At 38.5% G+C, this 141,793-nt stretch overlaps 9 protein-coding genes, 2 long non-coding RNA genes and 9 pseudogenes across 31 annotated transcripts in view; 4 read left to right on the top strand and 16 right to left on the bottom strand.

The window, feature by feature from the left end:
* Window positions 1-484, bottom strand: part of LOC111346310 (serine/threonine-protein kinase ULK2-like) — a 15,493-nt pseudogene extending 15,009 nt beyond the window's left edge. Inside the window, exon 1 of the transcript XR_015994837.1 lies at window positions 16-484. The product of XR_015994837.1 is annotated as a serine/threonine-protein kinase ULK2-like (transcript). The remainder of the gene's footprint in view (window positions 1-15) is intronic.
* A 703-nt stretch (window positions 485-1,187) lies between these two features.
* LOC148717524 (E3 ubiquitin-protein ligase TRIM71-like) lies at window positions 1,188-3,912 on the bottom strand (annotated as a pseudogene).
* A 984-nt stretch (window positions 3,913-4,896) lies between these two features.
* Window positions 4,897-19,596, bottom strand: LOC111344569 (serine/threonine-protein kinase ULK2-like; annotated as a pseudogene). Its single transcript, XR_015994989.1, has 22 exons — window positions 19,387-19,596; window positions 18,185-18,307; window positions 17,759-17,832; window positions 17,276-17,377; window positions 17,115-17,173; window positions 16,173-16,255; window positions 15,686-15,736; window positions 15,202-15,281; window positions 13,901-14,027; window positions 13,705-13,778; window positions 13,207-13,243; window positions 12,409-12,457; window positions 11,134-12,331; window positions 10,812-10,966; window positions 9,583-9,708; window positions 9,406-9,455; window positions 8,120-8,238; window positions 7,912-8,018; window positions 7,283-7,324; window positions 7,139-7,183; window positions 6,527-6,617; window positions 4,897-6,064 (listed from the first exon to the last, which is right to left on the bottom strand). The product of XR_015994989.1 is annotated as a serine/threonine-protein kinase ULK2-like (transcript).
* Window positions 19,597-20,457: 861 nt separating this feature from the next.
* Window positions 20,458-21,420, bottom strand: LOC111319218 (uncharacterized). The gene has a single exon (XM_022922033.2). It carries the CDS (start codon window positions 21,418-21,420, stop codon window positions 20,458-20,460), a length of 963 nt encoding a protein of 320 aa, XP_022777768.2.
* A 225-nt stretch (window positions 21,421-21,645) lies between these two features.
* LOC148717523 (uncharacterized) lies at window positions 21,646-24,207 on the bottom strand. The gene is made up of 3 exons (XM_088743726.1): window positions 23,892-24,207; window positions 22,652-23,792; window positions 21,646-22,180 (listed from the first exon to the last, which is right to left on the bottom strand). The coding sequence occupies exons 1-3, from the start codon at window positions 24,205-24,207 to the stop codon at window positions 21,646-21,648; spliced, it is 1,992 nt and encodes a 663-aa protein (XP_088599852.1).
* A 2,568-nt stretch (window positions 24,208-26,775) lies between these two features.
* LOC111319219 (E3 ubiquitin-protein ligase TRIM71-like) lies at window positions 26,776-36,028 on the bottom strand (annotated as a pseudogene).
* Window positions 36,029-36,890: 862 nt separating this feature from the next.
* Window positions 36,891-38,359, top strand: LOC148717522 (uncharacterized; annotated as a pseudogene).
* Window positions 38,360-38,363: 4 nt separating this feature from the next.
* LOC111347375 (E3 ubiquitin-protein ligase TRIM71-like) lies at window positions 38,364-46,360 on the bottom strand. The gene is made up of 2 exons (XM_088744063.1): window positions 43,793-46,360; window positions 38,364-43,313 (listed from the first exon to the last, which is right to left on the bottom strand). The coding sequence occupies exon 2, from the start codon at window positions 40,915-40,917 to the stop codon at window positions 38,671-38,673; it is 2,247 nt and encodes a 748-aa protein (XP_088600189.1). The 5' UTR covers window positions 40,918-43,313; window positions 43,793-46,360; the 3' UTR covers window positions 38,364-38,670.
* A 1,343-nt stretch (window positions 46,361-47,703) lies between these two features.
* Window positions 47,704-53,251, top strand: LOC148717521 (uncharacterized; annotated as a pseudogene). The gene is made up of 5 exons (XR_015994990.1): window positions 47,704-48,142; window positions 48,904-49,170; window positions 49,565-49,797; window positions 50,841-51,148; window positions 51,316-53,251. The product of XR_015994990.1 is annotated as an uncharacterized LOC148717521 (transcript).
* LOC111347376 (E3 ubiquitin-protein ligase TRIM71) lies at window positions 51,550-63,761 on the bottom strand. 5 transcript variants are annotated; one of them, XM_088744058.1, is made up of 8 exons: window positions 56,916-63,761; window positions 56,112-56,616; window positions 55,434-55,569; window positions 55,210-55,281; window positions 54,894-54,951; window positions 53,253-53,804; window positions 52,800-53,040; window positions 51,550-52,374 (listed from the first exon to the last, which is right to left on the bottom strand). In XM_088744058.1, exon 1 carries the CDS (start codon window positions 63,559-63,561, stop codon window positions 61,306-61,308), a length of 2,256 nt encoding a protein of 751 aa, XP_088600184.1. In that variant the 5' UTR covers window positions 63,562-63,761; the 3' UTR covers window positions 51,550-52,374; window positions 52,800-53,040; window positions 53,253-53,804; window positions 54,894-54,951; window positions 55,210-55,281; window positions 55,434-55,569; window positions 56,112-56,616; window positions 56,916-61,305. The 5 variants fall into 5 exon arrangements, with proteins under 5 accessions (XP_088600184.1, XP_088600183.1, XP_088600182.1 ...); XM_088744057.1 differs by having other exon boundaries at window positions 52,800-52,886; XM_088744056.1 differs by having other exon boundaries at window positions 52,800-53,804.
* A 1,718-nt stretch (window positions 63,762-65,479) lies between these two features.
* Window positions 65,480-68,663, bottom strand: LOC148717520 (E3 ubiquitin-protein ligase TRIM71-like; annotated as a pseudogene).
* Window positions 68,664-70,468: 1,805 nt separating this feature from the next.
* On the bottom strand, window positions 70,469-77,133 carry LOC148717519 (serine/threonine-protein kinase unc-51-like). 2 transcript variants are annotated; one of them, XM_088742234.1, is made up of 9 exons: window positions 77,005-77,132; window positions 75,994-76,119; window positions 75,817-75,866; window positions 72,753-72,871; window positions 72,545-72,651; window positions 71,914-71,955; window positions 71,768-71,812; window positions 71,157-71,247; window positions 70,469-70,694 (listed from the first exon to the last, which is right to left on the bottom strand). In XM_088742234.1, the coding sequence occupies exons 1-9, from the start codon at window positions 77,098-77,100 to the stop codon at window positions 70,615-70,617; spliced, it is 756 nt and encodes a 251-aa protein (XP_088598360.1). In that variant the 5' UTR covers window positions 77,101-77,132; the 3' UTR covers window positions 70,469-70,614. The 2 variants fall into 2 exon arrangements, with proteins under 2 accessions (XP_088598360.1, XP_088598361.1); XM_088742235.1 differs by lacking the exon at window positions 70,469-70,694 and adding an exon at window positions 70,775-70,830 and having other exon boundaries at window positions 77,005-77,133.
* Window positions 77,134-77,428: 295 nt separating this feature from the next.
* On the bottom strand, window positions 77,429-78,733 carry LOC148717518 (uncharacterized). The gene is made up of 2 exons (XM_088742236.1): window positions 78,603-78,733; window positions 77,429-78,525 (listed from the first exon to the last, which is right to left on the bottom strand). The coding sequence occupies exons 1-2, from the start codon at window positions 78,716-78,718 to the stop codon at window positions 78,045-78,047; spliced, it is 597 nt and encodes a 198-aa protein (XP_088598362.1). The 5' UTR covers window positions 78,719-78,733; the 3' UTR covers window positions 77,429-78,044.
* A 670-nt stretch (window positions 78,734-79,403) lies between these two features.
* On the top strand, window positions 79,404-89,109 carry LOC148717517 (uncharacterized). 5 transcript variants are annotated; one of them, XR_015994402.1, is made up of 6 exons: window positions 79,404-79,551; window positions 82,860-84,434; window positions 84,653-84,974; window positions 85,282-85,363; window positions 86,657-86,837; window positions 88,158-89,109. It is a non-coding gene; the product is annotated as an uncharacterized LOC148717517 (long non-coding RNA). The 5 variants fall into 5 exon arrangements; XR_015994398.1 differs by lacking the exon at window positions 79,404-79,551 and having other exon boundaries at window positions 82,834-84,434; XR_015994400.1 differs by lacking the exon at window positions 79,404-79,551 and having other exon boundaries at window positions 82,837-84,434; window positions 84,767-84,817.
* On the bottom strand, window positions 80,649-98,734 carry LOC148717516 (uncharacterized). 4 transcript variants are annotated; one of them, XM_088742228.1, is made up of 16 exons: window positions 97,524-98,734; window positions 96,803-96,838; window positions 96,463-96,519; window positions 95,754-95,872; window positions 95,292-95,374; window positions 94,718-94,800; window positions 94,188-94,274; window positions 93,554-93,641; window positions 93,177-93,252; window positions 92,631-92,777; window positions 92,398-92,523; window positions 91,947-91,982; window positions 91,431-91,494; window positions 90,908-90,954; window positions 83,021-83,063; window positions 80,649-82,574 (listed from the first exon to the last, which is right to left on the bottom strand). In XM_088742228.1, exons 1-16 carry the CDS (start codon window positions 98,164-98,166, stop codon window positions 82,330-82,332), a joined length of 1,980 nt encoding a protein of 659 aa, XP_088598354.1. In that variant the 5' UTR covers window positions 98,167-98,734; the 3' UTR covers window positions 80,649-82,329. The 4 variants fall into 4 exon arrangements, with proteins under 4 accessions (XP_088598354.1, XP_088598355.1, XP_088598358.1 ...); XM_088742229.1 differs by having other exon boundaries at window positions 80,649-82,571; XM_088742232.1 differs by having other exon boundaries at window positions 80,649-82,571; window positions 90,908-90,939.
* A 13,225-nt stretch (window positions 98,735-111,959) lies between these two features.
* On the bottom strand, window positions 111,960-118,178 carry LOC148717515 (uncharacterized). 4 transcript variants are annotated; one of them, XR_015994665.1, is made up of 6 exons: window positions 118,040-118,178; window positions 115,842-115,993; window positions 115,623-115,674; window positions 115,386-115,429; window positions 114,539-114,713; window positions 111,960-114,126 (listed from the first exon to the last, which is right to left on the bottom strand). It is a non-coding gene; the product is annotated as an uncharacterized LOC148717515 (long non-coding RNA). The 4 variants fall into 4 exon arrangements; XR_015994666.1 differs by lacking the exon at window positions 118,040-118,178 and having other exon boundaries at window positions 111,960-114,092; window positions 115,842-116,508; XR_015994667.1 differs by lacking the exon at window positions 118,040-118,178 and having other exon boundaries at window positions 115,890-116,436.
* A 376-nt stretch (window positions 118,179-118,554) lies between these two features.
* Window positions 118,555-121,069, top strand: LOC148717514 (uncharacterized). Of its 3 annotated transcripts, none has more exons than XM_088743212.1 (3): window positions 118,555-118,914; window positions 119,451-119,680; window positions 120,156-121,069. In XM_088743212.1, exons 1-2 carry the CDS (start codon window positions 118,588-118,590, stop codon window positions 119,457-119,459), a joined length of 336 nt encoding a protein of 111 aa, XP_088599338.1. In that variant the 5' UTR covers window positions 118,555-118,587; the 3' UTR covers window positions 119,460-119,680; window positions 120,156-121,069. The 3 variants fall into 3 exon arrangements, with proteins under 3 accessions (XP_088599338.1, XP_088599337.1, XP_088599336.1); XM_088743211.1 differs by having other exon boundaries at window positions 119,451-119,685; XM_088743210.1 differs by having other exon boundaries at window positions 119,451-119,939.
* A 2,042-nt stretch (window positions 121,070-123,111) lies between these two features.
* Window positions 123,112-127,000, bottom strand: LOC111347504 (E3 ubiquitin-protein ligase TRIM71). The gene has a single exon (XM_022954743.2). It carries the CDS (start codon window positions 126,223-126,225, stop codon window positions 123,973-123,975), a length of 2,253 nt encoding a protein of 750 aa, XP_022810478.2. The 5' UTR covers window positions 126,226-127,000; the 3' UTR covers window positions 123,112-123,972.
* Window positions 127,001-129,718: 2,718 nt separating this feature from the next.
* LOC148717513 (uncharacterized) lies at window positions 129,719-131,428 on the bottom strand (annotated as a pseudogene).
* A 2,523-nt stretch (window positions 131,429-133,951) lies between these two features.
* On the bottom strand, window positions 133,952-137,594 carry LOC111347503 (E3 ubiquitin-protein ligase TRIM71-like; annotated as a pseudogene).
* Between the last annotated feature and the right edge of the window lie 4,199 nt (window positions 137,595-141,793).

The following is a 141,793-nucleotide window of genomic DNA, read 5'->3' as shown; positions in this document are numbered from 1 at the left end:
GGTTCAGGTACTCACCTTGATCATTGAACAACTGAACACGGTGGTTATAAGTGTTCACAACAATTATGTTCTTATTCTTATCATGCGCTAGTATGCCAGTAGGGAAATTAAACTCTCCCTGTTTATCACCCTTCCTACCAAAAGATCTTAGGTAAATTCCATCACTACTAAATACCTGAACCCTGTGGTTATTGTTAGTCACTAAAATTTCATCTCGTTCATTCACGGCCACTCCATATTGACAGCGAAACATTCCAGGTGACGAACCCATTTGTCCAAAAGATAGCAAGGCTCTAAACTGTCTGGGTTTCGCCACAACATTAAATGGACTGCCACGAATATGTTCTCCATTTGCTTTCACTGATAGTAGGCATTTTCCTGTATCTTTGAGGAAATATCTGACTTTGTAGCTACCATCTTTGTTATCTTGGACTTGCACTTCCGTGGCACAGTCAAGGCCTTGCTGAGTTTTTATTTCCACCATCACATAGTCACGTTCATTGTAGCATTGTTCTCCCTTTGTATTTCTTATTGTTAATAAAAAGTTTGATTGAAGTCCAACAATCGCTTCAGTGATTCCTTTTCCTTCGGCAGTTGACTGATGAGCGAGAGTTTTATTCACAAAGGTTACAAATGAGCCGATGCAGTTTTTTGAACGTTACAGTTTCTCTTGGCAAACACTGCATGTGTGATTTACAGCAAAAAGGCAATCACTTTGCACTCATTAATCAGCTCAACTGCACTTTGATATTCAGTTTCAAGAAACTCTACACTGATAGACCAGTATTGTTTGGTTATAACAAGTGATCTAAAACAAAGAGCCATTAGATAAGGATAGAGACAACAACAAAGGCAAAATAAAAGGGTTGTCTATCTGAGCTCATGAAAAAGAAAAAAAAAGACAATACTTGTTTTTGCAGCTGCCAAATTTTTTTCATTTCTAATAACCTTTCTAAAATTTAAAAAGTGTTGATAAACTATGCATTCAATTAAGATAACATCCGTCTATATATATGGAGAACTACTCGGAAAAACAAGATTTTTAAGTTGACCGTAAAGTAAAACGTGAAGTACGAACTAATTACTACAATGAACCAAATCGAATTCATTGGCTCAAAGTTCTAAAATGTTATTTTCACTAAGACTAAAGCTTATATCTGGGAGATGATTTCAAGTTAGGAGAAAACAATTTTCTTAAAAATTACGGTGTAGGTTGAATTTATTCACATTTACTCAAATATCTGAACGCGATGGTTATAACGATCAGTCACAAGTATCCTGCCATCACTAAGAACTGCCGAAGATGTTGGATATTGGAACTCTCCTGGCCTGCTCCCTTTTTTTCCAAAGTTTGTTACAAATCTACCACGCAATTCAAATACTTGAACTCTGTGATTCTCTCTGTCACAGAACATCAGGTGTCCAGCCTTGTTAACTGACAAAAAACGAGGTTCATTGAACTGCCCATCCCCGTCCCCCTTATTTCCAAAATTGTTCAAAGAATCACCTTTTATATCAAACACTTTGATATAATGTTCATAACTGTCTGACATTATGAGATGTTTGTCATATTGAATACAATGAAGACGAGCAGTAAAATCTTCACCATCACCAAGTTTATACAAAAACTGGCCATTAGATGAAAAGGTTTTTATACTGTTGCCCGTATCAGCAACAATGATATTTCCATTCCCGTCAACAGGATTACTCAGCTGGTGATCAAGATTTCCTTCACCACCAAACTGGTTCAGGTACTCACCTTGCTCATTAAACAATTGAACGCTGTGGTTTTCTTTGTCCACTATTGTAATGTTATTGTTCGTATCATGTGCTATGCCAGAAGGGAAATTAAACTCTCCCTTATTATTACCCTCACTACCAAATGATCTCAAGTAAGTTCCATCACTGCTGAATACCTGAACCCTGTGGTTACCAGTCTCCAGTCACGGCGATTTCATCTCGTTCATTCACTCACTCCATATGGACCGGCAAGCTTTCCAACTGATGAACCTTCTTGTCCAAAAAGATAACAAGGGTCTGAACTGTTTGGGTCTCGCGTTGACAGCAAATGGACTGCCTCGAATATGTTCTTCATTTGCTTTCACTGATAGTTGGTTTTTTCCTGTGTCTTTGAGGAAATATCTGACTTTGTAGCTACCATCTTCGTTACCTTTGAATCGCACTTCCGTAGCACAGTCATAATCTTGTTGATTTTTGATTCCCACCATTACACAGTCACGCTCGTGGCGACATTGTTCTCCCTCTATATTTCTTGTTGTTAATAAGAATTTCGATGGAAGGCCAATAATCGCTTCAGTGATTCCTTTTCCTTCGGCAGTTGACTGATGAGCGATAGTTTTATTCACAAAGGTCATAAATGAGCCGATGCCGTCCGATTTTATACTATCAAGTGCTGTTTTGTTTTCTTTGAAACGGAATTGACGAAAACCTTCAAGGTCAGACGAGGCTTGTTTTCCATAATCGCTGACTTCTTCCGGTAAGACCTTGTTCTGTGATTTATCTAATTGTGTGACCTCGGCATTGGTACCTCGTTTTCAAAAATGTTTCAGTTTTTTCGATCGCTGTTGTTAGCAGTTTCACTTGACGGTTTATCTCGCATTGTTGAGCTCCCACACATCCAAGGGATTCTTTTCGTTGTGTTTCAACTTTGTTTAAAATTTCCTTTTTTTTTGTTTCAATGGCTGCGATCGTGTTTTCAGCAAGCCCGGTATGGATGTCTCGTTTCACTGCATCAGCTCGCGCCTCAAGACAGTTACACTGTCTCTCATGGTCAGCGGTTTTAATTTTTCTTCTGTTCAATTTTTTCCTTTTGCGACTCGATTAAAGACTGAACTTGTAACTTGCGTTCACTTGCTGCATCCTCTACAAGTATATTAATGTGACCATCATGGATAGTTGCAACACACGAATTACAAATGGCAACATCACAGTTCTTGCAAAAGAACCCCGGGGGGTACTCGATATATTCCTGGGTGGGGGAAGGTCCGGCGCGGCCCCCATACCCTGACCCTGTTTAAGACAAATATCGCTGATTTTCCTACCCTGTTTAAGACAGAATTCCGATTTTTGATACCCTGTTTAAGACATTTAATGTGCCTGGTATCAATGCTAAAATCAACGGAATTCAATATTAATTGAAATTAGAGCTTGTAAAAATTTTGCTATTTATCTTCCAAGAAAAGATATCCTGTTTAACACAAAAAGTGATAAATCGATACCCTGATTAAGACAAAAAATGATAAATTCGATACCCTGTTTAAGAGAAAAATCTCGAAAAACATACCCTGGCTCGCTGCACGTCCCCATTAAGCCCTTATAAGGGAGTACCCCCCTCGGGAAAAGAACTTGAGTTCTTCTTTTTCGTGATGCTTCTGTTGGAAAAATGCTGGCCGCTTTAATACATCTTCGATGTCTTGATTTTCAAAATCTTTCAGAGCGAGAACTCGATGCTCTTTATTCGCTTTGATTATGTTATGAGCAGTGATACACTCGTCACACCAGAACGCACAGCACTGAAAACAGCACGAACTGTGTCTGCTACATTTGTCGCAGTTTCCACATTTCACTCCAGTAGTATGGCATTCTTTGATGGCCAGCACATCTAGCAAACTGTTGATACGAAAGTTTGTGGGCAGATCCTTGAGGTTTCCACTGGTAGGGACTTGAACTTCTCTTCGGATTCAGGACAGAGAAATATATCATGGCGACCACTTGTTCGTGGGATCCCGTTCAAACAGTGAAGAAAAAAGCTGTGCAAACATGGCAGAATCTTTGGTTCAGTAAACGTTGTTACACACACAGAACAAGATACTTTACGGGGAAGATTGTCAAGCAAAATTCTGATATCCATGATCGAGTACAAGAAACTGACGCAGAGATGTCAAGTTGAAATAAGTCTCCCGCACGCAATGCAAAACTTTTTGGTTTTTAATTATCATATTTATCACTCAAACGATATCAATCAATCAAGGCGGGTTAAACAGGATAGAGATCACTGGGTTCTAAGAATTGTTTACAGATGTCTGTGGAGAGGTTAGTTTAAGGAAAGCTTGACCCATAACAGCGCCTAATTAAATGGTTGCAAAACTCAGGCTTACACTGAAGAAAATAAATCTTTATTGTCAAATTCCACTTGTAAAAACTTGCTATTCACGCTACTGTTTCCTTTCACTTCAAAGTTCAAATCATATGTGACCTCATCGCAAAATCAAGTGGAAATCGATTAACGTTTAACAATCTCTGACAGCGTGGGATCGAGGAGTAAGAATTCATGATGGATGAAGATCGCACTGACGGGGAAGAAACATTTCAAAACGTCAGGGAAAGATAGTCCAAGGTTTTTGGTCATGAACTTCACGAAAGACTACGAGTGTCTTCAGAATGTGAGGAAATTGGACTTTTGATCCTTGTGTTTAGATCTGTGAAAGAGTTTTTTATATGAAATTTCAGGGAGGAAATCAGATGTTTTCACGAAAATTTGAGCAGTGGTTTCCCCAGTTAATCATATTCTGTATGAAGTTTTGAAAACTCTTTTACCTTCTATTAATAGAATCAACGCATATTTACATCTACACGAACAATCTTAGGTGGCCATACAGACATATAGCAACGAAGGCAACAATTTGGGAATAATCCTTCACTTATGATACGACCGCTATGAAGAATTCTCGCGGTGTATTTTGCTATGAGTATGGTTTGGAGATTGTCTATGCAAAACTAGGGCCAGACGAATCCTTTTATTGCTCAGTTTTTAAACGAACTTCGCATTGCCATCAGCAATTCTGAATCGCTGCTACCCCGTAAAATTCCTATAATAACAAGCCCCACAACCCACTCGTCAGAAGCTGGGTTGAAAAATGAAAATACTGAAAAAGGTTCACGCTTTGTTTTTACTTTTATTATTGTTTTTTTTTTTTATGTTTTGAAGTTGCACACTTTTAATAATCTAAGAGCAAAATTTACACATTTCAAATAGCATATATATTGGCAATCGCGAATACATTTCTCCCATAACAATTTTTTCCTGTGTTGCGAAATAATCTTAATGAATCATTAGTCAGTTATAAATTTGAATTTAAAAAAAAGGACGTCCCTATGTATGATAAGTTATCGACTCTAAAAATAGCGACTTAAATTTTCACTTTTTATAAACATTTTCATAGTGTTCCACAGGACCCTTTCTTAGATATTCGCTTCCTTCATACCAGTTACTTTTCTGTTCTCTTTTTAAGTTTTACCCCAAGCGTACTTGTACATGGCAATAACGACTTCACCCAGGGCAAAAAAACTATGTACATAGAATGATCTGGTCCTATTTCAAACGTAGAACTTCTCAAGACCAAAGATGGCTAGACCTCAGATTACAAAGAACAAATACGATCGGATGTTTTAACTACTTCCTGAGATTATAAAAAAAAGTTCAAGCAAGTTTTATATTAGGTTTTGATAATCACTTAACATCGCTCCATCATATCAAAAGGTGAGGTTTAAAAAAAAAGTCGTTAGCAATTTTGAACTTCTGCTGGAGAAATTTCGTCCATTGCAAGTACAAACTACACAGCTTGAACATGATAAAACATATAAATAACAGTGAACATCCCATCTGCTCACCACAAGAGAGCATCAGAACGTTTTCCAAGAAATAAATAAAAGATTTCAAGCAAAATCCAACCAACAAACAAACGAACAAAAACCAAACGTCCTGTATCAGATTATTTACATTTGTAAATTAGAGTGACAAGTTGAAACTGTTCAATTTTCTTACTCTGAAGTTCAAATGACCGTTGTGATTTTATTCTACCTTTCAAGATTGTAAAATAAGGAATAATAGAAAACCCCAATACTACGAAATATTGACAGTATACTCGATGATAACCAGAAGTTCACTACACCCCATTCACAGACGAGAACACATGCCCACAAGTAACAGGGCACCTCACGGTTCATTCCCAGTTCCACGCAGTCTATCTTGCGTTACTTTGACTGGTTTTGCGAGTCCTTGTCCTGGAAATACAGGTCAGTCGTTTGTCTACGGCGATTTTATCTACAGCTTTCGTTAAGGAACTACTCGTCAAGGTGGTGGCAAAAATGTGTTCACGTAGAAGGCTTGATGTTACTGGTTGTCACTATGTCAAAGTGAGGTAATTGGTTGTATATAACCTACGCCAGCCAAGTTATGACTAAGTAAGTTAAGTTATTTGTTGTCTAAGTTGCAGTGTTATGAAAGAATTACAGGGAGGGAATGGGAGGGGAGCACTCTGTGGTCTTTTTCGAGGCAAAATCTTTAAATTCGCTATTCTTCTGAAGACACATTAGTTTCTGTCACGACATTAGTTTGTAACTATTCCTCCCCAGTTTAAAATACTCCAGTGGCATAAAGTATAGTGTACCCTATTCAAGATGCATGTATAATGACCACAGTAACTTAATTTTTTTCTCCACCCAGCGATTTAGGATTTGGGGTTTGTATTTACTTTGTTGAAGCGCAAACGAGATCAAAGGATACATTTATTCAACAGACGCCGATCCTCGTCAGTATGAGCTTCTTCTTCCAAGCCTTGAAGCAAAACCTGGGCAGTCTCGTACTTGACCTTACACTGAACAAAAATGAGAGTTACAACATAACCAAAGCAAAGCGCGCGCTCTGATTGGTCAATTTAGCGTCCCCCATTTGCCCATGGGTGTACGCTGCTGACGTGAGCAAAGGCAAAGACTTTTTCCGCGCGCGCTTGTTTTTTTTTGGTCGCGTAAGATTTGTTAAATAAAAGGGAACTCTTTAGCTACAAGGTATCAATGTTATGTTATAAAACAAATGGTAAACACCACAGCGTACACTATTGAGTTATGGATGCACTTGGGTGGTTTGCTAAGCACTCAAGAAGCTAGAGTCGCTCTAGGCTATCGCCTCGAGCGACTCTTACGCTTCTTTCGTGCTTACCAACCTCCCGCGTGCATCCATATCTCAATAGTGTACGCTGTGGTGTTTACCATTTGTTAAGTAGAAAGAGAGAAAAGAGCTGAGAGAAACGTTTTTAAATAGCTGGTTGACGAAACAAGGAGAAAACGTGACAAGAAACAACGAAGACGTGGAACAAACAAAAGAGGGTTAGTCATGCACCTCTTTTGGGTTTCCGAACAGCTCATCGAGGGCAGCGTTTTGACACTAAAGAATTGAAAACAAAAACAAAAGGAAAATGAATAAGAAATTCAAGTTCTAGCACGGCATCCACGAATAGCTTGCCTCAACGTTCAAGGTAGTTACCTGTTCCATGGCGTAATGATACATTAGCCTGTCAGCGCTGACCTGTGAGAAGGATGTAAGATGTCAGTATTTTACTCTAAGCCCAACGAAGCAGTGGATAGAAAAACAGTAAAGGTTGTGCCGGCAGAAAGCAGCATGGAAGACACCATGCCAACCTCGTCACAGCTCATCTCGAGGCTCTTGTAAACACAGGTCTAGGAAGCTAGTCCGGATATCAAAGTAACTAAACAACACCGATGGGGAGGGGAGGAGAGGGGGAGAGGAAGAGGGAGTAAAAAGCAGACTAGGGGCCGAGAATACAGTGAATATACGAGGCCTGGAGCACTGCCCTTTTTGGTGAAGTTTCCTAAAACTAAGATTAAATCAATCACAACAGCCAACTCCACGAAGGTAAATTTTCAAAGGGGCTCACTGGAATTCAGCTCACACGAACGAAACTCGTCTAAATCGTAGAGACGCGAGAGACAAAGTTACAATTGATATAAGATCTGCATATGACTCTTTGGTTGAGAAGGCATTGCAAGTTTAAAGCCAATCGCAAAGTGAACAGGAGCAAACCATGAGCAATTATGCTCAAGAAAGCTGATTAAATCCTAAAAGACCTTAACGCATACACGAAGTAGGCTCACCGTCATAGATTTTCCATCGAGTGTCTGTAGTCCAGGTTCCAAGAGCTGCTTCAGTTGTGACGCCTTTTCCAAACACTGGTGATATCGACCGTTCAAGTCGTTTAGAACTGAAAATTGTAAACGAAGGTAATGAACTCAATGCTTCGTTCAGGTTTGTTACACGCACATGTAGACGAGAGTAGGGCCCTCTAGCATCTATCTATCTCACCATTTTTGACGGCGTTGGAAGGTTTTAAGTGCCCAACTCTGATTTCTCCTTGTGCGAAGAGAAGAGACAGATTAAGAGCTCGCAGAGCTTTCACGTACAGTACCAGCTGTTCCATTTTTCTGCAAAGTTTAAGAACCTTAGTTAGCCAGATCTAACTTCGCTATAAAGTAAGGTCTGTATTTGCAAATCCGTGTACAGTGATCCTCTCCTTAACAAGTAGATTTCATCTTACTGTGGGTCTGTTCACAGCTACATCACAGATGACGTCGAAATATGGTAACAACACCAAAGTGGCACAGCCAAGAGTGTCACTGATGTTCTTATCCTTTTGTTTCGACATCTGTTATCTTTAACTGTACAAGACCCACCGAAAACTGGAATCTAATTGTTTTATCGATGAAAAAAAAAAAAATTAACAAATGGTAAACACCACAGCGTACACTATTGAGTTATGGATGCACGCGGGAGGTTGCTAAGCACGAAAAAAAGCGTAAGAATCGCTCGAGGCGATAGCCGAGAGCGACTCTTGCTTGTTGAGTGCTTAGCAAACCTCCCAAGTGCATCCATAACTCTCTAGTGTACGCTGTCGTGTTTACCATTTGTTTTATAACATAACATTAACACTTTGTAGCTAGAGTTCCCTTTTATTTAACAAATCTTACGTGACCAGAAAAAAAAAGCGCACGCGGAAAAATAGTCTTTGCATTTGCTCACGTCAGCGTACACCCATGGGCAAATGGGGGACGCTAAATTGACCAATCAGAGCGTGCGCTTTACTTTGGTTATGTTATAAAGAAAAATGTTGTTAATGGTGACGACTATGTATCCTCCAATTAACGAATGGTAAACACCACAGCGTACACTATTGAGTTATGGATGCACGCGGGAGGTTGCTAAGCACGAAAGAAGCGTAAGAGTCGCTCGAGGCGATAGCCGAGAGCGACTCTACCTTCTTGAGTGTTTACCAAACCTCCCAAGTGCATCCATAACTCAATAGTGTACGCTGTGGTGTTTACCATTTGTTTTATAACATAACATTGATACATTGTAGCTAAAGAGTTCCCTTTTATTTAACAAATCTTACGCAACCAGAAAAAACAAGCGCGCGCGGAAAAATAGTCTTTGCATTTGCTCACGTCAGCAGCGTACACCCATGGGAAAATGGGGGACGCTAAATTGACCAATCAGAGCGCGCGCTTTACTTTGGTTATGTTATAATATATCATATGTAAAACGATTCGAAACGCGTGTATAACTCAACTTGTCATTTAATTCCAATTTCTTACCTTAATTCGTCACTTTTCAGTCCAATCTGGTCGGCGAGGAGGCTTTCATTCTGAAAAAGAGAAAAACAGAGAATATTTATACACTATCTAAGACCTAAAACAATTCTTCGAGACTTTAACGCTGTTCAACTACACAATTCAACCCAGGGAGCCGAAAAACAACATAAATTCACGTACTTGTCGGATGGCCACAGAGTCTGTCAGCACTGTAAAAGGTGTTCCCCTGGCACTGATCACTTCAAGAATGGCATCCGTCAAAGACAAAACGAAATTAAGTTTCCTAACGCCCTCCGTGTGCTCCATCTGTGGTTTTTACAAAATAAAGAAAAGAGGCAGCTGTCATTTACCTTGGGTTGTTGGGGTAATAACTTAAAAAGTGGTTTTAAACTGACTTTCAAATGTCGCGTGATTCTATTCAATTAGTAATATCTGAGTTAGCTTTACAAAGATCTGTGATTATAAAGCGATCGCATCGAACACTCAACCCCTGTCCTAAGGAAAATCTCATCTAACCTAATGAAAAAATATTGGGTTTCTATTGTCTATTCAGACCTGACGATGAGCGAAACAGAGATTAGGTTCACTGAAACTTTGAAAGCTACTCTGACAATAATGGTTTCCCTGAATGTTTTCGTATATATTTAAATGAGAAATCTGTTGGAGCAATTTTAAATTGAGCGTGGACAGTGATTCAGGATTACAGTAGTTAGTTTCAATAAGCTCTCTCATTAGCATTATATATATATATATACTTTTAGTATAATTTCAGAGCTGAGCAAAGAGTTTCCAGCAATCTGATTGGTCGAGCGGTTCCGTATATGACGCTATATAAATCACTCTACGCGCTTTATACAAAATGAATGTTTTCGTATATATTTAGATGACAAATCTGTTGGAGCAATTTTAAATTGAGCGTGGAAAGTGATTCGGGATTACAGTAGTTAGCTTCAATAAGCTCTCTCATTAGCATTATATATATATATATATATATTTTTAGTATAATTTCAGAGCTGAGCAAAGAGTTTCCGGCAATCTGATTGGTCGAGCGGTTCCGTATATGACGCGAAATAAATCGCTCCACGCGCTTTATACAAAATGTTTAAATAAAATGTCAAGAAATGTTACTAAAATGTTATGAATTTAGAAATTTCTCTGTTGTTTAGAAATTTCTCTGTTGTTCAGCTCTGAAATTATACTAAAACAGTTATTCGCCTCAGGTTCGGTGAATGTTGTCGAATAATCCCCTTGACTTCGTCTCGGGGATTATTCGATGATATTCAACCCGCCTTCGGCGAATAATTGAGATATTCCTTTACTTTGATTTGGCGTTGTGAACGCGTTAGTGTTTGTTTCACCACAGTCAATGGAAAAGTTCTGCAATAAATCAGTTGTAATTATTTTCTTACATCTAAGAGAGTATCTTCCGGCAGTTCAGGAGCTATGAGGGCTATTGGGCCTTCCATGTCGGGAGAAGACGCTTCGGTTTCCTGTGAACCAACCATAAGTCTCTTGGGGCTCCTGCGGGGGAAATTGTCTCCAAATCCGAGAGTAACCTTAGTTCCTGTCGAGATAATTAAGGCGTCAGGGTGAACGGTCTCTATGCAACTCACATGCAGTAGCAATAAAGTAGTTCTTACAACATTAAATTACCATAAACACATTACGAAGCAAATACTAAAAATCTCTCTTCATAAATTCTTCTTAATATGGTGCAAATCCTATGTTTACCTTGACTGACAACAGCAGGTTTCTGTCCATTCTTACTAGCGTTTGGTGAATTCTTCCCGAGCAGCAACACATTCTCCCTCGTTTTGGGCGAACACGACCCAACCGTAAAAAGACCCTTCAAGGGCTTCATCTCATTGTCAGGATCAACTATGGGATCTCTAGCCTCCGTACTATGGGATGTCTTAGTCGGTGAGCCCGGTATGGTTGGAAGACCTGTTGGGGAAGATGAAATAGGCGGACTTTTTCCCCTCAGGCTGTGAATCCACCACCTGAGTTCCGACGAAATACGGGAGTTGCCCCTGTAGCCCCTAGTTGGAACCCTGGTGATGTCAGCAAGCTTCCCTTCCTTGGAAGGCCCATTGCTAGTATGGCGGGCGAGCTATGCACGCGTATGATCTGCTTAGTCTCTGCTCCTGGTTCAGAGAGGTCTGTTATTGGGATGCCCATTCCAGAACTTGAATGACGAGCCAGAGCTGTCAATATCGGCGAGCTGTCTGGTGACTGAGTAACCGAAGGCTCAATATTTGACAGTGCTCTTCGGAAGGTCCCAACTGCTGCTTTACTTGCCAGTCCCTTGTTCGCAATTGTGTTAGAGAATCCTGCAAAAGCTTTCTGGTGCAAGCCCAAGGTCATCTCAGACCCCTGCGCTTGCGCATTAATAGCTTGAGCAGCAGCAGTGAGAGGGATAGAGGATCCCTTCGGGCTAACTTGAGCTACTTGCCTCTGTGTTGCTGGACTGTTTTTTTGGCTACTGCTACTTTTCAATGCACCTGGGCTACTAGTTGGGCTATTGCCTACTGAGGGTTTAGAGGACGGGGTACCAACTCCCTGCTTTCTAGGAGTCGTGCCTGAACTTGCTCTGCGGTGAGTGGGGGACAGAGAATTTCTAGAAGATGCCTGCTTGGGTAAACTTCCAGTGCGTGGAATGGGCAGAGGAGTGGATGATGGCTGACCTTTTTGTGCAGGTCCTGGAGAGGAACTTGTGTGCTTTCTTATTGGGATCTCAACTGGAGAGGATTCTGCAGATGATGGAGATGACAATGGGGAAAGGGCGGGCGGGGCCTGTACCATGGGGGAAGGGGGAGAGACTGGCGATACTGACTGTGGTGCACCAACAATAAAGGTGGCTCTCTGAGGAGTGCGCAATGATGGAGGGGAAGGAGAACGTGGACTAGTCACAGTCGTTGGAGGTGATTGGCTAAAGACAAAGAAAAATTATAATATTATTTGTAGGTCCTAAATAAATCTGGAGAATTAATGACAAAGAATACTTACCAGTAGAAAGGAAAGAGCGGATCAGAGTGATGCCTCTGCTGATGATGTCCTGTTAAGAGATTGAAATTCATCAACTTATGCCCTACTAACGACAAGAGCAAAATGACAATTCTCATTCTATCCATCGTCTATTTCCAATGGTTTAAGTTCTAAGAATTTGGTTTTAAATTAAACATAAGTCCCATAATGATACTTTTATTCTCATCACTTTTCTGCTTAATAGTGATGAATAGTTGAAATAAAATTATTTACCAGTCACTCTTGAGAGTGATAAGCTTCATGAATCATTCTCATTCAGTGCAGTTCTAATTTTATATGTAATGGTTCAGAAAGTCTTGATACTGAGTAAATTTTATCTGGATAATTGTTTCTACTGCTTAAACTAAGAACACAAAAAAATGACTTATTAAAGTGGATATGAAGACTCATTTTCTAGAAGAAAACTTAAACCTCTAAAAACTTAAAAAACTTAAATCTTAAATGAAAACTTAAAGAAGAAAAGTGAAAACTTAAATCTCTAAAGGGTCAGTGTAGCAACAAAAAAAAAAAAAAGGTTTGGAATCATGTTCAATTGGGTTGTATAACAATTTTACTTTGATAATGTCAGGGTCATGAGAAATTCTTGTTTTCACAGTCCAGTTACAACTACACAGTCATCTACATTTTTCTTTTACAAAATTCTAATAGCAGAGTTATGCTGCATGGCAGTTTATATTAAGAAGACCTTGGCAAAGATTTTGTTTAGGTATAGGTGTGGCTTGAGATGTGTGCTGTACATTAACAAATGTGAATACTCACTCGGAGTTTCTGGATTAGATGGAACAAGCACAAAACCCTAAATGATAAAGATGAATATTAAACTAATTAGAATTACAAAATGTACAAAGAAACAAATTTCTCAAGGAGGGGGAAGGAATAATAATCAAAGTCTAATGATGAAGAGGGGTACGTAATCTCATACACATAAAATCCAAAATAGGGGATAGTTTATGCACTCTGGTCTGTGATAAACTGCCATTTAACTACTTTATTTCAGTCTCAGAGTTTTGTTTCCTTTGAAATGGGTATCATCAGGTCGGTCAGATATAAGGTAGGGGAACTGCAAAGAGGGCTGTTTTGGGGAACATTCCCCAGGAAAAATCACTGTTGTATAGCACCTGGTACAAGGAGGGGGTATTAGCCTTCTTCTCCAATGCTGCCCTAAAAGCTACAATGTGCCATATCCTCTGCACTGGACTAATACACAGGCTAGCTGGATTAATACACAGGCTAGCTAATAAGTACTCTCAGACAAACCTCAACAGCTAGTTCATCATCTTGAGCTGCACTTGGAGGGTAGGCACCTTGAGAACTAAGCTGTGCACTAGAGTCTGAAATAAAAATACAAACAGATGGATGAGATAGAAACAATGGTCAGCCATCCTGACTATTCCTGTTTCCCAATTCAAGTTTTGACAATCAAGCACTTCTAAACCCTACATGCAATACTTACTGTTCCCAGAGGTGCTGATATTCATGACTGTGGGAGGGTCCTGAGTGGAAATGCCAGTGCCATCATGGGGTGGAGTGATGCGATGAAGAAGGTCGACTCTTATGTCACCCAAAGCTTCTGCAAAGTTCTGTTAAATTTAATTCAGAAATTTAAAAATAAGGATACTAAGAGTTGATTTTATTTGACTTCATTGTCAGGAGAGAACCTTGTTCAAAAACATTGTCTGATTCATGTTTTACTATCTTGATATGATTCATTTGGCTAACCATGCCATGTGTTCACATTAACTGGTTGTTATAGTAGCTTATTGCTAAAGAATAGATTTGTATAACATTTGCAGAAAAATCCAGGCCCAGTTGTTGGCACATGAGAGTTACATAACACTGTTTACTGCACACACTCTCTCCTGGGGGATAAATGTCCCTGTAATAGCAATAGTAGGTAAAGTCTGTTTACGAGCCTAGTGGCCCATTAGGCCGGTGCTTAACTCCGGTTTCTGTAGCATGAAGTGGACTAGGAGTGTCTCTACTCCCCCCTGGATGGGATGCCAGTCCATTGCAGGGTTACCCCCAGCCTTAAATTGCTGGTACCCATTTATACACCTAGGTGAAGAGAGGTACTGTGAGAGTAAATTAAGTGTCTTGCCTAAGAACACAACACAATGTCCCGGCCGTGGCTCGAGCCCGGACCACTTGATCCAGAGTCGAGCGCACTAACCATGAGGCCACCGCACCTCCTCAATAGTAATAGTAATCAAAGTTTAATGTCTTTACGTGGCGCATGGTTACCCATATTGCCCAAGCCACATGTAGGAAATGCAAGACAACAACCCACCCATCCCACCCCAGGGGAGGACATCCATCACACAGTAATCGCGTGCGTGGGAAATTAACGTCTCCTACCCCTAACCCTGCAGGAGACGGGACCTCTATTTATTTGTCCCTATCCGTGAAGACTACAATATCTAAACCATTTCTTGATGTTATAGAAAGGCAGCATATTCTTCTCAATTATTTTAAGACCTTGAGTGTTGGTCCAGCCGGGGCTCGAACCCTCGACCTCCCGCAGATCAGTCCAGCGCTCTATCCATTATGCTAACCGGGAGGCAGTTAGCTTAATGGATAGATAAACTTGAAGTCTATCTGCTGGAGAGAAAATCATCCTGCAGACAATTGGAGCCAAACCTTAAGGGAGTCTTGACTACTCAGATAACCTTCCCTCTCTAGACAGCTGCTTGGACTGTGCACCAACCCTTCTATAAGGACAAACAATATAATGTTATATAATGATGGCACACTTACAGGGGAATATGAGGGTGACCTTGTTCCATGAGGACTTCCAGAGTGTTTACGTTGGTGAACTGGGACAGCAACTGGGGTAGCTGAAGACACGTGGATAAATTTTGAAAAATTTAAAATCCCAATTGAAAGCAAAAAAGAAACATTCTCACAACGATTTCAAAAAGTTTTCCAATTCTCAAGCTGTCCATGGACATTTCCAGACAGCAAAAGTTAGCTGTGTCTAAAAACATCAAAGCTTCTAATATTTTTGATATATAATTTCTGGCACTCAAATCTTAAGTAGCTGGGTTGCTTTTAAATGTTAAAGTAATCAGAATTTCCAGAAAGATCAGAGCCAAAATAATTGAGCCTTTAATAGACAGGATCATAGTAATGGATTTCTTTCTGGAGCAAATATCTCATTCATTTTCTTTCTTTGTTCTTGTTAACTGCTTGCCTGCTCATACAGAACATTAGTAGCAACAGTAGTTTTGATCTCGCTTACATGCACGATGGGGAACTCTGCCAATCAAGAAGGAGTGGGCAAAGAAATCCGCTGCAAACCAAAAGATAACTTAATTTACATTTAATACTCAACACTGCTGAGACAGACAAAGTGAATGATGATATACTCTAGTTCTAACACTGCCTAAGAAACTTGTTTTGTAATGAAAAAACCTTTTTCAGCTCAAAGTGATATTGTTCTCTTCTTTCCTCCGTCAGCCTTGTACTCAGATCATCAATTGAGCATGAGTAACACAGTTCATAGACTATATATAATAAGAGTTGTTCCTGGCACATGATTTAAATAACACAATTTATGGTTATATGAGACAACAAAATCATTTTTGAAAAAAGAATCAAATGTCCTCATAATTATATCTTAGCCTCTACCTCATACAATTCAGCTTCAAATTGCTTTGAACAAGCTTTGCATTTGTCAAGTGAACAGACTTCTCAGCACATTAAAGAAAGATGTAATAATTCTTTACCAAAATCCAGCCTGTCACGAGGATTCCTTTTTAGTAATCCATTGAGTAGGTCCTTCAAGTGGTTTGAAGTACCAGCTGGAATACTGAGGTTACAAAAAGCAGCTGTTTACGTTTCATGGATAACAGTCCCAATATTAACAAATAATGGTAATCAAACATAGTACAGTGAAATTTAGTCTGAAATTTAGTCTGAAATCAGACAGATGATTTCAAAATCAGGTGAGTGTGTAGCATAGGTTTGATTTGAAATCACAAGTATGATTTTAGACCAAACCAAAGTTGTACAACACAAAGTTAAATTACCACTTAATTGCATCCACTTTAAAATCACAAAATTCAGTCCCTCAAATACAGGACTTGACACTAACTTTTTAACTTCCTAGCGAAGTAGCTAGTGATAAGTGAAATGTTACAACAATTTCAGTTATTTTGCTAGCTAAAACTGGCTGGTGGAAATTGAAAACCACTAGCCAAGACTGAATTTCTAGTTGTCTGTGGCTAGTTGGCTAACGTTGGTGTTAAGCACTGTTTTTAGTCCATACAAATATTTGATCCAATACTGAGCTGATTTGTAAGAGATTTGCAAAAGTTGTTTTTCATTTTCAACTAATTTGATTGGTCATTTGAAACAAGCCTTTAAATTTGATTAGTTGTTGTGCTTTGGTAAAGGTTTCTCATTGGCTGGGAAAAGATGTGATTTAGAGCAAAAAATTGGTGCCATTCCTGAATAAATTTCACCAATGACAGCCACATTGGATCACTAGTGATTTCAAAAATTGGATCTAATAAAGCATGAAATGAATATCATGACGATAGCTTTCCCTAGTACGGTAATCAGATTGCATATTCAACCAAAAAGCAACACAAAACTACTTTTAGATAAAGATATACATGTAGAAAGCATTCAAAAATTATTCACATCTATGCCCTTTGGCCACTCACTTGGGAGAAACAGATTTGCTCTTTTCATAAAACTTCTTTAACTGCTGAGGGCTGTTTGCCTGGAAGATAACAAAATCAAAAGAATCCTTGATTTTCATTTATAGTTACTTTGATAAAGTTTGTTACAATTGGTTTTTAAATGCCATGGCATGTAAGAGCACCTGAAAGGGAGCTTTACCAGTGAGGCACTGGTAAACAATTGTCGCTACACTCCAGAGATCAGCTTTGGCATCATATCCTTTGGACATTATAACTTCAGGAGCCTTGAATGACAAAAGAGAAACAAACTTGTCAAATTAATTAATATAGAAAGTGTGCTAAGGAATTAGAATTTTGAATAGTACATGTCACTCAGTAATCTTGAAATATAGTTAGATGCTTTAACACAGAGTTCTATCAACAATTGCTGTATACCGATAATATCAAATAAGAATTCTAAAAAGTTCAAAATGGCAGTAATTTTCTTTTTAAATTAACCACTTACACTTACAAAGGTGGTTTCACCACTACCTATTTAATTAAAGGTGAATCCATATTTTTAAATGGCCTCTAAAGACTGAAACACAGTCATAGTAAAATTCATGCAACTTGAGAATACAAAAGATCTATTTTAAAATATACAAGTATTAGTAGTTTACACAAACCATGTACATAGGAGATCCACATAAAGTAGCAGCCATCATTTTACCAGGGAGAAATCTTGCAAACCCAAAGTCAGCTTAAATAATAATTAAGAAAAACTAAAATCAATTTTTTATCACTATAAAAGTAAATACCTCAGAAATCTGCCACTATACCAGTCCTGATCCAAAATAAGAAAGGAAAAGGAAGAGGCTAGTAACTTGATGTTGTAAAAAGCTTCTTGTTACAGAATACTGCGAGAATAATTTAAGACATTAAGGCTCATCTCAGAGAGGGTTCCCTATAAAGAAGTTTGACACCATAAGGGTGAAAGATTGAGGTTGAACTGAGGCCAGATGGAGAGTAAATACCCAGACAGACACCTAGAGAGCCCCTATTATTGGTTACACCCAATGAGACATAGAAAGTACCTCCCATCCAAAACTTACCAATCTTTATTTTGATCTGTGATGGTGAGGGTGTGGTTGTCCCTGCATAGTGCAATAGTAGATTCTGAGGCTTTATATCTCTGTGCACAACACCTTTGGATTGCAGCGTGCACATGGCAAAAGCTATGGAGAGCCAAAACGATTCAAAGAATTGAATATCATGATATGTCAGAATGAATACATTACAGCTACATTCCAGCTGAGAGACGATGTAAATTTGAAATAAAATATCAACAGTGGGATAAAATCAATGAAACCCATACCTATTTGACGTAAAAAAATAGGGATGGTATCTTCACTAAGGGTTCCCTTTGTTGTGGAGAAAAATGCAGGTTTATAATATGTCGATTACCCTTCAATAACAATGTAAGTGTACTTAAAGTTTGATAACCTGTTTATTGTAACAAAACTGAAATATTCTTAGCATGAAGGTAGTCTGCAAGATCCCCTCCATTGCAATACTGTTGAATTAAGAATCACTACTGCTTAACTTGAGAATAACACCCCTTATTACACAACTCGGGGAGTCAGAGGGCCAATAACTAAAATCAACCAATCAAAATGCTCTATTACCGGTCCAATATTCTCTAAGTATTGGACCGGGCACTGTCCCGAATGGTCCCGCACTTGTGTCCCTTTGAACTTCAGTCATATAATAAATCTCTTATTAACCAAGCTTGCTCGGGACCGTACTGGAAGAATATTAGCCCTCGGTCTTTTTTGTACGGACCAAGCGCAGCGAGGTCAATACTGTTAAGAAGTTGGGCCAATATTCTCCCAGTACGGGCCTCGTGCTTGGTTAATAAGATATATTTATACAACACAAAGGGGCAAGAGAGTGGTAAACAGAAGGAGAATATGTGACATAACAGCAAAATGTCTGAAAACTCCACTGAGGATAGCAAAGGTGGGGTCCTGATCCTGGTTTCCGTTTAGCAAATTTCATGTGTCAAGTATTTAAAAGGGAAAACTTCAAACCAAGGGAATAAGGTGGCGAACAACAGGAGAACATGTGACAAAAGAGCTCTCTATCTGAATAAGGAACACCACAGGCCATCAAAACTTTGGTGGAATAATCTGTAACTCTTTGTTCTGTGTTGCCTTGGTACATTTAGTACTCAATGCAAAGTGTGTGTCAAATATTCGGTGACATAAATTTTAATTACAAAGAAAAAAGTACCCAATGAACAAAGGTTACTAACCTCCATAACAAGAAAGACATTGTTGGATGTTTCCTGAAAGATATAAACAGTCAAAGATAACGTATAAAAAAGTTGCAACTTTTACAATAAACTTAATAGTATTGTTAAATCCTGAACCACATAGCATGACCGCAGTCAATGTTTGTGACAAAGTTGGATTAATCATGATAAAATGACTAAAAAAAATATATAATTTTCCACACAAAATGATCTTTATTCAAAATATATAAGGTAATGAGTCAAATTATACTCCAAACCCAGAGGTAGAGATAGTGAAAAAAATTTTGATCCTAAACGGTGGAAAGTACAAGTTTTTGATAACGGTTTCTACTTTGCTCTCCATTTTACTTGAAAAGAATGGATTTAACGAAACGAAACGAAAATTTTAACTAGTGAAATCACAGGTTACTAGTTTGTTTCGTTTCGTTTCGTTGAATACCATAAGGCTACCGGGTTATGGTATTTAACGAAACGAAACGAAAATTTTAACTAGTGAAATCACAGGTTACGAGTTCGTTTCGTTTCGTGGAATACCATAAGCCTACCGGGCTATGGCTGATTCGCGCTTTGGTTTTGAAGCGTTACTGTAGCTTTGAAGGATTCTGATGCATGGTGGCCGTTTACTTTTGTCCTGGTTGCCACAGGAAGCAAATCAAACTAAAAAACAAATACAGATTTTTTTAAATATTGAATAACATTTGAGAGTTTAACGAAATTTAACTTACAATTCGTAGGGCATTCCATACATCTTATAGATCTTTTCGTGATCTCTGGCTGACAGTTATTTTGAATATTGGATTTTTCGCGACTTTAAATAAAAAGATGGGCTGGTCCCCAGACTCCCTGGGACAACGCTCTGGCGCCAAAACAAGAAAACACTAAGTGCAAATCACTCCGCCCGAGTGCGAAAATTAAGAGTTTAACTCTAATTGAGAAACGAATTGTCATTTAAGATTGAAAGATTCATGCAAGTGTTCATTGTTCTTGAATTTATCTAAGCTAAAGTAGTCCTGCATCAAGCTCTTCCTTTGTTGCAATCAAACACAGTTTGTGAATAGGTCTGTCGTACTCTCAGTCTCTTGTTTTGATTCTCACTTTTCGGACAAGGCCGTCGTTTCCAGGATAGGTGCCTATAATACGCGCCATTTTCCATTCACATCTTTTGTGTTTGGGATCTAGCTCCAATACAAGATCACCGGTCTGAATGTTGTCTCGCACGCGAAGCCACTTGTTTCTTGGTAACAAGTTTGGGGCGAAATACTTCATCCAACTCCTCCAGAAATCAGCGACTCTATTTTGTGTGCTTCTGAGTAATTGTCGCGGATTGGTTCTTTCCTCTGGTTCTGGCTGTGGCGGTGGATTGTGATGGCGTAGAAGAAGGTCGTTGGGAGTGATCGGTGGTACTTCCCAGATATCATCGGAACTGGGGTACAGCGGTCGTCCGTTGACTAGGAAGGTAACTTCTGACAAGAATGTTCTCCATTGTTCCTCGGAATAGGCTTGGTTTTTGCAAGTGGCGTTAAGTGCTTGTCTGACTGACTTAATTAGGGTCTCAACAACTCCGTTTTGGTGACTCGCATGTGGTGTGTTCCACTGCCATCTGAACTCGCAGCCAAATTTATCGGAGAGGACACTCTTTATCTTAGGAAAATCCCAGTTCTGTGTGGTTTCCTTTAGGTAACCTTGAGCACCTACAAAATTTGTTCCATGGTCTGACCAGCATACACTGGGGTATCCCCGAAGGCAGGAAAATCGTCGAAAGGCCATCAAGAATGCATCTGAGGTTTTATCAGTGACCAGTTCTAGATGGATCGCACGTGATGTCATACAGGTGAAGATGATCACTTGGGCCTCTTTTAGAGTCGTGCGGCCAAGTTTAATCTGTATCGGTCCGAACATGTCCATGGCAGTGTTTGAAAGTGCCGGGAAGCCAGCTGCTACTCTTAGGTTTGGAATCTGTCCCAGGAGCTGGTTGAGGGGCCTTTTTCGTAGTTTTCTGCATGTGACACACTTTGAGGTGACGGTCTTACCCATTCTGCGGAGTCCAATGATCGAACATCTTTTTCTGGCCTCGTGCATTAAACTCTTATAGCCACAGTGCCCACGTCGTTCGTGGAGAGCACACATAAGCAAGATTACAAACGGGTGGTCTTGTGGTAAGATAATAGGCTTTCTCAACTCTTCAGGGAGAGATCTGATAGCTTCAAGGCGACGATGCGCACGAAGAAGGCCGTCTTCACCCTTCTTTGCCACAAGTTTCTAATCCAATCTCCCTTCGTCGTCGGGAAATTGTCTCCACTTCAGAAGACGGGCCTCGGCAGCCTTCAGTTCCGGAACTGAAATGGATCCTGACTTCGGGTTCATTTTTCGTGCGTTGCGAATAAAACGACAGACATAGGCAAGCGTTCTCCGTATTTTGGAGTACGTAGAACAAGTTTTCAACAAATGTGAAAGGATAGGATTTCCTTCAGATTCAGGCTGATTTACTTCAGAGCATACTTCTGCGAAAGCATTGTAATGTTTACTGGCTTTTTTCTCTTTTCGAAATGCTTTCTTCCCTTTTAATGCTTTCTTCTCTTTTAATGCTTCGGGATCGTCCACGTGAGCGTTAACTTGGGTGTGGTCTTGAAAGTTGGGCCATTTATTTCCCGGCAATTTTAGAAAGGATGGTCCCTCCGACCACTTCACGAGATGATTAAGATGAATTCCTCTCGTTAGGGCATCTGCAGGGTTATGGTTAGACTTGATGTAGCGAATTTGGTCTGCCCCAATTGACTCTTGGATTTCAGCCACTCTGGTAGATACAAAATACAAAGGGTCTGAATTCCCGTGGTGGCGTTCTGACCCAGGACAAAACGGTTGTTGAATCGACCCAGAAGAATCTTTTCCAGTCTTGGGCTTTTGTCAACTCCAAGGCCTTTACGCATGTAACGTATATCCTTGCAAGTGCTAAAGAGCCCAACAGTTCCAGTCTTGGGATGTTTTCTTCATCAACGGTGCGATGAAAGCCTTTATCATGACTGGAACACATTGGTAGTCTCCACCAGTAAGTTTCCATCGTAGGAAGATTACTGCACCATAAGCCTGTTCCCCACCATCGGAGAATCCGTGAATTTGAGGCACACCCACTGCACTGCTTGGTTTTAGCTTTCAAACTGAAATGACAGGAGATCATTTTATGGTCTGAACATTCTCTAACCATGTTTGCTGAAAACTCTCGTGGAGGATGTCGTCCCAGCTGTAACCTGAACTCCATAGTGCTTACAGATCAATTCTGAACTTGATAGTAACGGGTGAAACAAGTCCGATGGCATTCCAGAGTTGAGCGAGAAATTTCAAGCAGTTTCTTTTGGAGAAGCTCTCCAATAGGCCAACCACGTTTTCTTTCTTGAAGGTAAACTTATCTTCTTCATCCCATTTGTGGCCAAGCAGATCTGTAAATCTTTCACCGCCAGACAGATCGATTTCAGAGCAGCTGGAGTGCCACGCCTTAATTTGAAACCGGCTTTTTCCGAGGATGGTGTCAATTTCTTTCGTTATTTTCTTGGCTTCTGTTGAGTTACTTTTGGAGCCCGCGATATCGTCCACGTACGCGTGATCTCGCAGTTCCTGGGCTGCGTCCGGAAATTCGACTTGTGAGACTTTGGCTAAGTAATCGATGGCGTTTGAGGCGATATCTGGTGCTGGCTTGTCGCCGAAATTTAATCTGAGCCATTGAAAGACTGAAGGCGTTTCACTTTTCTTGCTTCTCCACAAGAACCTATGGAAAACTTGGTCGTCAGGGTTCACTAGGACTTGATTAAACATTTTTCGGATATCACCCGAGTAAGCCACTTCGTTCCATCGCCAGCCCATAAGTACATTGGGAAGACTGTCAATGTAAATAGGTCCTTTCTCGAGGTGATCGTTCAGGGAAAGACCGTCGGGACCCTTTGAAGACGCATCGAAAACAGGGGGGACCTTGGTGGTTTTCTCTGGTGTGAAGACTGCTTGTAACGGCAGATACCATTCAGGTTGGCTGTGATCAACTTCTTCTGTAGGAAATTTAATTATGAAGTCTTGTTGCAACAGCTTTTGGACTTCGCCATTTACGATTTCGAAGCATCCTTTTCTCTGGAACGATTTCTCGGCAGACTGCATTCTTTTGAGGGCAATGTCATAATTGCTGCGTTTTGGGGGTCCATTCTCATTCCAAGGCATTCTTACTTGGATTCTCCTATCTACCAATGTAGTTGAATCAGAAAGCGATTTGACGAACTTGTTTTCTCGTAGCACGTTCTCACTACATGTACACAGTTCTGTTGGTTTAACCCCCAGCGTGTCCTGATAAAGTAGTTTCTTAAAGTCGTCTTCAATGCTCACTGTTCCGACTTCAACGGACTGTATCCTGTAACTGTTAACTTGTCCTAAGACGTACCAACCGAAGCAGTTGCATTTGGCAATCGGCTCTCCAGGTTCTCATGACAAGGTATGAATGTCAACGAATGCATCGACGAAATCTGTACCAATTAGAAGATCTATTGTTCCCCCAGATAGATGCAGTTTGTTCGCCACTGGTTTGAGATGAGGGAAGTGTTCAATAGTTCCCTTCGAGATCGTCTTCGCGGCACTACAAGGTTTCTTTATAGTGTATACTTCCAGTGTATTTCTGATATCCGCTTCTATGGTCGAGGCAATAGTGATTTCGATGATTTCTGAAGCTTCAGACCTCTTCTCTCCACCTGCTAGATTCATAGTAAGATGGGTAACTTCCTCAGCTATTCCAAGTCGTTCAGCTGCATTCTTTGATAGCAGACTTGTGTTTGATCCGGAATCTATCATCGCTAGTATTTCAAAAAGCGTTCCACCTGAGTCCATAACTTTGATCTTTTGGACAGGACATAAACCAGTGATGAGCTTGAAATCTTTCTTGTGGTTAGTGGCGCAGTTGTACACCCAACCGCGTTCGCCGTTACCCGTTCCCCGTTCCCCGTTCCTCGTTACCAGTTTTAGTAACATCCGTTGTCGGGAGTGAAGTCTTAAGTCAATTACTTAACACTTCGCTTTCAATCGAGTTTGCCTACCCGCCAAAATGGCGTCGTAAACAGTAACAATCTATATTCACACCTAAACAGTATATGTATTACGAAAACGATCTGAAATTTGCATGGTGTTTCCTTGAAAAAGAGAAGGCGACAGTCCTTATAGTAACCGAACTGAAAGACACTTAAACAGTAATTCACAAACGAGGGAATCCTACCTTTAAAGTTAACCAGAAAACCTGAAATATTTTATTTAATTCACGTAATCTAAGACGAGCAACACAACGAAGTTGAGAGCGTACAAGTTCTTCAAGAGCTATTTCAAATTGCGTTATTACATAATGCGTCAGCAAAGTTATTACATTTCACGTTTAATAGTTATTACATTTTGCGTTAAGTAATTTATTACATTTTGCGTCGATGTTATTACATTTTGCGTTAGTATTACATCTTGCGGCGATTGTTATTACATTTTGCGTCAGTATTACATTTTCCGGCGATTGTTACATTTTGCGACGTAACAATGGAGTCGACATGTATGCCTAAAATGCCAATGGAATTCGGGGAGAAAGGAGAATTGGGCGTCGGAGAGTATCGCTAGAAACCGGCCGTTAGCTCCAAGGCAGGCTGGCTTGCTAGTTATTCAAGATATGGCCGAACATTTTGATTACGTGTCGAGCTTTGAAGGATTTGCTACCGAAGAGAAGTGGCTGGAGGAAATCTTGACTTTGAAGGGGGTTTAGATAAGGAGGGAAAGAGGTACGATAAAGAAGTGGTGGTTTTCCTTGCGAGGTATGAAAATCTTCTCCACCTGGAGAAGAAGAGAAGCGAAATCATTTTCGTTGTTGCGAATGATTAAGCGAGGCTGTAGGAGTTTAGTTCAGAATTTAATTCTAACTGAACTCGCAACTTTCGATTGTTGTTTTGAGATGTGTTGACCGACTTGGAAGGTTTTTGAAAGTTTTCAAATATATTATTGAACTAATCTTTCCTCTTTGACCACAGAAGGAAATAAATTGACTTTAATCACAGGGAGCAAGTTTACGGTTCGAGTCACTGACAGTTAAAATATTTTTACTTGAACCAGTTTTAAGAGCCCTTGCACCTTCCATTAATAAAACAAACACGTGATAAGACTCAAGTTTAATCATAGACGGAAGTGGCGTTCCAGATTTCATCCATAAGAATCAGTCAGAGGGAAAAACTTGTGATTAATCCTTTCGTCTAGGGTCCTAAAAGCTTATCATCTATACATTGTTGTAAGGAGCAGTGGTTTGGTCGTTTCCTTCAAGACATTTAAGCCGAACAGAACTGAACTTCCATTTCCCGGATTAATTTTAACTGAACTTTGCTGTGAGATCGGCGACATCAGAGTCATTAGTTGACCCGCTTTCCCCGAGGAATTTTTAACAAATTACTCAACGCTGTCGTTGAAAGCTATGTAAATTACACTAAAAAACTAAACACTGAGACAGAATTTCTCTTTCAATTCCTCATTCGATCAAACTCAGTTCATTGAATGATGTTTCTGTTTCAATAATGAATGCACTATGACAGCAATTTTCTTCAATCTCCAGTGTTTACCCTCCCTAACAAACTAGAATCTAAAGCACTATCACAACAATTCTTCGATTTCTGGTGTCTTCCCTCCCTAAGAAACTAGAATCTTAAGATAGCAAATGGACGATAAAATAAACCAATCAAAACCGAAAAAAAAAAGCAACCCAGGTATTGTGATGCAGCGTTTTGAACGTTACAGTTTCTCTCGGCAAACACTGGATGCGTGATTTGCAGGAATCAGGCAATCACCTTGCACACAGTAATCAGCTCAACTGCACTTTGCCATTCAACTTCATATAACTCTACACTCATACACCAGTATTATTTGGTCATAACAAGTAAACTGGAGGGCAAGCCATTAGAAAAATAAAAAAAAGGCAGCAATAAGGGCAAAATGATAGTGTAGTCTATCGACCTCATGGAACAGCAAAAAAAAAAAAAAGTTTCAAGTGACATCTTGGCCAAGTTGATTTAAAATGACAAAAACTTCTTTGTAATTCACTATTGTTCAGTTGTTTTACTAATGGACTTTCCTACAAGTTAAAAACGTGTTTTTATTCATTAAAAGAAAATTCTTTAGAAAAAATTCTATTAACTTTTTGGATTACCACAATAGAAAACTTTAAATGCGAACTAATAACTGCAATGAGCCAAATCGAATCCACTGATTCAAAGTTCTAAAATGTTCTTTTAACTAAGACTTCAACGGGAAGCTTGTCTGGAAAATAATTTCAGATCAGAAAAACTGACAATTATTTTAAGAATAACTCTAAAGTCTAATTGTAACTGAAGTTGTATTTATCAACATTTACCCGTATACTTGAATGCGGTGGATCAACCAATCAACCACAACTATCCTACCATCACTATGAACTGCTATAGCTCTTGGCCACATAAACTCTCCAGGCCCTCTCCCTTTTTTTCCGAACTTTGTTACAAATTTACCACTTAGCTCAAATACCTGAACTCTGTAATTGTTTTTGTCACAGACCATCAGGTGTCCTGCCTTTTTAACTGACAAAGAATGAGGAAAGTTGAACTGCCCATCCCCGTCACCCTTATTTCCAAATTTGTACAAAAAAATCACCATTTATATCAAACACTTTGATACAATGTTCGTCAAGGTCTGACATTATGAGATGTTTGTTATATTGAATTCTGTGAAAAAGAGCAGTAAAAGATTCACCTTCACCAAGTTTATACAAAAACTGGCCATTGGAGGAAAATGTTTTTATACATTTGTTGCCCTTATCGGCAACAATGATATTTCCATTCCCGTCAACAGATAAACCAAGAGGACTACTCAGCTGGTGATCAAGATTTCCTTCACCACCAAACTAGTTCAGGTACTCACCTTGATCATTGAACAATTGAACGCGGTGGTTGTCGGTGTCCACCATAATTATGTTCTTCTTCTTATCATGTGCTATGTCAGCAGGGCAATGAAACTCTCAGCCCTGTTCATCCCCCTTCTTACCAAAAGATCTTAGGTAAGTTCCATCACTACTGAATACCTGAACCCTGTAGTTATTAGTGTCAGTCACTCCAAGTTCATCTCGTTCATTCACTGCCACTCTATATGGACAGCGAAACATTCCAACTGACGAACCTCCTTTTCCAAAAGATAACAAGGGTCTAAACTGTCTGGGTTTCTCCTCAACAGTAAATGGACTGCCACGAATATGTTCTTTATTTGCTTTCACGGATAGTTGGCATTTTCCTGTATCTTTGAGGAGATATCTGACTTTGTAGCTACCATCTTTGTTATGTTGGACTCGCACTTCTGTGGCATAGTCATGATCAAGGCCTTGCTGAGTTTTGATTTCAACCATTACACAGTCACGCTCATGGTAACATTGTTCTCCCTCTGTATTTTTTGTTGTTAATAAAAAGTTTGATTGAAGTCCAACAATCGCTTCAGTGATTCCTTTTCCTTCGGCAGTTAACTGATGAGCGAGAGTTACAGTCTCAAAGGTTGCAAATGAGCCGATGCTGTCAGAATTTTTTGTTTTCTGTGAAACGGAATTTACGAAGACCTTCAAGGTCAGATACGGCTTGTTTTCCATCATCGCTACCTTCTTCCGGTAAGACTGTGTTCAGTGACTTATCAAACTGTGTAATCTCGGCGTTTCTACTATGTTTGAATACTGTTTCAGTTTTTTCGACAGCTGTTTCCAGAAGTTTGACTTGACATTTTACCTTGCATTGTTGAGTTCGCACACATTCAAGGGACTCTTTTTGTTGTAGTTCGACCTTGTTTAACATTTCCTTCGTTTTTGCTTCAATGGCTGCGATCATGTTTTCAGTAAAATTGTGGATATCTCGTTTCACAGCATCGGCTCGCACTTCAGTATGGTTACAAAGTCTTTCAAGTTCGACGATTTCGTTCTTCTTCTGTTCAGTTTTCTCCTTTTGCGACTCGATCAAAGACTTGACTTGTAACTTGCGTTCACTCGCTGCTTCTTCAGTTCTAAAAGAATCTTTGCGTGACCATCATGGATGGTTGCAGCACAAAAATTACAAATGAGAACATCACAGGTTTTGCAAAAGAACTTGAGTTCTTCTTTTTCGTGATGCTTCTGTTGGCAAAATGTTGGCCGCTTCAATACATCCTCGATGTCTTGATCTTTAAAATCCTTCAGAGCAAGCATTCGATGCTCTTTATTCGCTTTGATCAAGTTATGCCCAACGGATACACTCGTCACACCAGAACGCAGAGCTCTGAAAACAGTACGAACTGTGTCTGCTACTTTTGTCGCAGTTTCCACATTTCACTCCAGTAGTATGGCATTCTTTGATGACCAGCACATGGTAGATCCTTGAGGTGTCCACTGCTAGGGACTTGAACTTCTCTTCGGCATTCAGGATAGAGAAATGCATCATGATGGCCACTCGTTCGTAAGATCCTGTTTGTCCAAACATGGCAGAATCTTTGGTTCAGTAAATGAAGTCCTACACACAGAACAGGATACTTCATCGTGAAGATTGTCAACCAAGGTTTTGTGCGGTGGCTCTCAAGGGCCATCCACTTACAAAAATTTTCATGACTTTATCGCGCGAGAAGTTTTAATAAGTCCATTCATTCAAAAAATTTGCAATCAACATTATCACGCGATAGAACAACTTATCGCGCGATAGAACAACTTATCGCGCAATAGAACACTCTATCGCGCGATAGAACAACTTATCGCGCGATAGAACAACTTATCGCGCGATAGAACAACTTATCGCGCGATAGAACAACTTATCGCGCGATAGAACAACTTATCGCGCGATAGAACAACTTATCGCGCGATAGAACATTTTATGGCGCGATAGAACAACTTATCGCGCGATAGAACAACTTATCGCGCGATAGAATACCTTATCGCGCGATAGAACAACTTATCGCGCGCTAGAACAACTTATCGCGCGATAGAACAACTTATCGCGCGATAGAACAACTTATCGCGCGATAGAACACTGTATCGCACGATAGAACATTTTATGGCGTGATAGAACAACTTATCGCGCGATAGAACAACTTATCGCGCGATAGAACAACTTATCGCGCGATAGAACATTTTATGGCGCGATAGAACAACTTATCGCGCGATAGAACAACTTATCGCGCGATAGAATACCTTATCGCGCGATAGAACAACTTATCGCGCGCTAGAACAACTTATCGCGCGATAGAACAACTTATCGCGCGATAGAACAACTTATCGCGCGATAGAACACTGTATCGCACGATAGAACATTTTATGGCGTGATAGAACAACTTATCGCGCGATAGAACAACTTATCGCGCGATAGAACAACTTATCGCGCGATAGAACAACTTATCGCGCGATAGAACATTTTATCACGCGAGAGAACACTGTATCGCGCGATAGAACAACTTATCGCGCGATAGAACAACTTATCTCGCGATAGAACAACTTATCGCGCGATAGAACATTTTTTGGCGCGATAGAAGAACTTATCGAGCGATAGAACAACTTATCGCGCGATAGAACAACTTATCGCGCGATAGAACAACTTATCGCGCGATAGAACAACTTATCGCGCGATAGAACAACTTATCGCGCGATAGAACATTTTATGGCGCGATAGAAGAACTTATCGAGCGATAGAACAACTTATCGCGCGATAGAACAACTTATCGCGCGATAGAACAACTTATCGCGCGATAGAACAACTTATCGCGCGATAGAACAACTTATCTCGCGATAGAACAACTTATCGCGCGATAGAACATTTTTTGGCGCGATAGAAGAACTTATCGAGCGATAGAACAACTTATCGCGCTATAGAACAACTTATCGCGCGATAGAACAACTTATCGCGCGATAGAACAACTTATCGCGCGATAGAACATTTTTTTGCGCGATAGAAGAACTTATCGCGCGATAGAACAACTTATCGCGCAATAGAACACTGTATCGCGCGATAGAACAACTTATCGCGCGATAGAACAACTTATCGCGCGATAGAACAACTTATCGCGCGATAGAACAACTTATCGCGCGATAGAACATTTTTTGGCGCGATAAGAGAACTTATCGAGCGATAGAACAACTTATCGCGCGATAGAACAACTTATGGCGCGATAGAACAACTTATCGCGCGATAGAAAAGTTTTTGGCGCGATAGAAAAACTTATCGAGCGATAGAACAACTTATCGCGCGATAGAACATTTTATCGCGCGATAGATCACTGTATCGCGCGATAGAACAACTTATCGCGCGATAGAACAACTTATCGCGCGATAGAACAACTTATCGCGCGATAGAACACTGTATCGCGCGATAGAACAACTTATCGCGCGATAGAACAACTTATCGCGCGATAGAACAACTTATCGCGCGATAGAAAATTTTTTTGGCGCGATAGAAGAACTTATCGAGCGATAGAACAACTTATCGCGCGATAGAACAACTTATCGCGCGATAGAACAACTTATCGCGCGATAGAAAATTTTTTTGGCGCGATAGAAGAACTTATCGAGCGATAGAACAACTTATCGCGCGATAGAACAACTTATCGCGCGATAGAACATTTTTTGGCGCGATAGAGGAACTTATCGAGCGATAGAACAACTTATCGCGCGATAGGACAACTTATCGCGCGATAGAACAACTTATCGCGCGATAGAACACTGTATCGCGCGATAGAACAACTTATCGCGCGATAGAACAACTTATCGCGCGATAGAACAACTTATCGCGCGATAGAAAATTTTTTGGCGCGATAGAAGAACTTATCGAGCGATAGAACAACTTATCGCGCGATAAAACAACTGATCGCGCGATAGAACAACTTATCGCGCGATAGAACAACTTATCGCGCGATAGAACAACTTATCGCGCGATAGAACATTTTTTGGCGCGATAGAAGAACTTATCGAGCGATAGAACAACTTATCGCGCGATAGAACACTGTATCGCGCGATAGAACAACTTATCGCGCGATAGAACAACTTATCGCGCGATAGAACAACTCATCGCGCGATAGAACAACTTATCGCGCAATAGAACACTCTATCGCGCGATAGAACAACTTATCGCGCGATAGAACAACTTATCGCGCGATAGAACAACTTATCGCGCGATAGAACATTTTATGGCGCGATAGAACAACTTATCGCGCGATAGAACAACTTATCGCGCGATAGAACAACTTATCGCGCGATAGAACATTTTATGGCGCGATAGAACAACTTATCGCGCGATAGAACAACTTATCGCGCGATAGAACAACTTATCGCGCGATAGAACAACTTATCGCGCGATAGAACATTTTTTGGCGCGATAAGAGAACTTATCGAGCGATAGAACAACTTATCGCGCGATAGAACAACTTATGGCGCGATAGAACAACTTATCGCGCGATAGAAAAGTTTTTGGCGCGATAGAAAAACTTATCGAGCGATAGAACAACTTATCGCGCGATAGAACATTTTATCGCGCGATAGATCACTGTATCGCGCGATAGAACAACTTATCGCGCGATAGAACAACTTATCGCGCGATAGAACAACTTATCGCGCGATAGAACACTGTATCGCGCGATAGAACAACTTATCGCGCGATAGAACAACTTATCGCGCGATAGAACAACTTATCGCGCGATAGAAAATTTTTTTGGCGCGATAGAAGAACTTATCGAGCGATAGAACAACTTATCGCGCGATAGAACAACTTATCGCGCGATAGAACAACTTATCGCGCGATAGAAAATTTTTTTGGCGCGATAGAAGAACTTATCGAGCGATAGAACAACTTATCGCGCGATAGAACAACTTATCGCGCGATAGAACATTTTTTGGCGCGATAGAGGAACTTATCGAGCGATAGAACAACTTATCGCGCGATAGGACAACTTATCGCGCGATAGAACAACTTATCGCGCGATAGAACACTGTATCGCGCGATAGAACAACTTATCGCGCGATAGAACAACTTATCGCGCGATAGAACAACTTATCGCGCGATAGAACAACTTATCGCGCGATAGAAAATTTTTTGGCGCGATAGAAGAACTTATCGAGCGATAGAACAACTTATCGCGCGATAAAACAACTGATCGCGCGATAGAACAACTTATCGCGCGATAGAACAACTTATCGCGCGATAGAACAACTTATCGCGCGATAGAACATTTTTTGGCGCGATAGAAGAACTTATCGAGCGATAGAACAACTTATCGCGCGATAGAACACTGTATCGCGCGATAGAACAACTTATCGCGCGATAGAACAACTTATCGCGCGATAGAACAACTCATCGCGCGATAGAACAACTTATCGCGCAATAGAACACTCTATCGCGCGATAGAACAACTTATCGCGCGATAGAACAACTTATCGCGCGATAGAACAACTTATCGCGCGATAGAACATTTTATGGCGCGATAGAACAACTTATCGCGCGATAGAACAACTTATCGCGCGATAGAACAACTTATCGCGCGATAGAACATTTTTTGGCGCGATAGAAGAACTTATCCAGCGATAGAACAACTTATCGCGCTATAGAACAACTTATCGCGTGATAGAACAACTTATCGCGCGATAGAACAACTTATCGCGCGATAAAACAACTTATCGCGCGATAGAACATTTTTTGGCGCGATAGAAGAACTTATCCAGCGATAAAACAACTTATCGCGCTATAGAACAACTTATCGCGCGATAGAACAACTTATCGCGCGATAGAACAACTTATCACGCGATAGAACATTTTTTGGCGCGATAGAAGAACTTATCGCGCGATAGAACAACTTATCGCGCAATAGAACACTGTATCGCGCGATAGAACAACTTATCGCGCGATAGAACATTTTTTGGCGCGATAGAAGAACTTATCGAGCGATAGAACAACTTATCGCGCGATAGAACAACTTATGGCGCGATAGAACAACCTATCGCGCGATAGAAAAGTTTTTGGCGCGATAGAAAAACTTATCGAGCGATAGAACAACTTATCGCGCGATAGAACATTTTATCGCGCGATAGAACACTGTATCGCGCGATAGAACAACTTATCGCGCGATAGAACAACTTATCGCGCGATAGAACAACTTATCGCGCGATAGAACACTGTATCGCGCGATAGAAGAACTTATCGAGCGATAGAACAACTTATCGCGCGATAGAACAACTTATCGCGCGATAGAACAACTTGTCGCGCGATAGAACATTTTTTGGCGCGATAGAAGAACTTATCGAGCGATAGAACAACTTATCGCGCGATAGAACAACTTATCGCGCGATAGAACAACTTATCGCGCGATAGAACAACTTATCGCGCGATAGAACAACTTATCGCGCGATAGAACAACTTATTGCGCGATGGAACATTTCTTGGCGCGATAGAAGAACTTATCGAGCGATAGAACAACTTATCGCGCGATAGAACAACTTATCGCGCGATAGAACATTTTTTGGCGCGATAGAGGAACTTATCGAGCGATAGAACAACTTATTGCGCGATAGGACAACTTATCGCGCGATAGAACAACTTATCGCGCGATAGAACACTGTATCGCGCGATAGAACAACTTATCGCGCGATAGAACAACTTATCGCGCGATAGAACAACTTATCGCGCGATAGAAAATTTTTTGGCGCGATAGAAGAACTTATCGAGCGATAGAACAACTTATCGCGGGATAGAACATTTTATCGCGCGATAGAACACTGTATCGCGCGATAGAACAACTTATCGCGCGATAGAACAACTTATCGCGCGATAGAACAACTTATCGCGCGATAGAACAACTTAACGCGCGATAGAACATTTTTTGGCGCGATAGAAGAACTTATCGAGCGATAGAACAACTTATCGCGCGATAGAACACTGTATCGCGCGATAGAACAACTTATCGCGCGATAGAACAACTCATCGCGCGATAGAACAACTCATCGCGCGATAGAACAACTTATCGCGCAATAGAACACTCTATCGCGCGATAGAACAACTTATCGCGCGATAGAACAACTTATCGCGCGATAGAACAACTTATCGCGCGATAGAACAACTTATCGCGCGATAGAACAACTTATCGCGCGATAGAACAACTTATCGCGCGATAGAACAACTTATCGCGTGATAGAACAACTTATCGCGCGATAGAACACTGTATCGCGCGATAGAACACTGTATCGCGCGATAGAACACTGTATCGCGCGATAGAACAACTTATCGCGCGATAGAACACTCTATCGCCCGATAGAACAACTTATCCCGCAATAGTTAACAACTATTCACCGAAGTGGAGGTGGTTAGTGGTGGATATTTACCGAGCCGCGAAGCGGTGGATATTTACCGAGCCGCGAAGCGGTGGATATTTACCGAGCCGCTTCGCGGCGAGGTAAATATCCACCGCTAACCACCGACACTGAGGTGAATAGCTGTGTTAGTATATACTAAAACAGTGAGATAATCTACACCACCAAAATTGATTTTAATTCATACATTCCAACATTTTCCCGCGCGGAAAGGACTGAAACAATAAGCTGCGCAAGATTAATTTGCATTTGTAAACAAAACCTTTGTCATTTGTTTTTATCGATGAACTCTGGGTTAGAAATTTAAACCATTACCTTTAAACACGGCCAAACCAAATTTAGTCGCTTCCTTTGTGTTTTAAGGGACTGCTTCGTCGTTAATTTGAGTGATTTCTTCGATTGTCATGGATGCAAACCGGACGCCATTTTTTTGCCGAGTTGCTCGGAGGTAAATAGCATAGGTTATTCGGAGTTTGACTAGCCAATCACAGCGCGCCTTCGACGCTATCCACTGTTTTAGTATATACTAAATAATATTATCGCGCGATAATTTTATTACTAGCTCCCATGACCCCACGACCGTTAGCATGTGGTCGTATCCATAGCAAGATGGCGGAGCAAGTTTCGAAGCTGAGTAATTGTTCAAGAAATAAAGACTTTTATTCCACGACTCGGGCAGTCAGAAGGCCAATAACTAAAATCAACCGATCAAAATGCTCTATTTCCGGTCCAATATTCTCTAATTATTGAACTGGGCACTGTCCCGAATGGTCCCGAATAATACCGCACTTGTGTCCCTTTGAACTTCAGTCGTATAATAAATCTCTTATTAACCAAGCTTGCTCGGGACCGTACTGGAAGAATATTGGCCCTCGGTATTTTTTGTACGGACCTCGCTGCGCTCGGTCCGTACTGTCAAGACCTCGGGCCGACATTCTCCCAGTACGGCCCTCGCGCTTGGTTAATAAGATATATTTATTATTGATTTTTGAGCAAGAGACGGTCATCTCTGCGTTAAATTAAATTATATTACTATGCTATCTTAGTAAGTGGGGTTAAAGATCTGAGAGGGAATTAATTGCTCTATATTTGAAAGATTGTTTATGAATGTAGGGATACGTTTTGAAACTGTATAAGGTGAAAGATTGTTTATGAATATAAGGCGTAGAAAGCATAGAAATATAATTTAATTTAACCCAAAGATTACCGTCTCTTGCTCAAAAATCAAGAATAAAAGTCTTTATTTCTTGGACAATTACTCACCTTCGAAACTTCGTCCGCCATCTTGCTATGAATGCGACCACGTGCTAATGGTCGTGGGGCCATGGGAGCTAGTAATAAAATTATCGCGCGATAATATTATCTATTGCGGGATAAGTTGTTCTATCGCGCGATAGAGTGTTCTATCGCACGATAAGTTGATCTATCGCGCGATAAGTTGTTCTATCGCGCGATACAGTGTTTTATCGCGCGATAAGTTGTTCTATTGCGCGATACAGTGTTCTATCGCGCGATAAGTTGTTCTATCGCGCGATAAGTTGTTCTCTCGCGCGATAAAGTGTTCTATCGCGCGATAATGTTGATTGCAAATTTTTTGAATGAATGGACTTAGCAAAACTTATCGTGCGATAAAGTCATGAAAATTTTTGTAGGTGGATGGCCCTTGAGAGCCACGGTAGTTTTGATATCCATGATCGAGTACAAGAAACTTACGTAGAGATCTCGAGTTGACAAAAGTCACCCATGCGGAACTCTTTGATATCAGTTATCATAATTATCATGTTAATGATATCAACCAATTGAGGCAGGTTATACAGGAGGTAGATTTCTGGGCTCTAAGAGAGGTTAGTTGTAAGAAAAGCTTGACTCGTAACAGCCCCTTATCAAATGATTGCAAAACTCAGACGCGAAAATATACTTTTACTAAAGAAAATAAAAGGGTTTAATGTAAAATTCCACAAGAAGACATTTTCTGTTCACGCTGCTACTATTAGTTTTCAATTAAAAAGGAAAACAGGCCATCATGAGCTTGTAAGCATAACCTGACTGTATTAAATCTCTAAGTGATTTGTTATGTCGGAATAGTCCTAGATAGTACTAGTGAGAGGGGTCGAGGATTGCATCGCCTTAGAGAAAGTTAAGCAGGATGGGAGTATGTGTATAAAAATTCAATGGATGATGAAGAAACCAAGAAGTAAGAAACATTTCGAAACGAGGGAAACATGGTCCAAGGTTTCTGGTCACGAACTTCACGAAAGTCCACGAGTATCGTCAGAATGAAGACGTGACGTGAATTTCTGCGCGTAAGGAAAGATGAAACTTCAAGTAGGCGCTTGGCAAAGGTGAGAGTATAATCGCTCGCTATTCTATGGAGATTAATGCGCTTGAAAAATCGATCGAGTCGATCCGTACACCTAAACTGCAGATGGAATTTGAGAGAAGAGAGAGTTGGGCGTCAGCGAGTTTGTCGTACCGTATGAACCCGGCCGCCAGCTCCAAGCCAAGCTGGCTTGCAAGTTATTAAAAATGTAACCGAGCATTTTGAGTACGTGTCAAGCTTCGAAAGGTTTTTTACCGAAGAGATAAGATCGTAAAATCTCGCCATCGTAGAGAGTTTTAGATAATTAGGGAAAGAGATACGATAAAGAAGTGGTTGCAGTGGAGAGATCCAAAAATCTTTACTGGCGAAGAAAAAAAACATGAAATTATTTTCGTTTTCGCCTAAACTGCGAATGGTTTTCCGAGAAGACAGAAATTGGGCGTCGGAGAGTTCATCCTATAGCTGCATCTTTCCTGTGAAAATTCAAACCGGCCTCCACCTCAAAGCGAAGGTGGCTTGTTTATTCAAGATCTGGCCGAGCATTTTGCTTGCGTATCGAGCTTTAAAGGGTTTGCTACCGAAGTGAAGTGGCTGGAGGAAATCTTGACTTTGAAGAGGGTTTAATATAATGAGGGAAAGAGGTACGATAAAGAAGTGGTTTTCACTGCGAGGTATGAAAATCTTCTTTACTTGGGAAAGAAGAGAAACGAAATCATTTTCGTTGTTGCGAACGATTAAGCTAGGCTTAGAGAGTTTAGTTCAGAATTGAACTCAAACTGAACTCGCAACTTTCGATTGTTGTTTTGAGATGTGTTGAGTGACTTGTGTTATTGGAAATATTTTGAAGGTTTTGAAAAATAGTATTAAACTGATCCTTCCTCTTTGACCACATAGACACAGGGAAATAGATCGCCCTTAAACACAGGGAGCAAGTATACTGTTCGAGTCACTGATAGTTAAAATATTTTTATAGTTTTAAGAGCCCTTGCACCTTCCAATGATAAAACAAACACATGGTAAGTGGATGTTCAGGTAGTTGAGAAAAAGTGGAATTTTTTTCGCTCTCGTTCATAAGAATCAGTCAGGGGAAAAAACGTGTGATCCTAAAAGCTTATCATCTATACATTGCTGTAAGGAATATGGTTTGGAGGTTTCCCTCACGAGCCGGATTTGAGCCCAACGGAACTGAACTTCCATTTCCCGAATTAATTTTAACTGAGCTGCACAACCCTGTCGTTTAAACGTATGTAAATAACACTAGAAAGCTGACCACTCTGAAACAGATTATTACTTTCCTCATTCGATCAAACTCAGTTTATTGATTGATGCTTCTCTTTCAGTGGTGAATACACTATCCCAACAATTTTTCTTCAATCTCTAGTGTTTGCTCTCTCTAACAAACTAGAATCTAAAGCACTATCACAGCAATTTGTCTTCGATCTGTGGTGTTTGTCCTCCCTAAGAAACTACAATCTTAAGATTACAAATGGACGATACGGATACACCAATTGAAACCAGAAAGAAAAAAAAACCTCGGTGTTGTGATGCAGCTATTTTCAGAATTACTTCAAAGTTTGAATGTAACAGGAGTTGCATTTATCAACATTTACCCAAGAATCTGAATACGATTGTTCAACCGGTCAGCCACAACTATCCTGCCATCACTAAGAACTGCTGTACATGTTGGACATTCGAACTCTCCTGGCCCATTACCTCTCTCTCCAACCTTTGTTACAAATTTACCACTCAGTTCAAATACCTGAACTCCGTGATTCTCTATATCACAGACCATCAGGTGTCCTGCCTTGTTAACTGACAAAAAACGAGATTTATTGAACGGCCCACCCCCGTATCCCTTATTTCCAAATTTATACAAAAAATCGCCATTTATATCAAACACTTTGATACAATGTTCACCACTGTCTGACACTATGAGATGTTTGTTATATTGAATACAGTGAGAAGGAGCAGTAAAAACTTCACCTTCACCAAGTTTATACAAAAAATGGCCATTAGATGAAAAGGTTTTTATAAGTTTGTTACCCCTATCGGCAACAATGATATTTCCATTCCCGTCAACAGATAAACCAAAAGGACAACTCAGCTGGTGATCAAGATTTCCTTTACCACCAAACTGGTTCAGGTACTCACCTTGCTCATTGAACAATTGAACGCGGTGGTTATTAGTATCCACAACAATTATGTTCTTATTCTTATCATGCGCTATGCCAGTAGGAAAATTAAACTCTCCTTGTTTATCACCCTTCCTACCAAAAGATCTTAAGTAAGTTCCATCACTACTAAATACCTGAACCCTGCTGTTAGAAGTGTCAGTCACTAAAATTTCATCTCGTTCATTCACTGCCACTCCATATGGGCCGTTAAGCATTCCAGCTGAGGAACCCCTTTGTCCAAAAGATAACAAGGGTCTAAACTGTCTGGGTTTCGCCTCAACATTAAATGGACTGCCATGAATATGTTCTCCATTTGCTTTCACTGATAGTTGACATTTTCCTGTATCTTTGAGGAAATATCTGACTTTGTAGCTACCATCTTTGTTATCTTGGACTTCCGTGGCACAGTCATGGCCTTGCTGAGTTTTGATTTCCACCATTACACAGTCACACTCATGGTAGTATTGTTCTCCCTCTGTATTTCTTGTTGTTAATAAAAAGTGTGTTTGAAGTCCAACAATCGCTTCAGTGATTCCTTTTCCTTCGGCAGTTGACTGATGAGCGATAGTTTTATTCACAAAGGTTACAAATGAGCCGATGCTGTCAGAGTTTAAACTATCAAGTAAGGTTTTGTTTTCTGTGAAACGGAATTGACGATGACCTTCGATGTCAGATGCGGCTTGTTTTCCATCATCGCTGACCTCTTCCGGTAAGACTGTGTTCAGTGACTTATCCAACTGTATAATCTCGGCGCTTGTACTTCGTTTTAAAAGTCTTACAGTTTTTTCGACAGCTGTTTCCAGCAGTTTTACTTGACGGTTTATCTCGCATTGTTGAGTTCGCACACATCCAAGGGAGTCTTTTTGTTGTGTTTCAACTTTGTTTAACATTTCCTTCCTCCTTGTTTCAATGGCTGCTATCATGTTTTCGGCAAGCCTATGGATGTCTCGTTTCACTGCGTCGGCTTGCACTTCAATATGGTTACAGTGTCTCTCAAGGACAGCGATTTTGTTTTTCTTCTGTTCAATTTTCTCCTTTTGCAACTCGATCAAAGACTCGACTTGTAACTTGCGTTCACTCGCTGCTTCTTCTAGAAGAATCTTAGCGTGACCATCATGGATGGTTGCAACACACGAATTACAAATGGCAACATCACAGTTCTTGCAAAAGAACTTGAGTTCTTCTTTTTCGTGATGCTTCTGTTGGCAAAATGCTGGCCGCTTAAATACATCCTCAATATCTTGATCCTCAAAATCCTTTAGAGCGAGAACTCGATGCTCTTTATTCGCTTTGATCATGTTATGGGCAGTGATGCACTCGTCACACCAGAACGCACAACACTGAAAACAGTAAGAACTGTGTCTGCTACTTTTGTCGCAGTTTCCACATTTCACTCCAGTAGTATGGCATTCTTTAATGGCCAGCACATCTAGCAAACTGTTGATACGAAAGTTTGTCGGAAGATCCTTGAGGGTTCCACTGCTGGGGACTTGGACTTCTCTTCGGCATTCAGGACAGAGAAATACATGATGGCGCCCACTTATTCGTAAGATCTCGTTTAAACAGTGCAGACAAAAGCTGTGCAAACATGGCAGAATCTTTGGTTCAGTAAATGTTGTCATACACACAGAACAGGATACTTCATCATGAAGATTGTCAAGCAAGGTTTTGATATCCATGATTGAGTACAACAAACTGACGCAGAGATTTCGAGTTGAAAAAAGTCACTTATGCGAAACTACAGGTATCAATTATCATATTTACGCTATTGATATCAACCAATCAAGGCAGGTTATACGGGATGTAGATGTCTGGGTTCTAAGAATTGTTTACAGATGTCTGTGGAGAGGTTAGTTCTAAGAAAAGCTTGACCCGTAACAGCCCCTAATTAAATGGTTGCAAAACTCCGACACGAAAATATACTTTTGCCAGAGAAAATAAATGTTTTAAGTCAAATTCAGACAATATCTGTTTATGCTGCTACTATTACTTTTCAATTAAAAAGGAAAACAGGCCATCATGACCTTGTATGCGTAACCTGACTATTTTAAAACTATAAGGGATTTTTTAGCTCGGAAAATCCTAGATAGTGAGAGGGTCGAGGATTGCATCGCCTGAGAGAAGGTTAATCAGGATGGGAGCATGTGTATAAGAATCCAGTGGATAAAAAAGAAATCAAGAGGGAAGAAACATTTCGAAATGAGGGAAACATGGTCCAATGTTTTTCGTCATGCACTTCATGAAAGACAACGAGTATCGTCAGAATGAATAAGCGACGTGTATTTCTGCGCGTAAGGAAAGATTGAACTTCCGGAGGGTGCTCGACAATGGTGAGTGGATCACTGCTCACTATTTTAACGAGATCAATGGGCCAAAAAAACTGATCGAGTCGAGCTGTACGCCTAAAATGCCGATGGAGTTTGGGGAGAAAGGAGAGTAAGGTGTCGGTGAGTTTGCCGTATATCGCTAGAAACCGGCCGCCAGCTCCAAGCCAAGATATGGCCGAGAATTTTCAATATTTGTCAAGGTTTCAAAGGTTTTCAACCGAAGAGAAAAAGTTGCAAAATTTTGCCAATGTAAACGGGTTTAGAAATAAGGGAAAGAGATGCGATAAAGAAGCGGTTGCAGTGGCGAGATTAGAAAATCTTTACCTTGCGAAGAAAAAAAATGAAATTATCTTCGTTGCCCTTAAACTGCTGATGGAATTCGGAAAAGACGGAGAATTGGGCGTCGGAGAGTTCATCCTATAGCCGCATCTTCCCAATGAAAATTTAAACCGGCCTCTAGCTCCAAGCGAGGGTAGCTTGTTCATTCAAGGTGTGGCGGAGCATTTTGGTTACGTTTCGAGCTTTGAAGGGTTTGCTATCGAAGAGAAATGGCTGGAGGAAACCTTAACTTTAAAGAGAGTTTTAGATAATGATGGAAAGAGGTTCGATAAAGAAGTGGTTTTCATCGCGAGGTGTCATTGAAAATCTTCTTCACTAGAGAAAAAAGAGAGATGAAATCATTTTCATTGTTTTGAACGATTACGTGCAGCTTAAAGGAGTTTAGTCAGAACTGATCTCAAACTGAACTCAAACTGAACTAGTTGCAACTTCCGATTCTTGTTTTGAGATGTGTTGACTGAATTGTGTTATTGGAAACTTTTTGAAGGTTTTTAAAAAATATTATTGAACTGATCTTTCCTCTTTGACCACGGATGCAAATAAATGCCCTTAAACACAGGGAACAAGTACACTCAGTATACTGTTACAGTCACTGATAGTTAAAATATTTTATTTGAACCAGTTTTGAGAGCCCTTGTAGTTGCTATTAATCAGAAAACAAACACGTGACAAGACTCAAGTTTAATCATCAGACTCGGGTGGTCATCCACACAGTTAAGAAGAAAGTGCGTAATTTTTTAATCTCATTTATCCGAATCACTCAGAAGGAAAAACTTGTGATTAATCCTTTCCTGTTGTTTGGGTCCTCAAAGCTTATCATCTAATATAGTGTTGCTGGGAGCATGGTTTGGACTTTTCCTTCACGAGACTTGGGCAAACGGATCTGAAGTCCCATTTTCCGAATTAATTATAAATCGGCTATGTAATGTGATCAGCGACATCTGAGTTGTTATTTCAACTTCACCGCTACCCCGGAGAATTCCCAACAAACTGTACAAATCTGTCGTTTATAGTTAGTTACACTAAAAGTCTGCACATTCTGAACAGGTCCACAGTTTCCTCCTTCGATCATACTTTTATTGAATAATGATTTATTTTCAATAATGAATACACTTAATTACGACAATTTTTCTTAATTCGATCTCTGGTGTTTTCCCTCCCAAACAAACTGGAATCTAAAGGTTACAAATGAATGATAATTTACATCGATCAAAACAAAAAAAAAAAACTTTAAGTATCGCGATGCAGTTTTTTGAACGTTACAGTTTCTCTCGGCAAACACTGCATGTGTGATTTACAGGAATATGGCAATCACTTTGTACTCATTAATCAGCTCAACTGCACTTTGATATTCAGCTTCATGAAACTCTACACTGATACACCAGTATTGTTTGGTTATAACAAGTGATCTAAAAGAAAGAGTCATTAGATAAGGACAGAGACAACAACAAAGGCAAAATGAAAGGGTTGTCCATCTGAGCTCATGAAAAAGAAAAAAAAAAAGACAATACTTGTTTTTGGAGCTGACAAATTTTTTTCCTTTTGTAATAACCTTTCTAAAATTTAAAAAAGTGTCGATAAACTATGCATTCAATTAAGATAACATCCCTCTATATATACGGAGAACTACTCGGAAAAACAAGATTTTTAAGTTGATCGTAAAGTAAAACGTGAAGCACGAACTAATTACTACAATGAACCAAATCGAATCAATTGACTCAAAGTTCTAAAATGTTATTTTCACTAAGACTAAAGCTTATATCTGGGAGATGATTTCAAAATTAGGAGAAAACAATTTTCTTAAAAAGTACGGTCTAGGTGGAATTTATTCACATTTACTCAAATATCTGAACGCGATGGTTATAACGATCAGCCACAAGTATCCTACCATCACTAAGAACTGCCGAAGATGTTGGATATTGCAACTCTCCTGGTCTGCTCCCTTCTTTTCCAAACTTTGTTACAAATCTACCACTCAATACAAATACTTGAACTCTGTGATTCTCTCTGTCACAGACCATCAGGTGTCCAGCCTTGTTAACTGACAAAAGACGAGGTTCATTGAACTGCCCATCCCCGTCCCTCTTATTTCCAAAATTGTACAAAAAATCACCTTTTATATCAAACACTTTGATATAATGTTCCTAACTGTCTGACATTATGAGATGTTTGTCATATTGAATACAATGAAGACGAGCAGTAAAATCTTCACCTTCACCAAGTTTATACAAAAACTGGCCATTGGATGAAAAGGTTTTTATACTTTTGCCCGTATCGGCAACAATGATATTTCCATTCCTGTCAACAGATAAACCAAAAGGATTACTCAGCTGGTGATCAAGATTTCCTTCACCACCAAACTGGCTCAGGTACTCACCTTGATCATTGAACAATTCGGAACGCTGTGGTTTTCTTTGTCCACTACTGTAATGTTATTGTTCGTAAACTCTCCCTTATTATAACCCCCACTACCAAAAGACCTCAAGTAAGTTCCATCACTGCTGAATACCTGAACCCTGTGGTTACCAGTCTCCAGTCACGGCGAGTTCATCTCATTCATTCACTGACACTCCATATGGACCGGCAAGCATTCCAACTGATGAACCTTCTTGTCCAAAAAGATAACAAGGGTCTGAACTGTTTGGGTTTCGTGTTAACAGCAAATGGACTGCCTCGAATATGTTCTTCATTTGCTTTCACTGATAGTTGGTATTTTCCTGTGTCTTTGAGGAAATATCTGACTTTGTAGCTACCATCTTTGTTACCTTGGACTCGCACTTCCGTAGCACAGTCATAGCCTTGCTGATTTTTGATTCCCACCATTACACCATCACGCTCGTGGCGACATTGTTCTACCTCTCTATTTCTTGTTGTTAATAAGAATTTCGATGGAAGGCCAATAATCGCTTCAGTGATTCCTTTTCCTTCGGCAGTTGACTGATGAACGATAGTTTTATTCACAAAGGTCATAAATGAGCTGATGCCGTCCGATTTTATACTATCAAGTACTGTTTTGTTTTCTTTGAAACGGAATTGACGAAAACCTTCAAGGTCAGACGAGGATTCTTTTCCATAATCACTGACTTATTCCGGAAAGACTTTGTTCAGTGATTTGTCTAATTGTGTGACCTCGGCATTGGTACCTCGTTTTTAAAAATGTTTCAGTTTTTTCGATCGCTGTTGCTGGCAGTTTCACTTGACGGTTTATCTCGCATTGTTGAGCTCCCACACATCCAAGGGATTCTTTTCGTTGTGTTTCAACTTTGTTGAACATTTCCTTTTTCTTTGTTTCAATGGCTGCGATCATGTTTTCAGCAAGCCCGGTATGGATGTCTCGTTTCACTGCATCAGCTCGCGCCTCAAGACAGTTACACTGTCTCTCAAGGTCAGCGGTTTGATTTTTCTTCTGTTCAATTTTTTCCTTTTGCGACTCGATTAAAGAATGAACTTGTAACTTGCGTTCACTTGCTGCATCTTCTACAAGTATATTAATGTGACCATCATGGATAGTTGCAACACGCGAATTACAAATGGCAACATCACAGTTCTTGCAAAAGAACCCGGGGGGTACTCGATCTATTCCTGGGTGGGGAGGTGCGGCGCGGCGCGGCCCCTCATACCCTGACCCTGTTTAAGACAAATATCGCTGATTTTCCTTTACTGTTTAAGACAGAATTCCGTTTTTTAATACAATGTTTAAGACATTTAATGTGCCTGGTATCAATGCCAAAATCAACGCAATTTAATATTAATTAAAATTAGAGCTTGTAAAAATTTTGCTATTTATCTTCCAAGAAAAGATATCCTGTTTAACACAAAAAGTGATAAATCGGTACCCTGATTAAGACAAAAAATGATAAATTCGATACCCTGTTTAAGAGAAAAATCTCGAAAAACATACCCTGGCTCGCCGCACGTCCCCATTAAGGCCTTATAAGGGATAACCCCCCTCGGGAAAAGAACTTGAGTTCTTCTTTTTCGTAATGCTTCTGTTGGAAAAATGCTGGCCGCTTTAATACATCTTCGATGTCTTGATTTTCAAAATCTTTCAGAGCGAGAACTCGATGCTCTTTATTCGCTTTGATTATGTTATGAGCAGTGATACACTCGTCACACCAGAACGCACAGCACTGAAAACAGTACGAACTGTGTCTGCTACATTTGTCGCAGTTTCCACATTTCACTCCAGTAATATGGCATTCTTTGATGGCCAGCACATCTAGCAAACTGTTGATACGAAAGTTTGTGGGCAGATCCTTGAGCTTTCCACTGGTAGGGACTTGAACTTCTCTTCGGATTCAGGACAGAGAAATATATCATGGCGGCCACTTGTTCGTGGGATCCCGTTCAAACAGTGAAGACAAAAGCTGTGCAAACATGGCAGAATCTTTGGTTCAGTAAACGTTGTTACACACACAGAACAAGATACTTTACCGGGAAGATTGTCAAGCAAAATTCTGATATCCATGATCGAGTACAAGAAACTGACGCACAGATGTCAAGTTGAAATAAGTCGCCTCACGCAATGCAAAACTTTTTGGTTTTGAATTATCATATTTATCGCTCTAACGATATCAATCAATCAAGGCGGGTTAAACAGGATAGAGATCACTGGGTTCTCAGAATTGTTTACAGATGTCTGTGGAGAGGTTAGTTTAAGGAAAGCTTGACCCATAACAGCGCCTAATTAAATGGTTGCAAAACTCAGGCTTACACTGAAGAAAATAAATCTTTATTGTCAAATTCCACTTGTAAAAACTTGCTATTGACGCTACTGTTTCCTTTCACTTCAAAGTTCAAATCATATGTGACCTCATCGCAAAATCAAGTGGAAATCGATTAACATTTAACAATCTCTGACAGTGTGGGATCGAGGAGTAAGAATTCATGATGGATGAAGATCGCACTGACGGGGAAGAAACATTTCAAAACGTCAGGGAAAGATGGTCGAAGGTTTTCGGTCATGAACTTCACGAAAGACAAGTGTCTTCAGAATGTGAGGAAATTGGACTTTTGATCCTTGTGTTTAGATCTGTGAAAGAATTTTTTATATGAAATTTCAGGGAGGAAATCAGGTGTTTTCACGAAAATTTGAGCAGTGTTTTCCCTAGTTAATCATATTCTGTATGAAGTTTTGAAAACTCTTTTACCTTCTACTATATGGCGTTCCATTTCCGCCAAAATTCAATGTTCTATTTTACATCGTACTTTCCACAATATTTTTTACATTTTGCGTTTGTCATTCGAGTTTGCATTGGCGATTCAACTTTTTTGCATTCAACATTCAACGTTTGTTTATGCAACATTTAAGTTATCGCTTTCGATATTAAACTTTTTAGAGGCAACAGTGTAGTTTTCGAATTCGACCCTCAAGTTCAGTGGAATCCACATTCATGTTTTCGCATCCAACATTTAGCATTTGTCCTTTAAGTTTTGGCTTCCGACCTCCGACTTTGGGTATTGTACTTGCAAGTTTTCGCGTTCGATATTCAACTTTTCGAATTGGACTTTTACCCGCTAGTCAGTGACTGAAGGAGATCGTGGGCGCAATCGCCCTGAGCCACCCCTGCTCAAAAGGTGGACGATAGGGACGAGAGAATTCCCAGTTGAGTGGACTCGGGAGACCTTTCTCCACTCCCGGCCACTAGACCAGACTTCGCCAACAGGTCGAAGATGGCCGAGTTCTTTAGTCTAGTGGGGCGCTCGTGATTTGTTTACATCTCTTCTGCTAATTTAGCTTACATTTTCCCGAAATTGTATTATCATTCACAAGTGCTGTTAAACTTTGAATCAATTTGAGTCATCTTGAAAAATTTGATCCAGCAATTGTCTGATGACAAGGCGTATTTGAATTCAGCTGTCTTGGATATAATAAGTGCTACAGACAGATTTGGGGGATCTGGAGATCCATGTTTAGATTTCCAACCAATAGTTTTCAAGTTGGATTTTTTGAAAAGAATAGCTGTTAGTCTTGACGTGGATGAACTAGTCTCAGAATTGATTGGACATGCTTACAGGATGTTGGTAGAAATCGATCAAAGAAACCATGTTAACTGTGCATATCAAGCTCCATTGCATAATAGAGGGACACGAGGGAGACCTTCCTACGAAATCAGCGAGGAACAGCTTCATTTTTTACTTCAGCAAGGGTTTAAAGTATGTGACATTAGTGAAATTCTTGGGGTGAGTGTCAGGACGGTTGAGAGGAGAATGTCAACAATTGGGTTGAGTGTATCAGGTAAATAGTGAGAAAATGAACCACTATAAGGACAATTTTGTACAACTAAATAATAATAATTAGTCCTGGATTGATGCTATAAAAAAGCATTGTTTGATCCTGCAAATACTTAACCGGTAGTTACTAAAATTTTTTATTTCACTTTCTGGGAATACCTTTAGGTAGTTGTTGCACCAAACAGTTGTGATTAGATTTGCAAATTAAAATTTTCACCTCACTTTCTCCTGGAGATCCAGACCCATAAATAATGGATTACCTTTATAACATCATTATCTTTATAGCTGTTGACCATCCACACTTCACAGATTTAGTGCTTTCTGCCAATAACTTTACTGAGAACAAGCTACAATGTCACGTATAGCCTCAGTCCTGAAGAATGTTATTATTATCATGGCAGTTTTACACGTCTGCAGGCCCAGTACCTGTAAAACACAGAAATTGGGCGTGTGACAGAACAACTCCTGCCTCGTGCACTGTGAAGTCTTCAAGATTATGCAAAATATAAGAATATCATAGCCAGTTTTTGTAACTTATTTTTAAAATGTTAAATTTTAATAACATTAAGAATGAGATAGCAATGAAGAATAAAAATCTCTCTCTTTGCACTAAAAATTTAGGTCACTGTTCTGCCCAGCTTAAGTTTTATGGCAAAATGGTACTAAAATAACATTATTAGTAGTATTGTCATCATCATCATCATCATTGCTATTCATTACTCAACACTAAGACTGAAATTTTTTTATCCTATTGCTTTGGTTCAGGTATGTTCAGTCCTATAGAAGACAGCCAATTGAATGAGCTCGTTCGAACTGCTTCAAGCCAGCATCCTGGAATGGGTTTATGAATGCGCAAAGGTTATTTACAGAGCAAAGGGTTTCGTATCCAGTGAGAAAGAATAAGATTATCCCTATTGCGAACAGATCCCATTGGTATCATGGAGAGATGGAAAAGTACCACCAGGAGGCGAAATTACAATGTTAGGTATCCACTTTCACTCTGGCACATAGATGGAACCATAAGTTGATAAGGTACTGATAAAAATACCTGTTCTATAGTGTACATTGTCATAGTCTCTCAGTGATCTTGTGGGTGGAGCTGTAACAAACTGTCATGTATTGTTGAAGTTTAACACAATCAACCTTCTGCTATTGGACACCTGTAAATATACACACCTTTATGTCCTAAAAGCAAACACATGTTAACTGTGGCCACAACACCAACTGATGCAAGGCTTTTTTTAAACTGTGTTTTAAGTAGCATTTAGACATCGATCAAGATGGATAACTTTTCCCTTGTCCCCATTTTTTAACAAATGCTGGTAACACCAGACATGCTTAAGGTTACCCTTACGGGAGCTTTGATTTCTTGTTTTTCACGCTTGTATGTAAACTATGTAAGAGTTGTTATTTTTTTTTTTTAAAGATGGAGAATTGTTATCCATGGTGGAATTGATGGCTTTTCACGAATTCCAGTCTATTCGAAGGCCTCAAATGACAACAAAGCAAGCACTGTTCTTTCATGCTTTCGTGAAGCTGTATCAGAGTATGGCCTTCCATCTCGGGTCCGCTCTGATAAAGGAGGGGAGAATATAGATGTAGCAACCTATATGCTTACTAACATACAGCGAGGGCCAGGCAGGAGAAGTATGATTACAGGTACAGAGTACTGAATTATTCCTTTGGTCAGTTTATGAGTAGTCCGCATATTTCCTCAGGAATAGTGAAGTGCATTGTTCTCTCTCCCTGTATCTTTCCTTTCCTGCGTGGGATGATTTTTATGCCTGCTCATGTTTCACTCACTCTACTATCCATGCAGAAATGTAGGGACTAACTACTTGTAATCTATCTTTCCTTAGCTAGATGACTTTTTCTGGGTTTCTAAAGGATGGGATCTTGAATTCAGAATATACTTTAGATCCTGAAAAGGTTTCAAAAAAAGTTTCTACTTTTTGCATGAATATATAATGAAAAAGGTACTTGTGATCATGAACTAATCTTGAGGATTTCTAGGCAAGGAGAAATCATGCTGCATAAATAGTATTATTTTACTATGAATAACTCACAAGTTTCATTTAGTTTGAAGGCCATTGTTTTCATGAATGCTTGTCCTAGTTGTTAAGTTTCAGCCTGGTGATTGCCCTCCCCTTGCCATGCTTCCAAAATCAAGTTGTTATTTGTTGAGTATGTTGATAATTGAACAACTTGCTGAGCATAGACAAAATGCCTTTCATATGCTCCCCTGCTGTTACTTACTATCAACAGTGATGTTTTCTTGTTCCATGCTAATATCACATGTATGCAACTTACACTAGTCAAGGTTTACCATAAATCCATGTCGCTTGTTGATAAACCTTAACCAAAAACCATGTTGTACAACTGTAGGCCAAGCCCCCTTTTTTTAAGCAATCAATCAAGTATGCTACTCGTAAAATACAATTACATTTGATTGATTGTAATATCGATGGGGTATGCTACACGTAGAACACAATTATATTTGATAAATTGTATTACTCCTGATAAATGATTTTAATTTATCCTGAAAGAGATGAGGGACTGAAACTGAATATGACTCTTAGTGTCTTTTGTTCTTCTGTTTACATTTAGGTATTCAACTCCAGATTGTTAGATAATGTTTTATGGTTAATGAAGTAAAATAACGTTTTATCAATCTGTAAAGTTGTATACTTTGCAATCACTAGGAAAGAGTACACACAATCAAAGGATTGAATGACTTTGGAGAGACATATATGGTGGTTGCCTTTGCCTCTTCTATGAACTCTTCTATACCCTGGAACACCAGTAGGTCTTAAATGCAAATGATGATTGTCACCTCTGGTGCCTACATTACGTGTTCCTGCCTATCATCAACAGACATCTGAGTAATTGGAAAGATGCTTGGGTTCACCATCCATTACGTACAGAAAGAAACAAAACACCTATGCAGTTATGGATTAGTGGACTGCAAGAGGCATGGGGATTTCTTGGTCCTGAAGGTGAAGTGTTCAAGGTATGAAACATGTTTGGTTTCACTTAATCAGCATTACTTGTGTCAAATAATATGCAAGAACTATGAACAACAATTTCTATCCTCATTCCAGCAGTGCATGATATTAGGGTTAATGCTTTGGCAGCAAGTATGTAACAAATTGCTTACTATTATCATTTTCTTTTTAGGGCAATTATAGCAACTATGGGATTGATTGGCAAGGTCCCATCCCAGAACAATGCCCTGATTATGTTGAAGTTGCGGACAGAAACTGTCCATTCACTGAGGAGGAAATGCATCTCCTACCACTAACAGACAATTTAACATACTTAGAGGGGGTTGAAGTATTCAGTGAAATCACCAACTTATTGTAAAAAGAAACACCATCAAGGGTTAGTGAAGAAATTAAACATGAACAAACAAAAAACAATCAAGTCATATGTTTATTTAAAGTAACAGCAATTTTCACAAACTTCTTTTGATCTTTTGACATGCAATGTTACATGTACAGAACTGGAACAATAAATTGCAACTTTTTGGATAATTATTTCACCACAAATTCAACAGTCACTGACAGTGTTGTTCAAATGAAGATCCATACCTTTCAAATAGGTCCTTTGGTTTCAACTTTTAGAATCATTATCACCATAAGAACCTCGAGAAGGTTTGCACCACTCTTGCAGTGTTTATTAAAACAGAAAAAATTTAAATTTTAACTACTGATGTAACATGCCATAAAGAGATCCTTAAATACTGGTGAATGCCTTCCCATAATTATCACAACCTGTTTGAAGTGCAACCAGGAAGGTGTCCTTGTCTGGGAAATTTCTTGGCAAGGTGATGTTCTTTGTGCAAGTAGATGATAAAATGGAATCTACATCATCAAATTCGATCCTGATCCTCCCTAAACCAAAATCCGGTAAGCAGGGTGCCCCAGTAGCAAAGGTGAGGAATGACTTAAGAACATCTGGTGTTGCACCTAATGTAAACTTAGTCATGTGCTCCATGATGTCTTTTTCAGCATCACTCATCTCTGATGGAAACATCAATATTCCCTTGACATCAGAACCCTGAATTTCCTTCTCTCCTGCCACAAACAGCTCTTTGAAAAGCTAAGGATGTAGCTGCATTCTGGACCCAAATTCCAGAGTGTGTAGCCCTTGCCTTAGTTGATCTAACAGTATTTTGGGCTTCCCGATGGCATCATGTATAATAAGGCTTTGAATGACTCACATTTTGTTATCATTCTGAAAGATATGCAGAGAACATTCATAACTCAGCGATAAACCATTGACCTGCAAGTTGTAGTTTTACATGTAGTTATAACAAAATCATTAAGAAAGAGATTGCATTGATCAGTTATGTGTACATACTTGTATACTCCTTTTGTTGGTATAGTGCACCTCCCTAACATTTTAAGGCCTTAAAAGAAACATCAATTTCGAAAAATCTATAATAAAGACTCAAATTTTAGGTATTTTCAAGTTACTTGTCTTTTTTTTTACCAATTTCATATGTAATTGGCCGTGTCCAAGTCACCCTCCTGTGTATCAAAATGAGGTTAAGTGCTCAGCCTTTGATATCAAGATAGTGTGCAAGTTCTAAATACTTTTGTATTAATATTGTGTTTTACACTGTTGTTAATTAATTTCATTAAAATTTGCAAACTCACACTTAATGTCATGGAAAGTCCACAGTCTGAGAGAACGCTTGCTATCTCATCTTTGTCAAGTTCAGAAACATCTTCAACTTTTGCAATCTTAAAAACAAACAAACCGTCAATCAAACCCTTTGTCTTTCAGATAAAAAGTTTTACATATGTTTTTGATACTGCCTTCACCCAGTGATAGTATTAGGCACCATGTAGAATGTTGGAGTCCTTGATCAGACAGGTTTCAGACCTTTTGCCACATCTTCTAGCAAGCAATTAAAAATAGATGTACAATGTATCTGTTTAAGAATGAGTAGATGATCAGTGTATGCAAGAAACACAAGTGCTGTCTTTTGCTTAACATAGTTGGTGTTCCCCCAGAGGAAGAGTCCATTTGCACTGTTTACAGATAGTTTGTAATTTAAAATATTTTAATTATCATGATGTTAAAATGTAGCTTTTGTTATCTCTTACCTTGGTTATGAAATGTTCCATCTGATATGAGCAGTCTTTAATAGTGACTCCTTCCATCACTTCATTTAAATCACCTTTGGCCAGGTAATTATACACTCCTGGGCTAAATACAGGAAACCCAGGTCCTGCCTGTAACACACTGTGAACGATGATGGTCCCCACCAGCTTCATAACACCTGATGCTACAATATCACAGTTATAAACTGGACTTCGATATGTGTAACCCTGAAAAAAGGCATCTGAAATTGCACTCAGTAGTTGAGCATAGAATTGACGGATGACCCCACCAGTGTCTGCTGCTGCCTGTCCTCTATATATGATTCTTAGCCTCTTTCTTGGGTCAAAATCTTGATCTTAATAGTAAGCCATAGCATCATTGAGAATATCCTCCTCATCTACCTTCACCTTTTCCTTTTGATCTGAAGAGAAATTTTTCTGAAGGTTTCTCAATTCAGCACTCAGGTCCTGAGTATCACCACAGGTTCCTAGTGTTTCAGACGGTGAATTCATCGAGTCCTTTTTGTCATCATCAAGGATAGTTTTACTTGTTGCCTGTAGGAGTGACATAACAACCTGATTGAATGAACCCTCCACTTGAAGACAGGCTTTCAAAAAATCGCGACTCTTATCAGGGAACATTTCTGAGAGGTGGTCAATTTGTGTTGGAACAGCTGAGATATCATATATCTTATTAGACGTTTTGTTGTGTAGTATCGTTGAGTATTTTTACAAGTTCTGCCATATTTTGACAAGCCCATAGGGCGAGTCAAAATACAAATAACAAGTAAAAATACTCAGCGATACTACACAACAAAACATCTAATAAGTTATTTATTATCCAACACGCCAAACTGGTATTTTAGTGTGGGCGAATTTTGCGGATGTTTATTTACGGGGAGTGCGTGAAAGAAGTATGCGAAGCGGAATGGAACTGGCACGTTGTCGTGCTGCTGTTTCTATTTTGAAGAGATTTTCTGGTCGTCAAGCTGTTTTTCTTTGTTCGATTCATCTAATGAACTTTGATCTATATTTGCCAGCCATTCTGACTCTTCGTCGTTGGAAATATGATTCAAATTGTCTGCCATTTGTTTTTTTTTTCGTAACTACAATCCAATTCTTGGCTTGCGCGATGCAAAAAAACCTGTTTAACTGGTACTACAATAGACGAGTACAAATACCGCATGATATTTGTACTCGTCTATGGCATTATTTGTACTCATCTAGGTGTAGTTGGATAATAATTGACATGAGTACATGACACTAACTGGAGGTCTGGAGGTGCATAATCATAACAATGATCAAACCATCCCCGAGATATACAAATCAAAACAAGATTGTTGCTTTACTGGCCATAGCTACTATGGACCATGTCATTGGTTTCATCCAAGTTACAGTGAATGTTGTTTATTTACTGTATCAGTAGTCAAGTGTTATTTCAAGGATAATAATTGTATATACATTTCTTATCACATACAAATTCATTAGAAAAGCCAAAGGCAGGCACAATCAATCTGGAATCAGTGTCATCAACATTTACTTGCCCAGAGACCTCTAGCCTAATGCATGATTGTCCTTGAAATTTAAATCCCTTAAGACAACAACAGCAAACCTCATTTTATAATAGAAAGAAGAGAAACTTACCAGCTGTTGGAACGGCCTTCCCCACTGCATGACTCTTGGTGTTTTCCCCTGACTACTGCTTAAGAATAAAAAATTAACTTCATGGGTTAAACTGTATTTTAAGATTCCATACACCTGTGTAGAGCCATGTAAAAAGTAATCCCAAATACAGAATAGGGGATTGTTACTTTTTGCTTCCAGTTGAAAGATGTTTATTCTTTATTTTCATGCATGGACTTCAAGTTCACCCCACTTCTAGGTTGATCTGAATAATCCCAAAAATTTATCATGAATACTACAGTGCTGAATCTTATCCCTTTTGCAATACTGTACACACCTTTGTCCTGCTGCTGTTTCTGTGGCTGAGAAGGCTGGAGCATTATGGGAGGTTCCCAGTTACTGTCATTGTCTATAACAACAAAATATAATTGAAGGAATTTTCAGTTTGTTCTGACATTTTCAGAACTCTCCTTCAAATATAATATAACAGAATTCAAGAAGTCACTAAATTATACTTTCAAGTCTAAGATACAAAGAGTGTGGATCATACACTGTACTGACCAGCACTGAACTCAAAAACATCTTCAGGCTGCTTGGTCCCTCCTTCCTGGTGAGTTTCCTGGTGCTACTGCATATCCGTCATCATGATAGCAGCACCACAGGTAAAACAGTTAATCATAGGGACATCACTGTCAGCCTAAAGAGTCATTTAGAAGAGTAAAGGCAAAACAACAAAAATACATGTAAGCAGTAGTTATAAATGCCTGCATAATTGAAGGTATGCAATGTAACTCATGTTAAACTGTTCTTCAGCTAGTTTGTTTAAGGATTTCCTTTGTTCTGATAAATGGTTATGAACATGAGACAAAGAAAAATTAAAAAAAAAAACCACACATTTCGTCTGATATCATAAAAAACACACAGATACTACTTTAAAAGTAAGAAGTAATGGAGCCTGATATATATTCCAGACTGGATTTAATGTACTGCGCACATAAAAGAACCCAATAGCAGGATAAAACAACCTTGTTGTTTAATTTAAGCAAACATGTACAAATACTCTTACTGGTGAATTCAAACAAATAATTTTTTAAATAATCATTATAAATTATCAACAATGAGCTTCTAATTAATCACCATACAACTACTTTAAATACAACCAATCGAACAAGAAATGGAGCAAAAAGAGTCACTGGCATTACTACTATTGTAGCGGGTAATTTCTAATATCCAACTTACATCTCTTTCTTCTCCACTTTTGTCATCAAGCTCAATGTCCTTTTGAACAGGTCGCATGAAAATTTTTGCTTGGCCACATAACTCCTTCAGCCTTTGAGGTGTGCGTGGGGGAAGAATTCGATGGAATCCTGCATCCTCCCCAATACCTCTCTGAAACAACAGCAAGTAAAAACCCCCGACCTCACTCAATTGAGGAAATCGTTGGATGATTCCATTATAAACAGAGCTTTTGTTATACCCAAAGGTAATACTGGCATCACCAAAGCCGGCTTTTGCTAGTGCCGTTCTTTCTTTCACGGAAATTGGTGGACGTTCGACCTCTTCCTTAGCAGCTAAACACACAAACTTTAAGTACATGTGGCATTTCGTTTGGACTTTGAAAGAGAGCTGCCAGAGGAACGTGCTCGTTTTGCATTGTTACTACAGCTAAACAGTCTCCGCTGTTCAGCAGCAACAGAAGCAGATACACAGGCAGCTGGAGAAGGATTTGCATTCTGTGTGCTGACTGAAAATAATCAAAATTAATAATCATTCAGACAGAACCCTCTGAACTGCCAAAAATCTCTGACGTAATAATTATGCACCTATACGGGTGATTTACTCTGAGTAAAAAAAAAAACGAGAAAAATAGACAAAGATAAGAGTATTGCAAGCAAAAGCTCTAGGAAAAATATTTAATTCTACCATTGATGCCTTCCAACGTACAGCGCGCATGAAGTGATCAAGATGGAGATGACGTACACGTACTTGCGTCAGCACGCGAAAAAACTAACTTCTTCATACCAAAGGTTGCCCGATTCTTACTTGGAGGTGGTGTTTCTTCCAGAGAAGAAAGACGCTCAGCAACCCTCAAGAGGGTAACTCTCACTTCACCTAAACAAGCAGATTGTGCGGCAGCATCGATATCTTGCCGACCGCCGGCCATGATCGTCCCCCGACGGCTAGGGAGTGGAGAAAGGTCTCCCAAGTCCACTCAACTGGGAATTCTCTCGTCCCTATCGTCCACCTTTTGAACAGGGGTGGCTCAGGGCGATTGCGCCCACAATCTCCTTCAGTCACTGACCAGAGGGTAAAAGTCCAATTCGAAAAGTTGAATATCGAACGCGAAAACTTGCAAGTACAATACCCAAAGTCGGAGGTCGGAAGCCAAAACTTAAAAAGGACAAATGCTAAATGTTGGATGCGAAAACATGAATGTGGATTCCACTGAACTTGAGGGTCGAATTCGAAAACTACACTGTTGCCTCTAAAAAGTTTAATGTCGAAAGCGATAACTTAAATGTTGCATAAACACACGTTGAATGTTGAATGCAAAAAAGTTGAATCGCCAGTGCAAACTCGAATGACAAACGCAAAATGTAAAAAATATTGTGGAAAGTACGATGTAAAATAGAACATTGAATTTTGGCGGAAATGGAACGCCATATTTTAGGTCATGCAGCCGAGGACTGGGATCAAAGGTTGCTTGTAAAGCGACAATGAATTTGTACAACATACAAGTTAACTATTTTAAAAAGTTTTTCCTAGGCGTATACCTGTGGCGTTATTGTTTCTAGAAAATTTTCAAAAGATTCCCTAAGTTTAGTTTTCACTGTGGGGACCAGCTCTTTTTCCTTGCCTGACACTCAAAAAACCCTCCCTGGCAACTAAATGGCAAAGGTGTAGATCGAAGATGAACTACAAGGCGAAAAAACAAACAAAGAAAACAAACATGTTGAACCGGCTATCAAAAGAACAAAGCGAAAAGCCTCAGAGTAACGCCATATGGCCCACGGCTACTTAAGTCTCTTATAGCTTCTTGCCAGTTTCGGTGTATTAGTGTTACAGTTACAGTTCGATAAAGTTCCTATCATCGTTGTTGTTTTCTAGAGGCCTGTTTTAGCTATAAAGGGTAGTAAGGAGGGAACCTCAACCCTCACATATAAACGTTTTCATTATTAATTAATTTAAAAATTCGAGTTAGCGTACATTAGAACCTGGGATTTGAACAAATAGCCAGAAGTTATTTATTTCCAATAAGCTGAAATATTTATTCATTAGGCGATTCCGGAAATTAAACATGTTATGATTATATATAGTAAATGTATGTGAGGAGAATGCTGATCATACCCTTGGCCTAACTACTCTGAAGACAAAAGAGATGTTTCGATTGCTGCATAAAAAAGAAAATAATAATACTAATAATTACCTAATTAATTAACTAATGATTAATTACTATTTAACTAATAATAACAATATTAATAATAATAATAACAATAATAATAATAACAATAATAATAATAATAACAATAACAATTTTTTTAATGCTTAAAAATCGAAAACAAATGCGTCAAAAGTCCAGTAAAAATCCCAGAAAAAGCTCATGGATACACGCTTCTTATAATAATTATAATGATGATCATAATTAAGGTATAAATATTACACAACAAGTTTAAAAAGTCTCTAACTGAGAGAAAAGTTTTGAATCTCTTCGTTATTAACTTAATAACAATAATAGATTTTTCCTTAAAAATATTTCACAAAAAGCAGTTCTCTAAAATAATAACAATAATAATAATAACAATAATAATAATAATAATAATAATAATAATTAACTAATTTCATGAGGAAGGCGTGCAGTTTTCTTAAAATATCATCATTTACCAACTAAACCCCCGGCGTTTTACGTTGGTATTTAGCGAAGCAAGACGACTATCCTGACCAAAATCACTCATATTTTCCCTGTTTGACACGGCAATGTTCGCTTTACCGGAAAGACCATACTTCAGAACAAGGCCGTTTATGGTAAGAATTTGAGTTCATTGTTTAGTCAATTACCAAATGTGCCCCCTTTTATATTTTCCCCGTTTGATGTAGCAATATTAGGATCTTCGTCAATTACTGAGCCTCAGGCGTTCGTATTTAGCAAAACATCAATCCAGGGTCAAATGTTGTGTCGTTTGGTTTCGTTGAATCTGAGAAAGTTAATTTAAGTAACAAAATCGTAACCTAGTTAAAATTTTCACTAGTTAAAATTTTCGTTTCGTTTCGTTTCGTTGAATACCGTAAGCCGAAAACAAATGCGTTACTCAAAACAAGATCAATTTACAAGGCACTCAAGTATGAAAGAAACGAACAGCTAGTATTTTTCCGAAAAAAAAAAACTGTGGTTGGTATCTCATTCATTCATTCGGGGCAATCTTCCAAAATATCCAACCACATGGCCACATCTTCTTCGAAATCAAAAATTTTTATAATTCCATCATTACCTGACAGTCGAAAAGAGACACTACATTTTCGTGATAAAGTTCCTATCATGGAAAATATAAACATTGTTCACAGATAAGTACATTATATGGGTTTCTCATTTACAGTATCTTTAATCATACGGGAAAATCACCATTTATATCAAACACTTTGATACAATGTTCGTCAAGGTCTGACATTATGAGATGTTTGTTATATTGATTACAGTGAGAAGAAGCAGTAAAAGCTTCACCTTCACCAAGTTTATACAAAAACTGGCCATTGGATGAAAAGGTTTTTACACATTTGTTGCCCGTATCGGCAACAATGATATTTCCATTCCCGTCAACAGATAAACCAAAAGGATTACTCAGCTGGTGATCAAGATTTCCTGGATGACAAGGGTCTGGACCTCTGATTTGCCTTAACATTAAATGGATTGCCACGAATATGTTCTGCATTTACTTTCACTGATAGTTGGCATTTTCCTCTATCTTTGAGGAAATATCTGACTCTGTAGCTACCATCTTTGTTACTTGGACTCGCACTTCCGTTACACAGTCACGCTCATTCAACCTTCTCCCTCTGTATTTCTTGGAAGGCCAACAATCGCTTCAGTGATTCCTTTTCCTTTAGCAGTTGACTGATGAGCGATAGTTTTGTTCACAAAGGTTACAAATGAGCCGGTGCTGTCAGAGTTTAAACTATCAAGTTAGGTTTTTTTTTTCTGTGAAACGAAATTGACGAAGACCTTCAAGGTCAGAAGCGGCTTGTTTTCCATCATCGCTGACCTCTTCCGGTAAGACTGTGTTCAGTGACTTATCCAACCGTGTAATCTCGGCGCTTGTACTTCGTTTTAAAAGTGTTACAGGTTTTTCGACAGCTGTTTCCAGCAGTTTTACTTGACGGTTTATCTCGCATTGTTGAGTTCGCACGCATCCAAGGGACTCTTTTTGTTGTGTTTCAACTTTGTTTAACATTTCCTTCCTCCTTGTTTCAATGGCTGCTATCATATTTTCGGCAAGCCTATGGATGTCTCGTTTCACTGCGTCGGCTTGCACTTCAATATGGTTACACTGTCTCTCAAGGACAGCGATTTTGTTTTTCTTCTGTTGAATTTTCTCCTTTTGCAACTCGATCAAAGACTCGACTTGCAACTTTCGATTGTTGTTTTGAGATGTGTTGAGTGACTTGCATTATTGGAAATATTTTGAAGGTTTTCAAAAATATTATTGAACTGATCCTTCCTCTTTGACCCCATAGGGAAATAGATCGCCCTTAAACACAAGGAGCAAGTATGACTGTTCGAGTCACTGATAGTTAAAATATTTTTACAGTTTTAAGAGCCCTTGCACCTTCCAATGATAAAACAAACACGTGGTAAGTGGCTGTCCATATAGTTAAGAAAAAGTGGAGTTTTTTTTTCACTCATTCATAAGAATCAGTCAGGGGAAAAAACGTGTGATCCTAAAAGCTTATCATCTATACATTGTTGTAAGGAATATGGTTTGGAGGTTTCCCTCACGAGCCGGATAATAGCCGAACGGAACTGAACTTCCATTTCCCGAATTAATTTTAACTGAGCTGCACAACCCTGTCGTTTAAACGTATGTAAATAACACTAGAAAGCTGAACACTCTGAAACAGATTATTACTTTCCTCATTCGATCAAACTCAGTTTATTGATTGATGCTTCTCTTTCAATAGTGAATACACTATCACAACAATTTTTCTTCAATCTCTATTGTTTGCCCTCCCTAACAAACTAGAATCTAATGCAGTATCACAACAATTTGTCTTCGATCTGTGGTGTTTACCCTCCCTAAGAAACTAGAGTCTTAAGATTACAAATGAGCGATATGATACACCAATTCAAACCAGAAAGAAAAAAAAACCTAGGTGTTTTGATGCAGCTTTTTTCAGAATTACTTCAAAGCTTGAATGTAACAGAAGTTGCATTAATCAACATTTACCCAAGTATCTGAATACGATGGTTAAACCAATCAGCCACAACTATCCTGCCATCACTAAGAACTGCTGTACATGTTGGAAGCAAGAACTCTCCTGGCCCATCACCTCTCTTTCCAAACTTTGTTACAAATTTACCACTCAGTTCAAATACCTGAACTCTGTGATTGTCTGTATCACAGACCATCAGGTGTCCTGCCTTGTTAACCGACAAAAAATTAGGAAAGTCGAACTGCCCATCCCCGTTTCCCTTATTTCCAAATTTGTACAAAAAATCACCATTTATATCAAACACTTTGATATAATGTTCATCCTTGTCTGACATTATGAGATGTTTGTTATGTTGAATACAATGAAAAGGAGCAGTAAAAGCTTCACCTTCACCAAGTTTATACAAAAACTGGCCATCGGATGAAAAAGTTTTTATACATTTGTTGCCCCTATCGGCAACAATGATATTTCCATTCCCGTCAACAGATAATCCATAAGGACTACTCAGCTGGTGATCAAGATTTCCTTTACCACCAAACTGGCTCAGGTACTCACCTTGATCATTGAACAATTGAACGCTGTGGTTCTGAGTGTCCACAACAATTATGTTCTTATTCTTATCCTGCGCTATGCCAGTAGGGTAATTAAACTCTCCCTGTTTATCACCCTTCCTACCAAAAGATCTTAAGTAAATTCCATCACTACTAAATACCTGAACCCTGTGGTTAGATGTGTTAGTCACTAAAATTTCATCTCGTTCATTCACGGCCACTCCATATGGGAAGGCAAGCTTTCCAGGTGACGAAGCCTTTTGTCCAAAAGATAGCAAGGGTCTAAACTGTCTGGGTTTCGCCACAACATTAAATGGACTGCCACGAATATGTTCTCCATTTACTTTCACTGATAGTTGGCATTTTCCTGTATCTTTGAGGAAATATCTGACTTTGTAGCTACCATCGTTGTTATCTTGGACTCGCACTTCCGTGGCACAGTCATGGCCTTGCTGAGTTTTGATTTCCACCATTACACAGTCACGCTCATGGTAGTATTGTTCTCCCTCTGTATTTCTTGTTGTTAATAAAAAGTTTGATTGAAGTCCAACAATCGCTTCAGTGATTCCTTTTCCTTCGGCAGTTGACTGATGAGCGATAGTTTTAGTCACAAAGGTTACAAATGAGCCGATGCTGTCAGAGTTTAAACTATCAAGTAAGGTTTTGTTTTCTGTGAAACGAAATTGACGAAGACCTTCAAGGTCAGAAGCGGCTTGTTTTCCATCATCGCTGACCTCTTCCGGTAAGACTGTGTTCAGTGACTTATCCAACCGTGTAATCTCGGCGCTTGTACTTCGTTTTAAAAGTGTTACAGTTTTTTCGACAGCTATTTCCAGCAGTTTTACTTGACGGTTTATCTCGCATTGTTGAGTTCGCACACATCCAAGGGACTCTTTTTGTTGTGTTTCAACTTTGTTTAACATTTCCTTCCTCCTTGTTTCAATGGCTGCTATCATATTTTCGGCAAGCCTATGGATGTCTCGTTTCACTGCGTCGGCTTGCACTTCAATATGGTTACACTGTCTCTCAAGGACAGCGATTTTGTTTTTCTTCTGTTGAATTTTCTCCTTTTGCAACTCGATCAAAGACTCGACTTGTAACTTGCGTTCACTCGCTGCTTCTTCTAGAAGAATCTTAGCGTGGCCATCATGGATGGTTGCAGCACACGAATTACAGATGGCAACATCACAGCTCTTGCAAAAGAACTTGAGTTCTTCTTTTTCGTGATGCTTCTGTTGGCAAAATACTGGCCGCTTAAATACATCCTCGATGTCTTGATCCTCAAAATCCTTTAGAGCGAGAACTCGATGCTCTTTATTCGCTTTGATCATGTTATGCGCAGTGATGCACTCGTCACACCAGAACGCACAGCACTGAAAACAGTAAGAACTGTGTCTGCTACTTTTCTCGCAGTTTCCACATTTCACTCCAGTAGTATGGCATTCTTTGATGGCCAGCACATCTAGCAAACTGTTGATACGAAAGTTTGTCGGAAGATCCTTGAGGGTTCCACTGCTGGGGACTTGGACTTCTCTTCGGCATTCGGGACAGAGAAATGCATCATGGCGCCCACTTGTTCGTAGTAAGATCCCGTTTAAACAGTGTAGACAGAAGCTGTGCAAACATGGCAGAATCTTTGGTTCAGCAAATGTTGTCATACACACAGAACAGGATACTTCATCATGAAGATTGTCAAGCAAGGTTTTGACATCCATGATTGAGTACAACAAACTGACGCAGAAATTTCGAGTTGAAAAAAGTCACTTATGCGAAATTTTTTTACATAAATTATCATATTAACGTTAGTGATAGCAACCAATCAAGGCAGGTTATGCAGGATGTAAATGTCTGGGTTCTAAGAATTGTTTACAGATGTCTGTGGAGAGGTTAGTTCTAAGAAAAGCTTGACCCGTAACAGCCCCTAATTAAATGGTTGCAAAACTCAGACACGAAAATATACTTTTGCCAGAGAAAATAAATGTTTTAAGTCTAATTCCGCTCGAAGAAATTTTCTGTTCACCTTGCTACTTTTCAATTAAAAAAGAAAACAGGCCATCATGAGCTTGTAAACATAACCTGACTGTTGGAAACCTCTAACGGATTTGTTAAGTCCGAAAATTCCTAGATAGACGGTGGGAGGGGTCGAGGATTACATTGCCTAAGAGAAGGTTATTCAGGATGAGAGTATTTGTATAAGAATTCAGTGGATGAAGAAGAAACCAAGAGGTAAGAAACATTTCGAAACGAGGGAAAGGTGGTTAAGGTTTTTGGTCATGAACTTCACGAAAGACTACGAGTATCGTCAGAATGAACATGTGACGCGAATTTCTGCGCGTAAGGAAATATTGAACTTCCGGAAGGTGCTCAGTAATGGTGAGTGGATCACTGCTCACTATTTTAAGGGGATTAATGGGCCAGAAAAACTAATCGAATCGACCTGTACGCCTCAAATTCCGATGGAATTTGGGGAGAAAGGAGAGTAAGGTGTCGGTGAGTTTGCCGTATATCGCTAGAAACCGGCCGCCAGCTCCAAGCCAGGCTGGCTTACTAGTGACTCAAGATATGGCCGAGCAGTTTCAATATTTTTCAAGCTTCCAAGGGTGTTCAACCGAAGAGAAAAGGTTGCAAAATTTTGCCTATGTAAAGAGGGTTAGAAATAAGGGAAAGAGATGCGATAAAGAAGTGCTTGCAGTGGAGAGATAAGAAAATCTTTACCTAGCGAAGAAAAAAAATGAAATTATCTTCGTTGCCCTTAAACTCATAAAAGACGGAGAATTGGGCGTCAGAGAGTTTGTGTTATTGCTGCATTTTCACGCGGAAAATTGAAACCGGCCTCTAGCTCCAAGCGAAGGTGGCTTGTTCATTCAAGGTGTGGCCGAGCATTTTTCTTACGTTTCGAGCTTTGAAGGGTTTGCTACCGAAGAGAAATGGCTGGAGGAAACCATAACTTTGAAGAGAGTTTTAGATAATGATGGAAAGAGGTTCGATAAAGAAGTGGTTTTCATCGCGAGGTATCATTGAAAATCTTCTTCACCAGGGGAAAAGAAGAGAGATGAAATCATTTTCATTGTTTTGAACGATTAAATGCAGCTTAAATGAGTTTAATCAGAACTGAACTCAAACTGAATTAGTTGCAACTTCCGATTCTTGTTTTGAGATGTGTTGACTGAATTGTGTTATTGGAAACTTTTTGAAGGTTTTTAAAAAATATTATTGAACTGATCTTTCCTTTTTAACCACAGATGGCAATAAATGCCCTTAAACACAGGGAACAAGTACGCTCAGTATACTGTTACAGTCACTGATAGTTAAAATATTTTATTTGAACCAGTTTTAAGAGCCCTTGTAGCTTCTATTAATCAGAAAACAAACACGTGACAAGACGTTTAATCATTAGACTCGGGTGGTCATCCATACAGTTAAGAAGAAAGTGCGTAATTTTTTAATCTCATTTATCAGAATCAGTCACAAGGAAAAACTTGTGATTAACCCTTTCATGTTGTTTGGGTCCTTAATGCTTATAATCTAATATAGTGTTGTTGGGAGCATGGTTTGCACTTTTCCTTCACGAGACTTGGGCAAATTCTGAAACAGGTTCACAGTTCACAACAACAAAGGCGAAATGAAAGGGTTGTCCATCTGAGCTCATGAAAAAGAAAAAGAAAAAGACAATACTTGTTTTTGCAGCTGGCAAATTTTTTTCATTTCTAATAACCTTTCTAAAATTTAAAAAAGTGTCGATAAACTATGCATTCAATTAAGATAACATCCGTCTATATATATGGAAAACTACTCGGAAAAACAAGATTTTTAAGTTGACCGTAAAGTAAAACGTGAAGTACAAACTAATTACTACAATGAACCAAATCGAATTCATTGGCTCAAAGTTCTAAAATGTTATTTTCACTAAGACTAAAGCTTATATCTGGGAGATGATTTCAAATTTAGGAGAAAACAATTTTCTTAAAAAGTACGGTCTAGGTTGAATTTATTCACATTTACTCAAATATCTGAACGCGATGGTTATAACGATCAGTCACAAGCATCCTGCCATCAGTAAGAACTGCCGAAGATGTTGGATATTGGAACTCTCCTGGCCTGCTCCCTTCTTTTCCAAAGTTTGTTACAAATCTACCACTCAATTCAAATACTTGAACTCTGTGATTCTCTCTGTCACAGAACATCAGGTGTCCAGCCTTGTTAACTGACAAAAAACGAGGTTCATTGAACTGCCCATCCCCGTCCCCCTTATTTCCAAAATTGTTCAAAGAATCACCTTTTATATCAAACACTTTGATATAATGTTCATAACTGTCTGACATTATGAGATGTTTGTCATATTGAATACAATGAAGACGAGCAGTAAAATCTTCACCTTCACCAAGTTTATACAAAAACTGGCCATTGGATGAAAAGGTTTTTATACTGTTGCCCGTATCGGCAACAATGATATTTCCATTCCCGTCAACAGATAAACCAAAAGGATTACTCAGCTGGTGATCAAGATTTCCTTCACCACCAAACTGGTTCAGGTACTCACCTTGCTCATTAAACAATTGAACGCTGTGGTTTTCTTTGTCCATTACTGTAATGTTATTGTTCGTTTCATGTGCTATGCCAGAAGGGAAATTAAACTCTCCCTTATTATTACCCTCACTACCAAAAGACCTCAAGTAAGTTCCATCACTGCTGAATACCTGAACCCTGTGGTTACCAGTCTCAGTCACGGCGATTTCATCTCGTTCATTCACTGACACTGCATATGGACTGGTAAGTATTCCAACTGATGAACCTTCTTGTCCAAAAAGATAACAAGGGTCTGAACTGTTTGGGTTTCGCGTTAACAGAAAATGGACTGCCTCGAATATGTTCTTCATTTGCTTTCACTGTTAGTTGGTATTTTCTTGTGTCTTTGAGGAAATATCTGACTTTGTAGCTACCATCTTTGTTATCTTGGACTCGCACTTCCGTAGCACAGTCATAGCCTTGCTAATTTTTGATTCCCACCATTACACAGTCACGGTCGTGGCGACATTGTTCTCCCTCTATATTTCTTGTTGTTAATAAGAATTTCGATGGAAGGCCAATAATCGCTTCAGTGATTCCTTTTCCTTCGGCAGTTGACTGATGAGCGATAGTTTTATTCACAAAGGTCATAAATGAGCCGATGCCGTCCGATTTTATACTATCAAGTACTGTTTTGTTTTCTTTGAAACGGAATTGACGAAAACCTTCAAGGTCAGACGAGGCTTGTTTTCCATAATCGCTGACTTCTTCCGGTTTATCCGATTTATCTAATTGTGTGAACTCGGCATTGGTACCTCGTTTTCAAAAATGTTTCAGTTTTTTCGATCGCTGTTGTTAGCAGTTTCACTTGACGTTTTATCTCGCATTGTTGAGCTCCCACACATCCAAGGGATTCTTTTCGTTGTGTTTCAATTTTGTTTAAAATTTCCTTTTTCTTTGTTTCAATGGCTGCGATCATGTTTTCAGCAAGCCCGGTATGGATGTCTCGTTTCACTGCATTAGCTCGCGCCTCAAGACAGTTACACTGTCTCTCATGGTCAGCTGTTTGATTTTTCTTCTGTTCAATTTTTTCCTTTTGCGACTCGATTAAAGACTGAACTTGTAACTTGCGTTCACTTGCTGCATCTTCTACAAGTATATTAATGTGACCACCATGGATAGTTGAAACACACGAATTACAAATGGCAACATCACAGTTCTTGCAAAAGAACCCCGGGGGGTACTCGATATATTCCTGGGTGGGGAGGTGCGGCGCGGCCCCTCATACCCTGACCCTGTTTAAGACAAATATCGCTGACTTTCCTACCCTGTTTAAGACAGAATTCGGATTTTTGATACCCTGTTTAAGACATTTAATGTGCCTGGTATCAATGCCAAAATCAACGGAATTCAATATTAATTAAAATTAGAGCTTGTAAAAATTTTGCTATTTATCTTCCAAGAAAAGATATCCTGTTTAACACTAAAAGTGATAAATCGATACCCTGATTAAGACAAAAAATGATAAATTCGATACCCTGTTTGAGAGAAAAATCTCGAAAAACATACCCTGGCTCGCCGCACGTCCCCATTAAGCCCTTATAAGGGAGTACCCCCCTCGGGAAAAGAACTTGAGTTCTTCTTTTTCGTGATGCTTCTGTTGGCAAAATGCTGGCCGCTTTAATACATCTTCGATGTCTTGATTTTCAAAATCTTTCAGAGCGAGAACTCGATGCTCTTTATTCGCTTTGATTTTGTTATGAGCAGTGATACACTCGTCACACCAGAACGCACAGCACTGAAAACAGTACGAACTGTGTCTGCTACATTTGTCGCAGTTTCCACATTTCACTCAGTAGTATGGCATTCTTTGATGGCCAGCACATCTAGCAAACTGTTGATACGAAAGTTTTTGGGCAGATCCTTGAGGTTTCCACTGGTAGGGACTTGAACTTCTCTTCGGATTCAGGACAGAGAAATATATCATGGCGGCCACTTGTTCGTGGGATCCCGTTCAAACAGTGAAGAAAAAAGCTGTGCAAACATGGCAGAATCTCTGGTTCAGTAAACGTTGTTACACACACATAACAGGATACTTTACGGGGAAGATTGTCAAGCAAAATTCTGATATCCATGATCGAGTACAAGAAACTGACGCAGAGATGTCAAGTTGAAATAAGTCGCCTCACGCAATGCAAAACTTTTTGGTTTTTAATTATCATATTTATCACTCTAACGATATCAATCAATCAAGGCGTGTTAAACAGGATAGAGATCACTGGGTTCTAAGAATTGTTTACAGATGTCTGTGGAGAGGTTAGTTTAAGGAAAGCTTGACTCATAACAGTGCCTAATTAAATGGTTGCAAAACTCAGGCTTACACTGAAGAAAATAAATCTTTATTGTCAAATTCCACTTGTAAAAACTTGCTATTCACGCTACTGTTTCCTTTCACTTCAAAGTTCAAATCATATGTGACCTCATTGCAAAATCAAGTGGAAATCGATTAACGTTTAACAATCTCTGACAGTGTGGGATCGAGGAGTAAGAATTCATGATGGATGAAGATCGCACTGACGGGGAAGAAACATTTCAAAACGTCAGGGAAAGATGGTCTAAGGTTTTCGGGCATGAACTTCACGAAAGACTACGAGTGTCTTCAGGATGTGAGGATATTGGACTTTTGATCCTTGTGTTTAGATCTGTGAAAGAATTTTTTATATGAAATTTCATGGAGGAAATCAGATGTTTTCACGAAAATTTGAGCAGTGGTTTCCCTAATTAATCATATTCTGTATGAAGTTTTGAAAACTCTTTTACCTTCTATTAATGGAATCAACGCATTTTTACACCTACACGAACAATCTTAGGTGGCCATACAGACAGATAGCAACGAAGGCAACAATTTGGGAATAATCCTTCACTTATGATAGGACCGCTATGAATAATTCTCGCGGTGTATTTTGCTAGGAGTATGGTTTGGAGATTATCTACGCAAAACTAGGGCCAGAGGAATCCTTTTATTGCTCAGTTTTTAAACGAACTTCGCATTGCCATCAGCAATTCTGAATCGCTGCTACCCCGGAAAATTCCTATAATAACAAGCCCCACAACCTACTCGTCAGAAGCTGGGTTGAAAAATGAAAATACTGAAACAGGTTCACACTTTGTTTTTACTTTTATTATTGTTTTTTTTTTTAATGTTTTGAAGTTGCACACTTTTAATAATCTAAGAGCAAAATTTACACATTTCAAATAGCATATATATTGGCAATCGCGAATACATTTCTCCCATAACAGTTTTTTCCAGTGTTGCGAAATAATCTTAATGAATCATTACTCAGTTATCAATTTGAATTAAAAAAAATGCCGTCCCTATGTATAATAAGTTAAATTATCGACTCTAAAAATAGCGACTTAAATTTTCACTTTTTATAAACATTTTCATAGTGTTCCATAGGACCCTTTCTTAGATATTCGCTTCCTTCATACACGTTACTTTTCTCTTCTCTTTTTAAGTTTTACCCCAAGCGTACTTGTACATGGCAATAACGACTTCACCCAGGGCAAAAAAACTATGTACATAGAATGATCTGGTCCTATTTCAAACGTAGAACTTCTCAAGACCAAAGATGGCTAGACCTCAGATTACAAAGAACAAATACGATCGGATGTTTTAACCACTTCCTGAGATTATAAAAAAAAGTTCAAGCAAGTTTTATATTAGGTTTTGACAATCACTTAACATCGCTCCATCATATCAAAAGGTGAGGTTTAAAAAAAAGTCGTTAGCAATTTTGAACTTCTGCTGGAGAAATTTCGTCCATTGCAAGTACAAACTACACAGCTTGAACATGATAAAACATATAAATAACAGTGAACATCCCATCTGCTCACCACAAGAGAGCATCAAAACGTTTTCCAAGAAATAAATAAAAGATTTCAAGCAAAATCCAACCAACAAACAAACGAACAAAAACCAAACGTCCTGTATCAGATTATTTACATTTGTAAATTAGAGTGACAAGTTGAACACTGTTCAATTTTCTTACTCTGAAGTTCAAATGACCGTTGTGATTTTATTCTACCTTTCAAGATTGTAAAATAAGCGTAAAATAAGGAATAATAGAAAACCCCAATACTACGAAATATTCACAGTATACTCGATAATAACCAGAAGTTCACTTCACCCCATTCACAGACGAGAACTCATGCCCACAAGTAACAGGGCACCTCACGGTTCATTCCCAGTCCCACGCAGTCTATCTTGCGTTACTTTGACTGGTTTTGCGAGTACTTGTCCTGGAAATACACGTCAGTCGTTTATCTACGGCGATTTTATCTACAGCTTTCGTTAAGGAACTACTCGTCAAGGTGGTGGCAAAAATGTGTTCACGTAGAAGGCTTGATGTTACTGGTTGTCACCATGTCAAAGTGAGGTAATTGGTTGTATATAACCTACGCCAGCCAAGTTATGACTAAGTAAGTTAAGTTATTTGTTGTCTAAGTTGCAGTGTTATGAGAGAATTACAGGGAGGAAATGGGAGGGGAGCACTCTGTGGTCTTTTTCGAGGCAAAATCTTTAAATTCGCTTTTATTCTGAAGACACATTAGTTTCTGTCACGACATTAGTTTGTAACTATTCCTCCCCAGTTTAAAATACTCCAGTGGCATAAAGTATAGTGTACCCTATTCAAGATGCATGTATAATGACCACAGTAACTTAATTTTTTTCTCCACCCAACGATTTAGGATTTGGGGTTTGTATTTACTTTGTTGAAGCGCAAACGAGATCAAAGGATACATTTATTCAACAGACGCCGATCCTCGTCAGTATGAGCTTCTTCTTCCAAGCCTTGAAGCAAAACCTGGGCAGTCTCGTACTTGACCTTACACTGAACAAAAATGAGAGTTACAACATAACCAAAGCAAAGCGCGCGCTCTGATTGGTCAATTTAGCGTCCCCCATTTTCCCATGGGTGTACGCTGCTGACGTGAGCAAATGTAAAGACTTTTTCCGCGCGCGCTTGTTTTTTCTGGTCGCGTAAGATTTGTTAAATAAAAGGGAACTCTTTAGCTACAAGGTATCAATGTTATGTTATAAAACAAATGGTAAACACCACAGCGTACACTATTGAGTTATGGATGCACTTGGGAGGTTTGCTAAGCACTCAAGAAGGTAGAGTCGCTCTCGGCTATCGCCTCGAGCGACTCTTACGCTTCTTTCGTGCTTAGCAATCTCCCGCGTGCATCCATAACTCAATAGTGTACGCTGCGGTGTTTACCATTTGTTTATTAGAAAGAGAGAAAAGAGCTGAGAGAAACGTTTTTAAGTAGTTGGTTGACGAAACAAGGAGAAAACGTGACAAGAAACAACGAAGACGTGGAACAAACAAATGAGGGTTAATCATGCACCTCTTTTGGGTTTCCGAACAGCTCATCGAGGGCAGCATTTTGACACTAAAGAATTGAAAACAAAAACAAAAGGAAAAAATGAATAAGAAATTCCAGTTCTAGCACGGCATCCACGAATAGCTTGCCTCAACGTTCAAGGTAGTTACCTGTTCCATGGCGTAATGATACATTAGCCTGTCAGCGCTGACCTGTGAGAAGGATGTAAGATGTCAGTATTTTACTCCAAGCCCAACGAAGCAGAGGATAGAAAAAACAGTAAAAGGTTGTGCCGGCAGAAAGCAGCATGGAAGACACCATGCCAACCTCGTCACAGCTCATCTCGAGGCTCTTGTAAGCACAGCTCTAGGAAGCTAGTCCGGATATCAAAGTAACTAAACAATACCGATGGGGAGGGGGGGAGAGGGGGAGAGGAAGAGAGACCAAAAGGCAGACTAGGGGCCGAGAATACAGTGAATACACGTGGCCTGGAGCACTGTCCTTTTTGGTGAAGTTTCCTAAAACTAAGATTAAATCAATCACAACAGTTAACTCCACGAAGGTAAATTTTCAAAGGGGCTCACTGGAATTCAGCTCACACCAACGAAACTCGTCTAAAGCGTAGAGACGGGAGAGACAAAGTTATAATTGATATAAGTTCTGCATATGACTCTTTGGTTGAGAAGGCAGTGCAAGTTTAAAGCCAATCACAAAGTGAACAGGAGCAAACCATGAGCAATTATGCTCGAGAAAGCTGATTAAATCCTAAAAGACCTTAACGCATACACGAAGTAGGCTCACCGTCATAGATTTTCCATCGAGTGTCTGTAGTCCAGGTTCCAAGAGCTGCTTCAGTTGTGACGCCTTCTCCAAACACTGGTGATATCGACCGTTCAAGTCGTTTAGAACTGAAAATTGTAAACGAAGATAATGAACTCAATGCTTCGTTCAGGTTTGTTACATGCACAGGTAGATGAGAGTAGGGCCTTCGAGCATCTATCTATCTCACCATTTTTGACGGCGTTGGAGGGTTTTAAGTTCCCAACTCTGATTTCTCCTTGTGCGAAGAGAAGAGACAGATTAAGAGCTCGCAGAGCTTTCACGTACAGTACCAGCTGTTCCATTTTTCTGCAAAGTTTAAGAACCTTAGTTACCCAGATCTAACTTCGCTATAAGGTAAGGTCTGTATTTGCAAATCCGTGTACAGTGATCCTCTCCTTAACAAGTAGACTTCATCTTACTGTGGGTCTGTTCACAGATACATCACAGATGACGTCGAAATATGGTAACAACACCAAAGTGGCACAGCCAAGAGTGTCACTGATCATCACATCAGGCAGAATTGTATGACACATCCGGGGCATTTACGGGTGCGAGGGCGCTAAATTTAAAAGACCGAGACGACAAATAGCATGATACAATAAAGAAAATGGCCGGAATAGGCAAAGGTCCTCCTGCTTTTAATGTTTTCACAGCATAACTATATAAACTATCAAAAGGGTTGCATATGGTTTTTAAAGAAGAGATTTTCGTAAAAAAATAACAACCAATATTGAGGCGATACCATGTCTTTAACCTTTATCAATTCACTGTTCAACTTGACCTACTTTGAGTAAATTTCAGTGTGGGAAATAGCTGTATGATAACTTTGAGGTCGAATTTCTTCTAAATGAAGATATCAGCACGTTGGGTTGCATATGGATATGTTTTCTTATAAAGTATAAAGGGCTCATGCAACATATGAAGGAAATCCGATGTCTGGAAATAGTATCAAATCTAGCATTTCTGGAACATATATTTTCTCTCTTCAATTCCTTCCCGTCCTAAGGGCCTTTGGGAGTTGAACGGATTTATTTTGAACTTCGCGCGTGCATATTAAAAACTCTAAGCTCCGCCTTCATGAACAATTGAGCAATTATGAACAACGGCAATGTTTTACCTCATTTATATCTATATACGAAATCAGTAGTAGCTGTGGAATGGCGGTAAATATTTGAAATTGAAAACATGATACGCACTTTAACATCAAGTTAAGAGCAAAAGGACAACGAAAAATATACGAAGGCACGCACGCATAAAGTGCGGGTTAAACGACTATAGAAAGTTAACGGACAATGAAATTTCACGTCCGTTCACTTAGCGTATCAGAGACTGCGACAAACGGAGGCTAACATTTTGTGGTCCAGCGAGTTTCGATGCAAAAGTATTAAATTGAAAGTAATAAGCGACGTCATTACTTCCATAAATTTCGCAACTGTAGTCCTTTGAGACCAGTCAACTTAACCACCTTCATTTACAAAGAATTCGAGAGAAGTCCACCAACAGTCTCTTCACTGCTAAGTAAATCAACATGTGTTCCGTTCAAGAATGGCAGCGAGTTGATCGGGAGCTCTTTTCAGAGCTCATAGAAACCCCGATCAACCCTGCATTCTTCCACATGTCTACTCCGTTTGTTGACGGCTACAACCCGTCATTTTACCTGCAAATCAACGTGGAGGGGCTGTGGCAGTTGCGAGAGTACGTCAGCAGAAACACGGACGCCTTATGTGGATCATTGTCGAATAAAGTTTTAAGTCATGTCTTTTCAGTGTTTCATTTAATGGTCTATTCCAGAATAGAAACGACAATATTTGTTCGTTTGACATAAAACCAGCAACTGTTGGTCATTAACTTTTATTAAGTTTGGTGGCTTCTAAAGAAGCCGTTTTGTAAACACTGGAACAGCACCCAGCATCTCACTGCATTTGTCCGGTGAAATAACACTTAGTAAACTGCACTTGAACTTTCTCAACGGGGCGGGAAGATGTTTTTCGGCCACTCTCGTCTAAGAAGGCAGGCGACCTGCCAAAGAGCAGTTTGAACTTCACTGGAGTATTGACGCGACATCCGCCACCAGTCACGGTAAAAATTCTCTCTCTTTGCATTCATCTATGCGAACTAAATCGACACATCTGCTTTCGAAGGCAGCGATAAGCTCCTCCGGTATGTGTTCGCTCGGTTCCCACGTGTTCTCAGCCGCAGAGTAGTCTTTCCATTGAACGAAGAACTCGCATTTACCAGCCTGGATTCGTTTCGCGACAATTCGCTCCACTTGGTAAACACCCAAGGGAATGGACTTTGATCTCGGTCGGTATTTTAAGTGACAACCACGATCGCGAGGTTCCTCAAACAACGACGCGTAAAAGCCTGGCGGATGTCTTGCTCGTTTCAACATTGTTGTTTCGAAGGTAGTTTTCAGCAAGTGAATGGGTCTAAGTGTAACAGATCTTTTTTTATGTTTTACTCCATTCGAACGGATGGAAAATTGACTAACTATTTTCAGCAAACAAGACACGCTCCCACTGGGACACTGGGAAATCACAGACAAAAATAACACACAATAAAAGCGGCTTTTTCTCAGATCGGGCCGAGTAGATAACTGGCAATGAACGGAAAAAGTGTATAATGAACTCACTCTTCATGTCTGTTTTTAAAAAAATTAACATCGATCGGGTATTTGTGCTTGTTTATTCCAAGATTTTCCTAAGTAACGGCTAAAAAAAAAACGTCCCATGCCCTTCTCTAAAATACTTCTAATTGAAAAATGTCAACAAAAGAATTTGCTTGCCATGCACTTACAATGAATAGAGCGGACAACTCTTTAATCATTAGTGTTATTGTTCCCTTATCACACCTTGAAAATTTACTGAGCTCATCTTGACGTTTGATTGACAGTTGCGGAATTCGGCGAAGGGACTCTAGTATTCCCTGAACTTTATCAGTTGACCAATGGTATCCCAGCAGTGCTGGATGTGCATTTCTTTATGCCGGACTTACTACGTATTTCGCACTGCAAGTAAATGTCACGGAAAACAATAGCATTCTGCGCGAGTGTTCTTCCCTTTTTGTTTCCACATCTGTTATCTTTAACTGTACAAGACCCACCGAAAAATGGAATCTAATTGTTTTATCGATGAAAAAAAAAAAAAAAAATGTTGTTAATGGTGACGACTATGCGTCCTCCAATATATCATATGTAAAACCAATCGAAACGCGTGTATAATTCAACTTGTCATTTAAACCCAATTTCTTACCTCAATTCGTCACTTTTCAGTCCAATCTGGTCGGCGAGGAGGCTTTCATTCTGAAAGAGAGAAAAACAGAGAATATTCATACACTATCTAAGACCTAAAACAATTCTTCGAGACTTTAACGCTGTCCAACTACACAATTCAACCCAGGGAGCCGAAAAACAACATCAATTCACGTACTTGTCGGATGGCCACAGAGTCTGTCAGCACTGTAAAAGGTATTCCCCTGGCACTGATCACTTCAAGAATGGCATCCGTCAAAGACAAAACGAAATTAAGTTTCCTAACGCCCTCCGTGTGCTCCATCTGTGGTTTTTACAAAATAAAGAAAAGAGGCAGCTGTCATTTACCTTGGTTTGTTGGGTAATAACTTAAAAAGTGGTTTTAAACTGACTGTCAAATGTCGCGTGATTCTATTCAATTAGTAATATCTGAGTTAGCTTTACAAAGATCTGTGATTATAAAGCGATCGCATCGAACACTCAAGCCCTGTCCTAAGGAAAATCTCATCTAACCTAATGAAAAAATATTGGGTTTCTATTGTCTATTCAGACCTGACGATGAGCGAAACAGAGATTAGGTTCACTGAAACTTTGAAGGCTACTCTAACAATAAAGGTTGCCCTGAATGTTTTCGTATATATTTAAATGACAAATCTGTTGGAGCAATTTTAAATTGAGCGTGGAAAGTGATTCGGGATTACAGTAGTTAGCTTCAATAAGCTCTCTCATTAGCATTATATATATATATATATATTTTTAGCATAATTTCAGAGCTGTGCAAAGAGTTTCCGGCAATCTGATTGGTCGAGCGGTTCCGTATATGACGCTATATAAATCGCTCCACGCGCTTTATACAAAATGTTAAAATAAAATGTCAATAAATGTTACTAAAATGTTATGAATTTAGAAATTTCTCTGTTGTTTAGAAATTTCTCTGTTGTTCAGCTCTGAAATTATACTAAAACAATTATTCGCCTCAGGTTCGGTGAATATTGTCGAATAATCCCCTTGACTTCGTCTCGGGGATTATTCGATGATATTCACCGAACCTGAGGCGAATAATTGTTAAATATAGATATATAATGGGATATTCCTTTACTTTGATTCGGCGTTGTGAACGCGTTAGTGTTTGTTTCACCACAGTCAATGGTAAAGTTCTGCAATAAATCAGTTGTAATTATTTTCTTACATCTAAGAGAGTATCTTCCAGCAGTTCAGGAGCTATGAGAGCTATTGGGCCTTCCATGTCGGGAGAAGACGCTTCGGTTTTCTGTGAACCAACCATAAGTCTCTTGGGGCTCCTGTAGGGGAAATTGTCTCCAAATCCGAGAGTAACCTTAGTTCCTGTCGAGATAATTAAGGCGTCAGGGTGAACAGTCTCTATGCAACTCACATGCAGTAGCAATAAAGTAGTTCTTACAACATCAAATTACCATAAACACATTACGAAGCAAATACTAAAACTCTCTCTTCATAAATTCTTCTCAATATGGTGCAAATCCTATGTTTACGTTAACTGACAAAAGCAGGTTTCTGTCCATTCTTACTCGCGTTTGGTGAATTCTTCCCGAGCAAAAACATATTCTCCCCCGTTTTGGGCGAACACGACCCAACCGTAAAAAGACCCTTCCAGGGCTTCATCTCATTGTCACGATCAACTATGGGATCTCTAGCCTCCGTACTATGGGATGTCTTAGTCGGTGAGCCCGGTATGGTTGGAAGACCTGTTGGGGAAGATGAAATAGGCGGACTTTTTCCCCTCAGGGGGGTGAATCCACCACCTGAGTTCCGACGAAATACGGGAGTTACCCCTGTAGCCCCTAGTTGGAATCCTGGTGATGTCAGCAAGCTTCCCTTCCTTGGAAGGCCCATTGCTAGTATGGCGGGCGAGCTATGCACGCGTATGATCTGCTTAGTCTCTGCTCCTGGCTCAGAGAGGTCTGTTATTGGGATGCCCATTCCAGAACTTGAATGACGAGCCAGAGCTGTCAATATCGGCGAGCTGTCTGGTGACTGAGTAACCGAAGGCTCAATATTTGACAGTGCTCTTCGGAAGGTCCCAACTGCTGCCTTACTTGCCAGTCCCTTGTTCGCAATTGTGTTAGAGAATCCTGCAAAAGCTTTCTGGTGCAAGCCCACGGTCATCTCAGACCCCTGCGCTTACGCATTAACAGCTTGAGCAGCAGCAGTGAGAGGGATAGAGGATCCCTTCGGGCTAACTTGAGCTACTTACCTCTGTGTTGCTGGACTGTTTTTTTGGCTACTGCTACTTTTCAATGCACCTGGGCTACTAGTTGGGCTATTGCCTACTGAGGATTTAGAGGACGGGGTACCAACTCCCTGCTTTCTAGGAGTCGTGCCTGAACTTTCTCTGCGGTGAGTGGGGGACAGAGAATTTCTAGAAGATGCCTGCTTGGGTAAACTTCCAGTGCGTGGAATGGGCAGAGGAGTGGATGATTGCTGACCTTTTTGTGCAGGTCCTGGAGAGGAACTTGTGCGCTTTCTTATTGGGATCTCAACTGGAGAGGATTCTGCAGATGATGGAGATGACAATGGGGAAAGGGCGGGCGGGGCCTGTACCATAGGGGAAGGGGGAGAGACTGGCGATACTGACTCTGGTGAACCAACAATAAAGGTGGCTCTCTGAGGAGTGCGTGATGATGGAGGAGAAGGAGAACGTGGACTAGTCATAGTCCTTGGAGGTGATTGGCTAAAGACAAAGAAAAATTATAATATTATTTGTAGGTCCTAAATAAATCTGGAGAATTAATGACAAAGAATACTTACAAGTAGAAAGGAAAGAGCGGATCAGAGTGATGCCTCTGCTGATGATGTCCTGTTAAGAGATTGAAATTCATCAAATTATGCCCTACTAACGACAAGATCAAAATGACAATTCTCATTTTATCCACCGTATATTTCCAATGGTTTAAGTTCTAAGAATTTGGTTTTAAATCAAACATAACTCCCATAATGATACTGTTATTCTTATCACTTTTCTGCTTGATAGTGATGAAGAGTTGAAATAAAATTATTTACCAGTCACTCTTGAGAGTGATAAGCTTCATGAATCATTCTCATTCAGTGTAGTTCTAATTTTATATGTAATGGTTCAGAAAGTCTTGATACTGAGTAAATTTTATCTCGATAATTGTTTCTACTGTTTAAACTAAGAACACAAAAAAATGACTTATTAAAGTGGATATGAAGACTCATTCTCTAGAAGAAATCCTGAATTGATAGTGAAAACTTAAACCTCTAAAGGGTCAGTGTAGCAACAACAAAAAAAAAAGGTTTGGAATCATGTTCAATTGGGTTGTATGACAATTTGAATTTGAGGATCATTCACGGTTTCCGGGAAACGAGCCCAAAAGCACCTGATCAAAAACGACCACGATTCCTCGTTTTGCCAAGCTTCGACATACGAGCCTCGTTTTTCCAATCGAGCCTCGATTTTTCAATCGTGCCTCGATTTTGCAATCGAGCCTCGATTTTGCAATCGTGCCTCGATTTTGCAATCGAGCCTCGATTTTCCAATCGTGCCTCGATTTTCCAATCGAGGCTCGATTTTCTAATCGAGGCTAAATACGGGAGGGAGCCTGGGGCGAGTGAGAGTGGTCATGTTCTAGCAAACTTGTCGTCGCAAACTCAGGACTTTTTTGAAATTTTAAAAAGAACGCGAGAGGGAGAAAGAATATTTTTACACTGCTAAAGAGATGGAAGAAATGGTCCTAAGGTAAGCATTGGTTTCTTCTGGTACATTGTTTTACCGGAGGGTGTTTGTTCCTACTTGCTGCTTCATAGTTTTCGGTTACGTAAGCTCGATAGATTTTCGCGTTCCTATTTTAATTGGTCATTTTTAGCCAAAAAAGGAACATAACTCTTAGGAAATGTTAAAATGGTTTGGACAAAAAAGACTGAGTAGAGGATGAGTAAAACTAACATTCCGGCACCAGAATTCAAGACAGTCACGCGTATGCATAGCTACCAGCTGACATTCATATTAGTGGGAATGGAAAAAAACAAAAGCAAAATTTTCTCATCTTGCAAACAAATGGTAAGAAGAATAATGTTAACTATACTTATGTCCATTTTCCAAGACCATGATAGCTCAGCAGCATTTCATGGAACATGTGAAAGTGTGGTGGGATACTATAATTTTTTTGAAGCTAAATTTGTTATCCAATTTTGTGTTTCATTCATTCTATTCAGATAATTTTGTGAAACACAATCATACTGTGATATTTTTTATAGCAGAGGAATCTATTTAAAATCAAAATTGACTAAATGTTCACAAATGAATGAACGTTGGAGGTTTTTAAAGAAACTGTGGTGCTGTGTCAGTGGGGGTAGATTAATTAAGATGAAATTGTAAACTGGCCACCCTGAAGATTCAAAAAGCTGACGTTTTGAGCATTAACCCTTTGTCAGAGTTAAGGGCCAATACTTGAAACTTCAGCTATTTGACTCTCTACAGTACAGTGGCTAATTTATAATTTCAACTTAGTTGATATAACCAAATTAAATGTTGACTAGTAAGATTAACATGGACTTGACAATTAAGTTAAAAGAAATTAATTCTTATGAATTAATTTGATAGTTCAGAACAAATAAGATTCCTAAAATGTTAAATATTAACTTTGTAATAGATCCACCAAACTAATCAACTGTAAAAGCTATGACACAACTGCAACAGTTCACTTTTAACAAAATAATCAAGTGCTTGTTGAGCTGACCTTAATTTTCATATAGCCTGACCTAGCGCACTTTATTGACTAAAAAAAAAACCTTAATCCTTATCTGCGATCATGACTAAAAAAAAAAAGCAAGACATTTTTGATATTAGTAACTGAATTGAATATTTTAATACCTATTAATTTAATAAATACAAGTTGATTTTACCATAGTAAATAATAAACTTAACATCAAATCTGCCATGTTTGTTGTTTAAGTTGAACCTGCTCTACATGAAATAAAATATCAAAATATCCACGGGTAAATTAAAATAAAGGTGTGACTAACTAGGGACATTTTTTTGGTTTGCATGCTTATGGATCATCTTCAAAATATGAACGAGTTTTAACTTCTTGCCACAATTTTTTATATATACATATATATGTATGTACTGTATAATGTAATTTTAACTTTGCCTACTCTTCAGTGCAAGGCAAGAATTAAGCCAAGGGGTCCCTACTCTAGATATTAAATCACTGTGCTCTCACCCAAGGAAGCCAATTTCACACCTTTCAGTAAAGTAAACATGGTTGTGGTTAAGGTTTATAGTTTCATAGAAGCCTAAATTTTTGCACTCTTTTAGAAGTCTTCTATATTGCATGTGCAACATCAACTATTAAATTCAAATCATAACTAGTTCCAGTATTCGATCTAGTTCATGTTTTTGTTTCATTTATTTGGAATATTCTATTCTGACACTAAATGAAATGGTTGTGGACTCTTACTGATGTAAAAACAGACTAAAAAACAAAGAAACAAACAAAAAGCAAGTTACCTCATATATATTAAGTACTTCCAAAGCAGCTGGCAATAATTAAAGAAAACCAAAAAAAAAAAAAATGTGCTTACTATCCTTAGACGAGGGCACAATATTAAGATGACTAGCATTTCAGATTACGTGGGTATGAGTACAATTTTAGTATGAGCCTACTTAGACATTTTGCATATGTTGATTTACTGATCGTTTGATGCTTCGTTTGTTGTCTTTGTTCTTGTGTTTATGTTTTGTTATGAAACAAGGACAAAAGCTTAGTGTTTTTCAAGCAAAAGAGAATGGCAGTTGAACCTGAAAACATGATTTGAAGTTGAATCAGTTACTTGGGGTCAGAAAGCATGAAATGAAAAATATATTTTGCTGTTTTTTGACATCGTATATTCAAGATTGGTCTGTAATTTTTTAAAATAAGGATTCCACTTTATGATGAATTGTTTACCACAATAAACAACTAAAACCTTGAAAAGCATAAAGACTCTGACATACTGGTGATGGTTTGAATGATGTCAGTTCTTGGAAGTTTGAAGATCATAGTTTGACCCAGACCATTTGTTTTTCAAATGACCCAATATAAAATGTCATGCAATACATATGACCCACTTTGACTAAATTCTAAACTGAACACTTTTAGTTCCTTATAACACCAACCATATTTACATTAGGAACTGAAGTTTTGGGCTCTACACTTGTTGTTTATCATCAAAACAAAGAACATTTTTAACTTGTTGCTTTATAGCAGCCTCTATTGAACAAATTTTGAAGGACTCTAGCCAGCCTCTACCATTTTTGATGACCATGAAAATATGTGAAATGTATGGGAAAGTGAAATTTTATTGCATTGTCCCAAGTTGTGTTTCTGGAAGTCTTTTAAATTACCCTAGGCAGTTTGATTGTGCATTTTTATATTTGGATCTGCTCTACATGAAATAAAATATGAAAACATCCACAGGTAAACAGAAACAAAGGTGTGGCTGACAAGCGTCCTTTTTAAGTCTTTTTAAACTTTTAACATTCTGGGTGATTTTCCAACATTGGCTTTTTTCTTTTTGAGGTTGTTCTCCTGTCCTTCTTTTTCCTTTTCCTTTCATGTTTAACATGTTCGTTCCCCTCTTCATCTTTATGTTCCCTCTTTTTCTCTTCTTCTGTGTGCTCCCTCACTTCCTCTTCTTTCTTTTGCTCCTTTTTCTCTTCTACTTTCTTCTCCTCCTTGTTGATGTCTACACAACTTTCCTCTATTTCTTGTCCTTCTTCTGGGGAAAAAGTTATAATTTTAGACATTGTAGGCTGACCAGTAATTTTCTTTTTCTTGCTGTTGACTCACAATCATATATTTCTCTGATAATTATATTGTCACAGTTTGGAGGGAAATGCTTTATAGATTGCCAGGTTAAGTAGGGGCCTTAGTTAAAAGGGTCAGTAGGAAATCTCCATAATCCATGGTCTCCAGGTCAAGAATATACATTTCCATGTTCTTTCAATATCTTCAAATAGAGTCTAATCATTTTGTTCAACCTTCTGATTAAATTCTTTTGTAGCTCTAATGACATCCTTATGCCATGTTATCCTCTAAAATGCAGTAGGATGCCAGTGGATCAACTATCATCAGAGATGGCCACTTTTACCAACATTAAAATCAGTATCCTTACTGGTTGGTAAAATACTGGTTATTTTACTTATTAGATAATATGCTTCTCACCTGCTTGTGCAAAAATAATTCCAGATGTACCTGGTAGTGGTTCCTGAAACAAGATAAAAAGTAAAGGGAAGTATGCCATCCACAAGAGTCACGTGTAACTTACTTTTAACAACAAGGGACAATGGCAAAAACCAAGATGCCACTGCCTCAATCTCTTACTTTCCTTTATAACCATGACTATTATAACGTAGATATAGTATTATAAAATTAAATAGTCACTAATGAAATGTACATGAACTAATCTAATTACATGACCTCATATTTCAATGGCAAATTAAAATAGGGCATTCAATACCTTTACTAAACACACTTGGAAAATGATGTTACTAACATGATCTCTATTTACTTAGTTATTTAGGTTGATAAGTTGTTTTTAACCCAGGTGGAAATCTTATTAAGATCTTGTAAGATCTTACAAGAATCTTGTAAGATTCTTATTAAGATTAAGATCTTAATAAGATCTTGTTTAACTCTTAAGATCTTAAAAAATCTTGGTAAAAATCTTGTAAGATCTTAAGAGGATCTTACAAGATCTTATCCAAAGAAATCAATATTCAACATTCTAAGATCTTAAAAAATATCTTGTAAGATCTTAAGAGAATCTTACAAGATCTTATCAGAAAAAAAATCAGTATCCAACTTGCTAAGATCTTAAAAGATCTTAATTATAATCTTGTAAGATCTTAAAATAAATCTTACAAGATCTTGTCAAATTTAGTCAATGTGTAGCATTTTAAGATCTTAAAAGATCTTGATAAAATCTTGTAAGATCTTAAAGAAACCTTACAGGATCTTGTCATCAAAAGTCAGTTTGCAGCATTCTATTGATAAAAAAAATGACAAGATCTCAGAAAATTATTAATTAAGGTATCAACAATTACATCTATTAAAAACAATGTTAAGACAATGTTACAAGATCTTGTCAAAAAAGTTAGCTTTTAATGATATTTCATGTAAGTAAATACTAATACTAATAACAACAATCACTTTATTTGAGTCTCAAGGCTATTTATTTGAGCATGAGTGCTCTACTAATTTGGGAGACTACAAATCAACTTAAAGCAGAACAAATCAACTGAAATATTGTTTTTTTTTATGTGAGGGGAAAACCGGAGTACGCGAAGAAATAAAACCTCCTGATTAAAATAGCTTTTTCATACAGATCTAGTGCATTTGAACTTCAATTTTAAAATCGTCAACGCAAATCGACAACGATCGCTTTGAAAACGTACAGTTCAACAAATCACGGTATACGCCGCCATTTTGTTGGGCAGGCAAAACATTGGGAGGCGCGGCTACCAAGCCTCGTACGTTATCTGTAAAAATTTGACTCGTGACTCGGATGCAAGCTACATTTCCTTAATTTTCTTCCTGTCAGATGAATCTCTGGTCTTCAAATTTTCAGAAATTTTAGGTAAGTATATAGCCGAAGTATGTACGAAATTTGAGCTGCCTGAGATCGATCTTTCTTGCGATTTTTTTACTTTTTATGGAGGTGACATATGCAAATCAACCACGTGAAAGAGTGTCAAACATCAAAGAGAAAATGTTCAAGCATGTTTTCTACATTTTTGCTCGTCATATTCCATTTTTTGATTATGTAAGTGTTACTTATACTTTTTTTAATCTCAGGCGCGTTTATGTCGACTGCCAAGCCAAAAACAGCTCGCTGTTGCGTTGGTGGTTGTAACGACGATAGATATCCGACAAAATGATGTTCGATCCGTTTCTTTAAATTTACCACAGCCAAGAATAAACACCAGAAATGGAAAGATGCTATAGTCCCAGGATTAAGCGGTATGATTTTTCACCTGGAAATGGGACTTTTGTCTGTGCGAACCACTTTGTAGATGGACAGCCTACTAGAGAATATCCCAACCCTACACTTTTTTTGTCTGTACTGAAAAACAAGTTCGACAAGACTCCTCAAAAAAGAAGATTACTGGATAAAGAGGCAAGCACATCCGCATCTAATGATTCTTTAGGGGACAATGTTGAAATGGATTTTGGCATTGAGCCTCTGCCAGAGGTTCCCGAAGATAAAGAGATTGAGTTAGAGGTTGTTGAACCAGAGGATGTACATAATGAGCCCTCGCCACAAGTTCCACTTTTTTACCAGTAGTTTGAAGACCTCTGACGTCAAGATAATCTTTTAATGTACCAACAGACAAGTCAAGGAAATCGTCATAAGTCTCCATTCTATTGTTTATTTGTTTTCTCTTTTATTCAAACTAGAATTCTGTTATTGATTTTTTTTTTAGCCCAAGTACGAAATTCAAGGTGCTAGTAGTGTGAGTGATGTTGGTGAGACCTGGAGTTGGAAGCTCCCCCACAGCATCCTTGGTAGGTGTCATGCACTGCAATGGTTGTTTTGATAATGGCATGAGGGCTCAATTTTAGCAATAGCCTGAGAGGCAGTCACCTGAGTTCAGCTTTACATCTACAATAATTAGAGACCTTAAGATCAACATCAACGGAAATATCACCTCAAAATATAACTTTGCACTATTGTAAGTCTTTCGTGGTTATTCCATCTTATTCATGTTGTCTAATGTGGACGAAGTATCTTAAAAATGAATTAGTGCCAGCAGTTTCACAGTAAGAATAGATAATAAAAGATAGGCATTTTTATGGGAACGTTGCCCTTAAAACCTCAAATTTGGTGATTTCATGTCGTTTTTATGCACAGTACCAAAAATATATGAGCAGCACATGCAGCAAGGTTATTTTCAACTTTTAACCAATCATACTACTGTTTGGAGGCATTTTCTTCACCATCACCATTGTAGATCTTAAGGTCCCTATTCATGGTTCGTACGCTTTTGACTTTCTGAAATTCCATGACTTTCCATGACTTTTTCCATGACCTTTTCCTATTTTCCATGACCCAATTGTTCAAATTATTTTTCTCAATATATACTTAAAGTACCATCAATTCGTTTTTTCCTTGCATGTTAACCAAATTGTAGAAAAGAAGAAGATGCTAAGACCAGTTAAATTCATACGTATAACACGGAATCTTTATTTCCGTGCAACAAAATGACACAAGTGCAACAACACGACGTAAACAGATACTTTTTTACTAAACTTTACAGTCCAGAACTATATCTTTTAAATTTCCTAAGATAAACTTTACAGTCCAGAACTATATCTTTTAAAATTTCCTTATAAAACTGTACAGTCCAGAACTATATCTATTAAAATTTCCTAACAAAATCTGTACAATCCTGACTTAATTTCCTTACAAAACCTGTACAGTCCAGAACTATATCTTTTAAAATTTCGTAACAAAAAATGTATAATCCAGACTTAATTTCCCAACAAAACCTGTACAGTCCAGAACTATATCTATTAAAATTTCCTAACAAAATCTATACAATCCAGACTTAATTTCCTAACAAAATCTGTACAATCCAGAACTATATCTTTTAAAATTTCGTAACAAAAACTGTATAATCCAGACTTAATTTCCTAACAAAACCTGTACAGCCCAGAACTATAAAATCTTAATTTCCTTACAATACAGTCATTGTTTCAGTGTTCACAATTGCAGTATGAGGTTTCAGTTTTCATCTACAATATTGAAACTTCTTGGAAATGAGATAGTCACTAATGACACATTTTTTTTTCTTTTAGATGCACAATGAGGTTAAACTTCTTGCCATTCCCTCTGGTGGGGACCTGAAGAAATATGAGTTTAAGGTGTTTTCACAGCTTTTTACAACAGAAGAAATGGCTGCTGGAATTCTTGAGCCAGCAAGAGAAAAAGCAACGGGGAAGGAAGTGCTGGACCCCCACAGGACAAGTCTTTGAAGAAGTAATTAATTTCTTTTTAGTTTCACAACATTGTGTAATCACCTAAGAAAATATATTCTCTTAGCTTGTGTTTAGGATCATTGAAAAGGAGTTCCCTTTACAGAATTTCACATTATTTAAAAAGATAATTAACAATTATTCCACGAGCGTGCATTGGATATGAGATGATAGATAGCCAACAAGGCGCGTAGCGCCGAGTTGGCTATAATCATCTCATATCCAACAAGCGCGAGTGGAATAACTGTTTTATTAAAAACGTTAAATTAAATGAAATTTTATTCAATTTTTAGTTCCCTTTTAATTTTAATCTGACACATACGCTTGCCATATTTGTAGATTATGGTATATTGGCTGATATACCATAATGGCTAAGCCAATAAAAAGTCTTGAATTGCATTATCCAATGATCTAGTTTTTAATAATAACCATTATTAAAAACGGGATCATTGGATAATGCAATTCAAGACTTTTTATTGGCTTAGCCATTATGGTAGGTGAGCCAATATACCATAATCTAATATCTGTACATTGTAACATCCGGTTTCTTCTTACAAAATAAAGTCGAGAAGATTTGTCTAATATCTTGGGGGCATTTTTTTTTTTTAAATAAAACAATTATTCCACTCGTGCTTGTCGGATATGAGATGATTATAGCCAACGAGGCGCGTAGCACCGAGTTGGCTATCTATCATCTCATATCCAATGCGTGCTCGTGGAATAATTGTTAATAGTTAAAGACTAGTTAAATGTAGAATTGAAATGTGAATGTATAATAGCTAACATGGAAAAGCCTAACTTAAATAGGAACATAGTTAATTTTTATACTTGTCTGTGACATTGATATCTTTTTCATCACAGTAAATAGGTTCCAGTGTTACAGTTACCATTCAGGGTTCGTACACTTTTGACCTGTTAAAATTCCATGATTTTCTATAACTTTTTCCATGACCTTTTGAAAGATTCCAAGACTAGAATGCAGTGTGAAAGAATGTTTGCAAACATTCTCACAATGTGTGCTTCTGTTTATTTCTAATGAAATTAAATCTGATTTTTGGACTCATCAGTTAACTTTTCAACTTTGGGTCTTATTGCCTTTCACTCATAGAGAGCATATTGATTTTCCATGACTTTCCATGACCCACACCTAAATTGCATGACTTTCCAGGCCTGGAAAATGAACTTTTGAAATTCCATGACCTGTACGAACCCTGCCATTATTATAAAGATCATATTACATTGAGCATCCTCTTGAACATTAACCTCCTAAATGTTCTCGAATTTTATAAATGAATGAAATTATTTTGCATCTTTATTCATGCAGGAGCCATAACAGAAAAGTTTGGAGAGGTTCCATTCTAGAAGAAGTGGGGCCAGATATGGCAGTCTTTAAACCAGAAGTGTTTAGATTCCAAAAGGAAACTTAAAAGGGATGAGAATGTTACTGAAACCTAAAAAGTCACAACAATAATAAGTAGTATTCTTAGATTTTTAGGTCACTGTGAGTCCAACATTCACATCACTTTTGAGTTTCCAAACTTCTAATTCTAAAAATGTATTGTTAAAGGGAAACTCCACCTTGACTCGAATGAACAATTTAAAATTGTACAAAATAATATTTGCAATTGTTTCAGAAAAAAAAAGAATTTAGAACAACTTATTTTCACTTTTAAATTTCCCAGGTGCCACTATCTTGAATGATTGTGACGTGCCATGGTTGCAGTTATTGTTTTCACAAAAGGGCTTTTGTTTGAAACAAGAGAGCAACTGTTGCCCATCACAGTTATTCAAGATGGTGGCATCCGCGAAATTTAAAAATCAAAACAAGCGTTTTTGAAATTCGTTTATTTTGGGTCCCAATTCTTTCATTGCAAAAAAGTTTGAACAGTTCTGATTGCGAACAATATGTTCTGTAGTTTAAAGTTATTGTCCTGTTTTAGTGGAGGTTCTCTTTAGGTAAAGAGTGGTACATTAGATTTTTTGGAGCCTAACAATAATTTGTTGCAGCTTTTTTTAATTATGCATTTGAATTAGTCTCTTTTAAATAATATTAATCTTACCTTCATACTTTTTAGTAAAACAAGTGGTAAATTTTTTTCCATTAATGAAATTTGGAATACCATTATTATGTTGCAAAGAGGTGCATCGCCCTTTAATTTTACTTGGGAACAATTTAGTAGTGTCCTTGTTTTCTGAGTTTCAAACTTGTATAAATAGTTCATTGCTTTGTAATTAAAATAGGATTTCTGTTTTAATAAAATATTGTTCTAAAGTTTTTTCTGCTCTTTCTATTTTGGTAACATTGTTTTTTAGCAGAAATGAGAAATATTTTGATGAGATCTGAGTAAGATCTAGGTAAGATCTCATATTATCAAGATCTTGTGAGAATCTTGGTAAGGTCTTGTAAGATCTTACAAGAATCTTGGTAAGATCCTCTAAGATCTTACAAGAATCTTAGTAAGATCTGGTAAGATCTTGGTAAGATCTTTGTAAGATCTTGGTAAGATCTTGGTAAGATCTTTGTAAGATCTTGGTAAGATCTTGATAAGATCTTGGTAAGATCTTTGTAAGATCTTGGTAAGATCTTGGTAAGATCTTGGTAAGATCTTAGTAAGATCTTGGTAAGATCTTGGTAAGATCTTGTAAGATCTTGTAAGATCTTGGTAAGATCTTGGTAAGATCTTGTAAGATCTTGGTAAGATCTTGGTAAGATCTTGGTAAGATCTTGGTAAGATCTTGGTAAGATCTTGGAGCATTTTCCTAAGATCTTGTAAGATCTTGTAAGAATCTTGTAAGAATCTTGTAAGAATCTTGTAAGAATCTTGTAAGAATCTTGTAAGAATCTTAATTAAGAAGTAAGATAAGATCTTAGTAAGAATCTTATTAAGAATCTTACTAAGATCTTAATAAGATTTCCACCTGCGTACATTATAGCATGACCCTTATTTAAAACTATAGTGATAATAGATACTGTCAGTTGTTCCACCTTGCTGTTGTTAATATTATTTGGTCAGGTGTTGATGTTAGTGTTATGCAGGAGGAAGCCATGACAGTTCATTTTGTTCAGTTGTATGTATATTGACATATCTTTAATTATTTTGGTTAAAATGAGAACTAGATCACATGAAGATCATTAAAGTAAGTCTGCAAAAAATAATGCTTCTCGCAAAGAACCTTGTCCCAAGGGACCCGTCAGTCTGCCCCAAGTGTTGCGGCTCACGAAGAACCTTGTCCCAAGGGACCTTTAAGTCTGCCCCAAGTGTCGCGGCTCACGAAGAACCTCGTCCCAAGGGAACTTTCAGTCTGCCCCAAGTGTCGCGGCTCACGGAGAACCTCGTCCCAAGGGACCAGTCAGTCTGCCCCAAGTGTCGCGGCTCACGAAGAACCTCGTCCCAAGGGACCTTTCAGTCTGCCCCAAGTGTCGCGGCTCACGAAGAACCTCGTCCCAAGGGACCCGTCAGTCTGCCCCAAGTGTCGCGGCTCACAAAGAACCTCGTCCCAAGGGACCTTTCAGTCTGCCCCAAGTGCCGCGGCTCACGAAGAACCTCGTCCCAAGGGACCCGTCAGTCTGCCCCAAGTGTCGCGGCTCACGAAGAACCTCGTCCCAAGGGACCCGTCAGTCTGCCCCAAGTGTCGCGGCTCACGAAGAACCTCATCCCAAGGGACCCGTCAGTCTGCCCCAAGTGTCGCGGCTCACGAAGAACCTCGTCCCAAGGGACCTTTCAGTCTGCCCCAAGTGTCGCGGCTCACGAAGAACCTCGTCCCAAGGGACCTGTCAGTCTGCCCCAAGTGTCGCGGCTCACGAAGAACCTCGTCCCAAGGGACCTTTCAGTCTGCCCCAAGTGTCGCGGCTCACGAAGAACCTTGTCCCAAGGGACCCGTCAGTCTGCCTAAGTGTCACGGCCCACAAAGAACCTCGTCCCAAGGGACATGCGAGTTTTTTAAGTTTAAGTCAACTTTTTTTGGTCAATGATCTATGGAACATACAATGCAATATGTTATGGTAGGGTTTTCATAATGTAGCATACTACCAATAATTTTACGTGACATTTTAATGTGCACTACTTCCCTTACCTCATTTGTTTTGCTTGTGTTCGAATCTTCATCTGTCAGGAGGAGAACTAGTCTCAGTATGTAAAAATACACAATTTAATATACCTATATTTTACTATAATTGCTCATGCAATACAGGTGATGATGATTTATCCAGTAAATTACAGAATTGTGTGGCGACTCTCATTGTTTATCAGGTAACAAATATGAAATTAATAAGCCCTCAACACATAACTTAACATATGACCAGTGTTGATTTTTGGCATTAAGGCAATTTCTTCTGAAATTTTTTAAAGAAAGATGTTATCTCTGTTTTTAGGAACATCATGTAGTCCTAATGTTTGTCCTTATTTTCTGCTTATTATCACTGAGCAAGGCAGATTACCTGTAATTTTCTTGTTGGGTTGCATTGCCTTTGCTAAGACTGGGTCTGCTTTTCATGCATGTTCAGTATCATTTGAAGGTACTTCATTTTTATTCTTTACATTGTTTTTTTCATTTTTTGGTAATTACTAGTTTAATACATAATATTTGTATTCCTCACCTAGTATTGTGGATGAAGGGTCACCCTCCAACTGCAAATCGGGAATATTTCCTTGGAATGTCACCTGCAGGCAAAATGAGGAAAGCCATCATGTGACCCAGAATTAACATTTCTTATTTCCTTACCCTTAACAATTTCAAAATTTATGCTTAACTCTATGAATAAAACTCAGGTCATAACCCAAACTTTCAACCTGGGTATACAAAATGAATAGTCAAAAAAGATGATTTTGTCTTTTAATAATAATCAAACTGAAAAATTAGGCTGTGTGGAGAAAGAAACGGTTTATACTAAAGACTGGCCATGGTGATAAGAGCTTTCCAGTTTACTTCTTCAATAATACACATTCTTTTTTTCTGTTTTGATCACTTGTGCCATTTTGCTTCATGTCACACACTCATAGGCAGATAATTTGCAGCAAATTGACCAGTCCGAGCATACACTTTACTTAATATGTGGTGTTGTATCATACATTCAAAGATAAGTTGTTACTATGTGTATTCACTTTTTTCTAACCTCTGATCCCAGAAGGGATTTAATCTCTGCCTCATCCTGGATTAAAAAAAAAAAACAAGTTAACAGAATCAAAGATAAGGTTTAATACATAAATTCCACAGTATTTACCAGGGTAGCTGTTTGAACACTTTACAACTGTGACTTTCAAACCCCATGCAGGCACATTGGTGAATATGCAAGCAAAAATCCCCTCAAAATTCATACTTGTATTATGTATCTCATAATGATTAATTTTGTGTGCTAAGAAATACCAGGAGATAGCATATCATTTGCCATATTTTTTCCACCACCTCTAAAAATCAGGATTAAAAGGGTATTTTGAACAAATTTGAATTCACCAAACGCATTCCATTTGCCTTCTTGAAATAACACAAGTATATTTTAGACTCCAACTCCAGATTTCTAGTACTGTAGTTGTTATTTGTTTTATGCAATATTATTATTTACTTACTCTCTCATGAATATGAAGCACCTCTGGTCTCTCCAAGAGGTCTCCATGTTTTACCACTTCCCTACCTCTTTGGATAGAGAAGTGTAATGGGAGAGCATTGTTGGAGCCTGCCCAGTCATATACTTCCTATATCATTTAAACAGGAAAAACATAATTTTAACCAAAGTTTAACTACATAATTTTACCAAAGTGCTATTTAAAGTTTAATAATTTGTATCATTGTTTATATGTACCTTGAAGAAGGCACCTTTGATGAACTGGCGCTCTTCCTTGCCGTTTGAGTGGCGGAGGATGATTTTCACTTTCTCTTTTTTTCCTTCCCGACTGACATCTGTAACTCTGGCTTGTCGGGCTTTCCTTATCTTGCTTGATTCTTTAATCTTACAGAATAAATACATGACAACCTCAGTAATATTTCATTGATAATGTAGAAAAAAGATCTTGAAATTTCTGCTGCTAAGTCTTAAAAGAGAAAGTGGTAATTATAGCATTTTTTTGGTAACAAGTATTATTTATGCTGAATCACTTCATTTCACTCATTTCCTTTCCTGTTTGGGGATATGTCTCTGAAACTTGGGCCATACTTTGATGGCTGGTGCTTGTTTTGGCTCCTGAAGTCTTAAAGGAAGCCTTCTAAAAATAATCCTCATTTTATTGCCTGACTTTCTCCTAATGTGTTCTTTATTTTAGTTTAATTGCAACAGGTAATCATGCCATGATTGACATAATTGATATTGGCATTATTTGTGCAATATAAGTATTTGGGAAAAGCTATTTACCTTGTCATGCTCTATTTCCTTTTGCAATGCACTCTCCTGCTCCCTCTTAAGTGAACGATCCTGCTCTAACCTCTCCCTATTGGAAACAATGAATAACTTATGGTGAATCTCACCAGCATTCACTTGATTTGTTGCATCTGTCTGGATAATCAAAACATATTAACCACATAATTTGCATACTAGGTTTTTTTAATGTTTGTTAATTGTGAAAAAGACATTGTTTGACACAGCTTAGTATCTGATGTATGAATAACACATCAGACTTGAGCTATATGAGTTTATGAAAATTTTCTGTAAGATCATAAGGTTGTCAATGGGTAACAAGCTGGAAATAATTATTTCTACCTTTATCTTATCGAGTATTAAAGACCTCTTACCATTCCCTTGTGAATGCATCCACAGCATCTGCTGCCCTTTTTACTGCATCCACCACATCTTCCTTTGTTGCTAATTTTAGGTTGTCTCCTTGTTATAAGAATCCAAAATAAAACAATTTTGTTTCCAGCCATCTTTAAGTCAAATCAGATCAATATTAACCTATGATGTTCAATTTTTAAAAAGGGGCCAAAAAGACATATTAAAACAATTTACCAAAAATTGGCAAAATTTATGCATGTCAAACTGGTATGTAGGTAGTATACTGGTGCCTGATGATGGCTTGGGATATTGTACATGACTGCAAGTCAACCTTAAAATTAAAGAGTACATTATCTTTAAATTAATATAAGACTTAAGGTAAGGGAAGCGCTTTTAAAGCAATGGGAGTTTTTCCTCGAACTTCCTAGTGTTTATTGTTTGTTTTGACTTGTGCCCACACATAGTGATGACATTAAAATTGAATGAATACAGACTAACTTGCAGGCATGGGATCCTTTTCAAACATTCCAAACTGAACGTTATTTGCCAAGAAAAGCTTATTACTATTATCAATACAAAATTCCCTTCATTAACATTTACCAACCTTTTCAACAAATTGTATTTTGAGGCTATTTACATTCTTAAAATGCTCACCACAAAAACGCTCTATGAGGATAGGCTGAGAAGTTGTGGGTGCCATTATGAGTAAATCGGACCCTGCACTTCCAAATTTTCTTTTCACTGTCATAAAAAATAACATAAAATGGTAAGAAGAGTTTGAGAACATTGACAATTATGGGCATTATTGCATCTATTATTGGTGCGTAGAGGTTGTTATGGGGCACTAAATATAGCATAAGGAAACACAACATAGACTAGAAGATAACAGGATATTTTGATATGCTCAGTACTACAGAAAGTAAAACACCCTATTATAAGTACATCCTGGAAGGGAACAGGAGATGTCAACATCCCTTAATAATGAAGAAACATATCTATGCACACACTCTTTACAGTACACAATATCAGTACTTCAGATGTATCCATTTTTAAATATTAGTAAAGTGTGAGAATTACATTACAATCTTGATGTTTAGCCATTAAGACATAGGAAACTTTTTTAACTTTGACCTTTTTGTCTCGTATCTCAGTAAACATCCAAAACACGGATAGTAATTCAATACCTTCTCTCCCAGATCTCGATTTTTCTTTAGTTATCCAAAAGTATAACTTTCCATGATTGATTCCATGTAGAATATTCAGAATCCTGATGATTTAAGAGAGAGATAAACATATTTGATTACTAAGTAAAATTAATTACTACTTAATGTAAAATATAGCATGCATGCATCATACAGTGGATATTAAGAATCTTGAATACCCTTTGTGATGTTTGTGAGTGATGTTTGTGTGTGATGTCTGTATTTCAAATTATAATGTAATTTATGTTTGAAAACACAGAAACCAGTCAGTTGGAGTAACCTTCTATGTACAAAAAAATTGTCACGTGGGTACACATTGCACCAGGTAAGCATGGTCACTTTTGATGTCTCCATGTGTTTTTAAGTGATATACACAGAAAAGTTTAAAGGCACGGTTCATGCATATGTCTCTCAATAAGAAAAACTAACTATTATGAACTATGATTTTAACCTACTTATTTTGTCACTGTGACTTAGTGTAATCAGAAGCTGTTTCTGCGGAGTGCAGCCTGCTTTTAGAGATAAAAATAACCTTTTATTAACTATTGATAGTCACCTTATCACATCAGGTATGTTGTCACCTTCTTGTAGGATCACTGTAACCATGCTTCTCTGGTCAGACCTGGCCTGGTGACACATCTAGATACACAAATTTATAAATTAAAGTAGAGTTACATTTAATGTTATTTCTTTTGGTGTTATGATGCAACACAGTGCATTGTTGCAATGCATGCATCAGGACTATATGTCACCTAGAGAAATTAAAGTTGACAGACAGTAACTGTAGTATACTTTTCCAAATGGGTCTGTTCCTCAGCAAATGAAATTGACATATGACAAATGTGGCTTCACAAAAGTTTACAGGCTATTTTTATTTCAAATGTGACTGCTAATATATTTTACTTCTCATTAACTCAACACATTGACACCTAGGCATGCTAACTGTATTTATTTACAACAGTTTCCTTGAAAATTGCAAGCCATCCGGGCAAACATAACATCGCTATTTAACACAAACCTCCTCATATGTCAAGTTCAAAAAGATTGGTAGGAGAATATCCTCATGGGCTGATGCTACCTCCATCAGCACTTGTTCACAGTAAAGCACATCCCATGGTCTGTCCACACACCATTGCACTGCAAAATTATTATATTGTGGTCTACAAATAGTAGTGGTATTCAATCGAACTGTCATCCTTTGAGGACATCTGTGTCAAAATCTTCTAAGGGTTGGGTTTTTTTCAAACTCTTCTTCCATTTTCCTTCTTGAAATAACAAGTATATTTTAGACTCCAATTCCAGATTTCTAGCACTTTTGTTATTTGTTTTATGCAATATTATTATATACAAATAGTAATGGTGTTCAATTGAACTGTCACCATGAAGGACCTGTGCCAAAATCTTCTAAGGGTTGTTGTTGTTTTTTTTTGTTTTGTTTCCATTCCCCAACTCTTGCTGTAGTTTGAAATATGAATCAGACAGCTACATAGGGTATAAGCAAGGTTAAGCTTTCTATTTTAGGTTCAAATGCTACTTTTGGCATGAATATTGTTTTGTAACTGGTGGAAATTTATCTAATGTCATCATCCAGGGAGAGCCCTGCATGTAATTGCATTAAATTATTGACAATAATTCCAACATACCTTGATTATTCAGATCCAGAACTCCTAAGGAACTCATAAATTATTGAAAATATTATTAAATTATTGACAATATTTCCAACATACCTCGAGTATTCAGATCCAGAACTCCTAAGGAACTCATATCCTCTTCTACAACCCCAGCTTAAATGTAATGGCACAAAATTGAATGAATTTCAAGAACATTACTTATTGTGCATTACTTCATGCTACAAAACTGCACGAGTCAGTCAGTCTATCTGTCTATATCACACTGTACTCTACCATAATACTGTAGATTATCCTATTCTTCATCAACAGGAGACCCAATTGTTCATCTCTCTTGTTTTTCAATTAAATTATTGAGTAAATAAAATTCTGTTCAAGCTAATCCCACTTTGGCTTTTTTAAGTGTATCTGTTTTTTAATCCATTTTATAGAAACATACCTGTTTCCCACTGTTCTGTGCCAGTTAAATGACATGCTATAATAAATGTAAAAAAATATATGGTGTAAAAATTTCCTCCTTTTTGATTTAATTTCTTGATCAGTCCCACATAAATATTGTTGATTTACATCATACCTAATGTGTAAATCTGACTTGGCTTACTTTTTTAGGGCACTTTCTCAGTGTTAAGACTTAAAACACTGGCTTTTAATAGTGCTCTGTAAATTTGCCTTATAAATGGTATTACATGATACAATTTGAAATCATCTATGTAAACTATCTGCAGTTTTAAACTTGATTTCTAGTGTAATGTGCATGCTTTTTTCAGAAAATATCCTTACCCACCCCGGAGATAACTATTAGATATTCCAATCTGGATTGGGTTTTTGGTCTGCAATAGCCAAAGATCATGATTTTGGTGGGGTGGGGGGGGGGGGGTTATAGAGGAAAAATAAAAAAAAAACAGCATTTTGATGCTCTTTAATCAACATTTACTGGGTTACTAGCTAAATAGCTCCTGTCAAGGTCACTGGTATCCATGTCATCAAAAGCAGAAACACCATTTGTTCAAAAAACAACACAACACAGTTTTGAATTGTGTCACATCATAATCATATACGGGCAGATGGGTCACCTGCTTCCAGTCAAGATGCAAATGGAAGATTGAATAAAAAACATTAACTAAGTTTATAACTAGTGTGCAAATCAATCAAACACTTACATTCACTTGTAGGCAATGTCAAGTCCACTTGATTAACAACACCACTTGCCACCCTTGCTTCATCACTGGAAGTCCCTGGCTGGATGACTGAGTTTGTCACACTTGTTTGAGATGAGCTGGGATTTGGGTGAGTGGTTGATTGTTGAGAAAGCGAGGAAGGGTTGGAATTGAGCTGAGCAGAGGAAAGGGAGGTTTGGGATTGGTTTGTGGAGGGTGGGTTAGAATTAGGCTGAGCTAGGAAAATGGAGGGCTGGAATTGGTTGGTGGATGGTGGGTCTGAATTGGGCTGCCCAGGGTGATGGGAGGGATGGGATTGGTTTGTGGAGGGTGGGTTGGAATTGGGCTGAACAGAGGGAAGGGAGGGTTGTTGGTTTGTAGAGGGTGGGTTGGAACTGGGCTGAGCAGAGGGAAGGGAGGGTGGTTGTTGGTTTGTAGAGAGTGGGTTGGAACTGGGCTGAGCAGAGGGAAGGGAGGGTTGTTGTTGGTTTGTAGAGGCTGGGTTGGAACTGGGCTGAGCAGAGGGGAGGGAGGGTTGTGGTTGGTTTGTAGAGGGTAGGTTGGGATCGGGCTGAGCAGAAGGAAGGAAGGCTTGTGATTGGTTTGTGGAAGAATGGAGGGAGGCAGCATTGGAAGTGGGATTCATTTGAAGAGAGAGAGAAGGATGGTTGGGATTGGTAACTCCTGGTGTTGGTATGGACTCAGGGTTAGGGTTAGATCCTGAGATGAAAAATAAAACAAAGAATTTAAATCAACCATTTGAATTACCATTAAAATAGTGGAAAGATGCGAGCATTACTAGTTTTTTATTGATAAATCTATGACAAACAAATATTGAAAATTTTTATGAGGCAAAGATCCTTATTGCCAGTCGGCCAATCAGTGGTAATAAACATTAAAAGGGTAAATATTGAAAAATTAGAATTTATATATCAAAGTTTTTATTTCTCAGCAGATTAATTGGGTTATGTTGTTGCTTTTGTCTTTCAAAGACCACTGGTGATTTTCTTTTTAATTGCAGCGAAAATGTATTTCCACTTCAAGGAGGCTGTTATTTCCAGAACGCTGTTATTGCAATTCTAACAGGCATTTGTGGGTACTGCAGCCATATATTTTACTCCACTACAGTTATATTCATGTCAACATGCAAATTTGCTAAAGACCAGCCTTTGCAGCACAGTTATCTTGTGGCTTTGCCAAAATTGGCTTTTACTATCTTTACTTATGGGTCATATGACACAGATGTGTATGCACTCAATGCGATCTTTTGGTGCTGACTGCAATGACACAAACCCTTGATTGATTATTAAAGTTTACACTAACCTCCATTTCTCGGGTGTTGCAAAACCATGTATATGCGCCTGGAATTGGAACTCCCCTTGCCATAAATTCTAAATATTTCCTTGGCGTCTGGTATGCCTCTGTAAACTTTTTCCATTTTGCTCCCACGGCTCGTAGACTTGTTTAGACGAATTCTATGGAAAGGAAAGTTCAACATCGACACTACGTACAGTTTACAGTGGCTATATGAAATAACATTTCAATTCACTAAATAGTAAATAAAGTATGGGGCAAATCTAAATAGAGATGATCAATGATAAGTTTCTAGACTTGTTTGGCGTGTATTATTCCAGTCCATATTCCCCTCTACTCCTTTACCCACTCCCCCTGCCTCAATGATTAGCCTCCTGTCAATCTGGAAATTCTAGTAGAGATTCCTGCTTTCCTTAATTAAATAATTTTACCAATTGCCTGTTTTCACTGTGTAACCATTGCACAGGTAAAGTCAAGAATAGAAGAGATAAAAAAAGTTAAATATCGAAACAGTCTCGGTAAGATTCAGATCTGTGCGTAGTTTAGGGCGATAAGTATTCTGATCAAACTGAAAATCCGTTTAAAATGTAAGTCTTCGAGTAACGACTGATAATTCCTTTCTTTTTTAATTTTGATGACGTTGCGTGAAATGACTCTAAATGGGGTGGATCAGGATAACTTTCGGCCCAACCTTACACGTGTTTTAAAAGGTGCTGTTTTTATATATTACGTGCACATTTAACTCCATTGCAGGCCTTACATTCGTAGCAAGTTCACTGCTCATACTTTGGTTTTAATGAATGATCCGAAGCAAATAGCTAAAGTATAAGTGGTAAATTTTGAATCCTTTGTCGCGTGGCTAAAATTTGAATTGTTTTGCTCTACCTGGGTTTTACGTGACCACACACTTCTCAGTTTACATTCACTATTCAATGCAAACAACCTGCATGCGGGATAAAGTGCTTTGGTACTTAACCTACCTATCCAAGTCAACAGCCGCAAGTCCAGCAAAATTTTCCTTGACCAGCTCTTTTATCTGTGCACTCGAATAGTTGCCTCCAATTTTAATGTCTTTCACTCTACCCTCGCGATTCAGCAGTACCCACGGATTTCCACGCGGTGTACACTTCGCCTTTCCCTTCAGCCATACGAACACTTTACTCGTTGACTTTGCTATCGGCTGAAGTGACCTGCAATCGCTTCCAGAGCTGGAATCGCCTGAATCTCCCATGTTCGAATATCCTTGGTCGATTCAGTCAAGTGATTTATTGATGGAATCCAAACGAACAGGCCCTTTTTTGTTCTGCCTTAAAAGCACGAGTCCGGCACGTGAGTAAGAAAACCGAAACCAATCAACTTCATTGTTGGGGGGGCCCAGTGGAGTAATATACCAAAAGACTATTTCCGCTATCACACATCACTTTTGGGTAAAGTAAAGGTTTTGAGCCTTCCCGAACCACTCAAGAAGTGGCGTTAGTTAGGGGTTTAAGTCTATTCGCACAGCTCTTTATTCCTTACATTTCGATTACGCAAAAGAAGAAAAAACCGCTGGCAGTGGTTTGGAAAAGGAAGAAGGTGGAAAAATCAACCAGCCATCGCTCAATAAAATGAATAAGAAAACTGATACCAATCAACTTCATTGTCGGAAGGGAGGGGGGCCCCAGTGGGATGTTATACTAAAACACTATTTCCGCTATCACATCACTATTGTATATAGTAAAAGTTATGAGCGATAAAAATACTCGAAACTTTTCCAAACCACTCTAGAAGTTGCGTTAGTTAGGGGTTTAAGTGTGTTCCCGGAGTGCGCAACAAAAAGAAACCGCAGGGGTTTTGAAAAAGAAGACAGTTGGGACATGGGCGTCCAAAGTAGTAAAGCTCACGTCTAGAGGAGAAATGTATTATTATTTCATGGAAACGTCACCCGTTGTGTGACCCGGTGTTAATTTATTCGAGGAACCGTTGAGAATTTGAATGCGTCATAAGGAATGGGGAACGAAATATGGTCGATTTACAACACTAAGTATTCCGAAATACGAACATGTTAAACATAAGAATGACAAAACTTAGTCACTCCTAGTATGTCCGACGTGGTTTTTGGTGATTTCTGCAGTTTTTGCCTTGCTTTGCAAAGTCGTTTTAAAACAGGTAGAACAGTAATAGCATAGCCATCGTCTTCCCACCCCTTGAGTAGTACTCAAAGTGCTGATAAAATACTAGGCTAAGGACCAGTCAATGAGACAGGCGTTACAAAAAAATATGAAAATTAAAAAATTAATCACACACTCGCGATTCAGGAGCTAGCCTGCTATCACAACAAATTTCAAGGAGTTTGAGTTTGGTGATTATAATTTATTAGGTAGAATAATTTTCTGAAAGTAGTTTCTGAGGCATTTGTATATTCCCCGATCCTTCAAATTCTCGAGCCTCCCGATAACTTTACCGAAAGCGGTTTCTTTACCCCAAGACGAACTGCACTGAATTCTTTGTCCGATTTTTTCGCAGCCTTTGATGACTTTGATTGATTTAACTTGCTCTTATGTTTATTAGAAGTTTAAGAAATCGGAATTCCACTGTACTCTTTATCGCCTTGTTCCTGGCCTCAAAAACTAAATTAACCTAAATTACGTAGTTACTATATTGCGAGGCTAAAACAGGCAAAAAATTACCAATCACATTATCTAGACCTCGCCATTGCCTCCACATCCTATCATCAAGGTACGACTGAAGGCAGTCACGTGCTATTGGCCCACACGGATTCTGCTTCTTGGGTGTGTACCCCTGCCAGAGAAAACCTGATTTTGAAAGCAATTGTTTAAGTTAAAAAGGCACTGGGGACACAATACTAAAACAATGAATTGAAAAAGAGTTGTCTTTATAATCGTAGGTCTGCAAACACAACAAGTAATAATAAAGGTTTTAATTAAAATATGCTGCTTTGAAAAGATAACAATTACAATAGGCGCTTTAGCGGCAAGCTTTTAAATCAAAAAGAAAGGATTCTGCTAGTGCTTAGAGACTCGAGCAAAAAAAAGATGCTGATAATATAAGGTCAGTCTTCAGTTTTCCTAAAGAAACGGAGTCCTCAAAATGAAGAGGGAAATGGGAGACTAAAATGGCACTGTAGTGACAAGATGCTAAAACAATGAATTGAAACAGACATGTCTTTATTAACATAGGTCTCCAAACACACAAAGTGATAACAACAAAGCTTTTAATTAACAATGAAAAGATAAATATTACAAAAGGCCCTTTAGCGGCAAACAGAATTGAAAGTATGCCGCCAAAGTGCGAATTGATAAAGGGTTCTGGAAGAGCCTTAGGACTCAAGCCCCCAAAAAAGAAATGATGCTAAAACAAAGATTCGTTTATTGAAAAATACTGTCTTCCAAAATAAAAGCTACAAAAGGCCCTTTAGAGGCAAAATCAATAAATTGAAAAAGGAGTCTGAAAGAGCCTTAATTAAGACTCAAGGAAAAAGAACTCAAGTGAGAAAGCACACTAGGTGAGAGTAACAAAGGCTTTGTGTATTAAAAAAATACTGTTTTCCAACACAAATTTATCTTACAAAAGGCACTTTAGCGGCACGCTGCAAGATCAATAAATTGAAAAGGATTTTGCTACAGCCTAAATACTCAAGGGAAAAGAACAGAAGTGTGGAAACACACGAGTTGATAGTAACAAAGGCTTTTTGTTTTAAAAACTACTGTTTTCAAAAGCAAATCTTACAAAAGGAACTTAGCGACACGCTGCAAAATCAATAACTCGGAAAAGGATGCTGCTATAACCTAAGGAAGTTTGCAGATCGACCTATTTGAAAGATTTGTTTATTTAAAATTACTGTCTTCTTTAGTGGCAAAATCAATAAATTGAAAAAGGATTCTGCCAAAGCTTAAAGACTCAAGGAAAAAGAACTTAAGTGAGAAAACACAATGGGTCATAGTAACAAAGGCTTTGTGCATTCAAAATACTGTTTTCCAACAAAAATTAATCATACAAAAGGCACTTTAGCGGCACGCTGCAAGATCAATACATTGAAACTGAAGGATTCTGCTAGAGCCTAAAGACTCAAGGAAAAGGAACTCAAGTGAGAAAAAACAATAGGTGATAGTGACAAAAACTTTGTGTATAAAATACTGTTTTGCGAAACAAATCTTACAAAAGGCAATTTAGCGGCATGCTGCAAGATCAATAAATTGAAAAAGGACTCCTCCAGAGCCTTAATACTCAAGAGACGAGAACACAAGTGTGAAAACACAATAGTTGATACATACCTACATACATACATAGATAATTTATTTGGTAACGCAGGTTGGTTACTGGCAGCATTAAGCTGATGTGGACCTGCGACAAATCTAGCCTCTATTTAAGTAAAGTAATTAAAAAAAAAGTAGAAAAATCCTAGCATAAATTAAAATGTGAGTAGTGATTCAAACTGGTTTATAATCCTAGCATAAATTTCAATAGAGGTAGTAAGATAAAATTCCTAAAGATATTTACAATTTACCAAATCCTTGTTGCCAACAAGAGCAGTTTGATTAAAAGATATCTTTTCAATAATTGTTGAAAGAGAACGGAGTTTGTTCTTAAATCTCTTATTATCCTCTACGTTCTTAACTGAACGAGGCAAAGAATTCCACGCTATTGCAGACCTATGTCTAAAAGACAGTCTTCCAACATCAGAGTTTGGTAGCTCCAGAGTTAGTTTTAAATTGTCCCTCATATTTCGTGTATTTGGACTTTTCCTAATAATTGTTACAACCTGCTCAGGATTGATCCCATAAAAAGCTTTGTGTGTCAGAGAAAGGAGCCTCATCTTATAGAAATAACTTATGGATTTCTAAGAAGACGGTATCACTGATTGGGAATTAGTACCTCCGTGTTGTTTGAAGATAACCTTGGCAGCCCTCAGGTGAATTTTCTCTAAAACACCTAACTTTGCTTACCCCATACAAAAAATTCCAGAAGTGATGCTTGGTAAAATTCCCTTAAAATATATGGACTCCAAGATATGAGAGAGAGGGCTTTTGAACCTGCGCAGTTGCTTTACCTTCTTGACCATAGACATTGATAGATCTTTGATGTGGGGTCCAAGCTTAACTTCTTGTAAATCATAAACCCAAGATAGTATGACTTGTTGACAAAGTTAATGGCATGACCAACCAGTTTGACTGGTCTTAAAGGACCAATGAAAGCATTACGGGTAAGAAGCATAACCTCAGTTTTATCGGGATGAATTGTTAAACGTTCCTGTTACACCACTTAGCTATATCAGTTAAATAAGTTTGGATCTTAAGGCTGACATCATCAATGGAATTGCCTATACAATATAGAGTTGTGTCATCAGTAAACATTTCCATCTTTCCACAACTAGGCACTTCAGGCAGATCATCGACGTAAATACTAAAAAGCATGGGGCCAAGTACTGTGCTTGGGGTACGCCAAAATTGACGGTCACTTCATTAGATCTTTGCCCCTTAAGCTCAACAAACTGTATTCTCTCAGATAAGTAATTTTCAATCAGATTGTTTTGGTTCCCTGATATTCTACAGGCTTGGAGTTTGAGGGCCATCGTGTTATGACAAATGTAATCAAATGCCTTTTTAAAGTCTATAAACAGTACTCCCACAGTTTTGTTTTTATCCAGTTCGTGTCTCCAAACTTCGGTCAGGTGCAGCATTAAGAGTTCTGTTGACCTGCCAGTTTTGAAAATCCACTGGATTTTGTTGGACTTGTTAAAATGGCAGTCAATGGAATCTCCTGTTATGCCCTCGTACACTTTGCTAGGAATAAGCAATAGAGAAATAGGCCTAAAGTCACCTCTTTTAGAGCTATGTAACTTTTTGGGTACAGCTTTCCCTTTACTCAGCTTCCATCGAGGAAGGTAAATTGGGGATTTTAAACTTACTTCCATCACATAAGACAGGCCAACTGCTACAGCATCTCCTTCAAGTTTGAGTCCCCTTGAGGTAATGTTGTAAGGGCCACATTCTTTTCCAGGCTTAACTCTTTTATCGATAACCCTTTTAATCTTGTGGACATTAAGTTGTACTGGCTCAATAGTAGGTGTAATTTGGTAAATGTGCTGATGTTTATTACCACTGGTATCTGTTAGAATATCATTTGCAAGCCTCTCACCAACTTTAGAGAAGAAGTCATTGAAACTGTCAGCCTTGTGTTTAAAATTTATTGTAATAATTCCATCCTCATTTTTAATTGCACTCACATTGCCTTTTGATTTGCCTTGCATTTCACCGGCGTACCAACCTCCAAAAGTCACCTGAGCTCTTTGCACTTTAAAATTTAACTTTCCGATATTCAGCTTCAGCTTCTCTCGTGATCTTAGTTACAAGATTACGTTTTTTGCTATACCGTTTCCATGCATCTGTATCACTTGGGTTCCTTTGCTTTTCTTAACAAGACATATCTCCTATTCATCTCCTTGATGATATTGCTATTCATTCACTTCAGTCCATTGGTGCGAACCTTTACTTTACAAGATTTTAAACGCTCATTCATTATGTATTTATACAAATACTCACAGGCCCAAGCAACATAATCCACATCATCAAAAGTTCCACAAATACTCCAGGGTGATGTATCGAGGTCCTGTCTGAGATGGTCAGAGTTAAGGCTCTTAAAATAAGTCACTTATTTAATCACAGGAATTGACTTTTGCCTTCGCAAATTCACCAAAGCATATTCAAGATGGAGATCAGAAATCCCTGGGTCATGACCGCTTGCAAGTTTCACCTTGGATTTGTTGGATGTAAAGATCAGGTCTATGGTTGTGTTTGAAGATTCCGTAATCCTACTCGGTTCTTCAATCACATTCTCTAAACCAAAATGTGTAGCCACTTTTAACAAGCGCTTCCCCATACTTTTTTGATATTGGAGTCAAAGTCATCCATGATCATAATGTTGAATATTTTCAACCAAAGATCGTCCAAGATTGCTTGGAGCTTGTAGAAGAACTTACCGTGGGTTGGAGGACTGTAGAAGGTTCTTGTAGAAGGCACTTCAGCCACACGCGATCGGAAAAGGATGCTGCTATAACCTAAAGATTTAGGAGAAAAGAAAACAGATCTGCAAACACATTACGTTATACTAACAAATGCTATTAAAGCTAAACCCCAACGTTGTTTTTAATCTGTGCCACGAAAGAAATAATAATAATGATAGCATGAAATAGAGCTTCACGACTTCTTTTAGTTGTTAAACTATAAAATGAAACGTACTGTGTTAATAATAAACGAAGGAAAGAAAGATGAACGAAAACTGAAAGAAAGCTGAATCACTCAAATATACCTAAACTGTGGAAAAAAGAAAAAAAAAGGGCGAAGTGTTAGTGACCACCCAAAAATCCAGTTTCGATGCCGGGCTATTTCTCGTTCGCATTCTTTTCGCTTTTTTTTTTTAATAAAAAGATGGAATGTCTACGAAAGGCAGACTATAATTTTTTCTTTAACTGATAAGAACTCTCATTGATCTTGTTATTTTCTAGTTTTTTCTTTCTTGTCTTTTTCGTATGGCGCGAACCACATAATCTCTGGAATTTTAGGAAATTTGCAGTTCGACCAGAATATGGTGTTTCATTCTTTTTCTCTTTCTTACTCTCCTTTCTTTCTCCCTTTTTTCTTTATTTATTTCCTCGAAAACTTCCCGAGTTCACAAATTAAACTCGACAATTTTTCCAGAACATGACCGCTCTCGCTCGCCCCAGGCTCCCTCCCAAATCGAGGCACGATTGGAAAATCGAGGCTCGATTGGAAAATCGAGGCTCGATTGCAAAATCGAGGCACGATTGCAAAATCGAGGCTCGATTGCAAAATCGAGGCACGATTGAAAAATCGAGGCTCGATTGGAAAAACGAGGCTCGTATGTCGAAGCTTGGCAAAACGAGGAATCGTGGTCGTTTTTGATCAGGTGCTTTTGGGCTCGTTTCCCGGAAACCGTGAATGATCCAACAGATGGATGAGATAGAAACAATGGTCAGCCATCCTGACTATTCCTGTTTCCCAATTCAAGTTTTGACAATCAAGCACTTCTAAACCCTACATGCAATACTTACTGTTCCCAGAGGTGCTGATATTCATGATTGTAGGAGGGTCCTGAGGGGAAATGCCAGTGCCATCATGGCGTGGAGTGATGCGATGAAGAAGGTCGACTCTAATGTCACCCAAAGCTTCTGCACCAAAGTTCTGTTAAATTTAATTCAGAAATTTAAAAATAAGGATACTAAGAGTTGATTTTATTTGACTTCATTGTCAGGAGAGAACCTTGTTCAAAAACATTGTCTGATTCATGTTTTACTATCTTGATATGATTCATTTGGCTAACCATGCCATGTGTTCACATTAACTGGTTGTTATAGTAGCTTATTGCTGAAGAATAGATTTGTATAACATTTACAGAAAAATCCAGGCCCAGTTGTTGGCACATGAGAGTTACATAACACTGTTTACTGCACACACTCTCTCCTGGAGGATAAGTGTCCCTGTAATAGTGATAGTAGGTAAAGTCTGTTTACGAGCCTAGTGGCCCATTAGGCCGGTGCTTAACTCCGCCGTTTCTGTAGCATGAAGTGGACTAGGAGTATCTCTACTCCCCCCTGGATGGGATGCCAGTCCATTGCAGGGTTACCCCCAGCCTTAAATTGCTTAAAGAAACAAAAAGACGGGCCAAAACCAAAACGGGGTAAGAGGCTTTGCAGAAAGGTGCAATTAACGCGATCGAAGGCTTTCTCTTGATCTAAACTGAGCAGAATGCCGGTTTCATTCGTGCGGTCGATGTAATCTAAGATATCTCTAAGTAAATGTAAATTTGAAGTAATTTTGCGTCCGGGCACAGAGCAAGTTTGATCAGGATCAACTATATATTCCAGAACTTTAGAGAGTCGAAGAGAGAGAACTTTTGAACATAACTTATAATCAACGTTTAAGAGGGAAATCGGACGCCAATTTTTCAGATTCTTACGATCTCCTTTCTTAAAAATAACGCGTGTGTTGCTCATCTTCATGGAATCACACATCTCTCCGGTTTGGTAGCATGCATTTAAGACTCGACATAAATGTGGAGCTAAACGATCCCAAAATCTAGCGTAGAATTCAATCGAAAGGCTATTAGGGCCAGGTGATTTATTCCTATTCATATTTTTCATAGCGAGAGTAAGTTCGTCAAGCGTGATCTCGCCTTCACAAGACGACGCCTGATCAAAAGTTAATTTCCGTGATAGAGAAGATAAAAGATCTTCTTGAAGAGCAGCATCTATCGGTTCTTCGGAAAAGAGCTGAGTGTAGAAATCGATATGAGCTTTTTCAATCTCCTCTTGGGAGGAGACTTCAATACCGGCAGAATCATAAACCGAAGAGATGTGGGATCGTTGAGCTTTAATTCTTTGTAAATTAAAAAAATACCGACTGGGGCGTTCGCCTTCCTCTAGCCATTCTGCTCTACTACGAATAATGATTCCTTCGACTTGTTTAGTTCGAAGGGCTTTCAAGCGACATTCGGTGTCAGAAATTAAAGGGATAACGGAATTGTCTCCGTCAACTAAACGTTGACGAAGACGGATCAATTTGTTCGTCAAAATCACCTGGTCTCTTTGCAATTGTCTTCGCTTTTTGCGGGAAAAGGAGATCGTTTCTTCTTTAATAGACTGTTTTAAAAACTCCCACCAATCTTGGAGACACGGAAAACAAGATAGAAAACGTACATGATCATCAATTAGTTTCTCTATAGTAGCGCAAAAATCCTTATCGTTTAAAAGAGAGTTGTTAAAACACCAAACTCCTGGACCGCGTTTTACAGCGGTGGGAATATCAAAGGTAAGAAAAACAAAATCGTGGTCTGATATCGAACAAGGGCGAATGTCACACTTAACATTGGGTGACAATAAATCTTTTGAAATCAAAAACTTGTCAAGTCTACTCCCAATTGACCGTGTGGAATTAAACCACGTAAATTCTCTTGATCTTGGATGCAAATATCGCCAAACATCTGAAAGCGCGAAATCACTTTTTAAAAATTTGTAGTCTTTGTGTATAGAGATAGTTCCCCCAAATTTATCGAGAGCGTTGTCGTAACAATTAAAATCTCCTCCGATGATAGTTGCAGAGGAGGGAATGAAAAATTCATGAATCGAGACAAAAAAACTTTTCCGTTCGGTAGGATTGGTAGGAGCATAGATATGGACTAGATTGATATCAAAGTCGTTGCACCTGATCAAAACACTGACAGTACGACCTTGTGAGTCCTTCTTCCAAGATACGATTTCGTCTGAGCATTTGGAAGAAATCAAGGTGACGACACCACCCTGTTTCCCGGAGGCAGGGGACCAAAAACTACGACCCAGCCATCTACGGGATAGAGATTTGATAGTAGATTCAGAATGAATTAACGTTTCTTGTACAAAACAGACATCGCAGTTGGACTTGTCGATCAAATCAAACAAGAAATTGTAACAAAACTGTGACGTAAGAGATTTTGAGCGAGTTTGAGGCTGCATTCACTTCAAGCTTTGTGGGACCTGTGATCTCCGCCTCGACCAATCAAGGCGCGTTATAGAGGCTTCGAATGTCTGAGTTCTAAGAATTATTTACAGACTGGTTAGTTCTAAGAAAAGCTTGACCTTTGTATAACTCTAAATGAAATTGGCAAAATGTAATAGTTATAAATACTCTTTTTTTGTTAAAATCCTTTGTGAATGGAATGACCTGCCCGCCAATGTCGTTGAGATAGGTAACTCAACACGTTTCAAAAAAGCTCTTAAATTTTACATGCGTACTTCTCAGGTTTTTATCCATCTTAGATTTTATTATAAGCATACATTTTTAAATTTTCTTTCTTTGGAAGTTTATTTACATAGGGTTAACCCCTTAAATACAATACAATACAATACAATACTTTATTCAAGAGAAAGGAAAATAAAAATTGTAAAAGTATCTCTCGAAAGGGGATATTCTAGAGGTTAACCCTATATAAAAGATTCCCCGAATAAAAGATCAAAACATTATATACAGATAATTAAAAACTGTTTACCATCATCTCAATCAATATTCATGTAAATCTTTAGTCTGTTACGAAATAAAGTCAATGATCCTGCGTGTACAATATCTTTAGGCAAATTATTCCACATATTAACGATCCGTACAAAAAAAGAAAATTTGTAGCAATTTACGATAGCTATTTTTACGTAGAGCTTATAATCGTGATTGGCTCTAGTTCGATTACATTTAGTAAGTTCAAAAAAGTCCGAAAAATGAAGACTATCTATTTCCAGAACTATCTTGTAGCACTGGATCAGAGATAAAAACTCTCTTCGTTTCTCCAAAGTTTGCCAATTCAGTAGGCGGCAGCGGTCTTCATAGCTCATTTCTCCGCGTTTTTGCTTTAATGCCAACCGAGATGCCCTTCTTTGGACTTTTTCCAAGGATTCGATATCCTTCTTTTGGTAGGGGCTCCAGACGGGGACAACGTATTCGAGTATAGGTCTTACTAACGACTTAAAGAGGCAGGAAAACGCATAGCAATTATCGTTTCCAAGTGATCGCCTAATTATACCCAACACTTTGTTCGCCTTGTTTACTATGTAGGAAACGTGTTTACCCCAAGATAGATCGTAGTTTATTGTGACCCCTAGGTCCTTGGCGCTGTCGACAGATTTTAGTTGCGTACCAAGGGAATAACTAGGCTTGGATCTGTCTCTACTGTGCGTTACACTTCCTTTTTAGGATATTATTTGTGTTGTTTATTCTTTGATACCTTAAATAAAGTATGTATGTATGTATGTATTTATGTATGTATGTATGTATGTAGGTATGTATGTATGTATGTATGTATGTATGTAAATGATTGCGAAACTCAGACACAAAATATATTAGCTTTCCTTGAAAAATTTAAATCTTCGATATCAATTTCAACTAAAACAGCTTCCAGGTTACGCTACTGTTACTTTTCGCTTAAAAACCAAAACTGACTGATTATATGAGCTCGTACATTTTACCTGCTGTAACTGAACCCTTTAATTATCGCCATTCATCCGAGATGATTGATTGCGATGATTAAATAGGCATCCCTAAGAATGTGAGGCACATACGTGTGTGTTGTTAATGTGTCTTTAGGTTTTACCTTTCGCAAACTCGCCATCTGACAGTTTGTCGATTCTTTGTCCCCATCACGACAAGACCGCATTATAAAATCAATCAACATTATTGGTTACACTTCAATCAATTCGCATTTGAACTTGTACTCTTATGACAGAACTTCTTCCTTTTCTACGCAATGAAAATTTTTTTTATCGTTCAGATTTTCGGTCATTCCTATTTTTCTCGTACGGGGGATATCGACAACCAAAATCCTCTGACTTCCCCCGCCCACCCCCTCCAAGGCGATACAGAAGGACCAGTCCCTAAATATGAAATCAATGTTTATTTTGCTTTTTTCATCAACATTTTTCATAAAGGGTTCTACAATCCATCTATACGTGACCCTGCCGAGATGTAGTTAAGAGACAAACTGCGAAGTGTTTCAAAAGTGTCATTCATTGAGTGAATATGGGAAATACTTGTGATTAATCCTTTCATGATCATGATAGGGTCCCGAAAGGTTATTATCGGAATATATTGTCGTCAGGGGCTAGGTTTGGACGTTTTCTACGCGAGATTCGGGCCAAACGAAACTGAACTTCAACTTCCCAAACTTTTACTGAACTTTGCAATGTGATCAGCAACATCTGAGTCATTCATTCCACTCTCAGAGATCGATTTACACTTTCAGTTGTTCTTTCACGCTTTTATTAAGTTTATGTTTCTTTTTCAATGACAAATGCACAATCATAACAACTTTTCTTAGCTCTTCTGTGTTTTCTCTCCCTAACAAACTAGAAATTAAAGATTATAGATGAACGATAATTTTACACGAATCAAAACAAACAAACAAGAGACCCTAAAGTATCTTGACGAAGCTCCTTGAACGTTAAACACATAATTTTTTAAGTACAGATTTTCTGAAGTAAAGAAAATTTGGTAAAAACCACAATGAAAGAGATGCTTCCTTGCCATTTCAGTATATGTTGGGTAACATGTGCTCTACAATGTATCATTCTAACCAGGACACTCAACTACATTGAAGGAAAAAGAGTTTAATAGTCTATAAAAGCCACTCCACAGTTGAATTGATTACAACAACTTTTACAACAAAGACAGAATTTCTTTTGAGAACTATTTACTGAAATTTATACATCCGTGTTTTAAATATACAAAATAGGATATGGCGTATCTGACAGCGATTTTTCTGAGAATCTTTTTTACAAATGTATATGCAGACATTACCATAGAGATGATAATCCAAAAGGACTAAAAAAAATCATGTTACATTATACCATGTCACTTAAGCAAATCTTTGGAAATTTCCATGGACATTTCTGGATCGATTAGAACGTTAATGAACATTTACATTTTACCATGTCCATAGAAGATCTATGGAAATTTCCATGTACACGTCAAGATCGATTAGAGCTGAACATGTTACATTTTACCATGTTAGTAGAAGGTCTATGGAAATTTCCATGCACATGTCTAGATCGATTACAGATAAATATCTTACATTATACCATGTTAATGGAAGGTCTATGGAAATTTCCATGCACATGTCTAGATCGATAAGAGCTGAACATCTCACATTGTACCATCTTAATGGAAGGTCTATGGAAATTTCCATGCACATGTGTAGATCGATTAGAGCTGAACATCTTACATTACACCATGTTAATGGAAGGTCTCTGGAAATTTCCACCATGTCAGGATCAATTATAACCGTACATCTTAAATTTTGCTGTGTTAATGGAAGGTCTATGGAAATTTCCATGCACATGTGTAGATTGATTAGAGCTGAACATCTTACATTATACCATGTTAATGGAAGGTCTACGGAAATCTCCACCATGTCAGGATCAATTATAACCGTACATCTTAAATTTTGCTGTGTTAATGGAAGGTCTATGGAAATTTCCATGCACATGTCTAGATTGATGAGAGCTGAACATCCTTACACTATACCATCTTAATGGAAGGTCTATGAAAATTTCCATGCACATGTCTCGATCGATTACAGCTGAATATCTTTCATTATACCATGTTAATGGAAGGTCTTATGGAAATTTCCATGCACATGTCTAGATCGATTAGAGCTGAACATCTTACATTATACCACGTTAATGGAAGGTCTATGGAAATTTCCACCATGTCAGGATCAATTATAACTGTACATCTTAAATTTTGCTGTGTTAATGGAAGGTCTATGGAAATTTCCATGCACATGTCTAGATTGATGAGAGCTGAACATCCTTACATTATACCATCTTAATGGAAGGTCTATGAAAATTTCCATGCACAAGTCTCGATCAATTACAGCTGAATATCTTACATTATACCATGTTAATGGGAGGTCTATGGAAATTTCCATGCACATGTCAAGATCGATTAGAGCTGAACATGTTACATTTTACCATGTCAGTGGAAGGTCTATGGAAATTTCCATGCACACTTCTAGATCGATTACAGCTGAATATCTTACATTATACCATGTTAATGGAAGGTCTATGGAAATTTCCATGCACATGTCTGGATCGATTAGAGCTGAACATCTCACATTGTACCATGTTAATGGAAGGTCTATGTAAATTTCCATGCACATGTGTAGATCTATTTATAGCTGAATATCTTACATTTACCATGTTAATGGAAGGTCTATGGAAATTTCCATGCACATGCCTAGATCGATTAGAGCTGAACATCTTACATTTTACCATGTTAGTAGAAGGTCTATAAAAATTTTCATGCACGTGTGTGAGTCGATTGCAACTGAATATCTAAGATACGTCATTTTATCATACAGAAGATCTATGGAAATTTCCATGCACATTGTTTGGATCGATCTTGACTGAAAAATTCTTTCATTTGAGCCATGTTGCTGGAATATCCACGGAAATTTCCATGCACATTGTGTGAATTGATCATAGCTGAACATCTTAAATCTTGCCATGTCAATGGAAGATCTATGGAAATTTCCATGCACAAGTGTGAATTGATTATAACTGAAAATCTTATATTTTACCATTCTACTGGAAGATCTATGGAAATTTCCATTCACAAGTGTGAGTCGATTATAACTGAAAATCTTATATTTTGACAATCTACTTTCCAAATTCTGACCTGAGCCGTTGATGCTCAAGCTTCTCTGCATCTGGAATAACATAATCTGGGGGGACATCAACATTTATTTCTGCATCAGCCTGACATATATAAAGAAAAGCAAGCTTAAAAACCTGTAGCAAAAACGCTTATTCCAGAAATTTAATATTTGAAGGACATGAACCAGACAGTAGAGAATGAAATGACCTCAACAATAAATAAGCTTCTAATTTAAGTAACTTACAGCTGTATACCATCAAGCTGTAACAGAGATCAGTTTGTGATTTTTCTAATAGTACTTGTCATTGTTACTAATATTATTGCTATTTACAATTATTATTATCATTATTGGTCTTGTATAATGCTAAGAATTAAAATGTAAGATCATCACACTCCATCTGAGCAAAACAGATATCTTCAGTGCATGAACAGAGTATAATTGTTAATGGAAAGTATTGTTGAGATTTTTTGTTTCTATTTATTCTCCATTGTACAGCAGATATTTCCACTTACTTTCACTACAGTTAACCACTGTTCTCAGTGGATGAGGGTTTACCGGTTTCCAGTTTTCCTTTTTGCCACTCCCCCAGTGAAATGGGCAACATCCCCTCCTTCACAGCAAAAACATGCTCAACCTCGGCAGCCTTTGGAGTTGGGGTGTAACAACTCTCAAAGGAGGTCACAAGCTCTATCAATTAACAAGAGAAAACATTTTAGGATATTGTATCCATCCATATTGTCAGGAGAGGATAAACATCAATCAATTGAAGGCTTAAAATATAACTACACGACTGTCTCAATAGTTATACAAATCTACTCTGCTCCTCTTGAATTTTATATATATTTTTTAATACAAATCCGTAATTAGTTAACTATAGATTTTCTCTTAGTTAACTAATTAATACATATACCTCTGTAAATAGCTCCTAGTCTTTTTTCTTTTTTAGTGTCCCCAAATTAGTAAGGGATTTTTCCCTAGCTTAGGATGGCTCTTCATGTAATGACAATTTCAATAAAGTTTTACTACTACTACCACTATTAGTACTGCTGCTGCTACTACTGCTGCTACTGAGGCTGCTACTACTACTACTACTACCACTACCACTACCACTACCACTACCACTACCACTACTACTACTACTACTACTACTACTACTACTACTACTACTACTACTACTACTACTGCTACTGCTACTGCTGCTGCTGCTGCTGCTGCTACTGCTACTGCTACTGCTACTGCTACTGCTACTGCTACTACTGCTACTGCTACTGCTACTGCTACTACTACTACTACTACTACTACTACTACTACTCATCTTCTAAGGTAGAAGTTTACTGATTGCATTCATCCTAACAGTACCTATAGAGGTTCTTGTGTCCTTCTTTACCAAAAATTCAGAAAGCCTGTAAGACACAATTTAATATGACTAACAATTAACAACAACATTTAGTATTTTGAAGCTGGCAATTAAGCATCCCAGCAGTGAAACTTTGACTGAAATCGGCAGCATTAATAAGATGGTTCTGCAATGTAACTATTCTCAAAGAGAGTTTTCCTCTCAACTGAATTCAATGAAAATGAAACTCTGATTCTTACTTGTTAAACATCTGGTCAGCAGCTTCATGAGTGTGTCCAAATTTAGTTTTACCTATAAAGACAAAAGTTAGATTTGAAGGAATTTTTTGTTCATGAATCACGTTATAAAAGGAATGGTTACAAATTCGTTTTATTTAATTTAGTCTGATTTATGATTTAGACTATATACGAGAAGAAGCTTGTTGGTGCAACTAAAGGACAACATAAGATGTACTGTACCTTTCATTTAGTTTGGCGTGCATCCATAGCCCATCAAGTACGATTTACCTTGTTTGCAGCGAGTTATTGCCTAGAAGATTCCCACGTATCATGCACATCTCTGCGAGATCCACGGCTTCTAAGCATTTCTCAGCACATCCAGATTTTGTTGCCTTAAATATACAGAAACCCACAGAATTGATGAATATTTCGTAACTTTGAGTCGATATTAGCCTAAATCTCAGACGGTCTGAATCCAGTTTCTCAAATATCTGTCAAAATCACGAGGGCGCCTTGTATCGTCAGAGAACCAGGCTAAACAATCGCCTTCGTGCCTTCATCTTGAAGTAAAGGACTGTAACTCGTAAACAACAAAACAGCGAACGGCGGAAACAAATCACCCAAGCAGCCTCTTTTCCTCTCTCTACAAAAAACGACCAAAACGTTTACTCTTCCCCACTTCTTCTGCTCTATATGGCATAGCCAGCAACAAAATAATATCGATTGATTGTTTTTTTTTTTTTTTTTTAAGTCGTTACGCTGTTGGCTGTTTTGGTGTTTACGTCCACGCTGTAATGGCTATTTCGAACCCAGTCTCTCCAATAAACGACACTAATAGTTTATAAGTTGCGCTACAGTCGAATTTAATTCAAGGTCGCACAAGCAATTAAATTCGACGATAGCGCGACGTCTAAAACGAATTAAATTCGTCTGGTGAATTAAATTCGTCCTTGACGGTTTATCCGTCTTGGTAAGACAGATAAAATATCGATAACGCGTCTTCAGTTTTAACGTCGCACCGAGAGTCGCGTATAATGAAATGCATGCATTTTCTTGATGTATTTCAATTTATTTCAAAATGACACCTCTGACCAGAGGCACTGCATTTGGGAAGAGAAATAAATTCAATCCAACTGATTTCGACGCATAAAACCACGCCACGATTTACGTCGAGGGAACGACGAATTCGTCTGAATTAAATTCGACCGTAGCGCGACGTATAAACTAGGCCTAAGGAATGCGTTACGATATGTCACTGCGGGAGTTCGTGATACTTCCTATCTAATTACCACAATTATCGCTTTGGATTTTAGAGCCTTTCCTTCTTTCAAAGAAGCAGCATGACACTTCTCGCGATCGCAACCTCCAGGTTTTTTCACTTTTCGAACTTTTCCTACGACAGATACGTCTCTCTTTGTTTACTAGGTTAGAAATATCAACTTATCCTTTTTTAATTTGGTTAAGATGACAGCTAAGAAGTATGATGAAACTTTCTAAATTGCAGACAATGTGTCTTTGTCAGATATTTTCAAATCAGAACTTGAAATATCTTACATTATAAGGTCAGGCACTCCTTCCACCTTGCCCGTACATAATATAGGCTTAAAATAAATGACTAAATAACAAAAATTACGTAAACTCGGCCCTTCTGTTACAATTCTTGTTTACAAAAAATTTATCAAATACATCGAAATGAAAACTGCCTTTTTTATTGATCCTCTAATTTCCCAATAGACGGTAGTTTATAGATTAGGGCGTCAAGATTGTTCCACTATCCTAGTTGCTGTATTATGGATTTATGACGCTCCACTTTGCAGTGCAAATCCAGCTCACTAATACGTGTTCTTCACAATGTTCACAATAAGCCTTTTTTACTTGCTTTGGATGCGCCGCCCAAAGCCCGATTGAATTCCCGGTCTTCCTCTACGTCTAAAGTCGGAAACTTGTCAAATTCTTTCAAAATGGGGCAAAACCTCCTGGACTGATCTTCAACTTTGATAAAATGAAGTTTTAGTTCTCTCATTTTTGCGCGTTTCCGGCGTTGGGTTTTTGAGGTCAGTTCGTTCCTATCTCGTTTTTCACTTTGGATTAGTCGGAAAAATTAACTTTTGGAATACACTGATATCCTTTTTTTTTTTTTTTCTTCAGCCACGTCCACGATTTTATCATCATTTTAAACACTGGAGGAGAAACACTTGGAGGAGCTCTTAATTGCTCCTTGGCTGCGTGAATAGGTATTGAATTGTACGGACGGTATAAGCTGGCAAACAGTTTTCCGGCTATTCATAACGAGATCTGTTACTTTGAGAACATCAAAGAATTCCTCTACTTTTCCCCCTATATCAACTGCAGTGTTTCTGAATTGAGAATTATTATCCTCAAACAGAAAGAAAAACGTTCTGTTTTTGAGGTTAGGGAAGAGCTGATTAGAAATTTACCTTCAAGGTTGCCGCTTTGCGCCTTGTTACCGCTGAGGCTTTCATTTTCAGAAAGGACCACATTGTCATCGTCCTCACAACCTGCAGCGCTAGAAGTTTCTACTTCTTACTCTTTGGAAGCTGTGTGCTCAGGCGAGAGTGGTGTTTCAGCTCTTGAAGAGTCTAACGATTCGGTAGTCGATCGAGGCTTCCCTTTTCCGTTTGGCAGGCTTGCTTGCTAAGAGACGTTGAAATACTTCCACGGCTGACTCTGCTATTCTCGTAGCTCGGCTCTCAAAGCTTTCTTCAGTAACTGATGTTTCTACCAAAGGTTCTTCGGCGAGACTTGAAGGAATCGAGAGTGACAGTGGCTCTTCTGCAACCGAACTAGAGTAATCCATAATATCCATAGCCGTTCATGTATTCCTATTTCAGTTTGAAAAAACTAACAGTTTCCTCAACAGCGTGATGCGGCTGTCGGAAATTTGAAAACTCCTACGTCATCGGGCATACAAAAGAATTTCTTATGGGGTGTGCATATTAACCAATAAACAAACGATACGGCTTATATGATCTCAATTCAAAATGGTGGTCGCACATTCTTTAGGGTTCATGCAGGTCAGCTATTTGACAAGCCAGGCTCAAAAAACTCAGTTAGTGAAAAGATATGGCAACAACACGTGGTGGAGGGTCCTCGCTACCTTACTCGAAAGAAGGAAAAAGGGAAAAGCGGCACTATTCCGACAGAAAGTGGTACTTCGCGAAAACAGAAAACGGAGAGGTGCGCCGGCACACTGCATCATTACAATAAATCATCCATTCTAGCGCAGGATGGCACTGATCCTGGGTCTGTTGTTCACATGAAGCCTGCGAGTGAAGATCGAAGGAAACTCAAGGTACGTTTCGTTTCGAGAATTCTGAAAAATTTAAGCTTCAGTCAAAAGAAAAGAGAATTTGCTCTAAGAAAGATCATTTTGAGTTTGTACGAGATAAGGATCATTTCCTATCGTGCAATAGAAAAATAAGTTTGGAGGAAAAAATATTCTTGTGTCTTAGATTAGCTGCATTTGATTTGGCTTCCAAAAAGGTCAGCACTGAGTAAACTTGGCCTGTCTATGGCAATGGATTTCACTCCTTTCGGCGTTTAGCTTACTCTGACCATTCACTCTCAATTTTTACTACCTTTTACATGAAATTTCCCACACAAATTTAAAGCATTTCGCAATGCGAGCACAATAGCAATCAATCTGTAACACTTTTCAAAAATACCGCAAGAAAGTTCCGCTTCTGGTCTCCGTTTCCGCTAAACGTGTTTGGACGGAGCCGGCGATGCCGCATTTTCAATCGAATTTACTTTTCACACCAATGTAATTCGTAAAAGATACGATAAAATGGTTTTATGATATTTCAAACGGCATTCGTTGTTTCTTAGGTAAAATAAACCTCGGAAAAAGTCTTCTCCCGGACGTTTCAAGTTGTTCTTAAATCCCACCGACGACCTCAATAAACTGTTGTACCGAGAATTTTCTGACATTTCAAGATTTGGAAAACAAGTCAGAAAATTACTAGAAGTAGAATTGTTCCCCACGTCAAGTTCTGACAAACGACCTGCAAATAGTTCTTCTACCAGTGGCTGCGAGGAAAATCAAGGCAAAAAAAACGGTGAGGTGAGAATGAGTCAAACACTATTTCCGTACAACCAAGTGAACCAATTTCTTTTGATGCTGAGACCTTGTCGATTACGACGTTTACGACGACAAACGTAAACGTAAGAGCCAGTGTCATTATTGTTGGCACACATCGAAAAGTGCCACAAATTGGTTTGTGGCTGAGAATGAGGTGGACCTCATGCAGCACATCGTAAAGCTTTTCGTGCCTCCAAGAGGGATTGTATTATTGTTTGGAGACTCGTATACTCTAGGTAAGACACAATTATACAAATAAACTGTACTTAAGCTGCACATTTTACAGACATTGACTCCTTTACTTTCTATGCCATAATACAGTAACTAAATTGCTAAAAGAAGTGAGACAAAATTGCTGACTTGCAGTAACCGGCAGTCAAACCATCTGTAAACAATGCCAATACCTGCAAAAAGTAATAACTTTGTTTATCCCTTATTTTTATGTGTTTCAGTGAGTTTCTGCCTCAAACTGACGGTTCAAAGGAACGTGAACTTATTATCCGTATATAAGGACGAGAAGCCTGTTTCTGGTTTTAGGAAAGAAGCTGTCACGCTGAGCCGTTCAGCATGCAAGCCGTGATCAGGGTCCAAAGATAACGACGAGTGGAGAATTTGTTTAGCAAAACATGAAACAGATACTATTTTGAATATTCGAATGAGTATTACATGAAAATTTCCATAAACTTGTTTTGAAAAGGAATTTCGGACACTATAAACATGTCACTATAAAATTCCATACACCCATTTTGGGCCAAGAAAGTTTGAAAGTATTATTATTTTTTGCGTGTGAAAGGGTATTACATGGATATTTCCACGTACCGGTACCGCTTTGGTCAGGACTGTTTGATACTGTTTGTATACGAGGATAAATATTTCATGGAAATTTCCATAGATCATTTTGGTGAGGCACTATCCGGCACAATGAAATCGTATAAGTATTGCATGAAAATTTCCTTGTACCTGTTTAAATTGGTTCTGAATGGTTGATACTGTTTGTATATGTAAATGAGTATTACATGGAAATTTCTATGTACCTGTTTTGATTAAGAATGTTTGATACTGTTTTGTATACGCAAGTAAGTATTACATGTACATGGAAAATTCCATGGACCTGTTTAATGGCCAAAGGTGTTTAAAATTATTTTTTTTACGCGCAAATGCGTATTACATGGAAATTTCCATGTACCCGTTCAATTTTGTTTAACAATGATAGATAATGTTAAGTATACGTGAATGAGTATTACATGGAAATTTCCATTGCCTTTTTGTGTGGCACAATTGTATTGAAATCATAAGTACTGCTGACAAGTTTTCTTCTCTGAAAAATAAATCGACTTTTAAATGGTTTACTTAACCATTCGAGGGATATATGTGCTGCTGTTTGGGCGAGTTATCATAATATTAGGGTACCGTTCACCACTGATAACTGGAAAAGTAGACGCCAACATGCTCTTTTTTTACTGTTTAGCAACAAGTTGAAAGAAACCGATTAAAATGTTTTGAAATTAACTGAAACAAATATAAATTGTGATGGCCGATTGAGTCACTGAAATTGTTGATTGAGCCGTAAGTCTTAATTCATAGACAGCCGCTCGGTGATGTTGGCGATTCTTTGCTTTAACCTTAGTAACTATACCATGGCAAAGTTTGATTTTTTTCCAAATTTCTTACTTCAGAAAATCTGTACTTAAAAAATTACGTGTTGTTATAGTTTCTGTCTGCAAACGGCGTGATTTCCGAGAATATTAAGAAGCTCGTCACACGTATTGATTAGTTCAACTGCACTTTGACAGTTAGCTTCATGTAACTCTACACTGATACACCAGTATTATTTGGTTATAACAAGTTAGCTGAAGGACGAGCCATTAGAAAAAGATAAAAGCAAAATGAAAGAGTTGTCCGTCTAAGTTGATGAAATTTTTCTAATGGCCTAGCTTTACTGAAATTTAAAAACGTGTCAATAAATTGGACATTTAATTAAGATAACATCCATCTATATATACGGAAAACAACACGAAAACAAAAACACTTTTGTTAGTTGATCGTAAACCTAAAGCACGAACTAATTACTACCATGAACCAAATTAAATTCACCGACTTGAATTTCTAAAATGTTCTTTAGGAAATGATTTCAAGATTAGGAGAAAACAGTTTCTTCAAAGTACGCCGTAGGCTGAATTTATTCACATATACTCAAACATCTGAACGCGATGGATATAACGATCAGCATCCTACCATCACGGTTGTAGATGTTGGCCATATCAACTCTTCTGACCTATTCCCTTTTTTTCCAAACTTTGCTACAAATTTACCACTCAGTTCAAATACCTGAACTCCGTCATTGTATAAGTCACAGACCATCAGGTGTCATGCCTTGTTCACTGACAAAAAAATAGGTTTATTGAACTCCCCATCCCTGTCCCGATTAAGCGAGGCTTAGAGAGTTTAGATGTATCAACAAAGTTGAAATGGTGAATTGGCCACCGTAACGATTACAAAAGCTGACGTTTCGAGCGTTAGCCCTTCGTCGGAGCGAATAGAGGAATTGTGGGTTGTGTGTGCTTTTAAAGGCAGAAAATGGAGCTACGTTATTGGTGGGAACATGGCAACGTTCGAGTTTTTCTCGTTGCCATGTTCCCACCAATAACGTAGCTCCATTTTCTGCCTTTAAAAGCACACACAACCCACAATTCCTCTATTCGCTCCGACGAAGGGCTAACGCTCGAAACGTCAGCTTTTGTAATCGTTACGGTGGCCAATTTACCATTTCAACTTTGTTGATATATCCAAATTATTTCGTTACCCCCTCCGACGCAGCCCCAAACAGTTTCTTTAGAAACTATCAGCCCTTAGAGAGTTTAGTCAGAATTGAACTCAAACTGAACTTGAAACTTTCGATTCTTGTTTTGAGACCTGTTGAGTTAATCGTGTTATTGGAAACTTTTTTTAAAGGATTTCAAAAATATTATTTAACTAATCTTTCCTCTGACCACAGAGGGAGATAAAATACCCTTAAGCATAAGGAACAAGTACACTCAGTATACTGTTACAGTCACTGATAGTTAAAATATTTTTACTTGAACCATTTTTAAGAGCCCTTGCACCTTCCTTTTTCCTCTTTGAACACAGAGGGAAATAAATTGCCCTTAAACACAGGGAGCAAGTACACTGTTCGAGTCACTGATAGTTGAAATATTTTGAATTGAAGCAGTTTAATTAGCAAAGAAAAAAAAAAAACGTGGTAGGACTCAAGGTTAATCATTAGACTCAAGTGGCTTTCCAGACAGTTTTAAGTGCAAATGTTTTCAATCTCATTCATAAGAATCAGTCTGAGGGAAAAACTTGTAATTAATCCTTTCATGTTGTTTGGGTCCGAAAAGCTTATCATCCATATATTGTTGTAGGGAGTATGGTTTGGTCAGTTTATTGAATAATGTTTCTGATTCAATAATGAATACACTATCACAACAATTTTTCTTCAATCTCTAGTGTTTGCCCCCCCTAAAAAACTAGAGGTTAAAGCACCATCACAACAATTTTTCTTCGATCTCTGGTGTTTGCCCTCCCCAAGAAACTAGAATCTTAAGATCACAAGTGAGCAACATAATACACCAATCAAAACCGAAACAAAAAAAACTTAAGTGTTGTGATGCAGCGTTTTGAACGTTACAGTTTCTCTCCGTAAACACTGCATGCGTGATTTACGGGAATAGGGTAATCACGTTGCACACTTTAACCAGCTCAACTGTACCTTGACAGGCAGCTTCATGTAACTCTACATTAACACACCACTATTATTTGGTTGTAACAGGTGAGTTGAAGAATGAACCATTGGTAAAGTAGAAAAAAGGCATCAATAAAGGCAAAATGAAAGTGCTGTCTACTCAGTTGACCTCATGGAACAGAAAGAAAAAGCAAGTTTTAAGTGAAATCTTGGCCAATTTGATTTAAAATGACAAAAAATTCTTTGCAATTCATTACTTGTTTTACTAATAGACTTTCCATCAAGTTAAAAACGTGTTTTCATTCATTAACGGAAAACTCCCTAGAAAAAGTACCATTATTTTTCTAGGATTACCACGAGAGAAAACCTAAAGTGCGAACTAATAAATGCAAATCGAATCCACTGACTCAAAGTTCTGAAATGTTTTTTTTTAACAAAGACTACAACGAGAAGCTTGTCTGGAAAATAACTTCAGATCAGAAGAAAACAATTCGTTCAGAGCTACTTTAAAGTCTAAATATAACGGAAGTTGTATTTATCAACATTTAATCGAATATTTGAATGCGATGGTTCAACCAATCAGCTACAACTATCCTACCATCACTAAGAACGGCTGTAGATGTTGGACAGATGAACTCTCCTGACCTACTCCCCTTTTTTCCAAACTTTGTTACAAATTTACCACTCAGCTCAAATACTTGAACTCTGTGATTCTCTCTGTCACAGACCATCAAGTGTCCAGCCTTGTTAATTGACAAAAAACGAGGTTCATTGAACTGCCCATCCCCGTTCCCCTTATTTCCAAATTTGTACAAAAAATCACCATTTATATCAAACACTTTGATACAATGTTCACCACTGTCTGACACTATAAGATGTTTGTTATATTGAATACAGTGAGAAGAAGCAGTAAAAGCTTCACGTTCACCAAGTTTATACAAAAAATGGCCATTAGATGAAAAAGTTTTTAAAAGTTTGTTACCCCTATCGGCAACAATGATATTTCCATTCCCGTCAACAGATAAACCAAAAGGACTACTCAGCTGGTGATCAAGATTTCCTTTACCACCAAACTGGTTCAGGTACTCACCTTGATCATTGAACAATTGAACGCGGTGGTTATTAGTGTCCACAACAATTAAGTTCTTATTCCTATCATGTGCTATACCTGAAGGACAATTAAACTCTCCTTGTTTATCACCCTCGTTACCAAAAGATCTTAAGTAAGTTCCATTACTACTGAATACCTGAACCCTGTGGTTACCAGTCTCAGTCACTGCAATTTCATCTCGTTCATTCACTGCCACTCCATATGGGCCGTCAAATATTCCAACTGACGAAACTCCTTTTCCAAACGATAAAAAGGGTCTAAACTGTCTGGGTTTTGCTTCAACGGTAAATGGACTGCCACGAATATGTTCTTTATTTGTTATCACTGATAGCTGGCATTTTCCTGTATCCTTGAGGAAGTATCTGACTTCGTAGCTACCATCTTTGTTATCTTGGACTCGCACTTTCATGGCACAGTCATGACCTTGCTGATTTTTTATTTCCGCCATTACACAGTCACGCTCATTGTAGCATTGTTCTCTCTCTGTATTTCTTGTTGTTAATAAAAAGTGTGATTCAAGTCCAACAATACCTTCAGTGATTCCTTTTCCTTCGGCAGTTGATTGATGGGCGATAGTTTTATTCACAAAGGTTACAAATGAGCCGATGCTGTCAGAGTTTAAACTATCAAGTAATGATTTGTTTTCTGTGAAACGGAATTGACGAAGACCTACAATATCAGATGCGGCTTGATTTTCATCATCATTGACCTCTTCCGGTAAGACTGTGTTCAGTGACTTCAATAACTGTGTAATCTCGGCGTTTGTAATTCGTTTCAATATTGTTTCAGTTTTTTTTACTGTTGTTTCCAGCAGTTTAACTTGACGCTTTACCTCGTATTGTTGAGTTCGCACACATTCAAGGGACTCTTTTTGTTGTAGTTCGACTTTGTTTAACATTTCCTTCCTTTTTGCTTCAATGATTGCGATCATGTTTTTAGTAAATTTATAGATATTTCGTTTCACTGCATCGGCTCGCACTTCAATATGGTTACACAGTATTTCAAGTTCGACGATTTTGTTTTTCTTCTGTTCAATTTTCTCCTTTTGCGACTCGATCAAAGACTGAAGTTGTAACTTGCGTTCACTCGCTGCTTCTTCTAGAAGAATCTTAGCGTGACCTTTATGGATGGTTGCAACACACGAATTACAAATGGCAACATCACAGTTCTTGCAAAAGAACTTGAGTTCTTCTTTTTCGTGATGCTTCTGTTGGCAAAATGCTGGCCGCTTAAGTACATCCTCGATGTCTTGATCCTCAAAATCCTTTAGAGCGAGAACTCGATGCTCTTTATTCGCTTTGATCATGTTATGCGCAGTGATGCACTCGTCACACCAGAACGCACAGCACTGAAAACAGTAAGAACTGTGTCTGCTACTTGCGTCGCAGTTTCCACATTTCACTCCAGTAGTATGGCATTCTTTGATGGCCAGCACATCTAGCAAACTGTTGATACGAAAGTTTGTCGGAAGATCCTTGAGGTTTCCACTGCTGGGGACTTGGACTTCTCTTCGGCATTCGGGACAGCGAAATACATGATGGCGCCCACTTGTTCGTAAGATCCCGCTTAAACAGTGCAGACAGAAGCTGTGCAAGCATGGCAGAATCTTTGGTCTAGTAAACGTTGTCATACACACAGAACAGGATACTTCATCATGAAGATTGTCAAGCAAGGTTTTGATATCCATGATTGAGTACAACAAACTGACGCAGAGATTTCGAGTTGAAAAAAGTCACCTATGCGAAACTTTAGGTATCTACGATGGCCCAGAAGGGTCACAGTCCAGCATATCAAACTGTTTCCCAACTGCGATGGACATTTGTTTTTGTCGGTTCCAGCCTGGCGCGGCCGCTAACCCAGATGCCCTCCTAAGCAAATTTTCAAAATGGCGGAGAAGCCAAAGAGAGAGATAAGAGAACCAAAGCGATTCTGCAACGAATACTCAGCATACACCCCTGTTAAAAAGGTCATTTCACAGAGAAAAGATACAAAATTGTATGATATTGAAGTCACGGACGTTGACAAACCCAACAAGAGACTGAAAATTCACTACATTGGCTACAGTACACGCTTCGATGAGTGGAGACCCTTCGGGGTTCTGTCATCGTGTACCGGTTCACAAGAGCCAATACAAAAGACCAAACAATACACAAGAGCTAACCGATAACTCCTAAACAAAGAAAGAGCAATGGTAATTCCCTTGTGAACCGGTACACCAGGACAGAACCCCCTTCGGGGACGGTGAAGCATCTGAATATTTTCCTTCGAAATTGTATAGATTAGGAGGCTGCAACAAAAATTTATTGGACGACGTTTAGGGTAAAAATAGCAATCTAACCTGAAAAAAATGTATTTATTCCTACTCTTTCGGAAAATAACTTTACAAATCTTACTTGTTTATCTCGTAAGTAAACGATGGTGAAGCGCTTTCCGAGCTACCCGAATCTTCTCCCACTGCTTTCAAGCTTATAAAACAGGAAACGAGCGAAAGGAGGAAGGTGTGGCTGTTTTGACTAGCCATTTGACGAGGTTCAATCTGCTCCTTGTTCGACAATTTACATATCAAAACAAAGGAAATTTGTTCCTCTCTTTGATTTTGGCGGTACATTTTCAATTTTCGCTTGCGTAAGAGAGAAATCGTCCAAGACTCCTTGCTCGGTCTTGTTTTGACCACGAACGCCTTCTTAATTTTGACGGACCCGCTCGGGAAAAGATGAAAATGACGAGGGAAAAACTTTACTTTGTAGTACGAAAATACACAAAATGGAAAGCCATGATATTATAGTTCAATATTTCGGTGGTAAATTGTTAACTTTTTATACAGAGAGTGGGCAAGATGATATAACATCCAAAAATCGCACTCGATTTGAGTGGGCCGATGAAGTGGGCGGGGTCACGAAGTTCAGTAAGAGACTATTTGTACCCCGTGAGTTCGATATGTTTAATTTTTGACAGTCCAGTTTTATTTTTTGACAGTCCAGTTTTATTTTTTTTGACAGTCCAGTTTTATTTTTTTGACAGTCCAGTTTTATTTTTTTTTGACAGTCCAGTTTTATTCTTTGACAGTCCAGTTTTATTTTTTGACAGTCCAGTTTTATTTTTTGACAGTCCAGTTTTATTTTTTTTGACAGTCCAGTTTTATTTTTTGACAGTCCAGTTTTATTCATTCTGACAGTCCAGTTTTATTTTTTGACAGTCCAGTTTTATTTTTTTTGACAGTCCAGTTTTATTTTTTGACAGTCCAGTTTTATTTTTTGGATCAAAGTCCAGTTTTATTTTTTGGGTCACAGTCCAGTTTTATTTTTTGAGTAGTCACCAGATCTCTCTCGATTTGTTGCATGTTCACGTGTTGTTTGTTTGGCGGCCATTTTGTACGATGGACGCTTTTATAAGACAAACTGCGCGGGAGGAATTAAGACGCTCCAATTCTATTGAATCAGAAACAGTGTCTTCTGTTAGGCAACATAATAGTGGCCAAATTGAAGAAGGGTCGGTCTCGGCGGGATCGACACCGAATACATTTTCATCGCAAACGTTCAACCGACTATCTAGTCTTTTGAACCGAATTCGGCATCTGTAATCAATCAATCAAGTTTAATGTCTTTACGTGGGGCATGGTAGCCCGAGCCAGAGGCTCATGTAAACGCAAGACAACAACCCACCCATCCCACCCCAGGGGAGGACATCGATCACACAGTAACCTCGTGCGTGGGAAATTAGCGTCTCCTACCCCTAACCCTGCAGGAGACGGGACCTCCATTTATTCGTCCCCGTCCGAGAAGACTAGAATATCTAAACCATTTCTTGATGTTATAGAAAGGCAGCATATTATTCTCAATTATTTTAAGACCTTGAGTGTTGGTCCGGCCGGGTCTCGAACCCTCGACCTCCCGCACATCAGTCGAGCGCTCTATCAATTGAGCTAACCGGGAGGCAGTAGTGGCAAAAGCAGTTCAAACAAGAAGCGGAAAATTGAAAAGCAGCATAGGGTACAAGTAAGATGGATGCATTATTACCATACTAAGAAAAAGTTTGTTACTGTTCGTCAAAAGAATGGCGGTGGCAATCGCTTTATAACATATACTGATGCAGATCCACTGAAGATGGAAGAGCTTGTGGAGAGGGCGTGTGCGTTGTTTTTCGCGGGTGGAAAGAACAGTTTTGCTGGTCATATAGACGAAATGAACAATGGATCTGTGACACAACGGGGATGGCAATTTTCGATTTTCCTGGCAAAGGAACTGTGGAAGACTACCTGAAGAGTAATGAATTGTATCCATCCTCCACTTATCTATCTGCTCTTGTTGTCTTAGCTCAATTGCCTACCTTTGGTTTGGCTCTTTGTTTGTTTGTTTTTTTTACATGTTTTGTTTAAGGATTGGGAGGGAAACAATGCTAACCATGAAAATAATGGACTGACTAAAGAATTTTTTTCCCAAGTCAATCCTCTTCATTAAGTCAACTTTCTTTCAGTCCATACTCTGAAAAATACAAGCAAACAAGACAAAACAAACATTGTTCTGAAGCACTGTTATTTTTTCCGCATGTGACAGGTTTTCAATCTTAAGATAGATAGCACTGTTTGTAATCATACCATATGTACTCCCTTATGTTCTTTGCGGTTCCCTTACTGTAATCATTAACACAAGAACAATACCTCACATGTTGGGTTAAGTTTGCTCATCAATTAGGTAACTAAGAAGTATGTTATACATGTTCAGTTCACATTTGATTAACTGACCCAATTCATTTGCCTTGTCCCTTTCCAGTTTATGTGACTATCACACAATGTTTCAGTTAAAAATGATTTGCTGCCTTGAAAAGGCTTAAGCACAGCAAAGCTTGAATGTTCAGGAGAGTTAGAGAGGGAGAACGTGAGGGCAGATGGCTTGGTGCCAGTTCTTTAGGATTTTGGTTATTAAGTTGTCAGTATGCGCTTGGACAGAATCTTCCAAGATGTGTATGCTATTATTAAAGGATATTGAGATTTTCCAGTGTTTGCGTTTTGTTTTATTTTCGTATCATAAGCATTCTGTTTTTACAGAAAGAAGTGCAACAATAATGTAACTCTTGGCAAAAGAGCAGGCCATGAAGATGTTTTTGAGATAGATTTGCAGAGGAGAAATAATAGATACTTAAAAGTACCTCTCCTCTGTACGTCTATCCAATTACGACAGGTCAGTTGAACCAAGGAAGTCTGGAAACCTAGCACTGCATCAGAAAAGCTCATTTATTATGTTAACCTGTCAATCTCTTGAATTAGTCGCAGATAGAGATCAAGTCCTTCGTCAACATCTTGTGGTAAGCTCAGTCCAAGAACATTCAAAACTATTAAAGCAAACTCCTCAAACTCTTCACTAAAATCAGCGGAGCACATGGTTGAATTATCATTAAACTCTTCTTGTTCATGGAGATCAATGTCTTCTTTGAAGTCCTCTGTGTTATAGAGGTGGGGCAGGAAATACATGCAGTCGGGTTTTCCTCTAGGACCAGTGCTGTTACCAAATTTGCTTGATGCTATTTGATGTTGATTCCACATTTCAGCAACTTGATAAAGCTCTTGTCTGAATATGTTCATGAAGCAAAATCGAATGAAATCCTGGTGAACAGGGTCAGAGCCATTAAATAGGCCCAAGTCTGACAAATCTTTGAAAAAATTTATCCACCAACCAGGGCCATCTTTTACAAGTTGGGACCAATAGGCTTCAATTCTTTGGTTTGCTGTTGATCTGCCAATGACAAAGCATCTCTCACCGGCATTATCATCATTGTGTGAAGACCTAAGGTAAGTATGGATTGCCTCAATGACACTGTTTTCAGTTCCATCATCCGATCTGATCTTTCTTGGTACGCCACCTGACTACTTTACAGCGTCCAAATAGTATTTTGCAATCACTTCTGGGTTTTTGTTTGTGGAGCCCACCACCAGCCAAATAAGCCTTCTTGAAAAGCCATCGATACATCCATGCACGCTGAAGCCATAGGGCTTTAATTTATCGTGGCCATCGATATGCCATATGAAATTCGGTCCTTTCGAGTGGTAAGCCCTTCGACGCAGCCTCTTTTTTCGTCTGCTATGCACGCCATCAGGATCGAGTTCTCTGAGACACCTCATGACGGTTGCTCTTTTAATAATAACCCCCTTCTTTCTGAGCCTGGACCACATCTTACGGTATCCCACAAAACAACCACTTTTCCCCAGTTCCTTCTCGATGGCATTCTTCAGTTGATCATTAGATATGGTGGATCTTCTCGACAGGGCTAAGGATCGAAGACGTCTTTTCAGGGTTGATAAACTGATAGCTATGTCGTGGAGTTTCAAAAATTCAAGTATTTCCAGATTGGTAGCCCTGTTTGAAGTACTGGGATATAAGTTCCAGCTCATTTTCGTCAGAATTATCACTGTCGCTCATGCATGGCGTATATGTTGGTAACGGCATTTTGTACTTTGTACTTTGGAATCAAAATAGCGGAAAATTAAAATTCCCACCCTTTCAGTGTACAGTTGATGAAGGTTCAATCGAGGGAGATCTGGTGACTACTCAAAAAATAAAACTGGACTGTGACCCAAAAAATAAAACTGGACTGTCAAAAAAATTAAAACTGGACTGTCAAAAAATAAAACTGGACTGTCAAAAAATAAAACTGGACTGTGACCCAAAAAGTAAAACTGGACTGTCAAAAAAAATAAAACTGGACTGTCAAACAAATAAAACTGGACTGTCAAAAATTAAAACGGGACTGTCTAAAAAAGTAAAACTAGACTGTCAAAAAAAATAAAACTGGACTGTCAAAAAATAAAACTGGGCTGTCAAAAAATAAAACTGGACTGTCAAAAATTAAAACTGGACTGTCAAAAATTAAAACTGGACTGTGACCCTTCTGGGCCATCGTAGGTATCAATTATCATATTTACGTTAGTGATATCAACCAATCAAGGCAGGTTATACGGGATGTAGATGTCTGGGTTCTAAGAATTGTTTACAGATGTCTGTGGAGAGGTTAGTTCTAAGAAAAGCTTGACCCGTAACAGCCCCTAATTAAATGGTTGCAAAACTCCGACACGAAAATATACTTTTGCCAGAGAAAATAAATGTTTTAAGTCAAATTCCGCTCGAAGACATTTTCTGTTCATGCTGCTACCATTACTTTTCAGTTAAAAGGAAAACAGGCCATCAAGACCTTGTAAGCATAACCTGACTATTTTAAAACTATAAGGGATTTGTTACGTCGGAAAAATCCTAGATAGTGAGAGGGTCGAGGATTGCATCGCCTGAGAGAAGGTTAATCAGGATGAGAGTATGTGTATAAGAATTCAGTGGATAAAGAAGAAATCAAGAGGGAAGAAAAATTTCGAAACGAGGGAAACATGGTCCAAGGTTTTTGGTCATGCACTTCATGAAAGACTACGAGTATCGTCAGAATGAACATGCGACGTGGATTTCTGCGCGTAAGGAAAGATTGAACTTCCGGAAGGTGCTCGACAATGGTGAGTGGGATCACTGCTCACTATTTAAAGGAGATTAATGGGCCAGAAAAACTGATTGAGTCGACCTGTACGCCTAAAATACCGATGGAATTTGGGGAGAAAGGAGAGTAAGGTGTCGGTGAGTTTGCCGTATCGCTAGAGACCGGCCGCCAGCTCCAAGTCAGGCTGGCTTGCTAGTTACTCAATGTTTTGCACGCCGTTGACAAATGCTTATATTTAGATACTTGTGGCTAAGACAGCACACGCGCGTCTGTTTTCCTTTGTCATCAAATATGATCCTTTAACCACATTAGCGCTGGGCCAATGAGACGAGAGCGAGCCTTTTAGCTACGTGATCGGGGGAAATCAATCGGAAATCAAAAAGTAGAGAATTCTGTTATTGAAGCAGTGTGATCGTGCCTCTACAAATAGAAAATAGCCTGTATTAAACGGGATTGCGCCTTACAGAATTGTAAGTATATCTAAAATATATAGAGGAAGTTTTTAATCGAGTATCTTTTCCTAAAGAATTGTGATTTTTGAAAGAATAGTGCTTAGTCGACTCACGTGTATTCGTTTGCTTTTAGTTGACTAGCTAGCTTGTGTGGAATTACGCATTAAAACTAGTCCAAAACAACTGGTAGATCCCGTGGACGCTATTTTTCTTGGTGTATCTTCTACTACAGTAGCACGCTAACCGCGCTGCGAAACACTCAAGATGTGGCCGAGCATTTTCATTATTGGTCAAACTTCAAAGGGTTTTCAACCGAGGAGAAGAGGTTGCAAAATTTTGCCTGTATAAAGAGGTTTAGAAATAAGGGAAAGAGAGTTACGATAAAGAAGCGGTTGCATTATAGAGATAAGAAAATCTTTACGTGGCGAAGAAAAAAAGACGAAATTATCTTCATTGCCCTTAAACTGCTGATGGAACTCGGAAAAGACGGAGAATTGGGCGTCCGAGAGTTCGTCCTATTGCTGCATCTTCCCTCTGAAAATTCAAACCGACCTCTAGTTCCAAGCGAAGGTGGCTCGTTCATTCAAGGTGTGGCCGAGCATTTTGCGTACGTTTCGAGCTTTGAAGGGTTTGCTACCGAAGACAAATGGCTGGAGGAAACCATAACTTTGAAGAGAGTTTTAGATAATGAGGGAAAGAGGTTACGATAAGAAGGGGTTTTCATTGTGAAGTATGAAAATCTTCTTCACCTGGGGAAGAAGAGAGATGAAATCCTTTTCGTTGTTTTGAACGAGTTAGCGCGGCGTAAAGGAGTTTAGTCAGAATTTAACTCAAACTGAACTAGTTGCAACTTCCCATTCTTGCTTTGAGATGTGTTGAGTGAATTGTGTTATTGGAAATTTTTTGAAGGTTTTCAAAAAATATTATTGAACGGATCTTTCCTCTTTGACCACAGATGGCAATTAATGCCCTTAAACACAGGGAACAAGTACACTCAGTATACTGTTACAATCACTGATAGTTAAAATATTTTATTTGAACCAGTTTTGAGAGCCCTTGTAGTTTCTATTAATCAGAAAACAAACACGTGACAAGACTCAAGTTTAATCTTTAGACTCGGGTGGTCATCCACACAGTTAAGAAGAAAGTGCGTAATTTTTTAATCTTATTTATCAGAATCAGTCAGAAGGAAACACTTGTAATTAATCCTTTCATGATGTTTGGGTCCTTAAAAGCTTATCATCTAATATAGAGTTGCTGGGAGCATGGTTTGGACTTTTCCTTCACGAGACTTGGGCAAACGGATCTAAAGTTCCATTTGCCGAATTAGTTATAAATCGGCTATGTAATGTGATCAGCGACATCTGAGTCATTATTTCAACTTCACCGCTACCCCGGAGAATTCCCAACAAACTGTACAAATTTGTCGTTAGTTACGCTAAAAGTCTGCACATTCTGAGATAGGTTCACAGTTTACTCCTTCGATCATACTTTTATTGAATAATGATTTATTTTCAATAATGAATACACTTAATTACGACACTTTTTCTTCGATCTCTGCTGTTTGCCCTCCCAAACAAACTGGAATCTAAAGGTTATAAATGAACGATAATTTACATCAATCAAAACAACAACAACAAACACCCTAAGTATCGCGATGGAGGTTTTTGAACGTTACAGTTTCTCTCGGCAAACACTGCATGTGTGATTTACAGGAATAAGGCAATCACTTTGAACTCATTCATCAGCTCAACTGCACTTTGACATTCAGCTTCATGAAACTCTACACTGATACAGCAGTATTGTTTGGTTATAACACGTACGAGTGATCTAGAAAACGAGCCATTAGATAAGGACAGAGACAACAACAAAGGCAAAATGAAAGGGTTGTCCATCTGAGCTCATGAAAAAGAAAAAAAAAGACAATACTTGTTTTTGCAGTTGGCAAATTGTTTCCATTTCTAATAGCCTTTCTAAAATTTAAAAAAGTGTCGATAAACTATGCATTCAATTAAGATAACATCCATCTATATATACGGAAAACTACTCGGAAAAACAAGATTTTTAAGTTGACCGTAAAGTAAAACGTGAAGTACGAAGTAATTACTACAATGAACCAAATCGAATCCATTGACTCAAAGTTCTAAAATGTTATATTCACTAAGTCTATAACGAGAAGCTTATATCTGGGAGATAATTTCAAAATTAGGGGAAACAATTTTCTTAAAAAGTACGGTCTAGGTTGAATTTATCATTTCACATTTACTCAAATATCTGAACGCGATGGTTATAACGATCAGCCACAAGTATCCTGCCATCACTAAAAACTGCCGAAGATGTTGGATATTGGAACTCTCCTGGCCTGCTCCCTTCTTTTCCAAACTTTGTTACAAATTTACCACTCAATTCAAATACTTGAACTCTGTGATTCTCTCTGTCACAGACCATTAGGTGTCCAGCCTTGTTAACTGACAAAAAACGAGGTTCATTGAACTGCCCATCCCCGTTTCCCTTATTTCCAAATTTGTACAAAAAATCACCATTTATATCAAACACTTTGATACAATGTTCACCACTGTCTGACACAATGAGATGTTTGTTATATTGAATACAGTGAAGAGGAGCAGTAAAAACTTCACCTTCGCCAAGTTTATACAGAAACTGGCCATTGGATGAAAAGGTTTTTATAAAGCTGTTGCCCGTATCAGCAACAATGATATTTCAATTCCCGTCAACAGATAAACCAACATGACTACTCAGCTGGTGATCAAGATTTCCTTCACCACCAAACTGGCTCAGGTAATCCCCTTGCTCATTAAACAATTGAACGCTGTGGTTTTCTTTGTCCACTACTGTAATGTTATTGTTCGTATCATGTGCTATGCCAGCAGGGAAATTAAACTCTCCCCTATTATTACCCTCACTACCAAAAGATCTTAAGTAAGTTCCATCACTACTGAATACCTGAACCCTGTGGTTACCAGTCTCAGTCACTGCGATTTTATCTCGTTCATTCACTGACACTCCATATGGACCGGCAAGTATTCCAACTGATGAACCTTCTTGTCCAAAAGATAACAAGGGTCTGAACTGTCTGGGTTTCGCGTTAACAGCAAATGGACTGCCTCGAATATGTTCTTCGTTTGCTTTCACTGATAGTTGGCATTTTCCTGTGTCTTTGAGGAAATATCTGACTTTGTATCTACCATCTTTGTTATCTTGGACTCGCACTTCCGTAGCACAGTCATAGCCTTGTTGATTTTTGATTTCCACCATTACACAGTCACGCTCGTGGCGACATTGTTCTCCCTCAATATTTCTTGTTGTTAATAAGAATTTCGATGGAAGGCCAACAATCGCTTCAGTGATTCCTTTTCCTTCGGCAGTTGACTGATGAGCGATAGTTTTATTCGCAAAGGTCATAAATGAGCCGATGCCGTCCGATTTTATACTATCAAGTACTGTTTTGTTTTCTTTGAAACGGAATTGACGAAAACCTTCAAGGTCAGGTGAGGCTTGTTTTCCATAATCGCTGACTTCTTCCGGTAAGACCTTGTTCAGTGATTTATCTAATTGTGCGATCTCGGCATTGGTACCTCGTTTTAAAAATGTTTCAGTTTTTTCGATCTCTGTTGTTAGCAGTTTCACTTGACGGTTTATCTCGCATTGTTGAGCTCCCACACATCCGAGGGATTCTTTTCATTGTGTTTCAACTTTGTTTAACATTTAACAAATGGTAAACACCACAGCGTACACTATTGAGTTATGGATGCACGCGGGAGGTTGCTAAGCACGAAAGAAGCGTAAGAGTCGCTCGAGGCGATAGCCGAGAGCGACTCTAGCTTCTTGAGTGCTCAGCAAACCTCCCAAGTGCATCCATAACTCAATAGTGTACGCTGTGGTGTTTACCATTTGTTTTATAACATAACATTGATACATTGTAGCTAAAGAGTTCCCGTTTATTTAACAAATCTTACGCGACCAGAAAAAACAAGCGCGCGCGGAAAAATAGTCTTTGCATTTGCTCACGTCAGCAGCGTACACCCATGGGCAAATGGGGAACGCTAAATTGACCAATCAGAGCGCGCGCTTTCCTTTGGTTATGTTATAATTCCTTTTTCTTTGTTTCAATGGCTGCGAACATGTTTTCAGCAAGCCTATGGATGTCTCGTTTCACTGCATCAGCTCGCGCCTCAAGACAGTTACACTGTCTCTCAAGGTCAGCGATTTGATTTTTCTTCTGTTCAATTTTTTCTTTTTGCGACTCGATTAAAGACTGAACTTGTAACTTGCGTTCACTTGCTGCATCTTCTAGAAGTATCTTAGCGTGACCATCATGGATAGTTGCAACACACGAATTACAAATGGCAACATCACAGTTCTTGCAAAAGAACTTAAGTTCTTCTTTTTCGTGATGCTTGAGTTGGCAAAATGCTGGCCGCTTTAATACATCTTCGATGTCTTGATTTTCAAAATCTTTCAGAGCGAGGACTCGATGCTCTTCATTCGCTTTGATCATGTTATGAACAGTGATACACTCGTCACACCAGAACGCACAGCACTGAAAACAGTACGAACTGTGTCTGCTACATTTGTCGCAGTTTCCACATTTCACTCCAGTAGTATGGCATTCTTTGATGGCCAGCACATCTAGCAAACTGTTGATATGAAAGTCTGTGGGCAGATCCTTGAGGTTTCCACTGCTAGGGACTTGAACTTCTCTTCGGCATTCAGGACAGAGAAATACATCATGGCGGCCACTCGTTCGTGGGATCCCGTTCAAACAGTGAAGACAAAAGCTGTGCAAACATGGCAGAATCTTTGGTTCAGTAAATGTTGTCACACACACAGAACAAGATACTTTATCGGGAAGATTGTCAAGCAAGGTTCTGATATCCATGATCGAGTACAAGAAACTGACGCAGAGATTTCAAGTTGAAATAAGTCGCCTCAAGCAATGCAAAACTTTTGGGTTTTTAATTATCATATTTATCACTAACGATATCAATCAATCAAGGCGGGTTAAACAGGATAGAGATGTCTGGGTTCTAAGAATTGTTTACAGATGTCTGTGGAGAGGTTAGTTTGAGGAAAGCTTGACCCATAACAGCGCCTAATTAAATGGTTGCAAAACTCAGACACAAATATACTTACACTGAAGAAAATAAATCTGTAATATCAAATTCCACTTATAAAAACTTGCTATTGACGCCACTGTTTCCTTCCACTTCAAAGCTCAAATCATGTGATCTCATCCCAAAATCAAGCGGAAATCAATTAACGTTTAACAATCTCTGACAGTGGGGGATCGAGGATTGGGTAAGAATTCAATGGATGAAGATCGCACTGACGGGAAAGAAACATTTCAAAACGTCAGGGAAAGATGGTCCATGGTTTTCGGTCATGAACTTCACGAAAGACTACGAGTGTCTTCAGAATATGAGGAAATTGGACTTTTGATCCTTGTGTTTAGATCTGTGGAAGAATTTTTTTATGTGAAATTTCAGGGAGGAAATCAGATGTTTTCACGAAAATTTGACCAGTGTTCTGTATGAAGTTTTGAAAACTCTTTAATTTGTTTACCTTAATTCCACTAATAAAATCAACACATTTTTACATCTACACGAACAATCTTAGGTGACCATACAGACAGATAGCAACGAAGGCAACAATTTGGGAATAATCCTTCACTTATGATAGGACCGCTATGAATAATTCTCGCGGTGTATTTTGATAGGAGTATGGTTTGGAGATTTTCTATGCAAAACTAGGACCAGACGGATCCTTTTATTGCTCAGTTTTTAAATGAACTTCGCATTGCCATCAGCAATTCTGAATCGCTGCTATCCCGGAAAATTCCTATACTAACAAGCCCCACAACCCACTCGTCAGAAGCTGGGTTGAAAAATGAAAATACTGAAACAGGTTCACACTTTATTTTTACTTTTATTATTGTTTTTCTTTTATGTTTTGAAGTTGCACACTTTTAATAATCTAAGAGCAAAATTTACACATTTCAAATAGCACATATATTGGCAATCGCGAATACATTTCTCCCATAACAATTTTTTCCTGTGTTGCGAAATAATCTTAATGAATCATTACTCAGTTATAAATTTGAATTAAAAAAAAATGCCGTCCGTATGTATAATAAGTTAAATTATCGACTCTAAAAATAGCGACTTAAATTTTCACTTTTTATAAACATTTTCATAGTGTTCCATAGGACCAATTCTTAGATATTCGCTTCCTTCATACACGTTACTTTTCTGTTCTCTTTTTAAGTTTTACCCCAAGCGGACTTGTACAAGGCAATAACGACTTCACCCAGGGCAAAAAAACTATGTACATAGAATGATCTGGTCCTATTTCAAACGTAGAACTTCTCAAGACCAAATATGGCTAGACCTCAGATTACAAAGAACAAATACGATCGGATGTTTTAACCACTTCCTGAGATTTTAAAAAAATGTTCGAGCAAGTTTTATATTAGGTTTTGATAATCACTTAACATCGCTCCATCATATCAAAAGGTAAGGTTTAAAAAAAAGTCGTTAGCAATTTTGAACTTCTGCTGGAGAAATTTCGTCCATTGCAAGTACAAACTACTCAGCTTGAACATGATAAAACATATAAATAACAGTGAACATCCCATCTGCTCACCACAAGAGAGCATCAGAACGTTTTCCAAGAAATAAATAAAAGATTTCAAGCAAAATCCAACCAACAAACAAACGAACAAAAACCAAACGGCCAGCAAAAACTTTCAAATTTTGCGGACGAAGTTTGTGTTTTGTACCTGATGTAAATGAACATTGAACTTTTTATTTAAAGCCAGAAATGTACGAAAGAAGCACAAGTCAGTCTACACGATTTAGTTTTGAAATACCTATATTTCGTATCTGCTGATAAGCAAGAAATTGGCCATTTTCGACTCCCCGCAGGACACACAACTAAGACTTCATCAAAAATCGGATACCAAAGCCAAACACTCTTACCTTCCCTCTATCACAAACAGCAATAATCTTTTTGGGCCATTAAAACAGCAAGATGCTACATCACCTCCATTTCTCCTACCACTTGATGTCATATACAGCACGTCACGACGCGAGCAAAGTGCTGTTTAAGCCACTCCTGAATCTCACATTGGGTTTGTCCGAAGTCAAATACATAGAGTTGATCAAATTAGTTGCACAAAAAATTCGAATACCTTCTCTTGCAAATTTAACGGAAAGAAAATTAAAAAATCACGAAGGTAAACACTAGCGACTAAATACAGGAATGGCTCCGACCTGTAATTGGATGATAAAAATAGTAAAAGTTTGTAAAAGTTAACAAGTTACATCTTAACTTCTTGCACGTGAGTATTGTTTAACCGTGTGTCTCCAAGCGGAACAGTGAAATATTAATGCGACTGAAAACTCCGATGTGTCAAACAAGAGATGGTTACTTACATAACGAAGGGGAGATCTTGCTAGTTCAGCGATATTCCGGAGAGGACTAAGTCATCTGCTTACTCGTTCCGCTGGCTTAACTCATTTAGTCAGTTCAGGCTCAGTTCAGGTGGACGACTAGAGACTGGAGCCATTCCTGTATTTCACCGCTGGCAGGAATGGCTCCGACTCGTGCGTTTATTAATTTTCCTTTTTATTTTTCTTTTTGGCGAAATAAATTTTAAACTGAAATAAAATCTAAAGAGCTTTTTATTAAGTTCTTCTTAAGTTGAACATTACAATGCTTGTGAATGGAGCCCTCATAAATTAATACAAGACCATGTGATGTCTAAAGTTTAATGCAGCAACTGCATGTCACGTTTCGAAAATCACGCAATGTTACGTGACGCTCCGACCGATATTTTTAATTTACAGTATGCTCTGCTGGAGAAATGTGGCTTGGCCGCAATCGAGGGAGTTTTCTTCGTGGAACATTGACTTTCTGGGAAAATTGTTCACATGAAAGACAAATCCATTCATCGGGCTCCTCGTCTATTTTTGCACAACACCGAAAGGAAGAAAGTCGCGGATCACTTTAATTTCGCTTGGTAATTTTTAACAACTCTACTCTACCTGAAAAAAAGGAAATACTCACGTGCAAGGCGTTAAGGTATAACTTATTAACTTTTACTTTTTATCATCCAATTACAGGTCGGAGCCATTCCTGTATTTAGTCGCTCTAGTCTCTGATCGTTCGCCTGAACTGATCCCAGACTGACCAATTGAGATTAGTCAAAGGAATTTGTCAGCGGATAACTTAGTCATCGCCGGATCACCGTTGAACGACCTCGCACAGCAAGAAAGGCCCTCCCCTCGTTATGTAAGTAATCATTTCTTGTTTGACACCGGTGTTTTCGCTCGCATTGTCATTTCACTGTTCCGTTTGGAGACACGCGGTTAAACAATACTCGCGTGCAAGGAGTTAAGATGTAACTTATTAACTTTTACTATTTTTATCATCCAATTACAGGTCGGAGCCATTCCTGTATTTAGTCGCTAGTTAAACACACGACGCCATGTTAAACTCGTTGACTCGGGATAGACTGGGAACTAGTCGACTGGTGGTGGACAGAGAGGGTAGCAATGGATGATTTGATAAGTTACTGAGCTTTTTTTTTTTATTGAAGGAAGGCTGGTCTAGGCTCATGCCGTAAGAGGTAGTGAATAACGAACTACTAGCAAATAAAGAGACGAACGTTGCTTAATTTTAAATGGCCAACTTGTCGATAAGGTTGCTGGACAGGGAAAATTTTGACCTTTAATTTGCGTTTTGGGGCCTTTGAATAGGCGATCGACGTAACCAGGTCAAGCAGTCTTGTCTCGTTGTCGGGATTAAAACGAATCAATAAGAGCCTAAAACACAATAGTAATTTTGAGTAATACTACCGTAGCCCACTTTGAAGTCTTGCTTGCAGATTCACTTGAAGAAACCCTATTTTATTTTTTGTTTTTGGTTTTTTTTTAATACAGGGAGAAAAAACTCGGAAAAATAACGTCAGACTATGTTATGTCGTTAAAGCGTATACTTGTACGAAAGATTTTATGACAATTTTGTCCTTACTATAATTACATTTATTACGTGACATGATCTTCGCTCCATTTTCTTGCGACAATATTTACATTGCAGTCAGAAGCAAAATGTACAATACAAAATGAGCTGCTCATTTTCAACTGTTGACAGTGTGTGCGGTCCAACACCATACGCGCCAAATGAGCTTCATGTTATTCCTCTAAAATCATGCAGAAAGGATTTAACACATTTATTTAACTAATCTGGGTGTCAGTGGAAGTCGAGGCTTCGGGACGCGGATTAACGAAGCTGATGTTATTCTCAATCTCG

This window comes from Stylophora pistillata, chromosome 13 (genome assembly GCF_964205215.1).
Source record: "Stylophora pistillata chromosome 13, jaStyPist1.2, whole genome shotgun sequence".
Classification (NCBI taxonomy): domain Eukaryota; kingdom Metazoa; phylum Cnidaria; class Anthozoa; order Scleractinia; family Pocilloporidae; genus Stylophora; species Stylophora pistillata.
This window is presented reverse-complemented; position numbering and strand designations above follow the sequence as displayed.

Bases quoted from the DNA above. Each gene is read 5' to 3' on its own strand.
- LOC111319218 (XM_022922033.2), bottom strand. From the start codon at position 21,420: ATGGGTAAGACCGTCACCTCAAAGTGTGTCACATGCAGAAAACTACGA.
- LOC148717523 (XM_088743726.1), bottom strand. From the start codon at position 24,207: ATGATAGATTCCGGATCAAACACAAGTCTGCTATCAAAGAATGCAGCT. The intron at 23,793-23,891 runs GTACAGATTTCG...GGTACGTCTTAG, and splicing joins AACAATAGATCTTCTAATTG to GACAAGTTAACAGTTACAGG. The intron at 22,181-22,651 runs GTAAGCACTATG...TGTATCTACCAG, and splicing joins ATCAAGTTCAGAATTGATCT to AGTGGCTGAAATCCAAGAGT.
- LOC111347375 (XM_088744063.1), bottom strand. From the start codon at position 40,917: ATGGATATCAAAACCTTGCTTGACAATCTTCATGATGAAGTATCCTGT.
- LOC111347376 (XM_088744056.1), bottom strand. From the start codon at position 63,561: ATGGATGTCAAAACCTTGCTTGACAATCTTCATGATGAAGTATCCTGT.
- LOC148717519 (XM_088742234.1), bottom strand. From the start codon at position 77,100: ATGGTTGGTTCACAGAAAACCGAAGCGTCTTCTCCCGACATGGAAGGC. The intron at 75,867-75,993 runs GTACGTGAATTG...TCTCTCTTTCAG, and splicing joins ACTCTGTGGCCATCCGACAA to AATGAAAGCCTCCTCGCCGA. The intron at 71,956-72,544 runs GTGAGCCTACTT...TCCTTCTCACAG, and splicing joins TCGATGGAAAATCTATGACG to GTCAGCGCTGACAGGCTAAT.
- LOC148717518 (XM_088742236.1), bottom strand. From the start codon at position 78,718: ATGAGAATTGTCATTTTGATCTTGTCGTTAGTAGGGCATAATTTGATG. The intron at 78,526-78,602 runs GTAAGTATTCTT...CTTTGTCTTTAG, and splicing joins CCGCTCTTTCCTTTCTACTT to CCAATCACCTCCAAGGACTA.
- LOC148717516 (XM_088742228.1), bottom strand. From the start codon at position 98,166: ATGAATCCCACTTCCAATGCTGCCTCCCTCCATTCTTCCACAAACCAA. The intron at 93,642-94,187 runs GTGAGCATTTTA...TCTTATAACAAG, and splicing joins CCTCATAGAGCGTTTTTGTG to GAGACAACCTAAAATTAGCA. The intron at 91,983-92,397 runs GTAAGTAAATAA...TTTTTAATCCAG, and splicing joins TGCTTCATATTCATGAGAGA to GATGAGGCAGAGATTAAATC.
- LOC148717514 (XM_088743212.1), top strand. From the start codon at position 118,588: ATGATCTCAATTCAAAATGGTGGTCGCACATTCTTTAGGGTTCATGCA.
- LOC111347504 (XM_022954743.2), bottom strand. From the start codon at position 126,225: ATGGATATCAAAACCTTGCTTGACAATCTTCATGATGAAGTATCCTGT.